Source organism: Saccopteryx leptura, chromosome 1 (assembly GCF_036850995.1).
Source record: "Saccopteryx leptura isolate mSacLep1 chromosome 1, mSacLep1_pri_phased_curated, whole genome shotgun sequence".
Taxonomy (NCBI): domain Eukaryota; kingdom Metazoa; phylum Chordata; class Mammalia; order Chiroptera; family Emballonuridae; genus Saccopteryx; species Saccopteryx leptura.
This window is the reverse complement of record NC_089503.1, coordinates 145,815,099-145,936,994: the sequence shown is the minus strand read 5'-3', so window position 1 is coordinate 145,936,994 and position 121,896 is coordinate 145,815,099. Positions and strand designations below refer to the sequence as shown.

The following is a 121,896-nucleotide window of genomic DNA, read 5'->3' as shown; positions in this document are numbered from 1 at the left end:
CTTCACTTTTTAATTCATTTTGCAAAGAACTCTTTCCCTCCTCCCCCCACCAAAAGTTGACCCTAGAATCAACTGTTTAGACATATATCAATAGAAATTAAAATGTGGGGAAAACTACACCACACAGATAAGAAAATACTCAATTAAAAAAAACAAGAGTGCACTAAAATGTAAACTAAGACAAAAAAAACCCTCAAACACCCAAACAACAAAAAACAAGACCTATCTGATATCCAAAATGGGGAGAGGGAGAGAAAGCTCATTTCCTTCATTAAAAATCAGAGTGAAACATCTATAGTTAAACAACTTTATTAACATAGTCAAGCAGTGATTAACATTCACATCTATTATGTCACATCATACAAATGTAAATACAAAATTACTACAGTACAATATATATTCTCTGCATGATCCAAAATATTTGGTGGCCCCAAAAAACTCTCTTTAAAATTCAGCAGCTTATCAAAAATTAAAACCGTATTCTATTTAAAATGAAGATCTGTCAGCACAGAGTTAGACTTCAAGAAATATCAATTTAGTACAGTTTGAGAAGTTGCAGGAGGATATGTTTGAAGGACACATTCTAACATAGTGTGGCAGATACGGGATACACCAGACTTAAAGCTTTTAAGCATAACTCATACAACCTAAGTTGTCAGCAGAAAGATCCAGTTATATATAACTAAAGCTAAAACTACTAAATTATTGCACCCAATGTTAACATGAATATTAAGTGTAAAACTGTTTTTATAATATGAAGTCATTAACTATATTTAAATATCTCTTCTAACAGATAATCTATTAAGTAAAATTATACAGTATTGTCTATTACCTCCATAAAAAATTATCCAATCTTAATTTGGTTATATATCCAGAGGAAAGCAGTAATGAAGTATTATGGTGAAAGTACAGCTGAACCCCTTTGAGGCTGGTCGTAGGAGGGGACCAAAACCGCCTTGTAGGCTAACCATGTAGGAAGATAATCAGACTTGCAAAATAGCTAATTCTGCATAATACCAAGCCATAGTATAAGGGGATTCTATGACAGATAAACAGAGATTCTAAAAAAAGGGGAAACAGTTATTTTCCTAATTAGTAATATAATGCTTGGCAAATTCATTTGGTTTTAAAATGTACAAGAGGTGAAAAAAATCATTTAACTTTCCTCAAAATCATGCATACATTAAAAAAACTCACAATACATTCTGGGATACAAATCACAATCAATAGTTGCTATAATTTAAATGCATACCTTAAAATTATATGGATAATAATTAGGCATAAAGATAAAGAACTCTCTCTATATAATACCAATGGGGGAAAAATCTACATAAGACTGAAAAAATTAGTCACAAGTCACCTGGAGAGTGTACAAGTGAATTAAACATCTTCATAAAATTAAGAGGCATTAGAAATATCTCCGTATTTAATACAGTATTAAAGGTACTAGGTAGGTATACAATGCTCTTGCATGGCATTACTACTAGATAATATTGTCACATAGTTCTTTATTGATCTGACTTTTCATCCTGATTATCCCAGGCCTTTAACAGTCTGAAGACCAGTTTTCTTAAAGACTTCAATGCCTACACCTTAATAACAGTACTAGTAGCAACAGTTAGTATCCCCCCTCCTTGTATTATTTGCAAAAATAATTCAAGAAGCCAAGTTGTATTTTAAGGTACTACTAAAGGAAGGATTTCAATTGCAGTTATGCACGATACACTCTTCTCTTGGGAAGAATGTTTTTGCACCGTTATGTTAATACATTCAATATGAATAATATATGAAGCAAAACAAAACAAAAAAACCACACTTTTTTTTCTTTATAGGAAAGTTGTTCAGTTAAATTTAAGACTAAAAGGTTTAAGACAATTAAATTCTGACATTTCAGTTATGCAGGGCAATTTAATACAGGACAGAAAAATACCTGCTTTCATAGCTTGAGCATTTGAAGAAAAGGATAACCAAATTAAACTTTCAAGGTAAACCTACATGCAAAAGGCTTGCCAGGAGGGACTTACATAACCACCCCAGTCTGCTAGAATAAGGACTGGAAAATCAGACTAAATTAAAAGATTCTTCATGAAGTACACTAAAAAACAAAGAATGTAAATATGATGACCCTTTATAAGCAGTCACCAAAGCAAAAAGGATACAAGAGTATTCACCTGAGATAATACTTGTATCTGAATGTTTTGTAACTGAGTAGACAAAGCATCTCAATAGAGGAAAATCAGTTGAAATTATTTTAAAATATACATCTGATACTATTTTACAATATATGCAATTTAAGCAATTCAGATCAATGAAAAAGTATTAACAAAAAAATCACAGTGTTTATCAATGTTAATTACAAAATCTATGCTACTCGTTTTTGAAGATGTAATGGCTTGGTTAAGTGTTTTAAAAGCTATTCTTTTGAAGTCTACCTTGTGTCACAAAATCAAGTAGCAACATGTAAAGCATCAGAACTGGCTCTTAAAGATTATTTACATGTTGACTATTTGGGAAATAATCAACCAAAAATATACAAAAGTGATTTTTTACATAGTATGAAGTTATTAAAGAGATTAGACAATATAAAAAGCAAAATTCTTTCCTCAATAAATGAGTATCTGTGGCACTAAGTTTACTTGCTAATTGACTAAAAATTGAACTGCCAAACATGCATTTAAATTAAATACACTTTCTGTTTCCAACTTAGGTTGATCAGCAGCTTTTGTTCTGTTAGAATCCTTCAAAGAGAGAAAAGCTTGAACAGGAAAAAGAAGGCATATATAAAACAGTAAACACTGACCTCCTGAGGTTCCTACAACATAAAAATATTCAAGTAGAAAATCTACATCACTTAGCAGCGGCTATTTCTGTAGTTAAGCACACTAACAGCACTTTAGTGTGTAAGGAGCAGATGAAGGAAGCCGTGCTTTAAGCATGCCAAGTGGCAGAAACACTGGAATGTAACAAAGACAAAACTCACAATTTCATAGACATTCAGTCAACATTCAAAACTATTAAGACTACACCACAAGAAGTTGCATATATATATATACATATATATATATATATATATCCCATGATGTATTAACTTTTATCAGAATGCTAAATCAGAGCTTACCTCAAAAGATAACTTAAATGGCTTCTGCAAATTCCTATACTATACTAAGTATCTGAAATATAAATTAGAAAAAAATACCTCAAGGGAGGGGAGGGGGAATCCAAAGTAGCCCAACCCAATCTCAGGTTGCCAGTCATATTCACTTAATTTTACTTTCAATTTTTAAATTAAATTTCCTTTTAATTTAAAAACAGGTTAAGTGACTACCAATGAGCATATTCTTATGTGACATATCTGCCTAATCGAAAACCAATTTTTAATCAAACAGGTGACAATATTGCTATTTGAGTCAATATGGAATAACAGGTCGATATAGCTTTTTGAAGGTTTTTGTTTTAAAGTTTAAAGAATTTTGTCATTCTTTCAATGAAAAATATTTACTACTTATCCTAGAATATTAAAATATCTCCCATATTAAATTATGAAAAGTATTTATAAACTACAGAACATCAGTAGAATTTAAGGATAAAGTAGTTACCCTAATTGGGTTTTAAAAGACTGACTAGGAAGCAAATTTTGAGCTTCCAGTGAAGCAACGGTACTACAAAAAGTAAAATGCTACATACCCTCTGGATCCAACTTACAATTTTAAAATTAAAATTACTGGATAAGAAAATATCACTTAATTTCAGGCTCTACAGACTGAAATTTGCAAAGCCGAGGTACAGGAAAGGTGAAAGAACATGTTAAAAAAAATACACACACACACACAACAAAAACTTTTCTGCATGCTACCATGCATTTGAAAATTTTTAAAATGGTATTTATAAATTCACACACATACAGTTCAAACTTCAGTGCAATGGCTGTATCATTCAACACCTTTAGAAGAATAGAACCATGCAAAGAGGAGCAACTGCTTATAAAAATGGTTATTCAGTATTTATTCCACAATGCAAAGGTGACAAACTAAAATATAAAAAGGTTATGGCTTAACATTTTTGTTGCAGATTAAATATGCAGCATTGAAAAATGGAAAGGTGTGGCTTCATCTCTGACCAGCAGAGTTAAAAAGAAAAATCTCTCCATTTTCCTTCATCATCATGGGATACACTGTTCAGGCAATCCAAATTAATAAAGACTTGCACTTTCATATGGAGACAAGATCAAGTGTACCAGTTAGGATTTCACATTCACAGTATATAAGAAAATACACATGGAAGGAAAAGTAAAGGGTTAACTGAACAAGGATTTATTCACAGGAATACATGTAAGTAGAGAAAAATAACAGAAAAGCTAAACAAATGAAATGAAGAGGATCCAAATCAACTTTCACTCTGTAGCTTCTTACTTGCACCGTGTGCATATATCTAGGGCACAGAGGGCCACCAACATGCGCCAATACAGTGTAGGAACCCTGCATTACATCCATTAACTTAAACATAACTTTAAGATCATGCTTTGAACAACAAAAAAAGCTTAGAAGGCAATATGTTGAGTGGGAATAAACATTGAAATATAGCAATCATTTCTTCAACTTCTACAATTGTCTTTATGTGCCAACTAACATTATGCAGCCTCTTACAGATCTTTTTTACCATGTAACTTAAATTTTAGAAGTTTTGATAAAATCACTAGTAGTATATAACCATGCAGAAAGCACATCACACTGACAGCACAGAGGCAAAGATTTTGCACAGGTATATCAGCTTTCCACATTGTGCAGGTTACACACAATACAATATCAATCTTATTCCTAACAGATCCTAAAATGATATCTCAAGGCCTAGCTGTAAACTACAGTACTTTATATATCTATATTCTTAACAAAAATAAAATCCACAAATCTTAAGAAGGAATTTTAAATGCAGGGCTATATGGAATTGGTAAACTGCAACACAAACTGGCGCAACAGAGGTAAATGAATACCAACCTCACTCTACGTGATGCAAGCATGCTACTTACTTTCCCACTAATGTACTTTCAACCACTATGAGCCAGAATGCATGCCTGAACCTTAAACTGCACTTTAAAAATAACGTCTTGGCCTAGAAATTAAATCTAATGAAGTACAACCATCAAATGATATCTACTACATTAATGTTTTAATGCAAAATCAAGAGTTCAATCTTTAGTTTGATATGTCCAATCCCACTTATTCCTCCCTCCCTGCCCAGCCCACAAAGGGAAAAGGAGTGACTCGTTTGGCGTTTCACAGGGTGCTTCATTTTTCAAATTAATTTTTTTATTTCCAACTTTTTTGGGGTACCTTAAATTGTAACTTCCAAGAACCTGCTTCCACTATGGGTTGGCAAGCTGACTTTAATTCTATTAGCTTCATTTGTGTAGTTCTTTATCAGCATGCAAAAAGGAGGCCCCATCATGTGGGAATATTTATAAAAACTTTTAAATTAAAAAAAAAAGCTTCTTGACTGTTTGTAACCCCCATTCTTAGGTTTCCTTTATTGTGCGCTATAGAAATTTTTCTCTTATCCCTATGCATCATTTATATGGTTCTTGTTTTGGTATAATTCCCCATAATATTCCAGAATGTACTGTTTTGTGAGTAGACTGAATAGATTCTTTTTGCTTCTTCACATCCACTGTGGAGTTGTAACTGAAGACATATTTCCACCCACAAAGGCTCCAGATGTTAAAACGTTTCCCAACATCGACTTAGTGACGGCAACACTTCCCTCCCGCCCCTCCCAGTAGGGTTGGGATTGTACTGTATTCCCTACTGGTTTACCCTTCCCCCCTGTAAAGGGTAACATTTTCCCTGGGTGCAGAGGCTCCCTCATTGTCTCCAAGACTGAAGGACCTGTAAGAAAAGAAGATAAATTTATACTTTAACAACTGTTTCTCAAGTCAGTGGACCACAAGATTAATCAGTAATGATGCTATCTCTACCTAAAGAAAACGTCAAATTTGACAAACTGCCTAAGACCATGGTAGTCAATGATAACCATGTTGCTTCTGTCACCTCCACCAGACACAAAAAGTGACATCAAGCTGGGGACATGCACAGAGAGGTGTGTAACACTTTTTAAAAAAGTGTTTATTTATTGATTTTAGAGAGAGGGAAAGCTGGAGAGGCGGAAAGAGGAGAGAGAGAGAGGAACTTGGATTTGTTCCTGTAAGTGCCCTACTGGGGATTGAACTGGCAACGTCTGCACTTCTGGTCAATGCTCTAACCAACTGAACTATCTGGCCAGGGCAGAGGTGAAAAGCACTTTATATACATGAAATGCATCTTGGAGAATGCTAGCAGTCTAATTCTTTAACTGCTTTTGCATAATAGGCTACATTCAGAACCATTTATTTCTTACATAATAAGTTGACTGAATTTCTTAAAAATTAAGCAGCATTTTCTTCAGGACACTTTCCTTAGTGAAAATTACAACTCATCATTTTTGCCAATATTCCCAATATAAAGCAAATAAATATCTAATCCATTAAAAAAAGAATCAAACAGCATTACTTATTTTTGGCTGGTTTTTCGCTTAGGAGATATCAAAGGTGTTCACTACATTCAGCAAATATTAAAAAGTAAATTTAACACCCGACTTCTTAATGTTCCTAATTAATAATTTTCTGACCCTATTTTTAAAAGAGTATTTATTGATTTTTAGAAAGGAAATGGGACAGGGAAAGGGGGAAGAGTGGAGAAAGAGAGAGAGAGAGAGAGAAACACTGATTTATTGTTTGACTTATTTATGCATTCATTTATTTTTTTTTTGAGAGTCAGAGAGAGGGACAGCTAGGGACAGACAGCAAGGGAGAGAGATGAGAAGCATCAATCCTTTGTTGCATCACCTTAGTTGTTCATTGATTGCTTTCTCTTTTTTTATATATATATTTTATTTATTGATTTTCAGAGAGAGAGAGAGAGAGAGAAAGAGAAGGGAGAGGAGCAGGAAGCATCAACTCCCATATGTGCCTAGACCAGGCAAGCCCAAGGTTTCGAACCAGCAACCTCAGTGTTCCAGGTCGACACTTTATCCCTCTGCGCCACCACAGGTCAGGCCCATCGATTGCTTTCTCATATGTGCCTTGACTGGGAGGGCTACAACAGAACAAGTGACCCCCTGCTCAAGCCAGCGACCTTGGGCTTCAAGCCAGTGACTTCTGGGCTCATGCCAGCGATCATGGGGTCATGTCTATGATCCCACTCTCAAGCCAATGACCCCGTTCATGCTCAAGCTGGTGACATCAGGGTTTCAAACCTGGGACCTCTGCATGCCAGTCCGATGCTCTATCTACTGTGCCACAACCTGGTCAGGCTCATTGGTTGATTTTTGTATGTGCCCTGACCAGAGATCAAACCCGCAACTTTTGTATATCGGGATGACACTAACCAACTGAGCTACCCAACCAGGGCCTGGGCCCTATTTTACATGGTCATTTCCTCTATTCTTAGGACTCTTGATTTTTCTGATGAGGACTTTTTTAGTGGTAGCAATTTGAATGATAAAAAGGACATCAAGAAAGAAGGGAAATTGTAACTAGTATCTGACAGTGGAACTTGCACAACAAAACCCTACTAACCACTCATTCTAAATTTTGGACATTTATGAAGGTTTGTGTGAATTCAGAGGGTAATTAGCCCATCTGTGCAGAAGTACAAGTAACCCCTTTTTTCTGCCTCTATAAAAAAAGAATATAAAAATGGCAGGAAAAGATACTGATCCACTTTCATCTCTAATTTATAAAACTGAGAATTACTACATACCCTGTCTAAGATCATGGCCACTAGTTAATCCATAATTGGTAATATGACAGAGCCCAGAGAGGGTAATATATCTGAAAGTGCTTAAGACTTAGTTCACAGTTGAATCTTTTGGCCCTGGATGCTAAAAGTCGTTCTCATTACATTCTCGTGATTCAATGTAAATGAATCAAGTCCTTTTCCAAAATGCTTAGGCCATAAAACAGCTATTAAAACTCAGGACCACAGTGGGACAACACACATAAAGGGCTCTGAGACATTCCAGAGGCTCAAGTCTATTTCTACTGACTTCTAGGTTAATTTAATAATTTGGATGTCAAAATCTTCGCAGGTTTAAAACCTAGCTCAAGAATAAACAATCAATCAAGCAAGCTAACTCTGACATAAAAAGTATTTGCTATACAATTGCTAGACACACACTGAATACATTCTCTGGCCCTCCAATAAAATATGTTAGTTTATGTCTGAAACCTAATATAACCCCTGGTTCACTGTACCGGTCATGTTTCTAACATTATTGAACCAAGTAAGTGTGTTAGGCAATACACCCACTTTTGGCATCACATATAATACAGCATTTAATCCTCAAAAGAATTCAATAAAGGAACTGAGGCTAAGAAACCAGAATTAGTTCGACTTAACAAGTACAGAATATCTCAAGAACAAGAGTCCAAGTGGCCTTACCCCTCTATTACCCAAAATCAAAACAAGCTTCTACCTCCCATCCTAAAACACAGTGCTGGGACCATGGTAGGTGCCCAATAAAAATGTATGTTGAAGCCTGACCAGGCGGTGGCACAGTGGATAGAGTGTTGGTCTGGGACGCAGAGGCCTCAGGTTTGAAACTACAAGGTTGCCAGCTTGAGCATGGGGTTGCTGACTTGAGCGTGGGATCACAGACATGACCCTGAGGTCGCTGGCTTAAGCTTGAGCCCAAAGATCACTGTCTTGAGCAAGGGGTCACTGGCTTGGATAGAATCACCTAGTCAAGGCACATGAGAAAGCAATCAATTAACAACTTAGGTGCCACAACAAAGAATTGATGCTTCTCATCTCTCCCTTCCTGTCTGCCTGTAACTATATGTCCCTCTCAATGTCTCTCTCTTTCTCAAAAAAAAAAAAAAAAAAAAAAAAAAAAGTATGTTGAAGACTGAATATTAAATATTCTTAGCTATTGAGCCAAAACCCCAAAACTCACTTCCTTCTATTTGGGCTTTTCCTAAAGCTCATTCTATAGAAAGTCTTTGATATGTCAAAGACTATAAATTCATACTTTAAAACAACCGTTTCTACTCTGGTGATCTCTTATAGGGCAAAAAAGGAATGGTTAGAGCAATGTTAAGTAATCTCATTAGCATAACAGCTGGGATTTCTTTCTATCTAGGATTCAAAGTGGAACCATGCATTTTATGGTGCTTGGTGGTTCTCTGTAAAATTCTACTTAACTTAAAATGTAATGTCTAACATAACATGAGATTGTTTTATTCAACCTCTACAGAAAACAAATAACTCTAGTCTATTTAGTAGTTTTAGGTTGCAATCCTAAATATCTTCATCCTGAAAAATCCCAAACTTTACAACTTACCCCTAATTATGGGACTGCAGCTTAAGTGTATGAGGTTAAACACCATAAAAAGCTGCAAGACGCTCTTTTAAGGGAGGCGGAAACTGGTCAGAGAAACGCCTCCAATTTTCATCGCCAACTTGATTTTTAAATCCATGAAGGATCTGCAAAGAGTAAAAAGATCATCAGGTTATCAATAACAAAGATAAACACTTAGATCTGCATAGCTTCAGAAATCAAACACTATTGATTCTTTTAATCTAAAACTTTATCCATTTTAAAGTAGTAATTCTCACACTTTGTTGGATTCTACACCATTCCATGTCTTCTCTAAAAGCATCTCACTGTATTTCTTAACTTTGTTCTGAAAATGTTAGAATTCAGCAAGTATCCTAGTAACAGATGAATGCTGAGCAAACTGATATAATACTTATGGAAAACCAACAAAAAAAAGTATAGAATTCATCCAAGGGATAAAATTTCTATGCCATACTGTTTTTTCAAGTTGGAAATATATAAAACTTTGGGTTCTTGGCTGTGACTCCAGTTCACTAATTTTATTATTAGGTAATTCAATTGTTTAACAACATTTTACTTATTTTGTTATGGCTAGGTGCCAACTAGAGTTAATCAAAAAAAGGGCACTACTAAAACAAAGAACTATATAGGCTTAATCCCTGTGGAAGTCACTTAGATTTACTTTGCTCAGTAATTCACATTACATTCTAAATCTCAGTCAGCCATCTCTGAAAATACATGCTAATTTGTGTAAGTGATATAGGACAACATGTATCAGTAATACTGCTTGAGAAAACATTTTCAAAGTGTATGCGCTTTTCTTTTTTTTACAGAGACAGAGAGTCAGAGAGAGGGATAGATAGGGACAGACAGACAGGAATGGAGAGAGATGAGAAGCATCAATCATCAGTTTTTCATTGAGACACCTTAGCTGTTCATTGATTGCTTTCTCATATGTGCCTTGACCGTGGGCCTTCAGCAGACCGAGTAACCCCTTGCTCGAACCAGCGACCTTGGGTCCAAGCTGGTGAGCTTTATTGCTCAAGCCAGGTGAGCCCGCGCTCAAGCTAGCGACCTCGGGGTCTTGAACTTGGGTCCTCAGCATCCCAGTCCGATGCTCTATCCACTGCGCCACCGCCTGGTCAGGCAGAGTGTATGTGCTTTTGATTACAGAGTCACAGCTGCATCTTTTTTTTTTTTTTTTTTCTCTTTCATTTTTCTGAAGCTGGAAACAGGGAGAGACAGTCAGACAGACTCCCGCATGCGCCCGACCGGGATCCACCCGGCACGCCCACCAGGGGCGACGCTCTGCCCACCAGGGGGCGATGCTCTGCCCATCCTGGGCATCGCCATGTTGCGACCAGAGCCACTCTAGCGCCTGAGGCAGAGGCCACAGAGCCATCCCCAGCGCCCGGGCCATCTTTGCTCCAATGGAACCTTGGCTGCGGGAGGGGAAGAGAGAGACAGAGAGGAAAGCGCGGCGGAGGGGTGGAGAAGCAAATGGGCGCTTCTCCTGTGTGCCCTGGCCGGGAATCGAACCCGGGTCCTCCGCACGCTAGGCCGACGCTCTACCGCTGAGCCAACCAGCCAGGGCCCACAGCTGTATCTTAAAGAAAGATCAAGCCAACTTTTTTTACTGAGAACAAAGGTTATAGGTTATGTAGTCTACCAATATTGATTTAAGAGTCTAGTTCCATATATTATTACTTCTAAGACTTTATTTATTGATTTTAGAGAAAAAGAAAGAGAGCAAGAAAGAGAGAAAGAGGAAGAGAGAGAGAGAGAGAGAGAGAGAGAAGAGGAGAGGAGAGGAGTGGGTACGTAAGGTGACCAGGCAAGCCCAGGGTTTCGAACTGGCGACCTCAGCATTCCAGTTTGATGCTTTATCCACTGCGCTACCACTGGTCAGGCCTCATGTGAAATATAAAAGTAATTTAAACTATACAATTAGGACTGGAACAGTCACAAGATGTATATCATAAAACCTTTTCAGTTACCTTACAGAACATGTCTCTCAGATCTTCTTTTGGGTTAATCCATGATGCAACAGCATCACAAAAAAATATAAAATCCTGTAATAAGCAAGAAATACATTTTAGACTGATACTGTATTTGTCAAACACATGAAAAAACATGAAAACTTCAGAATATATATCACGGTAGAATGCTAGCTAAAAAAATATTTTAGAACATAAATATATGTGATTGCTTAATGGTTTATCTTTATTATTCCACTGTGAATGAACTACTCATTCAGTGTATCTTGATAGTGATTTCGTGATCATATACACTTATTTCAAATGTTAATTAAGAAAAAAAGTAACTAAAATCCCAGTGCGAAAATCTTTTTTATTTTTTTAAATTTTTTTATTTTTCTGAAGCTAGAAATGGGGAGAGACAGACAGACTCCCGCATGCGCCCAACCGGGATCCACCCGGCACGCCCACCAGGGGGCGATGCTCTGCCCCTCTGGGGCGTTGCTCTGCTGCGACCAGAGCCACTCTAGCGCCTGGGGCAGAGGCCAAGGAGCCATCCCCAGCGTCCGGGCCATCTTTGTTCCAATGGAGCCTCGGCTGCGGGAGGGGAAGAGAGAGACAGAGAGGAAGGAGAGGGGGAGGGGTGGAGAAGCAGATGGATGCCTCTCCTGTGTGCCCTGGCCGGGAATCGAACCCGGGACTTCTGCACGCCAGGCCGACGCTCTACCACTGAGCCAACCGGCCAGGGCAAAAAAATACATCTTTTAAACACGGTACACATCACATGATACCTCTAACACATTTAAGGTGACAAAAAGTTCTTAAATATTGAAAAAAAGTGAAAGGTCATTTTCTTGAAAATTCTGCCTATACTTTTTCCCTTTACAATTTATCTGCTGAGGAACCTAGGGCCTTTAACTTCAAGTTCCACAGCTTATATTGCTTGCATTTTGTTGATTTCATGTATGGTATCAACATGTTTCTGTATTGTGTCTTGAAACCTGGCAATTGGATCTAGAGAGTTAATCAGATTCATACTTGGTGCTATTGCCAAATAGTTTTTAAAAAACGCTAAAACTGTCTAAATTAATAACAATAACATCTAAGACAGGAAACAAAGTAAGTATATCATAAACTCTTAAAATTAAAAGGAGTTTCAATGGCTGATTCAGTATTCTATTTATTCACTACTGAGTTTATAAGTTTGATTCTATGTAACAGAAAGAGGATCTTACTGTTTGGTCCTTCCCTTAAGTGCAGGTACCCTCAAACTCAACACATTGATATTCAGGGATGAAAGACATATACGAAGGAGATAAATGAGAACTAAAAGTGAGTCAAAGAAGCTTTGGCTTAAATCAATACAAGAATGCAACTTTATTCTCCCAATCTGCTACTATTTATTTCATGACAAAAGGATTTAAGTAAGTAAAAAACAGGCATTGTCATTTCAAGATATTAGGAAATATATAATTTGTTTTGGTATCTTTGAAAATATATGTAATATATAAAATGTTTTTATAATAAAAGTATTAAAATATTCCCTTTAAAGTTTCATTATTCAGAACATTAAAAATTAAGAGCAAATTCTTGTGAACATCTTACTTGGATTACGCCACTGGGATTCACACTAATCATGGTACAAATTCCACGAAATGCTGAATCCTTTTCCTCGTTGTCTCTTATGTTTCTCAGAGAGGTGCACCTATTAAATCATAGAACTGGGTTTAGCATTTAAATAAGAAGCAGGTTCAATTACAATACTAATGGACAGCATTTAATGGAATAACTACCACAGAATAATGTTTATATTCAAAGAATTTTCATTAAGCTTAAGTTTCTCACACTTCCTGCATGTGGGCTCATCTTATCTCAAATAGTGGAAGCCCTGAAATTCACCTTTCCTTATTAATAGATTATATCTATGAAATGGACAACTGATTTTAATCTCTCATTTAAACTACTAATGAGCTTGAGTCAAGAGTAAATTATAAATTTAAAAAACTGCATTATGACTTGTATTCCATTAAACACTACTAAAAATGACTTATATTGAAAGATTATCAATTGAAAGAAGCAGAACATAGGAATATACTGCCACGATATAAACTATTAACTTTAGAACTTATGGTGTAAGATGTTTAACTTTTACATTAACAAGCAAATAAGATTTTATACATAACGAATTTAAACATGTATTTCTTAATGCAATCCAAGTTTTCAAATTAATTCTAAAAAAGAAACAATGCAAAAACCTAAATTTATAGAATTTGCATGCATCTTTATTTTACTGGTGGATATTTAAATGCTTTTAATGTATACTCAAGCTTCTTAACACAGCAAGCATGTGACAATCTTATCCCATGCATTAATTAGTCGTTAGCCACAACATAAAATAAATATACATGACGATGCTATTGAAAACCTCACAAACCTGATAGGACAAGATTAGTCACATGGTTGGCAATGATTAAGGATTGTGATTTTTGTAACCAACTGAAAATATATCTAAAAGTGAGATAGAAAGAGTGAAGAAAAATGAATTAAAAAAAAAAGATTGAATAATACACACCAGGGTCTTATAAACTGCTGTAGCATGGGGGCCACCTCTTGAGGACAAACGTAACCAAGACGACCAATTGTTATTGCTAAGGTAACGCAATCACGGTTATACACCACCAAACGCCAACCAAGACATGAGCAAATGAGGGGGAAGGAGAAAAAATAAAGAAAAAACAACAAATAACTCAGAAACAGAAACCAACAGAATTTGTGTATGATAATAAACATAAGATTTCACCAGTGCTGTTTATTACCACCCCCTAAAGTAAGGGGCAGCAACATATATGGCATACTCTTGAAAAAGGAAAAACAAAAAGAATTAAAAAAACTTTAAAGATTGAGAGAACACCAAAAACCATGAATTGCTTTTCTTGCTCAACGAACTGTCATATATCATACTTTCCGTTAATAAAAAGATGAGTGCTTAAATAAATTTAGAAATTATTCAGTCCAGTTGAAAATTTGAAATTTAATAATGAATCTGTTTCCCCAAGAAATATTAATAAATGTGAATGATTATATTTCTTGAATTGTGTACTCAAACACACCTTTCAGTTAAAACTTCCTTCTCACTTCTCCACATCTCCTTTTATAAGTGATTTCTAGTCTTTGAAAAATTATCTAGAAATTTAATCCAAATTTTGGTAAAGTTATTTTTGTTATCATTTCTAAAACAAACTAGTGGACCATTTGTTGCCTGTTATCAAAATCAGCTGTTAAATTTTAGATGTTATAGTACATACTGATTAGATTGAAAAATTGCTATGTTATGTCAAATCTCATTCTGAAAGCCCTCTCATAGTCATAACAACTACTCGGGTAACAGTCCACTAATTTCATACCATATTTGACAAAAGGAAAATTCAGTCCACTGTAATAACATGTGACATGTGGACCAAAGGAACAAATATTCTGTCTTTGCTAAGGAAGGCATAGCACAAAATAAACATTGTACTGATTACATGTTAATATTCTATGTAAAATGGGAATTAAACATACATTCACCATAAAATGTAGGACATCCTTAAATTTAAAAGGGCTAAAACAAGTGCAACTCAGAACTGCAGTCTGCAATTCAAAGGTACATACATATATAATACATTTATACACACGGGAAAAAAAATACAAACAGAAAACAAACCATGAAGTACTTTAATGGTGTTCTCTCAAAAACTTACAGTTAACCTTTCATAAAAAAAAGGGTGGGGGTAAAGAAAAATGTTTAAGGTTTACTTGAAGCAAACTACACAGATAATACTAAAATCCAGCAGATTCATATGAAGCAAGAGAAAGAAAACCTATGTTCAAAAGACACAAACTATGCAACATTCTCATTAAACAGGCAAGTATGAACAATCCAATGAAACATGCGATAAAGCAGATGATGGTCCACTGAAAAAGTTCAGTGTAGGATATACTAATTTTGAAAAAACAAAAAAAAATTCATACACTAAGGAATTGGCTTTATAAAATATTAAGATAATGGTAATTAAGTTGCCAGAATCTATAGGTATTAGGCACTGAAAATGATTTTACTTAACAATTACCTTCCCCTTTTGGGTAAGGAATAAAGAAAACATTTTCTGCAGATACCTGAGTAATCTAGTGAGTGCCAAATATAGTTCATTATCACATTAATTCAATCCATTAGTTTGAAGGGTATTATTGAGCTACCCTTTATTTAGGAGAGAAGCATACTTGGAATATAACTTATAGATAAAGCCAATTTGTTAAAGGAACTACAACAAATTCACCAGCTGATATCCCACAAGAAACTTTAATATACATTACATTCAACATTTATTTGCAGTTATGCATTCACATTTAAAAATAAATATAAAGTTTTTTAGGTTCAACAGTAATTTTATAATGGCAAGTGTTCCAAATCTGAATGTCATGTATAGGTACTGCATTCTAAAGACATAAAAACCTGACAAAATTTCATAATTATCCTATGAGCAGATTTTTATACTTTTCAGTAAAAAAATATAATTCACTTTATGATATAAACAGTACCCATACAGCCAAACAGCCATGTAACTGTTTCATAATTAAAAGATTTCCTTCCATACCAATAAACATATCAATGTTAGTCACATTAGACTACAATAAACTTTCTATAATTAAATATAAAATGCCCTTGAAAACCAATTTTCTTATTCAGAAAACCTTATTTTAATCTTTGTCCAGTACTTTGGTAGGATTCTCACTGACTATGAATACATCACTGGAATTATCTTAGTGCATAAAGAAAAAGATGTACCTGATTGAAAAATTTTTTTCCATTCTTTATTGTTACTAGCAAAAATCGAAGAAGGTGGAAAGAAATTACCCTAAAATGTGTTCTATAGTATGGAAGGTACTCTTTAATATAAACATGCTCTCTAGAGATGCAAAAGAGAAACAAGCCTCCTGAATAAAAATGCCACAAAGTATTGCTAAGTGCCCAATTTGAAATAAAGTATACAACGATACAGAAAATACCTGTGTATATGCACCACTGTAAACCAATTAGCCACTATATTCTATATTACAATCTACCTTGGGACACATTTGTACAGATTTAAAAAGTCATTACTTCCCAGTTCCCAGTTACTCTCTGAATTAATGCAAAAGTCTCCTTGTTTGTTAGTTATTTTAGCTGGGGTCCATTTTAGGAAGTATTAAAACACTAGAATAGGAGGAAAAGTGTTTTTTAAAAGTTTTTGAAAACTGGTTATGGAATGCAGCTAAAACAGCACATTTCATTATTGAGAATCCAAAATAGCTGGGTTTCTAAAGCTAGCTTTGGTTTCTCTACACATCTTAATTTAAAATTAAAAGGCAAGTAATTTTCTCTTCACCAAAACAGTTCAGTCATATGGTACCTGTATTCTCTAACAACGTCTTTGGTGTGTTGGGTCTGTTAATGATTTCTACAAGCTGGTGCAACACCATAGGAATATAAGGCTGCATCTCTATACCTAGATCATCCCCGAAAGAGAAAAACAAAAAAAATGTCAATGTTAAAAATATTAATTTTGTTCCCTTTATTAACTGTAACAAAAGCTATTTATAAATATAAAAACTCATTTCAAACTAAAAACAAAAACCAAAAAAGTCTGTTACAAAAATATTAAGGCATCTAAAAATTTACACTTTTAAAGAAGGAAAAAAATCTTACCCATTTGAATGGAGATTTCTCCAATTGCCCATGTGGCGTTATTGCAGACAGAAATGAACTCTGGATTTAGGTTGGTTCCCAATATTGGCATGAAATCAGCTAGGAAAAAAAAAGGTGTAAGGTTAAGGGCAGAAATGTACCAAACTAACCCGGACTATTTTGTTATACCAGAAAGAAATCAGGAGCCAACTTAAGCTCCCAATGCCTTACAGGTAGGACAATTTGAGTGTCACCGAATTCATACTAATATTCAAAAAACAAACATAAACACAAACTAAACTCTGAAATATAATATAGATACCTGTGGAGGATGCTGGAAATCGATTCACTATTTTGAAAATTGGTAAACTAAGAGAAAAAAATCAAGCAATTATCCTGTTTCTCCTATATAATGTGTACCTCAGGAAAATAACTTATATTGATATGGAAAATGTCTCTATATATGTATTCTCACTATTAAGTGAAGAATTTTTAGAATACCATTAAAAAAAACCTCTTAATAGGCCTGACCAGTTGGCTCAGTGGTAGAGTGTTGGCCTAGTATGTGGATGTCCCAAGTTCAATTCCCAGTCAGGGCACACAGGAGAAGCAGTCATCTGCTTCTTCACCCTTCCCCTCCCTCAGCCATGGCTCAACTGGTTTGAGCATTGGCCATGGGCACTGATGATGGCTCCACGGAGCCTCCAGTCGCTAAAAAATGGCTTGATACATGGCCCCAGATGGGGTTGCTAGGTGAATGCCAGTTGGGATGCATGCAGGAGGTCTATCTCCCCCCTCTCACTTGAAAGGAGTGGACCTTAATAAATTAGTGGATCTAAAACCAGGGTCTCTCAATTTTAGCGACACTGATAATTTGGGCCACAACATCCTATTGGGTGTGTGGGCTGTTGCATGCGTTAAACAAAATGTCTCTAAAGACTGCCAACTGTTCTGTGGGAAAGGGCAGCACACAAAATTGCCCTGGTTAAGAATCAATAATCTAGAAAATAATCATCGTGGTTAATAACATAAAAAAAGAAAAACTAGACACTCTGTACCTCCTAGAGAATATACACATGATCTATCAAGTCTTACAAACAAACAAAATCCTTCCATCCAAGCTTGAACTTGTAAAAACTAAACTAGGTGGTAAATATCTGTAAGCACAAATCTTACATAAAACAAGAATTCATCATACTTTCATTTAGAGTAGCTTAGTTTGAACTGGATGACTTAATACATCATAATTAATGTTATCACACAAAGTTCAGAAATGCAATTATTCAAAAGTACAACTAGGAACTGGGTGAAGAAACTTCCAGTCTATAAAAAATAAGTTCTGGGGATGTAATGTATGACATGACTAGAGTTAACAATTCTGTGTTGTATGTTAAACATTGTTAAGAGAGCAGATATTAAAAGTTCTTATCACAAGAAAAAATAATCTTTGTAATTATGTGAGGGGATGGATGTTAACTAAATTTGTTGTGATAATTATTTCACAATATATACATAATTTGTACAACATACCAACTCATTATGTTGTATACCATACACATACAGAATGTTATATGTCAATTATAGCTCAATAAAACTGGAAAAGAAAATCCCCAAAGTACAATTGTATAAATGAAAAAACCTTTTAGGTCAATGTTTTACACCAAGATTTATTAAACCAGGTATTAACAACTATCATAAAAAATGATGGGATATAGAAATGAAAAAAAAAACAACAACCCCAAAATCCCATTTAATCTGGGGAGGGGTTGATAGCCATTCAATTATATTGTTCAAGAAATCTCATTGTCTTCACAAGAGACTAAGACAAATGCTATGCTATTAAAGAAACAAATAATTATTTACTTTTTTAAAAGTAAATTGTTTGAAAAGTTTCCTGTGATTTTTGAAAAAGTATGCTGCTATATCATGAAAAAACCTAAGTGTTATTTCTGGGTACCTCCACTAAAAAAGGCTATTCAAAATGTAACCATGAACTAGCACGTAGTACACTAGGGTTTCAATAGCAGGCATGTCCTTTACTCTACTCTCCCAACTTTTCTCCAGTCATGTATGCCTAACAAGCTGCTGTGTAATGGTGAACTCAAAGGAACAAAGAGCAGGTGTTTCTACCCTGCCTGTTTACCTTGGAGCAGCTCTAACCAGTCAAATGGACATTTATAAGTGCTGGGATTCCATTAAATTACATTTTCAAAATAAAAAACATAGCTGATGTTAAAAATCACAACATAGCACCAGAAAATATTCATACCTATACAAGGTTTAACATGCTGAAAGCAAGCTTTTGTCAGATCCCCTAACAGGGCGAAGGAACTCTGTCGAACTTCTGGCATTTTATCCTACAGGAAACAAGAAGAAATTAACTCCTATGTGACACAAAAAAAACAGGTTTCCATTCATTTTAATTTAACAAGTCTCACCTGCATGCATTGATACATTAGTGTTAGAATGTTACTTCGGGCTACTAGCTGTTCAATGTTGCCTCCGAGTCCTTCAGCCAGGCCACTGAGTAAATCAAGAGCCACTATCATAAAATCTTTATCTGGAGCCTCATATTGATCTGGTTGAGCATTGTTCAGCTGAAATTAAAAACAAGTTTTTGAAAACTTACTTTGAATGAATTAATGAAAAAGTTTGTACACATTATGCCTATCCTTAAGAAAATAATTATGATGTCAAAAAGGGAGAGATATTTTTTTTTAAATACCATGGCTTGTGCAAGGGTCTTCTGTACTAGGTTCACACAACGCTGGTACACAGGTTCACAGTATGGAAGGAAGCCAGACTGCAGGGCTGTGGCAACTGAAGATAGGCACTAGAAAAAATCAAGTACACGTATAAATTTCTGCATGTAGCTAAGATAAATGCCTGACATGTACTAAGTAGGATCCTTGCTGTTTCTGAGCTTGCTCTACTTATCTATGGCAGCAAGTTTCCTTGCAAACCTTCCCTCTGGATGCCACTCATTGCTGTTAAGTTTGTCAGCTGGTCAGGTTGAGAGGTTTCCTCAGAAAAAAATGTAAGCAAATTTCTATAATGAATGGCACCTTTCAAGAACAGATCAAGTTTATATATTCTTATTTTTTCTCAAATATAAAATATATATTTATTTATCCTCCCATCCTGGTCAATGATGTAGGTGAACTCTCTACTGGGCACATTCTGAGCCCCTGCCTGAAAATAAATCTATTTAGCCATAATAACTCTTCCTGTGTCATTAGCCATTGCTCTTGGTCAGAGGTTTTTATGTCTCTGGCTAGGGACAATCCATGGCAGAAGTGGTAACCCCTGAAATGATAGGGGAACAAGAATGACAATGATTGAACTGGCTCTACCAATATCAAATCATTTAGGTTTAAATTACGACATTTGGTAGTGTGTTCAGTTATTGTATTTAAATATCATATAAACCTGACCAGGCAGTGGCGCAGTGGATAGAGCGTTGGACTGGGATGCTGAGGACCCAGGTTTGAGACCCCGAGGTCGCCAGCTTGAGCGCGGGCTCATCTGGTTTGAGCAAAAGCTCACCAGCTTGGACCCAAGGTCGCTGGCTCCAGCAAGGGGTTACTCGGTCTGCTGAAGGCCCACAGTCAAGGTACATATGAGAAAGCAATCAATGAGGGCCCTGGCCGGTTGGCTCAGCGGTAGAGCGTTGGCCTGGCGTGCGGGGGACCCGGGTTCGATTCCCGGCCAGGGCACATAGGAGAAGCGCCCATTTGCTTCTCCACCCCCCCCTTCCTCTCTGTCTTTCTCTTCCCCTCCCGCAGCCAAGGCTCCACTGGAGCAAATATGGCCTGGGCGCTGGGGATGGCTCCTTGGCCTCTGCCCCAGGCGCTAAAGTGGCTCTGGTCGAGGCAGAGCGACGCCCAGAAGGGGCAGAGCATTGCCCCCTGGTGGGCGTGCTGGGTGGATCCCGGTCGGGCGCATGCGGGAGTCTGTCTGACTCTCTCTCCCTGTTTCCAGCTTCAGAAAAATACAAAAAAAAAAAAAAAAAAAAAAAAAAAAAAAAAAAAAGCAATCAATGAACAACTAAGGTGTTGCAACACACAATGAAAAACTAATGATTGATGCTTCTCATCTCTTTCCATTCCTGTCTGTCTGTCCCTGTCTATCACTCTCTCTGACTCACTCTGTCTCTGTAAAAAAACAAAAAAACAACAAAAAAACCCCATATAAAATTTCCTTTTGTTTAAAAGGTATTTAGTACAAATAGAAGAAAACTTCAAACTAGACAGAAAGGGTATAAAGTGAAGTCTCTCATTATTAACAATGCTACTTCACATACATGAGTTTACCTGTCTAATAAAATTAAACTATACTTGACTTTTGAACTACATAGGGTTTAGGGATATCAACAGTCCAGCATTGTCAATTATCTGCATATAACTTCTGACTCCCCCCAAACTTAAGTTGTCCCTTGGTATCCTGCAGGGGAGTGGTTCCAGGACACCCTCCAGGACACCAAAATCTGGGGATGCTCAAGTTCCCTATATAAAATGGGATAGGTCATTGCCTCTAGACAGCCTTCCACATCCAGACTCCCAAACATGGATCAAAAACAGTACAGGAATTTATGGGAAAAAGTCTATGTATAAGTGAACTGCCCAGTTCAAACCGCATTACTCAAGGGTCAACTAGGTGCTATTTATGGTATAACTATATACCTGTATCGAGAAATGTGACTAAATAGATAGATGTATATGAGATGCAAAAAATCTCCATGATAATTATCAATTAAGAGCAGGCAAAAAACATATATAATCCTTCGTCTACTTAAAAAAAAAAAAGGCCTAATACTTCCATTATGCCTTTTCTATTTAACAATGTTTCTTAGCATAGATTAACTGTAATTAAAGTAACGAGAAATTACATATTTACTTATTAGCATTTTAATAGAAATGGTTCAGACTATAATTTTTTTTAACACTATTAGTTATTAACACATATACCTATTTAGATTTATTTGAACATGTGTTTTTGATAAAACAGATTAACTACATGTTACCAGTTTAGCATACCTCAAGTAAAGGGAAGAGATCTTTATCTTCATCCTTTAACATGTTCCATTTCTGGATCAGCGGAGGCATCAGCATCTGAATATATTCCTATTTACAATGATGAAAAACACATCAAGTCTCACTATCATAAGTAAACAAGTACATTTTGAGTCTATGAAAATTAAAATCCATTTAGTAATTGTGTAAAATCATTAAATGTATTTTAAGGCTTTGCACATTTAAAATTTTTATATTTTTCCCTCTTTTATTTATACAACTTTATTTTTAAGTCACCTTTTCCCTTTTTGAAACAAAATTTATACAAATATATCATACATAAAAAGTACCTGATCACAATTAGGGAAGATTCATGTAAGTTTTACTCTCTAGTGACTGAATTGTTTTCGTCCTGGGGCTTGTGACATGTAATATGGCTCCAGTTGTACATTCTAATGATGGGTTTACTTTACAGAGGCATTTGCAGAAAGATTCATAATTGTTTAAGTGTTCTTATTTAAACTAAAGAATCCATAAAACAAGTAAATAACTGTAGTAACAATGTAAACAGGGGACACTGATTCTAAAGGTTCTAAGACATTCAGAAAAACACCCACCAGACGAAACAAAATCAACCAACATCAAAGCAAACCGACACACAAGAATCTTGCATCAGGTTTTAAGAACTTATAAACACAGACAGTTTAAGACTTTTCATATAGCAATAATAAATAAAATTTTTTCTTCAGGAGATTTTGAACCATATTAAAATTCTAATATTACAAATCCAATCCCATCCTTTTCTATTCTAAACATGACTAGAGACAGTCTAGCTCCCTCGCCATATTTCCTCTGTACCACATTTTAGCATTTTTAACCAATTACCCCAATTTCTAATTGTTTTATCCAATGTATTTCCCATACCTGTAAGTTCCGTTGAGAAAACAAAGATGTCTAGATGAGGTACTCTAAAGCTACAACGTTTATGAAGTAGTAGATACAAAAATACGTGAAATCAAGTAAAAGTTATAAGGACTTTAAAGTATAAAACCTTCACCTCTTTTCCTTTTGTCACTCTAATAAAGTGTTTGCATTCATGTGAGATGATGCTGTAATTTCCACACATATTTATATTTTTAAATACTATTTAAGAAGTTAATATACTTGCTGCCTTTTTTAAGATCTACATTCTTAAAGTAGGAAACACTAAGTGTTCACATCTCTAAAACATTTTAATTTCCACATACATGTTAACCTATTGATTTTAACTATGCTACCTATTTTTTCATAATAGTTACTTAGACACTTACTGGTTTATTTAAATGATGTCCTACTGAATCTGCTAACGTTCCTATGGCATCATAAAGAATGAGCAAATTCTTATGCTGGTATTTACTAAATGCGAAAACCAAGGTATCAAGTATATAAGCAAGGTAAGGAACAAGTTCTGTACAAGCTTCCTCTTCTAGGGTAGCAAAGGCACTGTAATTAAAAAGAGAGAGAATATTAGTGCTGTTGAGAAGGAATAGTTATAGATAATAAAGACAGAAAAGTCTGTCATTTAAAGAATATCTATTTTGCTCAAGCCAGTAACTTCGGGGTTTCAAATCTGGGTCCTCAGTGTTACAGGTTGACATTCTGTTCACTGCACCACCACCTGTGCAAATTTGTGCACCACCAATGCACAAATTTATCTGGTGTTCACTACATTAATAAAATTAGTTAAAACTGTTGAACTCTAATTGATACTTTACCCTTCAAATGCACACGAAGGGCCACAAAATGACTTGTATAGATATATTTAAGAACATAGCAGTATCACAACCAAACAAATATTTCACTTAGTGGAAGGAGGAAATAGGGTGATGTAGATTAAAGGGCACAAATTTTCAGTTATAATAAGAATTCCAAGGATCTAATAATGTACAACATATTGACTATAAATAATATGCACTGTATACTAGAAAGTTGCTGAGATATCTTAAGCAATGTCACCATATAAAAAGAGTTACTTATGTTAACTATGTGAGGTGATGCATGTGTTATCTTGATTTTGGTACTCGTTCTATAATGTATATGTGTATCAAATCATTTTGTACACTTTAAATATATGTAATATTTGTCAATTATTCCTATTAAGATTAAAAATGTTTCTAAGCCATTACATTAGAGTGCAAAGTATACTTGTTATTATAGATTTGCCGTTATTGTATGGCTCATCTACACTGCTCACAAAAATTAGGGATCAGGGAATGTGCCAATACTCCAGTACTTTCAGCCTTTTGTATAGTGCATTTTCACCAATAAAATAAAAGTTGATTTTGCATCTCATTTGCATAATCAAACAACTTTCTTTGACTTGTTTGCTTTCCTGATGTTCCTGTTTAATAATAAAAAAATCAAATGTTTTTATTGCTTCATATAATTTTGAAATATCCCTTAATTTTTGTGAGCAGTATATTAGAACTGTATAAGAAAGAAGAAAACTCTGGTCTCAGTGTAATCACTTCAATTTAGATCTAAATTTGTTCTGTCTCTTCATTTCTAAACTTAAGGTTTGTATTATCTTCTGTTCTACTGAATCAGGAGGTCCCTAAAAATGATAGGCTTAAGCCATTTGCTAATGAAAGTCCTGTTCATTAGCAGTGAACAAGTTATTTCCTTCACCACACTTGCTATAATTAGTACTCCCTACTAGCCTGTAAGTTTCAAGATGGCAGGAACTTAAGCCCAGCATTTATTAAGCCTAACAATCAGCAAAGAGCTAAAAAAAAAAAGGGCCAAATAAATAAACTACAAGAAACCAAATATAATCTGTATCCTGCCCCCACTTTAAATTCAGTGCATTCATCACCAATGCCCCCTTGAACAACTTTCTTTATTCTTATTAAGAATATAAAACTCTTCCATATATTTTTACCTCAGATCTGGAAAAGTTCAACTCCAATTAAATTTACTTTCCTTTTGTTCCCCAAACTGGAATATCTGTAGTAATAAAAGTGCTGGTCTCATAAAAACAGAATAGCCCAAACTCAACTGACAGAATAGCTACTTCAGTAGATACACTAAGTGACAGATGACAGGTTGTTGTGGGGCTTTCTGTGGAGCTATGGTATCTGACCTGTAGACTAACGTAAATCTGCTCTAACTGCGCTATTGTTCAAGAGACCCTTGCCATCACCACTCCAGATGCATGTAGGAATTAGGGTGAAAGATAATTCTACTGTTATAGCCACTGAGAAAAAATAAAGTTTAAGAAACAGCAAAGGCTGATGATCAGTTGGTTACATCTAGATTTACAAAATTGTAAGGTGAAAGCTACAGATAATAAAAACCCCATTAATGGTTTAATTTCAACATTCCATCACAAGGATGAAAATTAGTTTCTCATGAAATATCCACTCCTTTCCCGCACAATGAACATTTTATAACGAATCTGTCCCACCTGCAGGCAGCTTCTTGTACTCTCTTGTTGCTATCCAGGATACGCTTTAGCAATTCTGTCATTAATGGCTTCAGGTACGTGTCTGGGGGCTGGCTGACTACCCAGTGTGCATAGCGGCTCAGAGTCCAGCACGTTATGGAACGCACAAGAGCCTTTTTATCAGAGAGGCACTGAATAAGGTGAGGAATGAGCTCAGGCAAGTATGGAATCATGCCTTGCATGCAACCTAGGGAAAAAAACCAAAAACAAAAAATCTTTCAAGAAGTGCTAACATATGGTTAAAACAAAACCATTTCAGTTGAATACTGATACATGCATCCATGAAAAATATTCAAATTATCTCCATTATATACTTTAATATACTTTAATCTGTTCTAAAATTATTAAAAAAACTGAAATGAAACCTAACTGCTCCTAAACCCCAGTAGGGTTAGGAAAGTTCATTTTACTTCCGCTACACAAATTATGACTTTCAGAAATGCCTTTAAAATGCTTCAATTTCTTCTAGATAGATGTTTACAGATAGGACAGAATAACAACCCTTTAAAGAGAAGGATGACATTCTTTTGATGTATCATCACTTACATACAGAACAAAGTTATCTTTCTAGCAATGGGAATGTTTCTGACATCTGAGTCCTTGTCCTTTCATTCTGTTCCATTTATCGTAATAGAAGCAGTTGCAAAATATCTGGATGGGGTTAGAAGTAAGTCTACGGCTGTTTAGTTAATAATTGTTAACCGCTTCAAAGTAAACATTTATTCTGAGATTGTTTTTGAATTCAAATATCCTTTTCAAGGTTTATTTGGACCAAAGTTTTCTCTACCCCACATCAGCAGCACAAGAGCAGAGTATGTAAACACAAGAGTAAATAGGTTTGCTTATATAGTAACAATTCCTTCAAGTAGCCTAGCTGCATTAGCATTAATCATTAACCCTTTGAGTAGTGAGTTTTTTTCATGCATGCTGACCCCAAGGAGATTCTGTTTTTGTTTTTATCAAAAAATGAAATTAGTTCCAGTTACACTTTTGTTAACTCAATATCATGTTTGTTTGATAACCAATTTATGGAATTAAGAATACACGTTTTTAAAATAAAAATTTTTGTACAATTGTATTCTGGATGGTCAGGAGGCACAAGGACGTACATGAACGTTCGTACTACTCAAAGGGTTAAGGGCTTTACAGTTCAAATGTGAGTTAGACTTACCTTCAGCAATTGCTCCTAAAACCAAGATGCCTGATTCTTTAACAACCCATTCATGATGAAAAAGTAATTCTTTCAAAAGGGGCAAAATATGTGGCAAAAGGTCATCACGATACACATTTGCAAGAACATCCAGGGCAGCAGCAGAACATTTCCCTATGGAAATATTTAATTAAAAAAATATTACATTAACCTCTTTTATCTTTTGGCTATATATGTCAAACGACTATTTGTTGCATGTACACTTTATTCATACCTTTACAGAGTTTCAAAGAATTCAATTAAATAGGAGGCAGTCTGTCACATGAAAAAAATTCTATCAAAAACAGTACTTTTTATGATCAAGACTTAGCAAACTAATAAGTTGGAACAAAAGTCACGAGTATATGATGCATAAAATATGCTGGATAACATTCTTTACAGACTAAAGAACTATTAAATATCAGACTACGTATCAATTCAGATTTCATTTAACACAATTTAGAGAATAAAAAAATATTAAGCATCTAAATATGAACTAGGCATAATAAATAGCTAACCACAAACTTCCAGACAGTAATAAAAACTCTTTAAAATAAAAAAACCCTCATATTGGGTAGAAGTACCAACTTATTCATCAATAAGGGTCTTAAGTTACACTGTAGGGTAGAGAGTCACACAAAGGAACGTTATACTGCCAATGACAAAGAATGAAATCTGTATGTACTAATATAGAATGAGTTATATAATATTTGGGAAAGGGCCAGCAGCATATATATAATCTGATTTCATTTTTGTAAAGTCAGCTATCTCTCCAAAAAAAATAAGACATATATGTGTACAGAAAAACTTAAAGGATATATAAAGATGGTGAGATATAAAAAGGAAATGTCCCCCATCCAAGGTACATTACTTTCGAGAGTTATTTATCTACATTATGTTAATCCACATTGCCTTCGACATGAAAGTAGGGATACAGTGCGAGATAATTTGTGATAGTTGTGAGATCTGGGTTCCAATACTAGACGTGCCCATCAGTACTAGCTGTGTTGACCTTAGGCAAGTTTCTCTTTTTGCAGTTTCTTTTCCTGTGTGAGGCTACTGGAAAGATTAAATGTGATATGCACGCAAAGTTCTTGGCGCAGTGCTGGGCATGTTAGGCAGGCTAAGTAATTGGTAAATGGCCAACAGAGGAATTAGCACTATTTAACCAAATGAATTATATAGTCCAGGCTGCTGATTCATGTCCTTAACCACTTCATAGTTACTAGAAATCCCAACACTTGAATAACAGCAGTGGCTCTCACCTAGGGGCAGTTTTGTTTGCCAGGGGACATTGTTGGTTATCACAATTTTATTTGTGTGTGGGTGCTGTTGGCACCTACCAGGTACAGGTCAGGGATGCTGCTTCACATCCTATAATGCATAGGATAGCTTCCCACAAGAAAAAGTCACATGACCCAAATGTCATTAGTGCTGAGACGGAGCACTAATTAGTGCTCACCTGACCTAGAGCACCACAGCTTTAAAAAACAGTAACTAAGCAAGCAAAACAAAGGTGTCTAAGGTTCCTCCCAGTTATTTAATTAGTGTGGCTCAGAATGCCAGCTCAACACATGATGTGGATTTGCAACTAAGGTTGAAAACTAACAGATTTAAAAAAGATATTTTGTAAAGTTGAATTTGACAAAGCAATTTCTACTATTTTAGAAAATCCATGATATTAGCCAATTCTCATGCAAATTATCACGGAAAGTAAGTTTACGTAAGGAAAATAAAAAAAGCTTATGGTTAATGTTCCTATTTTATAGTATCAAACAAAATAGCCTTTTGAGAAATGATAGTGAGATATATATATATATTTTAAATTTCTCATTTTTAAAAATTATTTATTTATTCATTTTAGAGAGGAGAGGGAGAGACAGAGAGAGAGAGAGAAGAGACAGAGAGAGAGAAGGGGGGGAGGAGCTGGAAGCATCAGCTCCCATATGTGCCTTGACCAGGCAAGCCCAGGGTTTCGAACCGGCGACCTCAGCATTTCCAGGACAGTGAGATATATTTAAAGAATATAATAAGTAATAAATATAAGAACAGTTCCAGCAGAAAAATGCAAACCAAAACCCTATCTACTTAAGGTATCCTTAGGATGGCTAAAATGAGAGATAACTGTTGGCAAGCAAGAAACTGCAATCTAAAGACACTGCTGGTGGGAAAATAAGTGGTGGTGCCACTTTGGAAAACAGCCTGGTAGTTTCTCAAAAGTATAACCAGAGAGTTACTATATGACTCAGTAATTCCACTCCTGAGTATATATCTAAGAGCTCTGAAAACATGCGCCTGCATATACACTTTATAGAAACATTCACTGCATCATTACTTACAATAGTCAAAAGGGGGAAACAATAAAATGTCAACAAAATGTCCATCAACTGATACATGAATAAGATGCAGAAAATCCATACAATAAATTATTCTTCTACAGTAAAAAGAAATAAAGTATTGATGCAGGCTACAACATGGATGAATCGTGAAACAGGCTAACTGAAAGGGAGCCAGTCACAAACAACCTCATATTTTATGTTCCATTTAAAGGAAATGTCCAGAATAGGCAAATTCATACATATGGAATACAGACTGGTAGTTGCTTAGAGCAGGAGGACTGGGAGAAAATGGGAATGGGTTTCTTTCCCGGGTGATAAAAACATTCTAAAATTTACTATGGTGATGGCTATACAACTCTGAATATATTAAAAACCACTGAATTGTACCATTTAATGAGTGAATTATATTGTATGTAAATTATGTCTTAATAAAGTTGTTACCAAAGCAGGCAACTGTGCTTCTCCTGCTCTGACTTACTCAGATTCCAGTCAGAAATTGTATCATCATCATCAATTTCATCGTCATCATCATCTTCCTCTTCAATGCCATCTTCATCATGCTGCTGAGCCACTGTTCTTGATCGATGAAAACGTGGCCTTATATCCTGTTCACTATCAGGAATCGTTTCATCCTCTTCAACATCACCCTGTTTTTATAAAAATGGACAATTTTGGTGATATACAGTACAGTATAGGCTAACAATATGGAAAGGATAAGAATATCCAGATGGAGTCATGCATAGTATTCTGAAGTATACTTCTTTGTGAAGGGAAGAGTAGACTATTATTACATAACACCTGTTAGGTATCAGGTACTTTCAACATTATATTACCCCTATCAGACTGGTATAACCTAGAGCAGTGGTTTTCAATGCCAGTCTGTGGACCAGTGGCGGTCAGCTAGAAGTTTCATGCTGGTCCACAAAAGAGTTAACCACCCTGATATTGTAGAAAGGTTATAGATCCAATAATTACAGACTTTATATTTAAGGTATTCTAATACTTCTATCTTTGAACTCTGTAGCATATTATATATAACAGAAAGCCTATCACATAGGGTCTATTCTAAATAAATGTTCTAGTTGTTGCATTCAAAGATTTACTATCGTTAAGTCAATAAAAATAAATCTTCCCGCCTGACCAGGCAGTGGCGCAGTGGATAGTGTCGGACTGGGATGCAGAAGGACCCAGGTTCGAGACCCCGAGGTCGCCAGCTTGAGCATGGGCTCATCTGGTTTGAGCAAAAGCTCACCAGCTTGGACCTAAGGTCACTGGCTCGAGCAAGGGGTTACTCGGTCTGCTGAAGGCCCACGGTCAAGGTACATATGAGAAAGCAATCAATGAACAACTAAAGTGTCGCAACGCGCAATGAAAAACTAATGATTGATGCTTCTCATCTCTCCGTTCCTGTGTGTTCTATCCCTGTCTATCCCTCTCTCTGTCCCTTAAAAAAAATTGATGTGGTTCTATTTGTTTAAAAAAAAAAAAAATCTTCCCTATTCACCAGAAAAGTTTCCTTACCTTAAGTAGGATAATATCTATATCTGAGTACTTCATGCCATTCACTAAGACAGGAATCAACCTATAAAACAAATTCATGAAACAAAAATCTAAAGATCAATAAAATTATTAAGAAGCCTTAACAAACCTCTTATAGCAATAGCAGTAAGACAACTACCCACTAATCTTGTCTTAGAGCATATTTTGTTACAAAATGGATTATTACTTTGCACTGCCTGCCCTTCTCAAACGATGAGTATTCCTAATATATACTCTAGTCCTTTTACAGTTCATGCATGGGATACACTAGATAAGAATGTTAGTGAAGATAAGATTAAAAGCGCTTAGAAATCAATTTTTAAAATAAGCAATTTATTCTCTAAGAATATATCCTAAATATACCACAAACATTTCTATTTTTTAAAGACCAATGTTTTTTGATACATTAACAACAACAAAAAAACCAAACCATGAAAAAAAAACCAAACCCCTAAGTGTGCATCATTTAGAGCTTGGTTAAAGTAAAGGTAAAAAACAAACAAAAACCCCAGGTATAAAATACATACAGCATATTTACATTTGTGTTAAAACAATGAGATTTCCCAGGTAATTACTTGTAAACAAGGAAGGATATACAAGAAAGTAGTACCTTTGGAGAGGAGAGTAGGTGAAAAAGGGACAAAATTCATCTTTTACTTTATTTCTAAATGGTGTTAACACTGTTACAACAAGCCTACATTCAGTATTTGTAATCGAATTTCTTGTGTGGCTGTTGTATTTTATTAAAAAATATGTTAATGGAAGTACAAGCTGAGCTTCTAGAAGCAGACTTGGATGAAGTGATGATGCCTGACATCATCAACCAGGAGGAGAGGAAGCCTAGCCAAGAAGCAGCTATTGAGGCTGCGGAGAAGATCACGAAGGGGCTGAGGGTTCAGACTAAACCAGCAGTGGGTTCTCAAACTCAAAATGCAGGAAATGAGAACAGAATACCTATGAAATGAAATAAAGAATGAACATTTTTGAATTTGTGGGTTGGGTTTCTGAACTGATGTTGGGCAGTGTGATCGTCCTTGAGCTAATAACACACAAATGGATCAAAATTCAGCTCTTTCCTGTTGTGCTGAACTAAGTATTTCTATTGAAACAAACTGATCTCCCCTCCCACTTAGTGCCACAGAGGAGGGATGTTTCCCACAAGTGAATGGGAAGTTTGAGAATTATATTTCTGGAAACTTAAATGGATCAAATTCTTATATAGTTGGGTACAAATATATATATTTTCATCGTGGTAAGGGTTCTCCATTCTTTCCCAGGCAGTGTCCTTCCTTAAAATTTTTTCCATATTGTAAAATCAAAGATAAATCAATAGTGCCTGACCAGAAGGTGGCACAGTGGATAGAGGTCTTGGGCTTAGAAGCGAAGGACTCAGGTTTGAAACCCCGAGGTCACCAGCTTGAGCCCAAGGTTGCTGGCTTGAGCAAGGGGTTACTCACTCTGCTGTAGCCCCCGGTCAAGGCACATATGAGAAAGCAATCAATGAACAACTAAGGTGCTGCAACAAAGAATCGATGCTTCTCAACTCTCTCCCTTCCTGTCTGTCCCTCTCTCTGTCACACACACACACACACACACACACACACACACACACACAAGATAAATCAATAGAATACAAGCACATGCATTTTAATGCATGTTAGAAATCTGAATATACAGGGTGGGGAAAAGTAGATCTAAAATTGTTCGTATGGAAATAAATAATACAAAAACAAACTGTTTAACATACAACTGTAAACCTACTTTTGCCCCACCCTGTATAAGAAACACAGGCTCTATGAAGAAATGTGCATTGTTACTATAAAATTAAATTTTGGCTTCTGGCTTTCTTTAGTTTGAACATTCTTGTCTACCTTGATATTCATAGATGTCATCTCTGCAACAGAAACAGAATGCTGGTGGCAAACTTTCTAGAATGAAAACACAAACAAAAACCCCACATCCACATGCCTATTCAAAACCTTAACTAAATGTCTATAAAGTATCTCTGGTTCTTCCAAAGTCTGTGTTCTAAGGAGCAATGTAGATGATAATGACAACTACCAATTCTCTGTTATTTAGGTCGACAAATCTGATTTAATGGCAGCTGAATTTTCAATTGGGAAAACTCATTCATAGCTGTGTTTCTTTTAATAAGAGTGTTTAAAAAAATATATATATATATAAAAAGACAGTAAGCCAAAAAAGAAAATGCAAAAAGGGAAAGTTCTATGGTCAAAGTTATTAGATAACCTTTGATAAAGTTAGAAAATTTTAATTTCTTAAACTGAGAACAATTTAAATTTTCACTAAGAAAAAATAGTTCAATAAATCAGGATATCGTATCCAATCTGAAGTATTTATGTAGTCTCTAAACCAGAACCATGATGTCTGTACTCATGGATTTCCAGGTATACTAGAATATTTATGATGTTTGGCTTAAAAAAATATAAAAACACATAAGTAAAGGTCAAAACACTAACTTCTTTTTGCTATGGTAGTTTTAAGCTTTGACGATTTGTTTCTCACTGGTCCGTTACATACACTCAAAAGAGCCTACAGAGGATAAAAGGAATGGAAATATTTTGGAACTATATATTTAACAATGCCCACAGTCCTATGCTTTCAAATTCTACCTTTAATTGTTCTGGGTGGCTTGGGAAAAGTATGAGCAAGGAAACTCAAACTCATGAGTGCCAGCTGTGGGCTTACAATAAGTACCCTCCTTAGAACCTAGTGAGAAAAGTATTATGATCTCCCATTTAACAGACAAGTAAACCAAGGCTCAGGGAGATTATATTATTTCCATAAGCTCCTGAGTTTTAAGTAAATAGGAGAGTCAGAATTCAAAACCAGTTTGGTATGACTCAGAAGATAATTTTCTTTCCCTAGACCAGATGTAAGCAACTATCACTCTTTAATGTCTTCAGTCTTTGTTGAGGTCTTACTTCAAATAGTTGTGTATTTTAACATCAATTAAATAAATATATACGAAAACAATTTTGAGTGTATCTCTACTACCAATGAGATAATGTTATAAATCCTCATTAACTAAAAAAATACTAATAAGAAAATACTATAAAAGCAGTAGAATTTAAAATTTTCTGGATATGTGTAAAAATGTGGGCCAGCCAAACTTTCCTGTATGTTCAAAGTCTAAGTCTAAAATAGAAAGATTAATAGCTTAACATGATGGAAAGTACAACATACCTTGATAAAATTTATGATGACACAAAACAGTATTTTGTAAGCTATAGGCATTTTGCAGAACTGGATTAATTTGGATCACCAACAGTTAAATCATTTATAATCAATTCAGAAAACTGGTGAAGAGAGATGGCAGATTGGAAATATTGAAGAATTTACATAAAGTGAGGTAAAAAAGTGAAGACAATGAACCCCATCTATTCCTTGAATCTTTTAAAGATGGAATAGACTGTAGCAAGTTAAAAAGTCATAGAGAAAGAGGCAACAGAGAAGAGAAAGTTAAACAAGAGAATATACCTATCTGATGGAGTGAGGTCCTGGAGGATAAAAAAAAAAATTATGCTATGGAAGACCATAAATAGAAAGACTGATTAAGAAGAGGACAACTCATATAAAAATGTATCTGTAAGTTTGGGGGGCAAGATGAACAGTCACTTGTTTCTCAATAAAGCAGAAGTGCTCAAAATGAATGAAGAAAACTTCAGAAGAGTGACAAAGGTTTGAAATAGCTACTCTGGTGAAAGGAAAATAAAAGCTGATCTAGAATAAAAATAACTGGTAGATAGTATGCAGGGTCTGAAGACCATGGATTTCTATAGCCATCAATCTTCCTGGCAGTGTCATTTTCCCCAACAGTATTTAACAAGAAGCAAAAACAGTTAAAATTAATCCAGAGTAGGGGAAATTCAGTGTAGTTGGAAATTTACAGTCAGTAAGCTAATTTGTAGATCGTGATGTTTGTGCCAAATAGAGGAAGAATAAAGAGATGTGCAGGAAAAAAGGGACTGATCAAATCAGGCAAGTAAAAAAAAAATGAGGCCGGAGCCTGACCTGTGGTGGTACAGTGGATAAGGCATTGACCTGGAATGCTGAGGTCACCAATCCGAGACCCCTGGCCTAAGAAGCAACTGTGCCTTGATGCTTCCTGCACCTCCCTCCCCCCTTGCCTTTCTCTCTTTCTCTCTCCAACCTCTCTCTAAGATCAATAAATAAAATCTAAAAAAAAAAAAAAAAGAGGCTGGAAAGTTAATACGGGAATTAACTTTGACAATATGAAATATGACATATCTGATGAATCTAATCATGAAGGCAGTCCACTATTTTTAATAGATCTACCGTATTCCCCTATGTATAAGACGCACCCTTTTCTGAAAAATTTGGGGTCTAAAAACTGGGTGCGTCTTATACAGTGGTTGTAGATCTTTTTACTTGCATTTCCACAGATGAGGAGTTGTATACATTTTATGATCAATAAAACTTGAGTTCAATAACTTTATGTAATACATTTCCCCCCCAATTTGGGCCCCCAAATTAAGGTGCATCTTAGATGTGGAGAAATACGGTAATTGTTAAGGATGCTTCTTCCTGAAGTCTCAGGTAGCAATTGAAAACAAAAAGAAAAATTTTAATGCAACATCACAGAAAAGCAGTGATGTTAATTAATACCAACAATAAATGTTTAACTGAAATATGTGCTGGGCATTAAATTGTTTTTCATAAGTTAATACACACAACAGCCCCAGGAGATATTAATATACAAGAACAAATTTGGGAAAAGTCAAAAAGAAATGAAGACCTGTTTTACCAAATAAAATATATTATTAAATGTTTAATAATCAAGAATACAGTACTGGCACCTGACTAGGTGGTGGTGCAGTGGATAGAGTTGACCTGGGACACTGAGGACCCAGGGTCAAAAATCCAAGTTGCTGCCTTGTGCAGTCTAACCAGCTTGAGCGCAGGTTCACTGGCTTGGCTGGAGCCCCCCACCCCCCATCAAGGCACGTATGAGAATACAATCAATGAACAACTAAAGTGCCACAACAAGTTGATGCTTTTTTTTTTTTTTTTTTTTGTGACAAGAGAGAGGGAAAGAGAGAGGGACAGACAGGCAGGCAGGGAGAGAGATAAGACGCATAAATTATTTGTTGCAGCTCCTTAGTTGTTCACTGATTGCTTTCTCATATGTGCCTTGCTGGGGGTGTGTGTGGGGCCTGCAGCAGAGTGAGTGACCCCTTGCTCAAGCCAGCGTCCATGGGGTCATGTCTATAATCCCAGACTCAAGCCAGCGACTCCACGCTCAAGCCGGTGATCTCAGGGCTTCAAACCTGGGTCCTCTGCATCCCAGTCTGACAATCCACTATGCCACCATCTGGTCAGGTTCAAGTTGATGCTTCTTATCTCTCCCTTCCTGTCTGTCCCTCTCTCACTTAAAAAAATAAAAGAGGCCCTGACCGGTTGGCTCAGCGGTAGAGCGTCGGCCTGGCGTGCGGGGGACCCGGGTTCGATTCCCGGCCAGGGCACATAGGAGAAGCGCCCATTTGCTTCTCCACCCCCCCCTCCTTCCTCTCTGTCACTCTCTTCCCCTCCCGCAGCCAAGGTTCCATTGGAGCAAAGATGGCCCGGGCGCTGGGGATGGCTCCTTGGCCTCTGCCCCAGGTGCTAAAGTGGCTCTCGTCGTGGCAGAGCGACGCCCCGGAGGGGCAGAGCATCGCCCCCTGGTGGGCAGGCCGGGTGGATCCCGGTCGGGCGCATGCGGGAGTCTGTCTGACTGTCTCTCCCCATTTCCAGCTTCAGAAAAATACAAAAAAAAAAATAAAAAAATAAAAAAATAAAAGAGTACAGTACTGGCTAAAAAGCAGAATGGACTCACCTAGTCCAAAAACAGATAAAAGAATTTTATGTCCTTCACCTCTTATTACATTAATGCTTTCTATGTGAGCTTATAGCAACATAGGATACATCATTACATACACAATTTTGATTCCTAAGCAAACATTTTTTGCTCATGCTAAATAAGTCTGGTTAACAGAAGCAGGAGAAACATTCTTTTATCATGTTTTTTATCTCAGCATCAGACTGATGTTGGTATTCTCCCATCCTCACAATGCATTATTTTCAACTAAGAATAAATCAAACCCAGTTATGACTGGTTTGAATTGTTTAATATTTGAAGTATTGATTTTTTTAGCCTGCCACTACCAAAGACCTGTTTGCTTTTAGAATGTTTAGGTTTTATTAGTGTAATGACGGAGTAAGAGTACCTAGTTATCATTGTGTATCATCAATTTTCCTAATGTTATAGAGCTTAGGTTTTCATTAATAGCTTGTCAGTGTTTATAAAAAATAATATTGTTTTATATGATCCTATCATAAAGATGGTATTATAAGTTAGGGAAAAAATGAAGAGTAATACACTATACATGGATTTCCTAAATGAAAAAAATTCATTAAGCACATGATGCTGTACTTGACTTCCAAATAAATTCCAGACAGACTAGAATAAAATATAGGTGGAATTGCTGCTTTGCTGGTGGAAAAAGAATTCACTGGAAAAGAAAAAGAGGTTGACTGGCTATATGAAAACAAGAACATCCAAGTACTGTGAACATCTAAAAAACTATGATTCCAATAATAGCACAACGTATTAAAACAAGTGGTTTTGTTCTTTGCTCATCCAGATGGCTAAGACTAGAGAAAGTATAATTAATGGCTGGTAGTTGTGATAAAATGGGACACTGCTGGTGGGATGTACATCTGCGTAACTTCACTAAGAGAACAATTTGGAATACTTATCAAGAATCCTGAAATGCCCTTTGTCCTTGGTAAAAATCAGATTTAGGAATTCTACCTGAAAGAAACAACCACTTATGGACAAAGAAAGATACTCCAGGATTATTTGATTAAAAAAAAAGAAAGGTCTAAACAACTTAAATTATTCAACAGAAGAGCAGTCTATCACATATACATGGTTTGTACACTATGATAAAATAGTACTCAAAGTTTAAAGACTAATGACATGGAGGAAAGGTCACAACATTCAAGTAACTGAAAAAAGCAAACCACAAAATAGTATAAACAGATTTTTAAGCACTAACTACTGCTAAATGCTGTATTGAACTAATACAATGTTTTATGTTAATTATCTCAATAAAACGGAAAAAAAAATTAAAACCCAAAAATATCGAACAGTATTCATTGTGTTATAAAATAGCCTAACAATAGCTTAACCAAAATTCCATAGCAGCATAAATTGAGGGAAATCATTTACTTTGGGGAAAAAACCACCAGAGTCCATGATCAAATTACAAAGATTATTTAAAACAAACAAAAAACACTGTGCTATCAATTATCCAAAATTAAATATGATTTAGAATAAACCACTCATGTAATTAAAAAAAACATAGTTGATTCTTGAAAAATGTTTACTTATACTAATAATAAAATTAAGTTTGACTTCTTTAGAACTTAACTCTCCCATGATAGAGGAATATGACCTAAAAATATAAAATGAGGAAACACTGTTAAATTAAGAACAAGGTAGCATTCATAAGAAGTAGCACTTACTTAGGAAGGTGCCTTACGAGTACATCTTTGCATATTGGTTGCTCAGCCAAAGTGAGCCAAAATTCACAGGCTTCTAAAGCCACATTTTCATCTTGATCTTGGGTCCTCTGTAGCATGTACTATAAACAAAGGACATTTAATATTAATAAGTTAAAATCATACAATTAAAATAAACCTCATCCTATTTCAGCAATAGTCCTTTGCACTTTATACTGATTTTCAACCTAGGTTTAATTAAAAAAAAGAAAAAAAAAAGAATAGCTTCCTAGTTAATTTTAAAATGCGGCCCAACTTAACTGCTGCTTTAGAATGCTGCCTGATGAAAAGTGTTCAATGTGTGCACTGTTTAGCTGTTTCTGCTTGGATATATTTTGTTTTATAAAACTAAGATTTTTAGAAAGGTGAACAGCAAAATGAAAAAAACTCCATTAAATCTTCCTTAAAATGAATCATTTTAATAACTACTTAAGCTGTCTCTTGAAAGTATATGCTTCTCATGTTAAAGCCATATATAGACATAAACATATATATGTATGTATATATATATAAACACCAATACAAATGTTATTTTTTTAATTTGGAAAGAAATAGTGACGTTTCTCAGCGCAACTGCAATCTGTAGTTTCCAACAAAATAGGTTTATCAAGGCCTGTGAACATACCAAGCTAAAATCACTCTTACCTGGAGGAACTTCTGACCCCAAATCTATCCTCAGGCATACTGTCTAATCTTTACTCTTTAAAACCCCTTACATGCAAAAACAAAATAAAGTCACACATGATTTTCCAATATACCTGAAACTTGATGAATTCTTCGTATCCTCTGCCTGAAACATCTTACATGGCAAAATATGGCAAGACAACAGTGGGACAGGCCAACAATCCCTATTACATTCCATACCATATCCTACTACTACAATGAGTATTGCTGAAGAACTACAGCATTATAAATTGGGCTCCCCAGCTGTGACTGGCCATAGCAAATGATAAAACTGTCTTTTTTAACTTTCTCATTGACTCCAACTCTCGCACTAAACTTTCAACCAACTCCACCTGATTCTACTAAGCAATTAAGAGAATAGGCTGCTCAGAGAAACTTTTATCTCCGTATCTCACTGCTGCATGTGCTTATCTCTACCTAATGTTTTAGAAAAGGAGTTGCCGCACATCATGGATGCCAGTCTTCTTTTACCAGGTCTTAGACCTCATCCTTTAAAAAGAGATTTTTCCCTCTCCATACCATATGGGCCTCTGGAAGTGAAATGGAGGAACTATACTGCTCACAAAAATTAGGGAGATATTTCTAAATAAATATGAAAGGATAAAATATCCCCTGATATTTGTGAGCAGTATAGATACACACTATTTAATTCACCTGCAAATAATTTTGTTCTAGTAATAATAATTACATCTTGCTTTTATTTAGTTTTTTTCCTTTAAACATGGCTGAACTGTTGAACTGTTAGCAATATACTTAAAATTTCCTAGTAAAATTATTTAAATCACATTTTAAAATCTAAATAGTTTGTTTGAACTATAATGGTTATGTATTTTCTACTCAGAAATATCATTGTTAACATAAACCATAAGTTGATCAGTTTTACCAGTAATGGGTAGAAGTCTTAATCACACAAGAACATGCCACTTAATCTACCAGTTTATTGATCATTTAGCCTAACCCATACCTAGCAAACACAAATAATCTAAATATTTCCCAGTTATCCTGGTTAAAAAAAGCTACCTATTACTTTAAATAAGTTTTCCTTTTTAAAATATCTTAATAAAAGCAATCAATAAAATAATAAAATCAATCAGTCTTAAAACATCTTAAATCTCATGAAAAAAATCACTATAAAGATAACATCATTTAAGACAACCATAAATTTTTAGTCCCTCCCCCCCAAATGTGTTAAATAATATTAGAAAACAGTAGTTTCACACTATACACTTTGTGACCAAGATTTTTCTTGAGGGAAAGACAACGAGAGAACCTTTAAATTGCCTGTGTTACCTCAACTATATTATGCATGTGAGGAAGCAGGCGATCCATTCGAACTTCCAGCAACATCACGAGTGCCCGGCACACATTTTTCCGTACCTCTGGTTCTTCGTCCCCAGCCAATGCAAAGAGATTCTAAAGCACACAAAATTTTTTTCTAGTTAAATATTCCAATACGTTACAAAGGTTTATAAATAATAACTAGTAATCTGCAAGTTGGTAACATTTAAATAAGAACCAGATGATTTTTTTTCTTTTTAGAGAGAGAGACAGGGACAGATAGAAACAGACAGGGAGAGATAAGCATCAATTCCTTGTTACGACACCCTAGTTGTCATTGACTGCTTTTTCGTATGTGCCTTGATGGGGTGGGGGGGTCCTCCAGCTGAGCCAGCGACCCCTTGCTCAAAGGAGTGACCCTGGCTCAACGCAACGACCTCTGGGCTCAAGTGACCCTGTGCTCAAGCAACAACCTCGGGGTTTCGAACCTGGGTCCTCAGCATCCTAGGCCAACACTCTATCCACTGCGCCACCATCTAGTCAGGTAAGACCCAGCTCTGATTCTTAAGGTGGTAAGAGGTGCAAGTTCTATTAAAAGCATCAATAATTGGGAAATTATATATCCTGAGTTTCTAAAAATTAACCCTAAGCTGCATTGTTCACCAGGTCAACTATTGAAAAAAATAGTAAAACCAATCAATCTCATACTCTTCTTAACAATTTCTCTACAAGGTTAAAAAAAAAGAAGTCTGAATGAATACAGACTACTTAGTTTAATCCTTACAACTACAAGATGTTATTATTCAATTTTGTAGATAAACACATGGAAGTTTAGATGTTATGTAACTTGCTAGCCAGTGGGGAATCTGAATTTGGTCTTCATGGAATCATGAATAAGTCCACACTCATTATACTATACCAACAAGCCCCCACTAGAAGAACAAGTTCTCTCTTATAGAAGTCGCAAGTAGAAGATGAGAAGAAAAAAACAATAAACCTTCCCCATCTCACTCCTGAGATTCTATACACTTTATATAGAAGTGCACACATTCATTAAAAGCAGTAAAAAGATCATTGAAAAAATAAAATCTAATGAGCCCTGTCTTTCCCCAGATCACAAAAACATCTCCCAATAGATGAACCTGAAAGCTTATTACAAGAGAGGTGAGACACAATGAAAAAGTTGAAATAACAAATGTGACAGTATGTGAAGTACTGTTCCTGTTCCTAGCATTTTAAAAATCTTGATTTCCTCCAAGTCTCTGATGTTTTCGAAACTCTGTAGTTGTCTTTAATCAGATAGTTTACAAGGTCAGAGAAAAATACTGTTTATCCAACAGGTGCTGCTTTATATGTGAAATATATATCCTTCAATAAATTTGATGTTGTCTTAAATGAACACCCAGCTTTGTCAAAGTAGGTTATAGATGTATGTCAGTAACCAATCCACTTCTGATTCATGATGTTAAACTTCACAGACATGATAGTAGCCCCTGATAAAAACACTGACAACTGAAGAAAAGAATTAATCCACCATTGACCAAATACTGTAGTTACTGGGGGCCTACTATGTGTCAGGCACCTCCTCTAAAGGTTTACTGCTCTTGTAGGATGGAAAACTGGTTGACTCTTATGATAATCAGGTAGCAGAGAAATGTCAATATGACATATAACACTAATGGAAAATATTTTAAAATGGTGAGAAATGTTCTTGCTCCAATTGTGGAATATGGTCATATGATACTTTTATTTTCTGAAAGAATTTAATTTCTTCTTTCTAAATTATATTTCTGTACAAGATGCTGGTATGTCATGTTCATCCTAACTTCCTTAAGCTGTTGAACATTAAGAGGAAATACTATTATAATTACAACGTCTAAAAATAATAATAGCAGTAGCTAACATATGCTTACTCTATGCAGGCACTGTTTCAATTTATTTACAGTAAATGTATAATGATCCATTCATTAAGGTGCCAAAGGTTAACAGATTCTACGCTGTGGAGATGGGTGGAACATGAACCCAACCAGTCTTGCTCCAGGTCTCTAGTATTATCCACTACCCTCTATTATCAAACTAGACTGAAAATACCTTGAAGTATAAAATTTATTTACATATCTCTGCACCAAACATGGTGCCTGATTCATAGTAGGTACGCAGTAAAAGAGAAAAAAAAGCTCTGGCCAACTGGCTGAGTGGTAGAGTATCGGCCTGATGTGCGGATGTCCATCCAGGGTTCGATTCCTGGTCAGGGCACACAGGAGAAGCAACCGTCTGCTTCCTCACTCCTCCCCCTTTCCCTTTTCTCTCTTTCCTTCTCCTGCAGCCGTGGCTTGATTGGTTAGAGCATACTAGCCCTGGGCACTGAGGATGGCTCCACAGAGCCTCTGCCTCAGGTGCTAAAAATAGCTCAGTTGCGAGTATGGCCCCAGATGGGGGTTGCTGGGTGCTTTTTTTTTTCTTGTATTTTTCTGAAGCTGGAAACGGGGAGAGACAGTCAGACAGACTCCCGCATGCGCCCGACCGGGATCCACCTGGCACGCCCACCAGGGGCGATGCTCTGCCCCTCCGGGGCGTCGCTTTGCCGCGACCAGAGCCACTCTAGCGCCTGGGGCAGAGGCCAAGGAGCCATCCCCAGCGCCCGGGCCATCTTTGCTCCAATGGAGCCTTGGCTGCGGGAGGGGAAGAGAGAGACAGAGAGGAAGGAGGGGGTGGGGGTGGAGAAGCAAATGGGCGCTTTTCCTATGTGCCCTGGCCGGGAATCGAACCCGGGTCCCCCGCACACCAGGCTGACACTCTACCGCTGAGCCAACCAGCCAGGGCTACTGGGTGGATTCTGATCGGGGTTAATGCGGGAGTCTGTCTCTCTACTGCCCCTCCTCTCACTTGAAAAAGGAGGAAAAAAAATCCCCCCTCCTTATAATTTTCTTACAGAAATATGCCCTCTGAAGGCTTTTTTAAAAAACAGCTGAATAGAAATAGAATTAAGTAGTCAAGAAACTTAATCTTTTCACAATTACTGTTATCAAGTAGAGGAAGTTCTGAAAAGGAATTCTACTGCCTAGGGTTCACAACCAGAAAATTAAGCTCTTTCTTGTCTTTCTGCTTTTATTCAAAGGTTAAAAGTGTCTTTAGAAATGCTTAAGATTTAAGAGTCAGTTTTCTCCTCTGACACCTCTAATTTTATAAACGAAACCCAATGAAAAACTTGAAATACAGAAGGTCCTTGAGGAACATCATTTCATTACAACATTGATGAGATGTGGTAGGAATCTGACTCTTGTTTCAATCAATTAGCTTATGGTGAAACTGGTTTCATTATACTTTGTTACCCTTAAAGTCATAGAACATCTTGATAATGTAAAGGCTTATACCCTGTGCCTTCAGATTCTTTGTCATTAAATCTTACCTCAATAAAAGAGTCAATGTGCAACATCAGAGCTTGAGTCCTACTGATGATAAACTGATTGACACATGCAACAGCGTGAGATCTAGAAACAAAATATAAAATTTAACATAAGCTTATAGCATTTTTTTCTATTCATAGAAACCATTCCTCTGTAAAATTATTATGGTATATAGTCACACACAAACACACCCTAAAAAGAATGAGTCAAATTTCTGTATGTATTAACACAGAAAGAATATGATTAATATATTAAGTGAAAAATGCAGGCTGCAGAGCATTACTGCTTCTATAAAAAAAAGTGTCTGGAAGGATGTGTACATTTTTAATAGTGGATACCTCTGAAGAAAGGGAGGTTGAATGAGGAATTATGGGAATTTATTTACCTATAGACTTAAGGAACATACACTCCTTTTGAAACTAAAAAGGGAACCGTCTATAGCAGTGGTCCCCAAACTACGGCCCGCGGGCCGCATGCGGCCCCGAGGCCATTTATCCGGCCCCCACCGCACTTCCGGAAGGGGCACCTCTTTCATTGGTGGTCAGTGAGAGGAGCATAGTTCCCATTGAAATACTGGTCAGTTTGTTGATTTAAATTTACTTGTTCTTTGTTTTAAATATTGTATTTGTTCCCGTTTTGGTTTTTTTACTTTAAAATAAAATATGTGCAGTGTGCATAGGGATTTGTTCAGTTTTTTTTATAGTCTGACCCTCCAGTGGTCTGAGGGACAGTGAACTGGCCCCCTGTGTAAAAAGTTTGGGGACCCCTGGTCTATAGTCTATGTGTTGTGACGCACACAATTCGGTTACACAGCAATTTTTAATGGCACTACCTAAAATCATTCTTAGTTCACAGGTCATGGTCATGGCTGGATTTGGCCCCATGGGTCAGTATGCTGACTACTGGCCCTGACATTATAATTTTGGTTACTCTCTACCCCCTAACTGCATTCCCTACTATGTTACAATATTTTTTTCTTTTGTCACTCTAAAAGGCTAGTTCCTAACTCTAGGGCAGGGGTCGGGAACCTATGGCTCGCGAGCCAGATGTGGCTCTTTTGATGGCTGCATCTGGCTTGCAGACAAATCTTTAATAAAAAAAATAATGTTAAAAATATAAAACATTCTCATGTATTACAATCCATTCATTTCCTACCGCTCATGTTCATGGTTGCGGGTGGCTGGAGCCAATCACAGCTGTCCTCCGGGACAACACCAAATTTTTATTGGATTTTGCGTAATGTACACGGGTCGTTGTATGGCTCTCATGGAATTACATTTTAAAATATGTGGTGTTCATGGCTCTCTCAGCCAAAAAGGTTCCCGAACCCTGCTCTAGGGCCTTTGCACTGTCTGTTCCCCCATCTTCACCTTGACCTTGCAAAGACTTACTTTGTTCAGGGTTTGCACAAATGTAACCTGTATAGAAAACCTCTATACAAAATACTTCTGAATCACTAAGACCTAATTCTCATTTTCCATAGTATTTACCATGAAATTTTATTGCTTAACAATTAGTATTTGTCCTGTGTGCCCTCTCTTCTAATAACCCAATAGAAAAAAAAGACAAGAGTCATCATGTACAGCCAACAAACATATGCTGAGATGTTCAACGTGATTAGGTACAGAAGTAAACCATCAAGACCAAAATGAAATACCATATTTATTTGATAGGCAAAAATGAGAATCTGTGACAATACTAATATGTATACCCAGGAAATCCTTTGCTTTGTTAACAAGAGTGCAACTGATCCATCATTTTGTAAAAGTTTGGTGTTATTTCTTTGAATTATTCATTGATAAGACTGTCACAAAAATTCCTTTCCCAGATCTTATGTCTTCCTAAGAGAAACTCTTGCAAAGAGACAAGCATATAAATGTTTTCAGCAGCACTACCCACAATAACCTGGAAGCCACTGAAGGCCATGGTGGGGGAAAATGATACATAAATAGTGTACTTTTCATGCAAAAGGAATAATATATAGCAGTCAAAACAAATATAGTGACACAATATGGATGAATCTTAGCAACATAACATTAAATTTAAGAAATCAAAGATTAAATTCAGTATAATACTTTTTATAATATTAAAAACAAAGATCAATATAATTATATATTTTAAAATTCCAAGAGGATAAAGATGAGATTAGATTTCAGTCTTTGCTTTTATTATTGGTTTTGGATTTGAGTGATTATTGAAAATAACTAGTAAATAACTAAAAACTAAACAGAAGTGGGAAATGAGAATGTATAAGCTAAGAAACACAACCCAATTTGAGTACCTTAGTAATCATTAAAAAAAAAATTAAATGGCTCCGATTTTTAAATTGCTTAGGCAATGGATAAAACCGTATTGTGTGACCAGGAGGTGGCACGGTGGATAAAGCATCAGCCTGGGATGCAGAGGACCCAGGTTCAAAACCATGAGGTCGCTGGCTTGAGTGTGAGATCATAAATATGACCGCATGGTCGCTGGCTTGAGCAAGGGGTCACTGGCTAGCTGAACCTCCCCCTGCCCCCATCAAGGCACATATTGGAAAGCAATAAGGGAACAACTAAGGAGCAACAACGAAGAACTGATGCTTTTCATCTCTCTCGCTTCCTGTCTGTCTCTATCTGTCCCTTTCTGTCTCCCTCTCAGTCTCCGTTTCTCTCACTAAAACAACAAAAAAACCTATTTGTCTGCCTCATTCTAAATTCTCAAAGTCCTAACAGTTACTATGAGAGGGAAAAACACTCATCGTAAACACCAGTTAAATAAACTGTATTAATAAGGTGTTAAATAATTACATAGAATAAAACTACATAAAGATGGAAGATATGTTTAGTGCATAGCTAAAATATGTAAAAGATATATTTACCCAAGTATACATTAAAATAAACTAACATTATGTACAACAGAATTTCAAATGAGTGGTAATCAGCATTTACTGAATGGAAACATTTCTGTATTACTGAACTCCACCTAGTTAAGTTTTAAAACCATGTATTAAAATCACAAAAGAAAATTTTATATCCAGTAATAGTGTACCAATTACCAGTAATATGTTTTCAGGGTTTTTTTCTTTTAATTGCTACAAATTGGTCACAAAAAAGTAAATTTCTTAGAAGTATGCAAATCACCACACTTTTTTTCACACCTCAGTTGAAATGTTAAAAGAGGAAGACTTCCTAGGGAACATGAACCCCACCACCTAGTTACCTATACCAGGAATGGTAAAATTTTACTTTGAAAATGTTTATCTGACCACAAGTAAGCATCTATTAAGTTTCCACTGTGAGTTTAACACTGGATTAGGTACCACTTAAGAGGAAAAGTAAAATTAAATCAAGGTAAAAGAGTATGAACTAAATAGTAAATTTAAGCAAGAAAAAAGACTCCCAATTTACCCTCTGGAATACAGCTTGAAATTTAGGGCATCTGAACTAACAGAGCTTATACACTAACATTCATTCTATTGGATATCTCTGAAGTCTCTAAGAACTATGTAATTTCTACTTTACATAATAATATATTTGATTATTCTATATAAAAGCATGAAGCACCAACAAATGTAAAAAAACAAGAATCAAATGACTGTTCCACAGAAACAAAAAGCTAATTCAAGTTAGAAAGAAAATACGTAACTGGAGAAAGATCTTTTGGTGAAGTTAAGAGTCTTACACACTTCAACAATGTGAAAAAGGCATCCATAATAATTACAGCATGCTAGGACCACTGATAACAAAACTAATCAAAGGTTAATTTAATATTTTAAATATAATATTTCAAAAACTATATGCTAGGCAGTGTTTAAGGAACTAGAGAAAAAAAGAACAAAACAGACCAGGTAACCTTCAGGACTGGCCAACCTGGTCTACTATATGGTTTCAGAGTACACTCAAAAGTCCTTCCATCTTCAGGATTAAAATGTTTCTTTTAAGTAAATGTAATCCCCCTTAAACTAAATTACTTAATAATTTAGATATCATACTGGAAGAACTTTTATAACACAGCTACAAATGAAGGTACATGTATTTGTCAAGATTCATAAATTAAAAACAAACAAAAACCAAAAACCCAACCACAGAGTTTTAAGCCTTTCACAAAGGACTTTAAAAGCATGACTGTTAAACCATTACAAATGCAATTTTACATGTAGAAGGTAAAAAATTATCATATTCTATGACAATGTCATCAAAAAAGTCAACACTTCATGAGCTTTTTTTTTAAGGAGTATATTTTAATTATCAAAATTCACCTTTTGAAATATGTAACATATTTTGCTAGCTACAAAAATACTAGATAATACAAAAAACAAGAAAAGTGGTCAGGCTCATAACAGAGTTTATAAACTAACTTAATATTGGCTATATAGATACCTTATTTTTGGACTACTGTGCTTGAAGAACTGTAAAAATTTTGGAATCATGATGTTGAGAGGACGATCTAAAACATCGCTATCTAAAATCTCAGCAGAATCTTCACATATCTTCTGTAGGGCACCAAATGCTCCCTGTAAAAGACATTAAAATTACTAGAACTAATTAAAAGCAAATTGAGGAATATTGACTAATTTGTAAGAATTAATGTTTTCAGCACACATAAAATGCTTTCTCACCAAAAATTTGTAAATTTAATATAATTATACCATTGAGTTATCTAAAATCTCAGTTTAAAGAGAATAATATGTTTTTATTTTAGCATTAAATACCTTAGAACGAGAAGGTATTTTGGCTGGCAGAGATTGTAATATATAATTAAAAACCTAACTTCTAAAATATTCTTGCCAATTTTAAGTCAACATTAATTTTTCTCTTTTAAATAGTATCAGTTTGTAAAATTCTATCCTATACTTACATTTAAATGTATTTAACCACTGTACTATCTCTTTTTGAAGGAGAAAAAGAGGTCCTTAGTATCTTTAAAAAATTATTTTACATAAATTATGCATTGGGAAATGGTGACAAAAATCTGTCAGGCAGGCAATTCAAACTGGCAACTATTTCTTTGTAGCCATTTTTACACCAAATTGGCTAACTTAGAACTCTTCTATACTATGTAACTATATTATCAGTTAGCTCATCCACTTACATACCTTACTTCTTTTAAAGCAGGGGTCCCCAAACTATGGCCATGGGCCACATGCGGACCCCTGAGGCCATTTATCTGGCCCCCGCCACACTTCCGGAAGGGGTACCTCTTTCATTGGTGGTCAGTGAGAGGAGCATAGTTCCCATTGAAATACTGGTCAGTTTGTTGATTTAATTTTACTTGTTCTTTATTTTAAATATTTTATTTGTTCCTGTTTTGTTTTTTTACTTTACAATAAGATATGTGCAGCATGCATAGGGATTTGTTCATAGTTTTTTTATAGTCCAGCCCTCCAACGGTCTGAGGGACAGTGAACTGGCCCCTTGTGTAAAAAGTTTGGGGACCCCTGTTTTAAAGTATGCAGCACCTTGAAACCTATTTTCCATAGTAAATTTACAAATACGGTCTCTTTAAAGTATAACTAATATATTAGCTCCTCTACAATTTCATAACTACTGCATTTTAAATTTTATTCTTGAAAAGTCCTTAAAATTTTGATCTCCTTTTATGTTATTACCATTATACAAAAGCATTAACAATTTTTTTTTTTTTTAGTGAGAGGAGGGGAGGCTGAGGTAGAGACAGATTCCCGCATGCACTCCAACCAGGATCCACCTGGCAAGCCCACTAGAGGGCGATGCTCAGCCCATCTGGAGCCCTAGCTCTGTTGCAGCTGAAGCCATTTTTTAGCACCTGAGGCAGAGGCCATGGAGCAATCTTCAGTGCCAGGGGCCAAGTTGCTCTAATTAAGCTATGGCTACAGGAGAGGAGGAAAAGAGAAAGAGAGATAAAGAGAGAGATAAAGAGAGAAGGAGGGAGGGAAGGGAGGGAAGGAAGGGAGGGGAGGGAGGGAGGAAGGAAGGGAGGAAGGGAGGGAGGAAGGGAGGAAGGGAGGAAGGAAGGGAGGAAGGAAGAAAGAAAGGGAGGGAGGGAGGGAGGGAGGGAGGGAGCGAGGGAGGGAGGGAGGAAGAAAGGAAGGAAGGAAGGAGCAGTGGAGAAGCAGATGGGTGCTTCTCCTGTGAGCCCTGACAAGAAATTGAACCCAGGACATCCACATGCTAGGCCAATGCTCTACCACTGAGCCAACTGGCCAGGGCAGGACTACCTAAATTTAATATACTGTTACCCAATTGCTAAATATTATCTAAATATTTTTTAGTTTTTATGTAATCGGATCAGTGTATTTCTAAGGCATTATTGGAATATTTATATACGAGAATGCAGGTTGTTTTCCCCCGTAGAATCTTTTCCACAGATTCCTTTGCAAACTGTCCTAACCTCCCCTTCCCCAAGTCATATCTGGCAACAAACTGCCATGTCAAAAGACCACCTGGTTTCTTTCCTGTGCCTGCCCTGACTACAAGCCTTGCTCTTTTTTGAGAGGAAGAGGAGTCATTGCCTTATATAAAACACCTAAAATGGTTTCTATGTATTTAAAACAGAGTTCTATCCAACCTGGAAGCCCAGATAATGAGATTCTTAAAGAACCTGTTAACAGTGAGAAATTGTTGAAGAAATCCAGAGTCCCTCACCTCTCCAAATAGAAAGATTGCTACTGATTTGATCATTGGGAAACTATCAGAGATTATAATTAATGCATGACTAAACTAGACCAGATATGTCATATAATAAGAGGCACAAATCAAAAAAAAAAAAAAAAAAGGAGGCACAAATCAGTTTATAGAAGTTAAAAAATACTTATGGTCTGGGAATTTGGTCAATTTTAAGTCTATCTTCAAAAAATACCACATCAACTGTTTAAGACTGACAACAGGCTTTCTGTTTATTACATATATATATACTCCGAAGAAAAGTTTTCAAATACATATATAGAAGATATTTTCTTGTAGGAAACATAGTAAAGAGGTCTTAAAACTTAAGTCTTAGAAAACAGTAAGACTAATGATCAATAATGTAAAACAAAAAGGTAACTTTAAGCTTTGCATTTTTTCCTCTGATATTTTTTAGAGAAAAAATTTCAAAGCTTATATGGCAATAAAAATAATGTAACAGAACAAATATTTTTACCTCACAAGTGTTGTAATCTTCAGAATCCAATAAACTACAGAGTTTTGGTAAGAGGTCAGGCCAATTCTGCAATTCTCCCTTGGAGGCTATGGTTGTAATCAAAATACCTTGAAAGAAAACACACATCTTTAGGAAATCTGATTGAATTACATTAGATACTGCCATGTGAACAACATGTGCAACACCAGCCTAAGACTTCCAAATCACCTAAATAACAACATTCATCAAGGACTCCATATATCACCATAGCACATCAGTGGAAAACCATAGCAAAAATGTTTCTTTTTTTATTTTTAATTTTCCCATTGATTTAAGAGAGGAAAAGAGAGAAAGGAAGGGAGGGAGAGAGAATCATTAACTCGCCATTCTACTTCGTAAGTCCACTTAACTGCGCACTCATTCATTGCTTCTTTCATGTGCCCTGATGGGGATCAAACTTATAACCTTGACGTGGGGCCTCTAATCTTGTTTAACACTTGACCTTTTTTATTTCTAAATTAATAAAAAACATTTTTTTTTTCCATTGACTTGAGGGAAAGGCAGGGAAGGGGAGAGGCATTATTCCACTTAGTTGTTCCTTCTAGTTGTGCACTTACTGATTGCTTCTTGTACATGCCCTGACTGGGGATTGAACCTGTGCCCTGGGAGGACACTTTATCCACTGAGCAACCTGGCCATGGCCCATCTTTATTTTTAATAAGCATCTTTAAAGATGCCTACCACTTGCTCTTCTCCAATAGTTCCACTAATTAAAATCACTCCAATTTTATAGAAATTACATACAAAAGAGTAGAAAGAAAATATACGACAGTGTTAATATCATGGGGCCTGTTATGTTCAAATAAAAATACATCAAGAAGCTAACACCAGATCCCTGACTTAACCTAGGATGACAGCCATGAAGGGATCTATGAACATATGGAGACAGAAAGTAGATAAGCCACCAATGGAGAATGATCCTACATGCTCACTCTTGTTTGCAACAATCCTTCTAGTGTGGCCATGCTCCTACAAAGTTTCCCACTTACTGGATCAAGGATGAATCACTGGCAAGGTGATCTTGGAGACTGAGTGGCACATGCTGATTGATTATGCCACTCTGACTGGATGGATAGATTCTTCCAACTGTGTGTATGCAGTTTAGTCGTGATAGTTACACAAATATGTAACAAAGTTTTATGTTAATACAAATGCAGCAATAACATGAAAATTTTGTGTTAATACTTTTCCCTGCCTTAGTAAACATCAGTAACATAAAGCAATATAATTGGCAATTATAGATCCTTTAGAATATAAACTCTGATAGACAAATTTTTTTTTAAAATAAATTTTTATTAATGATAATGGGATGACATTAATAAATCAGGGTACATATATTCAAAGAAAACACGTCTAGGTTATTTTGTCATTAAATTATGTTGCATACCCCTCGCCCAAAGTCAGATTGTCCTCCGCCTCCCTCTATCTAGTTCTCTGTGCCCCTCCCCCTCCCCCTAACTCTCTCCCTCCCTCCCTCCCATGTCCTCCCTCCCCCCACCCCTGGTAACCACCACACTCTTGTACATGTGATAGACAAATTATATCTACCCTAAGTTATGTTTCAAACTACTAATCTGTAAAAAGAAAAAAGGTGCTTAGTTATTTTGAGAATTCAGTGAGATATGCACACAAAATGCTTGGCATATAGTAAATACCTAATGATTATTACTAAAAGCAAATCCCACTGTGTGTATAAATTCTCTTTGATTTTTCCAGTTAGTCCTGAGAAGGTTGTTCCCAATGGTAAAGAGCTAAAAAATGCAGAATAAAGTTGTGTTAGTATTTACAACTTGCTGGAAAAATTAAATTATATGGTAAGGGTTAATATAAAAATAGCCTTTTTAAGATTTAACCCTTACAATGAGACAGATTTCCAGTAAGATTAAAAAAGTAGCAAGACTAAAAGATCTGTTCCTTCTAGCCAGTTATTCTTTCCCAAAGTTAAAATATTAAAGAATTGAGAGAAAGAAAAAGCTCTGGACCTGCCTAAAAAAACCCAAGCAATAATGAAAAATAAAAATAACCCTAGTACTAACAGACCACTGACATGTTATTTCTGCTAGGAGAGCATTAAAGAATGTTGACAAATTCCAATTTATCTGGCTCCATACAATCACATCCACTCCTGAAAAGTCTTCTAATGCCTTATATACTACAGATGCAAAGAGTGAAAAGTTATTTCCTGTATACAAAATGATAGGAGTAAAAACTGGTGTGTTTGGCAACACCTATTAAAATTTTGAGTGTTTAAACAACACACTTGGACCCAGGAATACCACTTCTTTGACTTGATTCTTTGGAAAATTTCCCACAAGTGTATAAACACACATAAAAGGATGTTCACTGAAATAATTACAAACCAACTATATATTCTTTAACAGGAGAAATAATTTTACATTTGTCTAATAAGTTATCACAAAGTCATTGAAATGTTGATTCTATCTTGGCAAGATTTCCCTGTTAAAACATTTAAAAAAGACCGTCATAGCCCTGGCCGGTTGGCTCAGCGGTAGAGCGTTGGCCTGGCGTGCGGAGGACCCGGGTTCGATTCCCGGCCAGGGCACACAGGAGAAGCGCCCATTTGCTTCTCCACCCCTCCGCCGCGCTTTCCTCTCTGTCTCTCTCTTCCCCTTCCGCAGCCAAGGCTCCATTGGAGCAAAGATGGCCCGGGCGCTGGGGATGGCTCTGTGGCCTCTGCCTCAGGCGCTAGAGTGGCTCTGGTCGCAACATGGCGACGCCCAGGATGGGCAGAGCATCGCCCCTGGTGGGCGTGCCGGGTGGATCCCGGTCGGGCGCATGCGGGAGTCTGTCTGACTGTCTCTCCCTGTTTCCAGCTTCAGAAAAATGAAAGAAAAAAAAAAAAAAAAAAAAAAAGACCGTCATAAACTTACCATTCTTTTTACCAGTGTCCAGAGTTGGTAGATAATCAGGAGGGTACGAGACGGTCAATCAGAATAACTTAGGGAGCCCCTTTTCTCAAATTACAAAGTCCTCTACCCATCCCACTTAGAATCAGTATTAATAATGGCAGTGTTTAATACATCACAGAGCCTCTGTTTTTTAAAAGATGTACCCACCATGAGACAAAATCTACAAAAAGATTTTTTAATAAAAACAATTGACTCTTTTTGAAGGTTAACTGACACCCTTTTAGCCAATCTGCCAGATTAACGAACACTTTTCAGATCCTTGTAAATTGGGCTGCTTAAGCCCCAGGGCATACTGAACTATTATTGCCCATTAGTATACTTCTCTAGTGTACACTGATCCATTTCTGCTTCCGCCAGGTGATACGTGTGCTTACCAACAGTAATATGTGCTTACTTTCAAACCTATTTATACTAGTTATTATAGTTAAGCATTAAAAAATTGTTCATTTTAGAGAGGGAGAGAGAAAAGAGAGAGAGAAAGAGAAAGAGAGAGATAGGAGGGAGACAAGCAGGAAGCATCAACTCCCATATGCAACTTGACCAGGCAAGCTCAAGGTTTTGAACTAGCAACCTCAGTATTTCAGGTTGAGGCTTTATCCACTGTGCCACCACAGGTCAGGCATTTTAATGTCACCATTCTTCTTTATTATCTTTTTATATTTTTAAAAAATTATTCATTTCAGATGGGGGGAAGAGGTAGAGGTGGGAGAGAGAGAAAGAGAAAGAAAGAGAGAGAGAGAGAGAGAGAGAGAGAGGAGCAGGAAACATCAACTCCCATATGTGTCTTGACCAGGCAAGCCCAGGGTTTCAAACTGCCAACCTCAGCGTTCCAGGTCAATGCTTTACCCACTGCACCACCACAGGTCAGGCAAGCATTTTAACTCAATATCACATAAGATGATAGTCATTCTTTCATTGAAAATAAGCTGAACACTGAAGGCTCAAAAATTGCTATATAGTAGTAAGTCCTCACTTTACGTCATTGATAGGTTCTATGACTTCAAGCAAAATGATGTAACAAAACCAATTTTAAAAACCAATTTTACCATTGGCTAATTCTATAAACAAGAGTTAAGAGTCCTATGGCATCTCATCAATGTTATAACAAAACAACAATGAACAAAATGACATTATTGAGGACCTGCTATAATTAGACGTAGACAAGTCAAAAGTTAAAAACGAGATAAACAGTAAAAACCCTAAGGTCCTGTACTTTGGTTGTTTTACTCAGTTTTTCTTTTCATGTAAAAGAAAGTGAAACTGAAAATTATATAACTCATGTATTACCATAGGAAGACAGATAATAAGAAACTAAAAAAAAAGTAGTGGTCTTAAATTAATTATCACTTGCTAGTGTCCCATTTTAACCAACTTTAAGCAACTATCTCAGGAACTCTTGTCTCACTGAATAAAAGAGCTGTTGTTATAATCGTAAATATTCTATCAAAAGCATTTAAGACTGGCAATAAAAAATTTCCCCCATCACAATTCAGCTAGAAATGTATGACAAAAATTGCTATGAAAATGATCTGTCTTGTCAAAAAACAACAGTTACAAAAAAGGATAAGCAAAATTTTAACAATATAACTTACCTACAGTGGCTCTAATCAGAGGAGAGGCGTCACCAATATTGTTTAAACATTCACTTTTAATAAAGTCTGTTACACCATTTGGGAAGTTCTGAAAATGTGCTTTCACATTATTCTTCAAAATGAGACCACTCAATGATCTTGTGGGTTCATCTGAAGTAAAATAACAATAGTAGTGAGTTTCAAAGTAGTTTTCATTTTAAAAAATATCAAGAACAGCAACTTTAAAAATACTTATATTCAAAAGGTGATTGTAACATTCCAGTAATTTTGCTATAACCAAGGGAAAAAATATTATAAATGATTTCAAAAGATTAGCTCCATGATTTATAGTTCAGGGTATCTAAACCTTGGCACTCTTGACATTTTGAGACAGATAAGTCTTTGTTGTGGGGTTGCTGTCTTATGCACTGTAAGATGGTTAGTAGTACCACTGGCCATTGATGCCAGTTTCACCTCTCCAAGTTCTGACAACCAAAAATGTTTCCAGATCATGTCAAATTCTAGGGGGAAGAAGTGGGGGGAGAGGGAGAAATTGCACTGGGTTGAGAACCACTGATTTAGCTGAAGAGTTAATTTAGTTTATATATGGCCACTGAACTCAAGCTTTATTGAAACCTGATATAAACATCAAATTATAGATCTGAAAATATTAGTCACTAATACTATCCCATTAAAAAATTAAGTGGATAAAAAAATATGGGATCACCTTCACATACAAACAATTGCTGTTCATTTATACCATGTTTTTCACTTGCCTCTGAGCTAAAAAAAAAAAAAAGGGTAAAACAAGTTTAACATTTCCTGAATGGCCCTGGCTGGTTGGCTCAGTGGTAGAGCATCGGCCTGGCGTGCAGGGGTCCCGGGTTTGATTCCCGGTCAGGGCACACAGGAGAGGCGCCCATCTGCTTCTCCACCCTGTCTCTCTCTTCCCCTCCTACAGCCAAGGCTCCACTGGAGCGAAGTTGGCCGGGGCGTTGAGGATGGCTCTATGGCCTCTGCCTCAGGCACTAGAATGGCTCTGGGCAACAGAGCCGCGCCCCAGATGGGCGGAGCATCGCCTCCTGGTGGGCATGCCAGGTGGATCCCGGCTGGGCGCATGCTGGAATCTGACTGCATCCCCGTTTCCAACTTCAGAAAAATACCAAAAAAAAAAAAAAAAAAATTTCCTTAAGTATATTAAAAACAGAATTTACTTTTAAAAAATGTAATCCAAAGATGGTATTAACAAATTTTCAAGAAGCCATTTAATACCTGTAGAATATAACTGGTGCATTACCAACTGGCATCACCATCAACAACATTAACAATAGTTAACATCTTCTGAACGTTTATCAGGCAATAAACACTGCTGAGTACTTTCCAAGTATAGAAGTTCACATTTAACCCTCACAACCTCAAGAGACAGAAATTATTCCCACTGCACAAATGAAGAAATTGAGATCTTTGTCAGAGTTCCACAAAGCTACTAAGTGAGAAAAGCAACAAACATATCAACCTCAGGAGTCTGGCTCCAGAGCTCACACTTGATGCACTGTCTAGTTTCACCCTCCTCAAAGGGCTAGAAGACACGAAGAGCTGGTGTACTGAACAGAACATGCTATTACATCACTACTATTTCACAAATTTTATTAAAAAATAAAATACCCGAGCTTGTTCTAATTAGTAGTATGCTCCTAAAGTCTGATTGGCACTGAAATCTTCAAGGGTAAGACACAGAGGGCCAAAAAGACAGCAAAGGTTCTCTCTGCACATAAACCCCATTTAAACCATCACAGCATACAGCCAAAGAGGTTTTATATCACCATTTAAAAACGTCTTTCCAGTTTCAATCACAACCCATTCCAATGAGTAGATTAAATTGAAACATAAACACTTCGAACTTCTCTTCAAAGTTTAAAATTGCCATAAAATAGCCAGATATTTAACTTCCTCAAACAATAATTCTTTTGTCTTAAGTTAGCTAATTAATTCAGTCATGTAATTTTATTTTAAATGCCATGTATTTGTTTACAATAAATACACTATATACCATATTGCTTTTACAATCAAGATTACAAGATGAGGAGTTTCAATAAATAACAATACAAAGTGAAATAATTTAAAATAAAATATATTTTAATTAAAATCCTCTGTCCTAACTCCATTTAACACAGCCATCAACTAACCTTTTCTTTTTTAAAAAATTAAGATTTTACTTCCTGGGCCTCAATCTGCTCATCTGTAAAGTGAGAAAATTAGATAAACTCATTTCTGAGGTCTCCTCCAGATTTAAAATTTTACTCCATGAGTCAGTGTAAACAAATACACATAAGGAATGCTGAAAAGATTCCTTAATAAGCATTTTCATTTTCAAGAAGTTACTTATGTTTCCTCTCTAATATGGATGGTCACAACTTTCTAATAGAAAAACTAGATAAGAGAAACTTGACCCTAATAAATGAGCAAACACAAAAAGAAATATCAAGTATTATACAAACACAAAGCTCCTACTATGTCCTTTGAGAATGGTGACTAATGAATAGAAGAAATATATTTTAGTCTGTGTCAGGAAAACCTGAATAAAATCCTTTCCAACTGTTTTGTCATTTTGTAACTATATAATAGGTCATAATAGGTCTTTTTGAAGGCAGTTATACCACCTTCTCTTGCTATCTGAATAACTGTGTCTACTTTTTCAAATACTGCTAATGTACCTTTACATCCCAAGAAAGATTGTAACATATTAACCATCTTAGTAATTGGAATTTAGGATGAGGCATGACAGAATAAACAGCTTGATGATGTAAGTTTAAAATTTTCAAGTAAATTAATTACAGTTTAGAAAAATTAATTTATTAAATAACTACTGTAGTAGGTAGGGAAAATAAACTTTCCATAATAAACAAATGTATCATAAAAATACCCTTGTCAAACTAAGAACATTAATTGCTGAAATTAAAGATATGCTGATAGAATTTCTAGTTTCTTAAAACCTAGAATTTAGAAAATTCTAGTTTCTATTACACCCCTCAATTATAAAATTAAAACCCCTACAATTAACTAGAGAATTATTTGAAAATAACTCAAAATAAGTCACTCTGTGTATGGATTATCAAAATCTGAATACAATATTAGTAATATTTTACTACAAATTAAGGCCATTCACCAACTAGGACTTGGAGCTCAAACCTTACAGATGGTCTGCTAGTCTAACACAAGCATTTTATAGCTGATAAAAGAGAGGTGAAACGAGTGTCAGAGTCTGAGACTTACTTCCTAACTCCAAGTGCAATGTTTTTACTAACCACACTATGGCTTGTGAAACACTAATCACTGACTAGGATGTTATAGTACTTTCATTTACAGGCCAGTGAATTGCTCAATAAATATCTGAGTGCCTCTGTGTCTGACAATGTTCCAAGAAGGGAATACTCAAAACTCAAAGAACTCTATGAATACCTCTCACTACAATGTAAACTCCATGAGAGCAGATATTCTTATTTTGTTCACTCTATTATTGCCCCTGAGCCTATAAACTGCCTGAGAAGGAAGGGTATTAGAATCAGAAAGAAGCCAAATGACTGTCATTTAAAAATCATACAAGTTTTCAGGCTTTAAGTTGTCAAAGTACCTAATTTAAATTTAAAACTTGTAGAACAGTTAAAGTGAATAGCCATAAGAAGGTAGAATCATTTAATCAAGAAATCAACAATTACCATCTCCTGGTGATGGGATTCTAAGTGATTTTCGGTTTTGATTACATGAACTTTCTCAATTGTCTATGAACAGAACTTCAGTTCATTAGTAAATCCTGTATTCAATTTGTGTATTGAAAGGAATAAATCTTTGACATTCTTGTACAAAGACTGAAGCAAAACCCCAAAGTAGACTTTGCACTACTCTTTTCATTTGCAAAGAATAAGGGAATTTACTATAAAAACACTCAATTAACAACTGCATGCTTAATAGTAAGCATCTAAATGCTTAGAGTGGTAGTAACTCATGTCTCTCTGCTCATTCTACACCTGTAAAATAAGTGGTTACTACAAAATAAAATCCTCTGTAATGAATAATGCCCAGTATATTTTAACAGACCGTAAAGACACATTTAGTGTTATTAACCTAGACCCAGCTTACCTTCAGATTTTAATTTTGTCAGAACAAAAATCAGGTAGTTGTTAAAATCTGGATATTGATTGAGTTGTTCCAGTTTCTAGAACAAACAGTAGTTAAGGAAATGTCTCAGTGTAATCTAAGGAAAAAAATTAAGCATTTTAAATGTAAAACCAAGAATTCTTTTTTGTAGTACCTTACATTTTTTTTTGTCAAGTTATTTTATTAAAACCATCAATATGCTATTCCAAGAACACACTAGTGGTTGTGGTAAACCTCTTAGGTACTTTTTGGCTGAAATAGTACACTTAATATTTTATATCAATTATACCCAATATAACACAAGTAAGCCAAGTTCCAACTTCAGCATTCTCAAAATAGCAAAAATATTTTTCAAAACAGTTGTTCTTTGATATGAACTTTAAAAACCCTAACTAGAAAGATTTTTACCTTAAAAATGCTTTTATTACTCATTTGTTCTTTAGGGTTCAAACATTATTAAGATAAAATGTCATTTATGCACAAGTCTACATATCCGATTTTATTACATAAAATAAAGTCAGGATTATGTATTACTACACTGCAATAGTTTTACAATTCTTTACACACATCCCCCCCCCCCCCCCCCAAATCTAGCATTTCTAGTGTCACAAATTTGCAGGTATTTTATTCTACTGGCAGGCAACAGTGACATAATACTGATTTACCTTTCTTCACACCTTCTTAACCTTCGTAATAACACCACTAATTGTGTTTTAATAGACAAGTATTCAAATGTTTTTACTCAATAGACCTAACTTTTTTAAAAATTAAATCCATGACATAAACTGTATTTTCTATTTACTACATATTAGAATACCCTCAATATTAAGTGGTGAGAATGTAAATTAATGAGCAAAATCACGATCTAGAAAAATTCCAAGCCAAGATAAACCCAGGGATTTCTTTTTTTTTTTTTGTATTTTTCTGAAGCTGGAAACGGGGAGAGACAGTCAGACAGACTCCCGCATGCGCCGACCGGGATCCACCCGGCACGCCCACCAGGGGGCGATGCTCTGCCCCTCCGGGGCGTCGCTCTGCCACGACCAGAGCCACTCTAGCGCCACGCCTGGGGCAGAGGCCAAGGAGCCATCCCCAGCGCCCGGGCCATCTTTGCTCCAATGGAGCCTTGGCTGCGGGAGGGGAAGAGAGAGACAGAGAGGAAGGAGGGGGGGGGGGGTGGAGAAGCAAACGGGCGCTTCTCCTATGTGCCCTAGCCAGAAATCTAACCCGGGTCCCCCGCATGCCAGGCTGACGCTCTACCGCTGAGCCAACCGGCCAGGGCCCCAGTGATTTCTTTTTTTAGTGAATGGCCAAGACCAACAGCATGCTGATAGGCTAATAAATTTTTCATAAATATCTCCTAAAAAGGTTTACATTCTTACAACTGGTGCTATCTATCCATACTATTATTATAATGACTTTTCTTTTTTTTTTTTTCTTGTATTTTTCTGAAGCTGGAAATGGGGAGAGACAGTCAGACAGACTCCCGCATGCGCCGACTGGGATCCACCCAGCACGCCCACCAGGGGGCGATGCTTTGCCCACCAGGGGGCGATGCTCTGCCCCTCAGGGGCGTCGCTCTGTCGCGACCAGAGCCACTCTAGCGCCTGGGGCAGAGGCCAAGAAGCCATCATCCCCAGCGCCCGGGCCATCTTTGCTCCAATGGAGCCTAGGCTGCGGGAGGGGAAGAGAGACAGAAAGGAAGGAGAGAGGGAGGGGTGGAGAAGCAGATGGGCGCTTCTCCTGTGTGCCCTGGCCAGGAATCGAACCCGGGACTTCTGCACACCAGGCCGATGCTCTACCACTGAGCCAACCGGCCAGGGCCTATAATGACTTTTCAAAAAGTGCTTAAGCCTATACAAAAACACTAGAGTACATTCTTTCCTAAAGAGACACAAAAGAACAAGGTCATCATTAGGTACTTTGAAAATATAAAGTAGTGTGGATTTAAAAAACCAATCGCCTCTATATACTGAAATTTAACTTGTTCCTCCTAGAGGGCATGCAAGATCCAGAAGCATAGAATAAACTTTAAATTCGTTGTTAGCCCAAGCACAGTACCAGGTATACCTAAGGTAGTTAATAAATATGAACTAAAACAAGAAATTATGATATTCAGCACTATTATCAGAAATTCCAATGTGATTTTGGGCTTGGCTAACTTAAGAAAATAATTGTCAACACAATCCATTCAATTCATTAAATATCAACTTCTATCATTTCCAAAGCTATGAAAACACAAATTAAGACAGAGATAATAGGGTTTAGGATACAGGCCCCAATATACCCTAAAACTACTATTCTTCCGTTGGTATTAACAGTATTCAAAGGACCTGATTTAAAAAGAAGAATTCAAGCAGACCTCCATTTTCAAACAAGCAGCATATTGACCAAGACTAGCTAAGTATTTACTGAAAATTTTAAGTTACAGCAATGCAGTACTTCTTCCAAACTTCTTACTTACCGGTCCTTTCCTTTCATATAAGTGTGTGTACATATGCATGAATATATGTGTGTACATACATATATACGACTTCACTTTTATAGTGTTTTAAATTTAAATAAACCCAAACTACACTGCGAGTTTACTCACCAAATTCCGTATTAAGTAATTATGCTGATTAACCATAAAAATCGAGAGCCTTTTTCTGCAAAAATAGCAGACTTTTGAGAATTAACTTGTTTGGTTTTAAAATAACAGGGATAAAAAGGTTACTTATGATCAGGTGAGTGAATGTTTCCTTTATTGGCTCCAAATAAGAATTCTCCCGTTATCCACAGTTTAGGGTACTATAGAAAGCACAATTAGCAGGCTTTGCTTCTCTTAACCTTTGTCTCTAAAACTGCAGCAACAGGACCGCTACACCAGCAAAACTCCGTAAAAACGTGGATAATTGAACAGACAGCCTTGAGGCAACGATTTAAAAAGACAATTTCTTTAGGAGCCAAGGGGCCTGCAACAGGTGTTAGCATGAACAGCCCAAGGGTAGGTCTGAAGCCCCCCCTTCTAGGTCTCCAGCCCGTTTTGGGCAAGGACCTGGAAGTAACCCCAGGCCCAAGCCCGCGGCAGTTCAAATCCCGCCGCTCACACAGCGCTCTCCACCTGGCCTATCGCTCATCCCGCAGGCCCCACCGCACCCAGCGCATTGTGTGGGCCGGGGCACCAGGGGTACGCACCGGCAAACGGGCCATCCCTCCCGCGCCACTCCCCACACACTCGGTAGGTCAGCAGTGGGCGGGCAGGGACGTGGCGGCCCACCCCGCGCACAAGTCGCGACCGTGGGCGGCGGCACGGAACCCCTGCTTCGCGCGGGGCGCAAGCCCGCGGCCGCGGCGGCGCCGAGACCCGACCACAAGGGCCGCGTGCGCGAGGCTCGGCAAGAGCAGCGGCGGTGGCGGACGGGCCTCTATCGGCAGGCGGACGGAGGGCGGAGGGATCCGGAGAGTGGGGGAGGGGGAGGGGCGGCAGGAGCCACCCCGCCGCCGGGAGCGGGCCTGCGCGGGGCGGCGGCGGCGAGGCCTCGGAAAGGATACTTGTTGCACGGTTCTCTGGATGGTGGTGTCTGGGGACTGGGATTCCTTCAGCAGCTGCAGGATTTGCTGAAGCCCTTGCTCGTCAGGTTTCCACTCATACTCCATTTTGGTTTGCTGCAAATAAAGCCAGACACAGGAAGAGACGGAGCAAATGTTACTCCCCATGCACAGGCCCGAGGGCTTCCCGCGCCGAGCAACCCCTTTCTCCCCGCCCGCACAACCCCTGCGCTCCTTAGACACCTCGGAACCTATCTGGGCGCCCCGAAGGAAGTCTCGGACCGCGAAACCCTGGGGAACTGATCCTGGTGGGTCGGCCGCCAATGTCTGCTGCTCTTGCCGCCGCGGCCGCCGAGCGCAAGGAGCCGACCAGACTGAGTCACCGCGAATTTGCAATCTGGCCCCTAGATCCGCTCACGGGAGCCCCCTGGGTCCTAATGCCACGCAGTTTCTTCCAACCCAATCCAACTCGAGTTCCGTTCAGATTATTACTGATTTAAGGGCTAATTAAAAGTCAAATAGTTATCAAAAAACCCTGAAAAACACCTGAAAAGATCTAATTTTGGTTATTAGCCATTTTAAGTTAACACGGTAAAAAAGGATTGAAATAGGAAAAGAAAAAACGCCTGTCTATATGGTGGAAAATGAAGGATGGTTGAAATAGGGAAATAAATTGATAATTCTCCTGTCAGCAACAATACTTAATAAGAAATAAAAATTTTTACATTTCAATTTGATATGAAATACTAAATACTAATATTTAGTCTAAAATATTTAAAATGCATTGCAATCAACCCAGTTTGCGAGACGCCGAGTTTCGCCTTTAATTTGCAGAACTTGATTTTAAAAATTCTTTCCTAAACTTCAACTTTTGAACCCTTATCAAGTGAAATAAATTCCATTTTAACCTCTTTTTTACAACTAAGGGTTTTGGGCTGAAGGAAAAACAAGAAAAATACTGAAATTTACGATAGTGTTAATTTTATTGAAGCATTTTCATGTACATTTTCTTATTTGATTCTCATTCCATCCTGGGGAGGTATTATTTGCCCCATGTGGCAGCTATGGGACAAAAAGATCTGAGCAAATTACCATAATTAGTAAAAATTAGGAGAACATACTTAAGCTACTAAAAGTTGCATCTGCTATCAATTAAAACTATTGTATTATATCAATGACAAGTTCATTAAAAACTAAATGCTTAAGCCAAAATAAGACAAGTATAAAGCATGAATTATATGTAAAAAACAAACTGAGTCTTCTGAGGAAGATTTTTCATATGGCCTTACTACTATACCTGATGGTTTGACAGCTTAAATTAGTCCCTTCCTAGTACCAGTACTTTCCTCTTAGGGGTTAAAAAAAATTTCCTGACCTTACTGCACCTCTTTCATTAGCATTATTTTTCTATTCTTTTAACCTTTTCCTCTCTCCTACTTCACCCTTATTTTCTACCAAATATCCTGTAATCCAGTTTTGCTCACCACCTTTTACAAACTTCGTAAATGACTCAATACCAAAAAACTCCTTATTTAAAACAAAACTAAACAAAAGGCCCCCCAAAAAACAATACTCTGGACATAACATCTATGAATAATAGTCTAGTGTTTTTATTACAGTCTTCATTTTGTGTTTATATGTACATTATATTTTATAATAATGGGACTGTCCTGTTTCTTGCCCAAATTTATATATTAAATATTTATTTAAAGTATTTTAAAAAACAATAGTATTCCATTGTATTGCTGTGCCATAATTTTAATAAACATTTAATTGGCATACACATAAGCATAGGACTATATAGATTTTCATAAAGTGAACACACCTGTGTAACCAATGCCCACATCAAGATATAGAGGTTTCTCTTTTACCCATACTGTTATCAACCCACCCAAAGTAATCTCTGTAATTTCTATCATCATAGAGCTCTCCCCTTTCCTCTTTTCTTTACTTCAGAAACTTTTAAAATACTTTCATACTTTTCTCTATTTTCAAACATACACATAGTTGCAGTTTTTTTTAACAATCATACTACATCCTACACTATTAATTATATATTTTTAACACATAATATAGCAAGGCCATCATTCGAAGCCAATACATACAGATGTAACTCACATTTTAGTAGATCTCATTGCTCTTTAGAATTGATAGAACATAATTTGTTCAACCATTTCATGATTGGCTTCCAGGTAGCATCTACATTTTTGCCACGATGGACAATACAGCAAAAAGCATTTTAGTACTAATGTCCCAACACAGTGGTGGCAAACCGATGGGATTAATAGGCCAAAAGTATGTGTACACAAAAATTTCAAACAGTTATTACCAGATTACTTTCCAAAAAGTTAACGCAATTCACACTCACTAATACAGTGTCCGCAAAGTCACGGTGCACTTTTGACCCGTCACAGGAAAGCAACAAAAGATGATAGAAATGTGAAATCTGCACCAAATAAAAGGAAAACCCTCCCAGTTTCTGTAGAAGTGGCAGCATGTAAGCATGCGCAGATGATGACGTAACACCGTGTATACAGCGGAGCAGCCCACGGCCATGCCAGTCGAGATGTGGACGGGCACAGAGGAAAGTTCAGTGTGTTCTGTGGCTCACTAAATTTGAATCCATGACCAAAGTGCAACGTGAATATTGCCGCGTTTATAACGAAGCGCCACCACATAGGAATAACATTACTCGGTGGGATAAGCAGTTGAAGGAAACCGGCAGTTTAGTGGAGAAACCCCGTTCTGGTAGGCCATCAGTCAGTGACAAGTCTGTAGAGGCTATACGGGATAGTTACCTAAGGAGCCCTAAAAAATCTGTGTGTGAGCCCACATCGAACTGCACTGAATAGGTATGAAACTGGGAGAATTTTCCTTTTATTTGGTGCAGATTTCACATTTCTATCATCTTTTGTTACTTTCCTGTGACCGGTCAAAAGTGCACCATGACTTTATGGACACACTGTAGTATGTTTTCCACATCTCCATCAGCACATTCTTTTGTGAATCTAATGGGTGAAAACTTAATTTCTCCTGATACTGGGATGGTGGTGGGTGGGAAACTTAAAAGTCTGAGCCTCAGTTACGAGTTGGAGCTGCTGACATGTACATCATGCCTGTGGAAGTGACATTTAGATAGCTTATGTAACCCTTTAGTTTCCCTTTTGAACAAGAAACTGAAGCCAGAGGTTAATACTAGTGAAGTCCAAAAGGTATCTTTACCACATCCATCCGAAGGATGACTGCCCCACCATATCTCACTATGTATCCTTCTTTATCCCTGCACTCAAATAAATAGAATTCTTTTCATTTAAGAACATTTAACTTGATCAGACTATGATGATGGGATAGGGAGAACTGAGATAAATCATTCCCTCACCTTATTCAAGTCATTTGGAACAAAAAGCTTTCAAGAATATTTGATTGGCAATGTCTTTTTTTTTTTTTCTGAGATAGAGACAAACAGGCCGAAGGGACAGAGATGAGAAGCATCAACTCCTAGTTGAGTCGCATTAGTTGTTTGTTGGTTGCTTCTCATTCATCCCTTGATTAAGGGGCTCCAGTCAAGCCCGCGACCTTGGACTCAAGCGAGTGACCACGGGTTCATGGCTATAATCCCAAGCTCAAACTGGTGAGCCTGCACTCAAACCAGTGGCCTTGGGGTTTCAAACCTGGGTCTTTAATGTCCCAGTTTGACAATCTATCCTCTGAACCACCTTTGGTCAGGCTGAATGGTAATGTCTTGAGAAGCGATCTCAGGCCACTCTGTACTTCCATACCACATCTTTTTATTGTGGTAAAATATACTTAATTATAAAATTTCGCATTTTAACTATTTGTTAAGTTCAGTGGCATTAAGTACATTTTCATTATTGTTCAACCAGCATCACCTCTATCTCTAGAACTTACTACATTCCAATAACCTTTAAAATTAGTAAAAATCTTATCTTAGAGCCAGAGAGATCATAGGGTTATATAATGTTTAAAGTACTTCAAGTTAACCAAGCACACCAAAATTATGAGGCAAAGGTAATTTAAATAGCAAACTATATCTATATTAATTAAGTAGAATGTCAAGATAAATATTGGATTTTCTTAAAATAATTCTTTTTCCATGTTGAAGACAGAGCTAAATGTTTCGACAAAAGGGGGTGTTGCACTTCAAATTTTTCTCTTTTAGAATACTAAGTCATGCTGATTGGTCCATAACATTCAATGGTGACAACCCTCACACACCCAAAAAAGGTATTTCAATAAGCCAAGACAATTATTTGAACTATCTGGGTAGAAGATGGCACCAGAATAAAGTATCCTGCAAGAGGTAAATTACTGTAAGATATCATTTTGGGCCCTCGGAAGACTAAAACTTAAGAGTCCCAAACTATTAAGCATTTAGATTTATATAATAAAGCTGAATTACCTAGAGGCAAGAATGATACCAGACTGGTTGATAAAAGTAAAAATATCTAGTTTCCTCCCTGCTGAAGGGAATGTAAACTATAGTTTAAAAAAGCAGGCAGGCCTGACTAGGCAGTGGCACAGTGGATAGAGCGTCAGACTGGGACGCAGAGGACGCAGGTTTGAGGCCCCGAGGTCTCCAGTTTGAGCATGGGATCATTGACATGACCCCATGGTCGCTGGCTTGAGCCCAAAGGTCGCTAGCTTGAAGGCCAAGGTTGCTGGCTAGAGCAAGGGGTCATTTGCTCTGCTGTAGTCCCATGTGCCCTCCCCACCCCCCATCAAGTCACGTATGAGAAAGCAATCAATGAACAACTAAGGAGATGCAACGAAGAATTGATGCTTCTCATCTCTCTCCTTTCCTGCCTGTCTCTATCTGTCCCTCTCTCCGTCTCTCTCTCTCTCTGTCACACTCACACACACACACACACACATACACATAGCAGGCAGGTCTGAACTCAACTCACCTAAGTTTAAGTCCCAATTCTTCCAACTTAGAAATGGTAAAAACCAAAACAGTTAATCTCCCTGAGCTTCAGTTCCCCAACTGTAAAATGAGAATATACTAACTCTGTAATAGGATTATAGGTACCTGCTTAGCATACAGTAGGATTTGAAATACTGTACAGTAGTTTTCTTGAATTCATAGTTTCGACCACCTGCAAAATAAAATCTAAATTCTATTCATGGAAGAGGGTGTACCACCTCCAGGGACAGTTTTAATTTCTTACCACCTACTCAACCTCCAACTTTATGCTCAAGCAGCAATACCAACTGCACCTTTTATACCTATAAGCATTTGAATAGCAATTGCTGTTCTGGAATGCCTTCTTTAAATTTGACCATTAGGCAAACTCCTTACTCTTCAGAGTTATGCTCATCTATTCAATTTCCACCTACTTATTATGGGTCTTCGTTGGCACTATGCAATATTTATACTGGATACCCTTTCTCTTCTGTGACATTATTCCAGGACCTCCCCACAAGACTACAATGTTTTAATCATTACAGATCTATAGTTTATAGCTTAGGCCATCTTAGAAACTGTCATATTGTATTATAATTATTTCCAGGTCTGTTTTAGCAATAGATCATGTATGTGTTCCTCGAAAGCAGGGACAATGCCCTTTTGCCTTCTTTGCCTAGCAGAGTCTGACTCAATAAAAAGTTGTTGAATAAATACTAATGTAGCTGCAATGAATTCAACTGAGTAAATATTAAGTTGAGCAACTACCATGTCCTCAGTGAGCACTGAAGATTCAAAGGTCTGTAGAATTTCATCCTTGCCTCCACTATGTTATCATTTAGTAAGAGAGACAGGTGTGCTGTCTATGAAAGAAGTATGTGAATGAAGTGCAATAGGAACAGAGAGGAAAGCAAATATATTCTGCCAGGAAAGAGAGAAGTGCTTTCCCCCATCTGGTTCATAGCCTTTCTTTTTTTTTTCTTTCTAATTTCAATTAAATTCAAACAAATATTTACTGAGAAGTCAGATGTTTTTACCTGTATGGTGAATCACTATGAATGTGATAAATGTTGCCATGAGTGATGTGATTTCCCATAATGGTGAACAACTCTTGGTGGAGTTCTAAACAAAGTAGAATCTCCCTTTGATTTAACAGTAGTTTTGTTCCTGGAAAACTCAACATTTAATTAAAAATCCTAAAAAATTCCATGTGCATATGTAAAATTGTGTTAGACTCTAGGTTCTGACTATAGCTACAACAGGTTTAATTTCATTTATTTCTTTACCCATGTGACCATCTAGTGCAGGGGTCGGGAACCTTTTTGGCTGAGAGAGCCATACAATGACCTGTGTACGTTATGCATTATCCAATAAAAATTTGGTGGTGTCCGGAGGACAGCTGTGATTGGCTCCAGCCACCTGCAACCATGAACATGAGCGGTAGGAAATGAATGGATTGTAATACATAAGAACGTTTTATATATTTGATGTTATTATATTTTTTATTAACGATTTGTCTGCAAGCCAGATGCAGCCATCAAAAGAGCCACATCTGGCTCGTGAGCATAGGTTCTCGACCCCTGATCTAGTGGAACATTCAAAAGTCATGCAGTGCTTAAGACAATTTTTAATGATGAACATCTAGCACCCTTCAGCCCAACACACTAAATGACAATAGCACCTCCCAGTTAGTAAGACACCATCCAGAGAGGAACACTCCCTCAGTGCAGGAGGACTATCGTAGGAATAGCATAAGAGGCTATGGGAACATTAACCCAGTTAGGTCAGGAAGGGAGTTCCTTGAGAAAGTGATTTTTTACCTGGGATCTAACAGGAATTATCAAAAAGTGAAAGTGAGAGGAAGGCAGGTGCCAGGAAGAATTTATATGCCATGCTAGGAGGTTTGGACTTTATCTAAGGCTAAGAGAAAGATTGTGAAACAGGTTATAAACTGATAAAATATATGATCCTAAGATATGATGACATCGGAACATTTACAGCAAAATGGTGGGATCTTGATAACATGATACGAAGCGAAATAAGTAAATCAGAAAAAACCAGGAACTGTATTATTCCATACGTAGGTGGGACATAATAGTGAAACTAAGAGACATTGATAAGAGTGTAGTGGTTACGGGGGGGAGGGGGGAATGGGAGAGGGAAAGGGGGTGGGGAGGGGCACAAAGAAAACAAGATAGAAGGTGACAGAGGACAATCTGACTTTGGGTGGTGGGTATGCAACATAATTGAACGACAAGATAACCTGGACTTGTTATCTTTGAATATATGTATCCTGATTTATTGATGTCACCCCATTAAAAAAAAAATTATAAAAAAAATATATATATGATCAAATAAAAATAAATAATTATTCCTTCTAGGAAGTAGATATGGGGGAGAAGAGGTTCATCTATTTCTGTTCAATATTATGTTAATTTTCACAAGCATAATATTTTTATAATAAAAATGATTTTAAACAAACCCATCAGGTTGCAATGTAGGAAATCACTGGAGGGGCAGAAGGACCTTCCTGTCTAATATGCATTTAAAATGTAGTTTCAGTTTGTTAGGGGAAAGTCTGTCATGTTTCATAGCCAAAATATAACCAAAAATTTTGATATATACACTTGATCTTAGCCAAAAGGCCGAGAAGCAATTAAAATTTTGATATTTAAATATTAGGGACTTAAACACATCTATTATTTTGAAATTAATTGTGATAGCTAATATTTTCTGAGTACCAGGCGGTGTCCTAAGTACTTATATATGTTAAGTAATTTTTTCCTCAGAATTATATGATATATTAATACTAACTACATTTTATAGATAAGTAAATTGAGGCAGAGAAGTTACTTGCTTGGCGTTACACAGGTAGTGACAGGCCCATAATTCAAAAACCCAACTAATCTGGCTCCAGAGTCAAGTCTCGAAGCTCCTAATATACTGCCTTTCAAATTCTGTAAACTGGGAAACTAGTCATAAATAAACAATTTGTATACTAAAGAAATAACATGTATTTGACACCTTTATAGTGAGGTAAAAGAGAAAAGTAAAAATCATATTACACTGTTGTAAAATTAAAAACAGTATGTATATAATGTGAAAACCTAATATAAATGAGATATTTCAAGAGCACTGAGTAAATATGTTCAAACATCCTAAATGTTGTGAAGATCTTTACAACACCCCTTTGTTGTAAGAAGGGGACAGTAGTTTTATTTAACAAGCAGACAAATCAAATATAGCTTAATTTGCTGAATCATTTGCTGACTATGAATCAGATCTTCCAACATAAATGTCTCATATGCTTCTTTTTTTTTTTTTTTTTTTTTTTACAAAAAGATGCTATAATAAATAAGAATGAAAAAAAAATCAGATATCCAAAGGCCTGAAAAGGGCATGGAATACTTTTAAAGTTATTTAGTAAAAATTTTATGAAAAATTTAACCAAAGTTCAAAAATGAAAGGGAAAATCTAAAGGAAGTTAATTACTTTTAAAATATGAGGTGTTTTAATATCAAAAAATAAAAATGTCAACAGACTTGTTAAATTATAACTATCAGTGAAAACAGAAAGTCCTTTAAGAGATTCTATAATCATAGCTAAAAGATCAAAAAGAAAAATGAAAAGAGCAAATCCAACTGTTGAGCCCAACCTACTTGAGAAAATGAGCTCTATCAGATTAAAAGGCAGGGGCCACAATACGCAGACCCTCTAATGTTATATGATACTAAGCACAAAGAAGTTTTTAAAATCATCCTTAACTGATTTATTGGGGTGAATGATCTAGTTCACCACTTGCAAGAATTATGCTAAGAGGTAAAAATTATAATCCTCTGGCATTACAATTTATCTTCATCTAAGAGTTGAGAAATTAACAGGAAAAATGCAACATAGGTGCTAAGGAGAATTTAAATAAATGTATTCTTAGAGTGCCCTTTCAGAAGGACCTCTGAAAGTCACTAGACGTGTGACTCAAACATTAAAAAAGTCTAGTATCAAAGTCAGCAGGTGATATAATAAGGAAAACTTAATTTCAAAAGTCAACCCAATCTACAACCAAGTACTTCCTAAACATTTCAGCTCATTTAATATTCACAACAGCACTATGAGGTAGATATTAACTCTATTTTATATTAACTGAAGTTCAGAGAGTTGAAGTAGCTTGCCTAGCCAGTATGTGGCAGATTGGGCATTCAAAACCAAATCTGTGTGATTCCAAAGTCTGGACTGTACCTAGTAATAACAGCAACCCTGATATAATTTATTAAGTGCTTCTATGTGTGTTATTATTCTAAGTGCTTTAAATATACAGTTTCATTTAATTCCATGAGTAGGGACTATTATCTCCATTTTACAGAAAGGAACAGGCTCAAGAAAAGTTAAGTAATGTGTCCAAAGTCACAGAGATAGTAATGGACAAAGGCAGGACTCAAGCTGTGATGTACCTCACTCCAGATGCACCCATGCTCCCATTATTCTCATTCTGCTATCTCCATTAACATGTGACTAACCCTTAACAGAACTCTCGGGTAGACTTCTTTAGTATACTTTACTTTTCCTATCTATTCCATGCATCACCAAGAATTCAACAGCTCTCTTGATTGCTGTCTATTTCTTCAGTTCAGGTGTGAAAACTGTACTTTGCCTTTCAGAGTTTAAGATTTTCATTTTTTTTTTTTTTTTAAGACCAAGCTTGTGAGATGGCATCTAAGTCAAAGATTTTCATTTTTAAATAAAGTATAAGACTGATAGGAATAACACTTCTCAAATATTTAACTTTTGATTACATCATTTTCATCATCAAAACACCAATTCTCTGTTGATTTCTACAAGAGATTTAACTATCAGAATTGATCTCACTTTCCATGTATGTCAAGCTACTTAAACCACTGATTCTCAACCCTGGCTACACATTATACTCCCTGGAGGAAAAAATGATGCCTATGCACTATGGCCCCACTGATTCACTATTAGGGTGGGGCCTAGAAACCTGGACATGGGCAGCTTTAAACAACTCCCAGGTAGTTCCACTATAAAGCCAGTTGAGAATTATTATATTAACTTAAAAAATATGATCCTGGACATTTTCACTAGTTTCTTACTCTAATGAACAGCTGTGTCCTAGCTGCACTAGAAAGGCGAGAAAATAGGAGAGAGGAATACAATGCAGACTGTACTAATAAGAAAATAGCATTGATCATTATAAAAATGTCTTTGATAAAAACCAAAACATTAGAACATACTGTTAAAATCACATCATAATTTGTATTACCTTGGTATGGACTACATGTGTTAGAAGCTAGTAAGTGCAATGTTCATTTACTTTGTAATTTACAGAGTCTGGAAAAGGAGTCTCACTTGTTATTAGTGATGGAAACTTGGGAAAAAGTCAAAATATGGGGGAACAAACATAAGTTGTTATATAAATTAAATATGTTAAGTAAATTATAAGTAAAATTTACTAGACAATTATGGTTCTTGATTGGCCAAATATGATTTAAATTCACATACAGTGGTACCTTGAGATATGAATTTAATTCGTTCTGTAACCAAGCTCGTAAGTCAGTCAACTCGTATATCAAACTGCCGACATTGGACCCGTGTGCCAACGTGCCAACTAGTGGCAGCTTCCCGAATCACAACTTGTATCTCGGAATTTCGCTCGGATCTCAAACAAAAATATAAACTGAGTCGCAGCTCATATCTTAAAAAATTCATGTTGGTCTGCTTGTATCTCAAGGTACCACTGTATTAACTTATGTAGCAAATGATAGTTACTAGTATATCTCTCTTCAAATGGCAATATTAAGTTATTCATAAAACTGAAAGTAAACCCTTCTAAATAAACCCACAAATTAAAATACAAATATATAAAGTATGTAAATTAGGCCCCTGATTTTTTTGGCATTGTAGATTCATTAATTAGCCTTACTAAGATCTTCCCACTGGTAGAGTCAATTGACTATTGTTGAATATGTCAACTTCACTCCAGCAGTTTTCATTTCAGTGATATTGATTTAAGAAAAAAAATGCGCTTTTAATAGTCTTCTTCAGTATTATAACATGACTGTAAATTCTGTTTCAGAATGTTGACTGAGCCCTGGTGGTTGGCTCAGTGGATAGAGCATTGGCCCTGTGTACAGACGTCCTAGGTTTGATCACTGGTCAGGGCACATATGAGAACCAATCATCTGCTTCTCCTCCTCTCCCTTTTCTCCTTCTCTTTCTCTTTCCCTCTCATAGCCAGTGGCTCGAGTGGTTCAAGTGTTGGCCTCAGGCACTGAGTATAGCTCAGCTGGTCTGAGCATCAGCCTTGGGTACTGAAGATAGCTTGGTTGATTCGAACATTGGCCCCAGACAGGGGTTGCCAGGTGGATCCTGGTTGGGGTGCATGCTGGAGTGTGTTTCACTATCTCCCCTCCTCTCACTTAAAAAAAAAAAAAGAATATTGACTGATCATTGCCAAGTGGTTTCTGGTAAATACAGTGTTTAATAATTTCAAAGTACTTTCTTATTTTGTCTCATTTAATATTCAAAACCACACTGTAAGTCGAGGAAATAGTTTAAGTGATGTTAACTTGCTAAAAGTCACTTGGCTAGTAAATGTTAAGAGTTGGGTTAGATGGCTGAAAATTTTCCAAACTTGGGAAGAGATATGAACATCCAGATTCATGAGGCCCCACGGATCCCAAACATTTTAAACCCTAAAAGGGCTAAACTAAGACATTATAATTAAATTGTCAAAAATCAAAGACAAAGAGAATTTTGAAATCAGCAAGAGAAAAGCAACTCATCACATACAAGAGGCCCCCATTATAAGACTATGAGCAGATTTTTCAATAGAAACATTGCAGGCCAAGAGAAAGTGGAATGATATGTTCAAAATAGTGAAAGAAAAAACCTGTCAACTGGCCCTGGCCGGTTGGCTCAGTGGTAGAGCGTCAGCCTGGCCTGCAGGAGTCCCGGGTTCGATTCCCGGCCAGGGCACACAGGAGAAGCACCCATCTGCTTCTCCACCCCTCCCCCTCTCCTTCCGCTCTGTCTCTCTCTTCCCCTCCCGCAGCCGAGGCTCCATTGGAGCAAAGTTGGCCCGGGCACTGAGGATGGCTCTGTGGCCTCTGCCCCAGGCACTAGAGTGGCTCTGGTCGTAACAGAGCAACGCCCCGGATGGGCAGAGCATCGCCCCCTGGTGGGTGTGCCGGGTGGATCCCAGGCGCATGCAGGAGTCTGTCTGACTGCCTCCCTGTTTCTGGCTTCGGAAAAATACAAAAAAAAAAGAAAAAGAAAAAGAAAAATAGAAAAAACCTGTCAACCAAGAATATTATACCCAGCAAAGTTGTATTCTGATATAAAGGGGAGGCTTTTTTTTTTTTTTTTTTTTTTTGGTATTTTTCCAAAGTTGGAAACGGGGAGGCAGTCAGACAGACTCCCGCATGCGCCCGACCAGGATCCACCAGGTGCGCCCACCAGGGGGCGATGCTCTGCCCATCTTGGGGTGTCGCTCTGCCGCGATCAGAGCCATTCTAGCGCCTGAGGCAGAGGCCACAGAGCCATCCTCAGTGCCCCGGCAAACTTTGCTCCAATGGAGCCTTGGCTGCAGGAGGGGAAGAGAGAGACAGAGAGGAAGGAGAGGGGGAGGGGTGGCAAAGCAGATGGGCGCCTCTCCTGTGTGCCCTGGCCAGGAATAAAACCCAGGACTCCTGCACGCCAGACCGATGCTCTACCACTGAGCCAACCGGCCAGGGCCAAGGGAAGCATTTTTGAACAAACAAAAGGTAAGTAATTTCATTAGCACTTGACCTGCCTTACAAGAAATGATAAGAGAGCATTCTTCAAGCTGATAGAAAAGAATGCTAATTAATATCATAAAAACATGTAAATATTTAAAGCTTGGTGATGGTAAATACACAGCAAAACAGATACTCCAATATTGTAATGGTGGTATGTAATTCACTTACAACTCTAATTTGTTTTTATTTTTAAAGTAAATTTTAAATTTTATTGATTGATTGATTTTAGAGGAGATGAAGGGAGAGGCAAGAGGAAGGAAGAGAGAGAGGAAGAGTGAGAAAGACAGAGAAATATTGATTTGTTGTACAAATTACATATTTATACATTCATTGGTTGACTGTTGTATGTGCCCTGACCAGGGATTGGACCTGCAACCTTGGCATATCAGGATGATACTCTAACCAACTGACCTACCCTGCCAGGGCCACATTTCTAGTTTAAAAGTTAAAAACAAATGTACTAAAAATTAATATAGCTGCAATATGTTGTTATTGGGTAAACAATAAAAAGAGGTAAATTGTTATATCAACAACCTAAAATGAGATGGTGGGAGAAGTATAAAGTTTCTGTATATCACTGAAGTTCTTATCAAGCTTAAAACAGGACGTTATAAATATATTTTATGTAAGCCTCACGGTAACCATAAAGGAGAAATGTGCAGTAAATACACAAAATATTATGATAAAAGAGAGCACACCGCCACAAAAAACCATCAATTCACAAGGGAAGACAGCAAGACAGGAAGAAAGGAACAAAGGATCTATAAAATAGGAAACAATTACGAAAATGAAAATAGTAAGTCCCTACCTATCAGTAATTATTTTTTGTTTTATTTTAATTTATTTTTATTTTTTAATTGGATTTACTTGGGTAATATTGGTTAATAGATATATAGGTTTCAGGTATTCTATACTACATCATCTGTATATTGCCTTGTGTGTTCACCACCCCAAGTCTTCTTCCATCACCATTTATCATTGCTTTATCATCTACCTTTCCCAGCCCCTTTCACTACTGTAATCACCATACTGTTTGTTGTCTGAGTTTTTCTTTGCTTAGTCCCTTTTAATAATTACTTTAAATGTAAATGGATTAAATTCTCCAACCAAAGATAATGCCAGAGAAAATAAAATAATAAAATAAAATAAAATCCAGTGATATGCTGTAGACAAGAGACTCACTTTAGCTTTAAAGATATACAAAGACTGAATATGAAGACATGGATAAAGATATTTCAAGCAAACATTAACCAAAAGAAAGTGGGGGTAGCTATCAGACAAAGTAGATTTTAAACTAAAAATAGTCTTAAGAGACAAAAGATTCATTATATTATGATAAAGAAGTCAACCTATTAAAAAGATATAATTGTAAATATTTATGCACCCAACATTAGAGCAACTAAATACATAAAGCAAATATTAACAGAACTAAAAAGAGAAATAAACAGCAAAACAATAATAGTTTGGGACTTCAATACCCCATTTTCAACAACAGAGATTATCCAGGCAGAGAATCAGTAAGAAAACAGACTTGGACAACACTATAGAGCAAATGGACCTAACATATGCAGAACATTCCAGCCAACCAACAGTAGAATACATATTCCTCTCAAGTGCACAAAGAACATTTTCTAGGGTAGATCATGTTAGGCAACAAAATAAGTCTGAACAAATTCAAGATAGAAATTATATTGAGTATCTTTCTGATCAAAATGGTATGACATTAGAAATCAGTAATAGGAAAAGAGCTAGAAAATTTACAAATAGATAGAAGTTAACAACATAATCCTTAACAACCAATGGGACAAAGAAGAAATCAAAGGAGAAATATAAAAATATCTTGAGACAAATGAAAACGGAGGCCTGATCTGTGGTGGCACAATGGATAAAGCATTGACCTGTAATGCTGAGGTTGCTGGTTTGAAACCATGGGCTTTTGCCTGGTCAAGGCACATACGGGGTTGATGCTTTCTGCCCTTCCCCCTTTCTCCCTCTTTCCTCCCCCCCAAAAAATGAATAAATAAAATCTTAAAAGAAAAAAAATTCTATAAAAAAATAAAAACTGTAAACAATATACTAAAACTATGGAATACAGCAAAAGCAGTTCTAAGATGAAAGTTTGTATCTGTAAGCACAGATGTCAAAAGAAAGAAAGATATTGAATAAACCACCTAAGTTTACACCTCAAGGAATTAGAAAAAAGAAGAACTAAATTCAATGTTAGAAGAAGGATATAACAAAGATCAGAGCAGAAATAAATGAAATAGAGAATTAAAAAAAGTAAGCCAGCCTGACCTATCCGCGCAGTGGATAGAGCGTCGAACTAGGACGCGGAAGACCCAGGTTTGAGACCCCGAGGTCGCCAGCTTGAGCCCAAGGTTGCTGGTTCGAGCAAGGAGTCACTCGGTCTGCCGTAGTCCCCTAGTCAAGGCACATATGAGAAAACAATCAATGAACAACTAAGGTGCCACAATGAAGAATTGATGCTTCTCATCTCTCTCCCTTCCTGTCTGTCCCTCTGTCCTACTCTGTCATAAAAAAAAAAAATTAAGAATGATCAATAAGACTAAGAGTTGATTCCATGAAAAGATAAATAAACCAAGGAAAAAAACAGGACCCAAATCAAATTATAAATAAAAGGGAGACATTATAACTGATAACACAGAAATACAAAAGTTTATAAGAGACAACTATGAACAGTCATACACCAACAAACTGGACAACCTATAAGAAATGGTTAAGTTCCTAGAAACATACAACCAACCAAAACTGAATCATAAAGAAACGGAAAATCTGCAGAGACTAGTAATGAGTAAGGAGACTGAATTAGATTGTATTCCAACAAAGAAAAGTTCAGGACTAGACAGCAAATTCTACCAAAAATATAATGAAGAATTAACATCAATTCTTTTCAAACTATGAACAGTCATACATTGTTCATACACACATGCACACACACACACACACACACATATAAAACATTTGTGGTTGTCTACACTAACAACAAATTATCTGAAAAATAAATAAATAACAATCACACCTACAATTCAATCAAAAAGAATACAATACTTAGGAATAAATTTAACCACGGAGGTGAAAAATTTGTACACTAAAAACTGTAAGACATTGATGAAAAGAAACTGAAAAATATACAAACAAATAGAAAGATATTCCATGGATTGGAAGAATTTATATTATTAAAATTTGCTTATTACCCAAAGTGATCCAGTGATAATGCAATCTCTATCAAAATTCCAATGGCATTTTTTACAGAAACTCACATGGAATCACAAAAGACCCTGAATAGCCAAAGCAATACTGAGAAAGAAGAACAAAGGCAGAGGCATTACACTTCCTGATTTCAAACTACATTACAAAACTATAGCAATAAAAACAGTATGTTACTGGCTTGGAAAAAAGACACATAGCCTGACCTGTGGTGGCACAGTGGATCAAGTATCAACCCAGAATGCTGGGGTTGCTGGTTCGAAACCCAAGGCACATAAGGGAAGCAACTCTGAGTTGATGCTTCCTGCTCCACACCCCTGCCATACTTTTTTCTCTCTCTCTAAAATCAATAAATAAAATCTTTAAAACAAATAAAAGAAAAAGAAAAAAGGACACATAGACAATAGAACAGAATTGAGAACTAAGAAATAAACCCATGCATATAGTCAACTTACATTTTACAAAGGAGCCAAGAATACTCAATGGGAAAAAAATAGTCTCTTCAATAAATGGTGTTGGGAAAATGGATATTCACATACAAAAGAATAAAACTGAACCCCTATCTTACACTACTCAAAAATGAAGTCAAAATGATTCCAGACTCGAATGTGAGATCTGAAGCCAAAAAAATTCCTAGAAGAAAACATAGGGAAAAAGTTCCTTGACATTGGTTTTGGCAATGACTTCACAAATATGACACCAAAAGCACAAGCAAAAATGCAAAACTAAACAAGTGGGACTATATCAAACTAAAAAGCTTCTGCACAGCCAAGGAAACAAAATGAAAAGGCAACCAATAAAATGAGAGAAAATTTTGCAAACCACTGAGAAGGCATTAATATCTAAATATTTAAAGAATTTATACAACTCACTAGCAAAAAAATAAAAAATAAAAAAATCAAATAATATGATTAAAAATAGGCAAAAGACTGGAATAGATATTTTTCCAAAGAAGATATTCCAATAACCAACAGGTACTTGAGAACATGCTCAACATCACTAATCATCAAGGAAATGCAAATCAAAACCACAATGAAATAGCACATCAGACCTGTTAGAATGGCTATTTTTAAAAAGATCAGAGGTAACAAATTCTGGCAAGGATGTTGAGAAAAGGGGGCCCTTGTGCAATGCTGATGGAAATATAAATTGGTGTAGCCTCTATGAAAAACAGGATGGAGTTTCCTTAAAAAATTAAAATAGAACTATTACATGATCCAGCAATTCCACTTCTGGGAATATATTGTAAGGAAATAAAATCACTATGTTGAAGAGATGCACTCTCATGTTCACTGCAGCATTATTTACAATGCCCAAGACATGGAAGCAATGTACATGTCCATTGACAAATGAATGGATAAAGAAAATGTGGTATATACATATACATACAAAGTGTAATATTATTTGGCCATAGGAAAGAAGGAAATCCTGCCCTTTGTGACAATATGGCTGAATCTTGAGGCATTATGCTAAGTGAAATAAGTCAGAAAAATACAAATACTCACTTTTATGAGGAACAAAAAAAGAAAAAGAGAATAAAGTAAAAAAACTCATCCCAAACTCACAGAAACAGAGGGCAGATTGGTATTGGTCAGGGGAAGGGGGAGAAAAGGTAAAGGTTGTCAAAGGATACAAATTGCCAGTTATAAAATGAGTAAACTTTAGTAATGTAATTAATGTAGAGCATGAGACTACAGTTACTGGTAATATATTCTACATTTGAAAGTTGCTTAGAGAGCAACTTATGGTTTTTTTTTTGAGTCAGAGAGACACGGAGAGAGAGACAGACAGGAAGAGAGAGATGAGAAGCAGCAACTCATAATTGTGGCACTTTTGTTGCTCATTGACTGCTTTCTCATACGTGCCTTGACTGGGGGCTATAGCTGAGCCAGTGACCCCTTGCTCAAGCCAGAGACCATGGGGTTGTGGTAATCAATTTGTGATACATGTATATCAAATCCTTATGTTGTTCATCTTAAACTTATACATGTCAAATACATCTCAAAGGTGAAAAAACATTTCAAAAATAAAGTTTTACTATTACTTCTCCATCTCAACCCTCCTCCTCAATAAAAAAAAAGTTGAGGTGCTTGAGTTGCAATGAATGTCTTCCTATTCCTGGTCCAATGTTTCTTCTACCTCAAACTACTTCTGTAATTCACAGATCAATTAAAAGTAGCTTGTCTTAAACTAACATTGCTTTACACTGTTTTATTATTTACTTGACAACTTATGTGTGCACATACATGTAAGATGGAGACAAATCTTTATATTCTCTAGCAAGATTATGATAGTTCTTGGTTAAGTACTAGTATAGAATGATTAAAAATATATCAGCACTAGGCAAGCTACTGATTATCAGTGGCACTTACTACATTTAGGAAGCTGGTAAAAATGGCTATGATGCAACTAGCCAAATATTTTACTGTGTACCACATCTGAAATTACAAAGTCAATAAAAGGTATAATTCAATATTTTAGAATCTACATGTTTATAAAGTGAGACATGTCTGTAAAGTTTACAGGGGGCTAAACTGGTAAATTTTTTTTTTTTGAAAAATTAGATGACACATGGAAACAGCATTACAGATCATTTTGGTAACAAGTATATTGTCTCATTGCAGTTAGACTGCTCCTAAAGTTCTCAAGTGCAAAGTTCCTCGGAATTTCACGTTTATGTCCCAAACTATCCTTGATTGTTCAAGTGTAATGTATTGATTCAATATTTCATATTTTAAAATGTAAAAAGACAAGAAACATAGAACTATGTTCAATGACATAGACTGAATTAGAGAAGAGAGCAGTTTACACAGTCAAGTAGAAGGAGATAAATGGTAAGTGCAGTAGGCTAGTCATCACTAGCTTTTATCTAATCTTTCCTTTGTGCACCGAAATCTCACACATTATGGGCACATATTTAGATTTCACTTGTAGGAAAACAGACAGCAGAAAAAACTTTTTTAGATCCTGAGCGGAATATTGTTCTATACTGTTTATTACTCGTAAGCTGGAAGCTACAGTAAAGGAAGCATGGGTTCCAATGTTAGAAATAATGGGTTCTGCCCTGGCCGGTTGGCTCAGTGGTAGAGCCTGGGCCCAGCGTGTGGAAGTCCCGGGTTTGATTCCCGGCCAGGGCACTCAGGAGAAGCGCCCATTTGCTTCCCCACCCCTCCCCCTCTCCTTTTTCTCTATTTCTCTCTTTCCCTCCTGCAGCCAAGGCTTCACTGGAGCAAAGTTGGCCTGGGCAATGAGGATGGCTCCATGGCCTCTGCCTCAGGTGCTAGAATGGCTCCAGTTGCAGCGGAGCAATGCCCCAGATGGGCAGAGCATCGCCCCCTGGTGGGCATGCTGGGTGGATCCCAGTCGGGCCCATGCGGGAGTCTGTCTGTCTGCCCCCCCCCCCCCCAGTTCTCACTTTGGAGAAAATACAAAAAAAAAAAAAAAAAGAAGAAATAATGGGTTCAAATTCCAGTTCTCTTATTTTTTAGGAAAGTTGCTTAATATTCTATGCCACAGGTTAGTCATCTGTGAAATGGGGTTGATTGAAAGATTAAATCAGAACATAAAGTGTTGCAAAAGTAGGTGCTTAATGTTTATTCCCTTCACACTTCACTTCCTGCCACTGAAATTACCATTAAAACCCGATTTACTGATGACAGTCTGTACCATTAGACAGAGTTAAGATGAAGTATAAATTATTTTTTGTATGATCAAAGAATATGCAACAAATGGGCTATTTGATCTGTCATTTAAATGAGGTTATATTCTAAAGGAATAAAACAATCAAAAGAGAGATATTGGAGGAATAATAGGAACAAAGAAAATAATCAGAAATCAAGTGATAAATAATAAATCAGATATGTATGTAACAATCTGTAAAAATTTTATAAGCGTGAAAACTAAGTAGCTGATTGAGGGTAGTCCTCCTACTGTGCAAATAGATAGGAAAAGAATACCACAAACTAAAATCTATATAGTCTACAAATGAAGAAAAGAAGCAGGAAATGTTCTTTAATAGATGGTACTATACAAGTAACAGTTTAGTACAAAGACAAAAACGGCATGTATTCTGTGAGTGTTAAAGTCTGTTTTTCTATTACTATCATAAAGAAACAAAGACAACCAAGATCAAGACATAAAAAAATTAACGGAAACCTAAAATGAAATGTGAGATGGTAAAATCTGAGATTATATTGGAAGTGAAGGATAACATTAATCTCCTATACACACTAAGAAAGTGTTTAGTTTATCATAACATACCCTTAAAACTGTACCTTGGGTTAAAAAAACTTATTCTATTATAAATAGAGATACTGAGTTATCAGCTAATTGAATATCATGCCCCTATCACCATCTATCCCCCTCATCCCATAAAATTAAAATTTGTCTACTTTACCTGTAATAAAACAAAATAGCAATCATACCATCTCATCTTTGGAATGAAAACAGAATTAGACAACATAAATCCAATCTTCTTATTTAAAATAAATGTGGAAATCAAGACCTAGAAATCAATACTACAAGTTAATTAAGGGGTTGAATTTGACTATATTTTTAAAAACAGAACACCTAGTTCCATATGATGAGGTTCTTCTATGCCACCCCACACTTTTCTTTTTGGCACTAATTTTTTAACAGGTATCTAGCAGTAGACCCAAAGGCCTTTTCTAAAGGAAACTGGGTAGCCTACTGCCCATGTCTAAGTGATGGGTCTAAAGGCAAGGATGATGCTTCGTGATCACATTTCCTAATCACAATTGATTAAACCAGGATTGGGCACCTGACCCTCCATATGATGAATCCTAGCACAAAAAGATTAGCTAAATCAACTGGATTTCCTTTCTAGGAAATGTAAACAGGACGTACTAAGATCATTTACCATTTACCAGTCCTCAAAGCACAGGCTAAAAGTTCGTGATGTGGTAGGCAGGTGGCCATCATTAGATTCCATATGCAAGACAAAAGTATAATGGGGCAGAAGTTATAAGCAAACAGAGAGGAGAATGCATCAGCACAGAGAAAAGCAAGGGAGCTCTGGGAAAGATGACATGTTCTACCAGAATAAGAGTAACTGGTCCCGGGTGCTGCCTTGCTTCTCGATAGCTATTCCCACAAATGACTTAAAATAAACCTCCCTCTTTCTCTTAAGGGAATCTGAATGAGTTGTTCTTCCTTGGAACAAAAAAGCTAAATTAGAATAGAAATATAACTATTTAAATATGTAACCCTGTGATTATATATATTATAACAAACTATTCCCAAAATAAGTTTGCTTTAAGTGAAAGGAACTGCATGTTTAGGGACTTCTCTAGGAACTGTGGGGCTAGAAAAACGAAAGCTGATGACTATCATGGAAATCAATTTCCTTATATTGAACATCAGAGTTAAGTTTGAGAACTGACATAGAACTCTCTGAGAGATACTGAGTATGAATATACCTAGATGGGTGGAGAATAGACTGATAAGAAGAATAGAGAAAACCAAAAATAAAGTCAGCTGCCAGGTCAGGCGTGTAACTTCTTGACAGACAACAGAATTCCTTACTTATCTACTTCTACTGCTCCTCTCCCTTCCCTTTTCCAAATTATATTATTTTGGTTCTGAGCATTGGTAATCATTGCCCCTGCTGCCATCAAGGAAAAAAATACCACACAATATTCATTTTATTAACACTTTATACCAGTGGGAGATGTAAGAGCAGTGGCTACTTATCCTCACTGCAGTGCCAGCTTTCAGATAATACTTGTTTCCCAAGACTCAAGACAGTCCACATCTCAAAGAACCTACAGCATCTCTTATCATGCATTTTGAGGAAGCACTACTATTTACATATCTGGTGAATAAAACATTCTTTTTTTCTTGGTACTTTTCTGAAGTGAGAAGTGGGGAGGCTCCTGCATGCACCCAACTGGGATCCACCTGGCATGTATGTCCACTAGGGGGCGATACTCTGCCCATCTGGGTGTTGCTCTGCTGCAATTGGAGCCATTCTAATCTCTGAGATGGAGACCATGGAGCCGTCCTCAACGCCCAGGCCAGCTTTGCTCCAATGGAGCCTTGGCTGCCAGAGGGGAAGAGAGAGAGAGAGAGAGAGAGAGAGAAAGAAGAAGGGAGAGGGTGGAAAAGCAGATGGGCATTTCTCCTGTGTGTCCTGATTGGGAATCGAACCTGGGACTTCCACAAGCCGGGTTCGATTCCCAACCAGGGCACACAGGAGAGCCAACTGGCCTGGGCTCAAAACATATTTTTTAACAAATATAAAAGGGAGCTCCTAGTATATTAGACAATACAATAATATATGATACATTAATAACTTACCTGAAAAACTAATTTAGAACCAATAGATAACTCATGAAAAACAATTCACAAGAGAAAATACAACAGTAAAAATAAAATGAAAAAAATGCTGAACCCTACTAGAACATGTAATAATGAAGTGTTTTCAAAATAATTGGCAAAGATAATTTTATAATAATATACTACAATGCTAAAGATATGAATCAACTTTAATAAATTACTGATAGTATAAACCAATACAACCTACTGAAAATCAACTCAGCAATCTATACTGACAACCATATGCATTTCTATATTCTTTGTCTTCATGATTATACTTCTGAGATTGTATTCGAAGAATCCTAAATACAGGGGGAAAAAAGCATTATCTCAAAGATTTTATCTCAGGATTATATATAATATAACAACAAACATGGGTAAATAACACAACATTCAAATGCTGGGCCATTTAAAAAGATGGTTAATTTCTGTAATGACATAAAAATGTTTTTTCTTGTGTGTATTTTTCTGAAGCTGGAAACAGGGACGCAGTCAGACAGACTCCCGCATGCGCCCGGCCGGGATCCACCGGGCACGCCCACCAGGGGGCGATGCTCTGCCCATCCGGGGCATCGCTCTGCTGCAACCAGAGCCATTCTAGCACCTGAGGCAGAGGCCACAGAGCCATCCCCAGCACCCGAGGCCAACTTTGCTCCAATGGAGCCTTGGCTGCGGGAGGGGAAGAGAGAAACAGAGAGGAAGGAGAGGGGGAGGGGTGGAGAAGCAGATAGGTGCTTCTCCTGTGTACCCTGGCCAGGAATCGAACCCGGGACTCCCGCAAACCAGGCTGACGCTCTACCACTGAGCCAACCGGCCAGGGCCAAAAATGTTTGATTAAAAAGTGAAAATGATTAAAAAAGTTGTATATAGAGAACTACAAAAAAGTAAAAATATAGATATAATAAAGAATTATAAAGAGAAAAAGACTGGGAGGAAATAATGAAAAGCTAGCAGTGCATTAGTGTATAAAAATTATGGGACCTACCTGACCAGGTGGTGGCGCAGTGGATAGAGCGTCAGACTGGGATGCAGAGGACCCAGGTTCGAGACCCCGAGCTCACCAGCTTGAGCGTGGGCTCATCTGGCTTGAGCAAAAAGCTCACCAGCTTGTACCCAAAGTTGCTGGCTTGAGCAAGGGGTTACTCAGTCTGCTGTAACCCCATGGTCAAGGCACATATGAGAAAGCAATCAATGAACAACTAAGGTGTCTCAAGAAAAAACTGATGATTGATGCTTCTCATCTCTCTCCATTCCTGTCTGTCTGTCCCTATCTATCCCTCTCTCTGACTCTCTCTGTCCCTGTAAAAAAAAAGAATTATGGGTCCTTTTTTTTTCTCCTTAAAAAATTTTCAATATTGTAGACCCATTACCTTTGTAGGAAAAATAAATAATGAACATTTCCAACAGTATAATTGTTAAAGTCATAAATCTAGCAGAGCAAAATATCCCAAAGAATTTACTATAGTATGGTACAATGCTTGCTACTCATGATGATGACAGAATCATCAAAAAGTTTAAATTATACCTTTTTATTTTACTTTTTAAGACAGTAAGAAGGTGTGAAATACAGTTTTTTAAAAAATACTTACAGGTTATGGTACTTAAAGAGTTAAGTTTTAGTTATAGAAAATTGATGTACTTGTAGCAACTTTTTCCCAGATTATATCATTAAAATGAGTAAACACAATGATATGAAGATAATTTTGAAAACAAAGAAAAACTCTTTACAGTTATGCAAAAAAAGCTAATTCAAAACAGGAGATTTATACCAAAAAAATTATTTTACAACCCCCGAGAACTATTTATAATCCCAGAGAAAGGGTGTCCTGAAAATTAGATAATGGGAATTATTAGAGTCTATGTGATTTAGTTTTATCATGATTTTATTACTCTGTAAGTATGGAAATAATATATATTTTCAAATGCAATCAAAAGTTTATTTAGAAAGTCACAGAGGGTCTCACCAGGAGGTGGTGCAGTGGATAGAGTGTTGGACTGGGACGCAGAGGACCCAGGTTCGAAACCCCCAGGTCGCTGGCTTGAGCGCGTGGTCACTGGCTTAAGCATGAGGTCCCAGACATGACCCCATGGTTGCTGGCTTGAGCCCAAGGTCACTGGCTTGAGCAAGGGGTCGCTCATTCTGCTCTAGCTCCCCCCTCCCTCAAGGCACATGTGGGAACACAATAAATGAACAACTAAGTAGCTGCAACAAAGAATTGATGCTTCCCATCTCCTTCCCTTCCTGTTTGTCTGTCCCTCTGTCTCTGTCAAAAAAAAAAAAAAGAAAGTCACAGTGGTAGAAGAGGTGAGCTGTAGAAGAAATGAGCTCAGGAAACAAGTTACAGAGGCAAAACAAGAGGCCCTTGTTGTTTAGGAGAAAGAAGCAAGGAAAGGCACACACATGCTTGACATAGGGAGTCGCTGGAAATAATTTTAATAATGTTATAACAACAAATTAATGTTAAGACATTCAAATGTTTAAACAAAATACTAAGGAAAAATATACAGACATAGTAAGACTACTATAAAATTTAAAACAAAAATACTACAATTTTTTAAAATATAAAACATTTCTAAATTAGTACAACTTAGTAAAACTGTTTTGAAAAATTGTTTGGCAATATCTATTAAATAACTAAACATATAACCTTAAATTATTTTTCAAGCATCTCTCATCAATCTGATTTTTCAAAACATTGATGCATAATTCCAGAAATATCATTTAAGAAAAAAAAATCATTAAAAAGCTCAGTTAAATCATGTTGAACTAGAAAAAAAAAATCCCACAAAAGCGTAAAAGCCAAAAGCAAATTAAAATAAATGTTAGCTTGGAAAAGAGGGTCTATAATTCTTGAGACTCCTACATTTCTTGAGACTCCTGTAGTAAGAAGTTCTATAGACTCAATAATCAGCTATAAATATTTTAAGCAAAATTACTAATGTATAAGAAAATTGTACCATATCAACACAATAAATTTAAATTTTTTTAAAGTTAAAAAAAAGAAAATTCTGACTACCAAAATAAATGAGCATACTACAAATAGTTTAAATTAGTCATTTATTGAACTAAAAAGGTTAGAGTTCTAGTACTTTTCATTTTGTTAAACACTTTTATCATATACTATTTTACTTTTTATTTTATGAAAATAATTCCTAAAGCATTTAAGTAATTTAAAATTAATACTTTTCTAAAATAGTAAATGGAAACCCTGTAAGATAAAAAATTGTTAGAATTATCACTGGATTCTTCTAAATATATTTTTCTGACTAAGGAAGCTAATATAATAACTAAGAAGAAAATATAAACTTACAAATTATCTTAACTTGAAACAAATGGCAGAGTTTGTCTATTTACTCTATGAAATAGATACCACCTATGACAACTGCACACTTAAAATAGGCAGCCTTAAGAGCCTAATGAACTGCCTCAAAAGCACACACTATTTTTACTACATTGAACTAATTCTTAGAAAGAAAAATAAATTTATTATAAAATATATATTTTTCTAATCATTTTCCTAGAATATGGTTGGAGACATAGAAAGTAAATCTTTGTCTAAAGTCACATGAAATGATATTTCAAGTAAAAAATATTTCACACAGTAACTAATCCATATTATAAATTGTTAAAAAAATAGTCTAGTCAACTTGTATTTTTACATTTTTACAGGAGTAGTATACATACTCTAGAGGGAAGGAACTACAGAAATTAAATCAATAAGCAAACATTTCATTAGGCACTTGTATATGCAAAATTTTATATCTGAACAAACTACAAATACAATAAAAGTCTGGAATGAGAGGGATGAACTAGGAAATTCCTAAGATCTCTTTACGTTATGAAATTCAATAATTCAGTATGTGGCTAGGTCTTTGATAAACTTGACTCAAGAGCATTTGAGATATACAGAAGCTTATTATAATTCCCAGGACCAGAAAATGATAATTTTATTTGAAATCACAATTTTGTCATAGCTGCTGTGCAATTTTTAAGCTCTACTAGAATCTGACTGGAGTGTGACTGTGTAGATTCTATTTTATAAAGAAAAATTGCCTGCTGTGCACCTGATCAGCAAGTACCGTACCAACGTCAAAACAAAAGCCTTTACCTAAGATGTAAGGTTAAAATAAAGCTAGAGTTGTATTAGATTAGAGTCCTTTCCTTTTTATGCCTCAACTGTTCATTTAAGTTTCCCCATAAAATTCCTACAGTAAATTTTTTTTTTTAATTCATTTTAGAGAGGAAAGGGAGAGACAGAGGAGAGACAGAAGGGGGGGAGGAGCTGGAAGCATCAACTCCCATATGTGCCTTGACCAGGCAAGCCCAGGGTTTCAAACCGGTGATCTCAGCATTTCCAGGTCAACGCTTTACCCACTGCGCCACCACAGGTCAGGCCCTACATTAAATCTTAAACTATACTGCTTTCTTGATTCTGAGCTGACTAGGCTCCAGAAAAACCTTCTACCTGTACAGCTGTTCCACAATTTCATTCTTGACTAATTGGATAGGAAAGCTGTACCAACATGGGAAGGATGCTATTCAAGTAGGCACTGCAGATGCTTGAAGTCATGGCCACAGTCTTTCTGGAGCTAATAAGCGCAGTGTAACTTCATAGGGCTTTGGGACAAAATGCCTCTACCCACAGGTCTTTTAAGTCTTCTGTGCCATGAACAGCCAAAATAACATCAGTAAAAAAGGACTGTGAGGGATCTGGGGTTCTTGTCTCACTTCTTTGCATGAAGAATAGCTAGCTGGGCAATGCTGTACATACCACTTATACTCATTTGATTAATTTCCTCATCCATAAAGCAACCAAAACCATGGTCCTTTCAGCTTCTAGAAGTAAAACATTTAGTTGACTATAAGTAATGAATCTATCTGGTCACATTCTACAATATAAACACCATCCTTACTTGTTTCCCTTATAATTGCTACTAAAATTCTCAAAGCCTTCAGGGAAACCTGTATTCAATTCCATTGTTCAAGTGTAGTTCTGGGACTACTAAATTACCCAGTAAGAGCTACATGTCACTTGATTCTTTCAGCAAATACCTGAGCTTCTGTTAAAGGGCACAGTACTGTCCCAGGCTTAGGTAATTTCTTACAGATGTCACATTCAGTATTAAGAACAATCTTTAATTGAAAATATTAGAAAATTTTCTATATAACAGATGTCTTTACCCTTTGTCCCCTTAAAACTGTACTTAACAGAAAACTTTGTAAAACATTATTGAACTAAAAATCCTAATTCCTGTTCTGGAGGACTTGTGGTTTCAATGATTCACTGTTTAATGCCCTTTTCCTAAATTAAGTTTATTTCTAATATTTTATAATATTTTCTAATAAAGGTTTGACAAGCAGCATTTTATGAAACAAACTCTTTTTGAAACAGATGACTTTTTAGACCATGCCCATATACTGTCAACTAAATTCTACCACAAAAAATTAATCCAAGTATTTTATTTTACCTTTCTAACAATCAACACCAATAATACTGAAAATATGATTTATGCTGTAGACCAGTGGTCCCCAACCTTTTTTGGGCCACGGACTGGTTTAATGTCAGAAAATATTTTCACAGACCGGCCTTTAGGTCGGGATGGATAAATGTATCATGTGACCGAGACAAGCTTCAAGAGTGAGTCTTAGACGGATGTAACAGAGGGAATCTGGTCATTTTTTAAAAATAAAACATTGTTCAGACTTAAATATAAATAAAACACAAATAATGTAAGTTATTTATTCTTTCTCTGCGGACTGGTGCCAAATGGCCCATGGACTGGTACCAGTCCGCGGCCCGGGGTTGGGGACCACTGCCGAAGACTAGTAAAATTTACATATAGTTTAAATATCTTCACATTTTTTAGTCTTTCTTCTTCTGTCCTAATACTTACTAGATGACATCTTGAACCCTGATCTATCATTACAGTTATAATCCAGATCCAGACATTTAAAACTATTTTCTATATAAGTATCATTGCCTCTGATCTATATATTTGACTTATTTGTCCTCTTCCAACAAGGAATTTCAGCTATTTCCATGCACTATGTGGGTGGCACTGCAATATAGAACTTTGAGCGTAAACCCTGGAGTTCCTCTGCTTGACTCTGAGTTCTTGTTCTGCCACTTATTAGTCATAAAAAGGATTATTAACCTATGATCTATAACATGAGATAATAGTTCCTCTATCTCATAGGATTGTTATGAGGATAAAAATGGCAAAGATTCCATGAATAAAAAACTATTTTCTCTGTCAAAAAGGCAACAACTAGATGTAATAGAAAACCCTGAACTGGATCTTGCACTGGAGGAAAAAATGTTACCAAGGATGTAACTGAGACAAGTGACAAACCTGTAATATAGACTTTGAAAAACTATATTTCCTAAATTTGATAAGTACATGTGATTTCAGAAAAGAATATTCTGGCTGTTAAGATACATACCTCCCACTATCAAATAATAAAAATAAAATTGTGTGTGTGTGGGGGGGAAATCTTAAAAATTGGTGAATCCATGTAAGCTGTAAATGGGGGTTTTCTGACTTATTCTCACAGCTATTCTCTAAATTTTCTTTCTTTTTTTTTTTTTTTTTGAGTCAGGGAGAGAGAATCAGGAACATCAAACTGCTCCTGTATGCGCTCTGACCAGGGAATTGAACCCAGAAACCTCTGCACTCCAGGACAATGCTCCAACCAACCCAGCTATCGGGCCAGGGTGCAACTATTCTGTAAATTTAAAATTATTCAAAATATCTTAAAAAACCAGCTTTGACTCCATTCATCTTTCACTACTACTTAATTTCTCCACTTCACAGAAACATCTTCAAAGTTGTGTACATTCAACATCTCCCCTTCTTACCCCAGTTGACTTGAGATTTTCCTTGTTGACACACCCAATGATTTCTTCTTGGTTTCATCTTAATTTCTCCACAGTGTTGAACACAGGCAACTACTTTTCTACCTCTTTGCCTGTGGCATCATCTCCCTGGTTTTCCTTTTATTTCACTGGCTGCTCTTTGTCACTCTCCATTCCTGGCTCCTCCACCTCTAAATATCCTAGGCCCCTTTCTTTTCTGTATCTACCTAAACTCATCCAGCCTCTAGGATTAAATAGCACTCTGAATTCCAGACTTAAGTATCCAATGTCTTTCAAGACATCCACTTGTTAAATGGGCATCTCAATCTTTGCTGACTAAAACAGAACTCTTGATTTTCTTCCCCATCCCATTCAAATCTGTTCTTCCTTTAGTTGCCTAATATCACTAAATGCTTCTAATGTTCATCTAGTTGTTCCATTCAAAATACCAAGGGGTCATCGTTGATTTTCCTCATATTCGATATCAAAACCATCAGCATTGTCAAAATATACCCTCTGACCAATTCTCTCCCCCTCTACTGTCTTCCCTAGTGCAGATACCATGTTCTACAAGAGCATGGACAACTACAAGAGGTTTCCCTGCCTTCTCCTTTGATCCCTTTCAGCCCAATTTCTGAGATAAAGTAGCAAAAATGATCGTGTTAAAGCTTCAATTAAATCATATCTTCTATCGACAACTTCCAATAGTTTCTCGTCACACTTAAAATATAACCTCACATCCTTACCAATTACACTTAATCTGGGCTTCTGCCTATCTTTCTGAACTAATCTCCTAGCAGTCTCTTCCCCCTTTTGCACTATGTTCCACTGTGTTTCTGGCTTGTTGAGTTCTCTAATAATGATATGCTTGTTCCCACCTAATAGTCTTCTTTCACTTTTGTATACTCTTCAAATATTCATACTGTGCGCTCCTTCTCCTCACTCACATTGCTGGCCAAATATGGTATTTAAGAAAGGCAGTGTTCTTTTCCCTTTTTCTCTAATCCATTATTTTTTTATTTTCTCTCATTGCATTAGTTAGAACCTATTTCATTTTCCTCTTTCTCTTCATAAAAAAATCTTTAAAGGAAAAACTTATGTGACTGTTTCTCATTGTATATTAAAAAAAATAAGCAACACAAATGAAAATCAAGCTCCCTTCAAGTATCTCTCCCAATCCTAGTCTCCTTTCTGAAAGTATTCAAATATCCATTTGACACATAACCATATAGAGCTATTTTTGGTGTATGTGTGCATTTATTATTATTATTATTATTATTATTATTATTATTTAGATGAGAGGAGGGGAGATAGCGAGACAGACTCCCACATGCACCCCAACCAGGATCCTCCTGGCAACCCCCATCTGGGGCCCATGCTCCAGTACTGAGCTAATTTTAGCATCTAATGCTGGCTCTCTAGGACCAACCAAGCTATCCTCAGCCCAGGGCTATGCTTTTGAACCAATAAAGCTGGCTGTGGGAGGAGAAGAGGGAGAGAAAGGGGAGAGAGGGAGGGAGGGAGAAGCAGACAGTTACTTCTCCTGCATACCCTGACCAGGAATTGAACCCAGGGCATCCATATGCCGGCTGATGCTTTATCCACTGTGCCACCAGCCATGGCATGTGAGTGTGCATTTAAATATGTTTCTGTAGAAATATAAAGTTTTATTTCTGTTCTATTAAAAACTCACTCAAAATTTGTCTTAGCTTTCCTACTGTTTATACAGTACTCACAAAAACTAGGGGATATTTCAAAAATGAATATGAAGCAATGAAATATCCCCTAATTTTTGTGAGCAATATATATAGCTCTATTTCAACACAAACTGCAGTACAGTTTATTGAACACTTAACCTCTGTAATTTTGCACCATTATAAGCAATTCATTCATTTAACAAATATTTACCAAGTACCTACTATATTCTAGGCACTGTTCTAGTTGCTGCAGATACAGCAATAAATAAAACAAAGATATTTGCCCTCTTGGTAGCTTACATTGTTATAGAAGAAAGACAATAAACAGAATATATAGTGCAGTTTTTCTTCAAAGCACCAGACAGTAAATATTCTAGGCTTTGCACATGTGGCATGTTTCTTTTCTTTGTTTCATAACCCTTTAAAAATGTAAAAACCATGCTTAGCTCAAAACAAACCACAGGGCAATACAGCTCTAGATGGATGACCCATGATATAAGTGTGTTAGAAGGCAGTATGTGCTATGCAATACATAAAGCAACCAGGATAAGGAGCGTGGGAGAGGCAGGGTGTAGTATTAAACAGGGTTTTTAGAGAAGATGAAATCTGAGCAAAGACCTGGAGGTAAGGCCAGTGAGCCAAGTAGATATTTGGGAGAACTAGCTAAAGCAAAGGCCCTATAAAGTAGGGACATGACTGAAATGTTTATGATTTAACAAGGAGACCAGTGAGCGAGGAGGGAAAAGTGGTAGTGGGAAATGAGGTCAGGGAGGGAAGGTAAGAGGAGTTTTGGCCCGATTACAGAGAGCGTGTAGGCCAATGTAAGAACTAGATTTTCTCTAAGTGAAAGGGGGAGTCATTGCAGGGCTTATAATAGAGAAGAGACAGGGATTGTCTTAATCTGTAAAAGGCTTGCTCTGACTACTATCTTGAGAAAAGACTGTTGATAGGGGCTAGGGTAGAATGGGGAGACCAAGCAGTAATCTATTTAAGTAATCTAAGGAGACAGTAGTGGTTTGCACCAGGGTGGAGGTAGTGGAGAGCGTGAGAATAGTAACATTCTGGGTGTATTACACTGATATATATATATATATATATATATATATATATATATATATATATATGTAATACACACACACATGTAAATAGGTTGTCCTGAAAGAATGGATTTAAAGAGTCAAAGAAAAAGAAAAATCAAGAAAAACTCTAAAATTTTAGCCTTAGCTACTGGGAGAATGGAGTAGCCATTGACATACAGAAATGGGGAAATCTATGGGAAGTTTAGGAGTTTAGTTTTGGACATTATGAGTTTGATGTCTATTATTAGACAGGTAGAAATCTTGAATAGGCAGTTGAACATATGAGACTGAAGTTAAGGAGAGAGGCTACAGATCTAAATTTGGGCATTGCTGGCATTTAAATGTTATTTAGAGCCATAAGGCTGAATGAGATTACCAGTGAAGTGAGTATAGATTAGGAAAATAAAAAACAAACAAAAATAAGGACTAACCCTGGGGTTCTCTCCTGTTAAGAGGTCTGTGAGAAGAAAGGCAAAGGAAAATTACAAGGAACCAGCATTGAAGAAAGAGATAGACAGGGGTATGTGTCAACCTGGAAAGCAAAGAAAGTGTTTCAAAGAAAAGGGGAAAATAGTGTGTCAAATGTTGTGGGTGGGTCAAGTAAAATAAGTATGGTATTTGGCAACATGGAAGTTACTGGAGAACCTGAGGAGCTATTTCAGTGGGAACGGGGCAGACAAAGGCCTGACCAGAAGTGAGCTTACCAGAACATGGAAAGAGAAAACTTGGCAATAGAAAGTACAGATGCCTGGCCCGTGGTGGTGCAGTGGATTAAGGGTCAATGTGGAATGCTGAGGTTGCTGGTTCAAACCCAGGCTTGCCCAGTAAAGGCACATACGAGAAGCAACTATGAGTTGATGCTTTCTCTTCCTCCCCATCCCTTTCTCTCTCTCTCGCTCTCCTTTCTCTAAAAATCAATAAATAAAATCGTTAAAGAAAATATAGACAACTCTTTTGAGGAATGCTGCAAAAGGAAACAAACAAAAATATATGGGGAAACAGGTGGTAAAGAATGAATCAAGTTGTTTTTTTTAAGATGGGAGAAAACTAGCATGCCTATTGCTGACAAATGCAATTAAAAAATTGACGTGGAAGAAGAGAAGCTGAAAGAATATCCTGAGCAGATAAAAAAAGATGGGATCTAGTAAAAAAGTAGTCGCAGGGACACGAACAGTTAATCTACGATAACAAGCAGGAAGATAGCATGCATTGACCAGATGCTGGTAGGTACACAGGGTGATAAGAATCTGGAAAATTTCTGATTGCTTCAGTTTTCTTAGCAAAGCAGGAACCAACATCATAAGCTGAAAGTGAGTATGGGAAAAGAGATACTGGATATCTGAAGAAAAGAAGATATGAAGTAGTCATTTAGTAGAGTGAACAGACTAGGAAAATAAGGTACAACCAACAGCAGCCTTAACAATCCACTTGAGGTATGTGGTCATAGGTGGTTGTGTGCTTGCTTCCAGCCACATTAAATTACATAGGGGCAGGTGCAGAGGAAGCAGAATTGGTTTAACTAGAGCTGTGGATCTTACCAAAGAAGCAAAGACCATGGGAGTTGATGCAAGGAAGAAATTAAAATGACTAACCATGGAATTTAAGCAAAGTAAGAAAGGGAGTGAAAACATTAAAAGATGAGTGGCAGGAAAACCATATTGGATGAATGGATTGTAGATTTTGTTAAAGTCAAAAGATGAATTGGGGCTGAGATACTAACTAGCAGTGGTGAACCACAAAAAAATAGGAAGTAGTGACATAGTAGAATACATAAAATGGTAACTATGGAGGGACTGCAGTTATTGACAATGCAAGAGGGTGTTACTATGGGGGTAACGAGAAAAGATAGGGTAGATGGAAAGAGCCCCGAAGAAAGGTCTAAAAAATGAGAGGCCATGGTACTGAAAAGATCAGATATGTATAATCTTTTCAATTTCAATGTACAGATTGAAGTGATATTGTAGAGAGGGGCAATGAGCGTGGCACTAAAAAAAAAAAAACCCCAAAATTGAGAAACTAGGTTAATAGGTGATAGCAATCATAAAGGGTAGTGGATTACATAATCTGCAGACATAACCCAAAACTGAGGGTTTTAAGGGAGAATTTTTTTTTTTTTTAGATAGGAGGGAGAATAGTCTGAAAGCAGCAGAGTTGCATGGCATACCTTTCCCACTGGTAAGAACAGTGGTAAGGAGCGCTATGGAAAAATAAAAGCCAATTGCAGTGCAAAAAGTTAGGTTTCTGTAAGAGCAAGAAAGTGAAGGGAGTGTTTAAGCACAGGCTGAAACTACATTTTGCAGACAATGGACTGTAAATTCCAGCAGGCACCGTAGATATAAAGAGTTGGGATGGGGCTAAAAAAAAAAAAAAAAAAAAAAAAAGACAAATATAGACCCTTCTGTGAACTAGAGTGCAGGATATGAAAGGTGACCTGGAAGTCTGGAGGTTCTGTTACTACTGACAAAGATATATTAATACAACTGACTCCTGATATAGCCATATACTTCTCTAAGAGATGGAAACTGCTGGTCAAAATATTTTTACTTTAAAATTTAAATTGTTGTATGACTTTCCCTACAATTTTGTATTTCTCTATTAATGGGGCGGGTAAGGCCATACTTCATGTTTATTGGCTAACTGTATTTCCTCTTCTGTGAATTTGCCCTTTTAAGAAACTGAGTTGTCTTTTCTTTTTGCTTTACAATGCTTAAAAATACTTATTTTATATTTTTATTCTGCTCCTAATGTTTCCCACAAATCAATGTTATAAATTCCTTTCAAATCTTTCAATGGCTCGTTTTAGGACAACACAGGTTCAGTTGGTAATTTCTTCCTCAAACCCTTCTATTATATACAAGAGATTGACTAATTAAGGCCCACCAGTCAAATGTGGTCATTCTATTAGTTTCAATAAGGTCTGACTGCTTTTGCACTAACCTGGCTGAGCTGGTAGGGCCCACAAAGCAGAAAATAGTTGCTGTTTGATCCTTTATAGAAAAAAGTTTGTGGACTCCTTCCCTATGCCTTTTAGGGCCTCTGAACTGCTTAGTTTCAAGAACACAGTAGGTCCTTACCTTTCCTGATATAGTCTGAAGTGCTGCATCCACCACATACCTGTGCCGGTACTCTCAGTCCACATGAAATCTATCACTAGTCCTCCTGGGAGCCTCCACAGATTTCTATCATAAACGCTGTAACTATACTTTTTTTGTTTACATTTCTCTCTCTCTACCAGTATTAAATTTCTGAGGACAATGAACAATCCCAGCACTAATAAATGTTTAGTGAATGAATAAATGGCACACAAAACTCCTTCATAATTTGCCATCTTTCTCATTTTCCTGTTATCCAAAATAAACTATATTTTTATTTCATTAAGTATTTTTCAAAAATATTATTACTAACGGCAGCATAATGATCAATGTTTTATATTCTTTTCTTTATATTTTTTGTGGATACTACCTATTCCTAATAATTTATATGTATCAATTTAGTATAGTCATGATTTACTGAAATATTTTTCCTAATTCCTTTATTAGTAAAGACAACAACAATGGAATCTTGGCCCTTCTCGGATCGACCTTTTTATCTACTGTTGTAACTTCTGTACCTGAGAATTAAAAGGCTCGATTGGTAATTATTTACTAATGCTTCAGAGTACTTCAAAGTTAATTATAAAAATGCAATTCAAATTTTTTTTGCTTTAGTTTTTCTTTTTAAGATTTTTTAAAATTGATTTTTTAGAGAGGAGAGAGTGAGAGAAGGCAGAGAGGAGCAGGAAGCATCAACTTGTGGTTGCTTTTTGACCAGGCAAGCCCAGGGATTTGAACAGGTGACCTAAGCATTCTAGGTTGGTGCTTTATCCACTGTGCCACCACAGGTCAGGCTGCTTTAGTTTTAAGTATAAAATTAATCTCCCACATCTTATGGGTAGTCTCCTTCTCCTTATCTGGATCATCTCTATTATTTTTTAATTTATATACCTATTATAAAAACTACCTTTTCAGGGGTCTTACTAAGTGTATTTTTCAGCTTAGTTATTTAATGGATCTTTGTTATTTCTCATAACCCCAAAATTTGATGGATTTTTTTCTCCCCTATCTGTGCTGAGGTCATTACTAAGAGTGTTTCACCCACAAATACTTGCTACATGCATTTTAGAAACCAGCTTTATATATGTTACCAATTATATCTCATCCAGGTAAGGATTTCATTTTTCTTTTTCTAAAATGTATATGGCTAGTTAAGCCTTGTCTGGTTTAACTAATTTACCCATTCATTACTTCCAGCTCAGTCTCACTATTTTAATAATGTGGTCTATAATCTACAGTTAGATTCACTGTTATAAGATTCTGTATTCATTCAATGTACAGTATATGTATTCATCATAAAATCTGAATCTGTACATTACACAAAATTTTATAAGTAAAAGAGCATGAGCTTTGCAATCAGGCAGATGTAGATTCAGATCCAGCCTTGAACACTATGAGACCTTGGGCAAAGTACTTACCTATCTATACTTCAGTTCTCCCATTATCAATAAATGGAAATAAGTCCCACACTGTAACACAGGGCTATGATCATGAGCATAATATATTTAAAGATGCTAAATGCCTATAGATAATGTCCAGTATATTACACAGAAAAAATGTTAATTCACTCTCTGTTCCCTCCCATCTCAAGCAATAAGAACAACAAATGCTGTGCTCAATTTATTTTAAGCCCATTATTAAATTCTCTTAAGAAATTGGCAATATGGACCATGAGCTTTGGATGTTCATACACTCTGATCCAGTATTTTCACTTTGGGGAACCTATCTTTTTATTTTTTAAGTTTTTCCATTGATCTAAGACAGCGGTTCTCAACCTGTGGGTCGAAACCCCTGTGTTTTGGTCGTTCGACCCCTGCTGGGGTCGCGACCCACAGGTTGAGAACCGCTGATCTAAGAGAACGAAAGAGGGAAAAAGAGAGAGATAGGGGAAAGGGAAGGAAAAAGAGAGAGGGGAGAGGGAAAGAGGGGAGAGAGACAGAAGCATCAACTCATTGTTTCACTTAGTTGTTCCACCTAGTTGTGTACACACTGATCAGTTCCCTGACCAGGGGTCAAACCCACTACCTCTGGTGCACTGGGTTGACACTTTAGCAACTGAACCACCCAACGAGGTCAGGGAACGTATCTTAATGAAATAATCCAAAACAGAAATTGTTTTATTTACAAGGGTGTTCAGTGAAGTGTTTCGTATAACTGCAAAAAATTTAGAAACATTTTTCAACAAAAAAATGTTTAATTATTAGAAACCAACACAAACATTAAGTGGTTATTTTAAAAGATGCTGACAAAATAATAGTAGGAGAAAATGCTTATAGTGCTAGGTGAAAAAAATGAAATGCAAAATTGTTCATATAGCAATGTCTCAACTTGTAAAGATCAAATAAGCTAAGAATAAATATTGAAATGTACCAAAAAGTTCATATATAGCTCTTAGTTACCTCACAGTCCTGATATTAGTGATTAATATTTTCTGGTTGTTATGTAAAATACCAATGATTATGACAATGATGATAATAATGCAATTATTATTTATAGTGTTTACTACATCCCAGGCCCAATTCTAAGAGCTTATTGTATTAACTTATTTAATCCTTGTAACATTATAAAATGAGGAATTGAGGCACAGTGAGATTAAGTAACTCACCCATGGTCATACAGATAAGTAATTATGGAAGGTGCCAAGATTTGAATCTAAGAAGTCTGGTTCTAGAGCTCCTGTTCCTAACTGCTATATACTTCACTGAAAAGATTTGCTTTGTTTTTAAACTTGAACTATTAAAAAAGGTATATGTCAATTCAAATCTTGTGGGTATTTTCTTTTTCAGTTATCGGCTTTCAACTTTCTTTCAGTTCTGATGCAAATACTTGCTCTGCCATTGGGTGCCATTCTGAAATAAGATGCCACCATTTCGAAATGGGTTCTATCAAGAGAAATCTGCACCTCTAATTCCTGTTCTAGTATCTCACTGAACCATTGCGATTTTGGAACTCTAACATTCTTATTTATTACACCTACTGACAGTATTTCAAATAATTTTAGTAAGGAGGTCTTGGAGCAACCAAACTGGCTTATAGAAACTCTCCAACACTTACCCACCATTCATATAATTCATATAACTACAAATCTAAAGTCACCACCCTTACAAATATCTGCTATTGTAAAGTTTGCTTCTCTGCAATGCAAGAGACCACTCTCACCTGTCATCACCAGATATCTACCACTGCATTGGCTGAATGGGAACAACAGAAGTTTTCTGTAGCTAATCCTTCCTTTTTGAAGGTGGCATTATTCTCAATTGTTTTTGAAAACGTTATCAGTTAATCACTCTGACTCTCTCAGCTTTCTTATCCTTTTGCTGGTAAACCAAGTTTTGGGGGACAAGAACAAGATCTTTTTGGCAAATATATATCTTCAAATATTGATCCCAGGAAGAAATATTCCTAATGTATAACCTGGGCAATAAAAATAACTCCCACTTACTGATGTGCTCCTGTGTAGTTTACATTTGATAATTTTTTTATTACATATGTTACTTGGTTCAACTTCCTTTATAACCAAGTTGCTTTTCTTTTTTATTTATTTATTTATTTTTTTACAGAGAGAGAGAGAGAGAGAGAGAGAGAGTCAGAGAGAGGTATAGACAGGGACAGACAGACAGGAATGGAGAGATGAGAAGAATCAATCATTAGTTTTTCATTGCACATTGTGACACCTTAGTTGTTCATTGATTGCTTTCTCATATGTGCCTTGACCGTGGGCCTTCAGCAGACCGAGTAACCCCTTGCTTGAGCCAGTGACCTTGGGTCCAAACTGGTGAGCTTTTGCTCAAACCAGATGAGCCCGCGCTCAAGCTGGTGACCTCGGGGTCTCAAACCTGGGTCCTCTGCATCCCAGTCCGACGCTCTATCCACTGTGCCACCGCCTGGTCAGGACAAGTTGCTTTTCTTAAAAACATATTTGCAGAATCCAACATAGTTGAATGCAAGAAATTCTTCTAAATATAGTACATTTACATTTCAATGTTATTCATTTACAGTATTTAGAAAAATTAAGTTCATGTGATGGCTTTAACATTATATAAAGGAAAATAGTCATAAAAATAATGAATACAATAATGAGCATTAACAATGGAAAGAAATATTTACAACCAGAATGTTAATATATTTTTACCAAAATCTTATCCTGCTCACAATTTATAATGTTATTAAGCTTTATTACATTATAAGATTTTTATATATTGAAATATCAGTGGGTAGAATTTAATAATTACCTGAATATCATATCTAAGACAAAGATGTAACCACATTATGACTGATCTGGGTGGGGGGCCCTTTTTAGGAAAAGGAAAATGGAGCACTAATAGTTCATTAGGGTCACATTAAATTAGATGAAGTAAAAACTATACTGCCAAACTGTTATGCATTTATGCATTACATATGCCAGGGAGTAAAAAAGGAAATCTGCACCTTCAAACTAATGTTTCCCTTTTGCAGTTGCAAGTTTTTAACTTGGTGGAGCCATTCTCTAAGAAGAATGGGATTCAGGGAAGGGTAAAGTGGAAAATAGAATTGTTTCCCAAAAAAAGAATCCTCCCCTGCTTCACTAAGTATAACTTAATTACCATTCTAATATGAAAGCTTTCATATACAGGGGTGGGCAAAGTAGGTTTACATTTGTAATACAAATAAATATAATAATAACACAAAAACTGTTTCGTGTACTCACAACTGTAAACCTACTTTTGCCCACCCCTGTAACAGGGAAACTTAAAATCCAAAAGGAAGTTATCCTAAAAATGAGTACATCGGACCAGCCATTTTATAATCTTACATTTCAGAATACCTATTACACGATACAACTTGTATCTTAAGAACATCTTTTCTTTAGGGTAAAAAAAAAATCCATTTATGCATTCGTCATCGAAGTCATCACTGCTTCAAAGCAGGATTGGTATTAAGCTTCTTAATACAACTGTCAAAATCAATTTGTGCATAGCCTTCAACTTTAAATTTCTACATTTATTTCTGCTGATAGACCTAAATGATTAGTGATTAAAGATAACGAACTGCAGACAATCATTCCAATATTCAGTTGATATTTAAAATCTGCAAACAAATAACAGTCGATCATTTTTAAAGGAAGAAAGCCATTCCCAAAACAAGTAGATTGTGGCAGGCGGTCTGCTCCTCAGCAGCTGTCCCCTGTTGCGTGTTCTTGTGGGAGAAGTACAAAAGGGTAGAAGGGCAGAAAGCAAATCCACGCAATATCCACACAGTTATAAACATTAAAAATTACGTAAACATGTCGTGAAGCCGTGCAGCCAGGAAGCCCCAAGGGGACAGACCCGCCCGGAGGAAGAGATCATCAGCTAGCTGAGTGTGGAGGCGACGGTGAGTACGGGACCGGTACTTCCGGGCAGAGGGGCCAGGAGGCACAAAGACCGGCCAGGGGAGCGGCGCCGGGCAGTGCCCAGAACCCGCGGGAAGGCGCCGCCGGGATCCTCAAACGCCACCGATCAATTGGCAGAAGCAAAAACTCCCCGGAGCAGACCCTCTGCTTCCCGCCTCCCTAAAGGGCCCCAGGCCGTGACCTTGGACACCTGAGGGGCCGCCGCCCACCCCCTGGCCGGGTCCTGCAGGACGCCCGGGGCGACAGCTGTTGGGCTTCGAACCGCGCATCCGCCGCCCCCGGGCTCCAAACGGCCAGGCGGGGACCCGGAGGGCGGCGAGTCCGCACCTCTCCCCACGGCGTGTCAGCCGGCTTCAGAACAGCTAGCCTCCGCTCCCGCCCTCCAGTCTGGGGCCGCGTACCCTCACGTCACCTACCTGGTCCCACACCATCCCAGAGGCTCCGGCGCTCGGGCCCTCTGCCGAAGCGGCGCTGCCTCTTGCCCGGGGCCTGAAATGGCTGCGGAACAAAGAGAATCTGGGCTCCAGCGAGCGCCGGTCGGATTGGCCAGGGGGCGGAGCCCGCCGCGGGAACGTTCGGCGACGGTCGCCTTGGCAACGGCTGCGGGCCGGAGAAAGCTGCGGCTGACAAGCCTGCGGACTGACACCCGGCGGTGTGCGGCCGCGGTTTCTAGACCGCTCTTCAGCCTCTGGCCTCCCGCCTCGGGTCTCGGCCCGCGCGGAGCTCACAAGCTCGCGCCCCCTGCGGCCAGCGCGCTGGCCCGAGCGTCCTGCTCGCAGAAGGAGCGGCGGCGGACGCTGCTGTGCACCGTGAGGCCTCGAGCAAAGTGGCACGCCCTGTAAGTGTGGTTGATGAGGGGGCTGTGCAGCACTCTCCTGGCGTGGTGACCCTAGCCCTTCCTAACTTCTGTACCCCAGGATGACCTCCAAGTGACAGCCGTGCCCTGGGAGCCTATTTCACACCGAACATGCCGCGCATCCCATGTTGATACGGTTCCAACGTCGCTAGTAAAAGCAGAAATGGCTTCAGCGGAGACCGGCGGAAGGCTGCCTGCTAATATTTCAGGATAGGCTTTTGAAGTATACTGTAGCTAGCATGCCCGCTGCCACGTAGGTGACGACAGTACATGGTTTATACAATTAGGTTTTACATCGCCAGGTGTGTAGTAATATAAAACTAGTTTCTTGCTCTTCTCCATAGCAACCTTCATGAGAAATTAAAATATCTTTTATTTTCCGAACACAAAATAATTCAAAAAGGGAGAGGTAGACTTTTTATACTCAATCATATTAATGGTAACGAATAGATAAATATCAGTTGCTTTCCCCACATTAGTCATACGTAAGTTTACTATATATGAATATTTTTAGTTTTCATAGATAATAATTATTTCCTAAGGTGATGATGCCTGTGGTAATAATATTCTTCCTCACATAATCAACGTGTGCGAAAATGTCAGCAGTTTTGACTACTCTACTTGCACATGCTGTGTATATTATGTTATAAAAATAGGTAGTGGTTGTTGTCTTCCAGTCATAGTCTATATAAAATTATAGTACCAATAATAAAAAGTATTTTTTAATTTATGCTGAGATAGATTATTTCCTAATAAAGATGTTAATAATTTTTAATTGCAAGAGCAGTTATTTTTAAATACAAATAATTTAATGTAAATTTTGACCATAAAAATGATCATTTTATCATTAGGAAATTGAACATAGAAGAAAAAAATTTCAAATAACTAAAATTCTTATGATTAAAACATTTTCTAATGTTAATTTGATAATGAGTTGCTGTAGTAGTGTATAACAAAAAAGAGCCCCCCCAATTAGGAACAGATTACTAAGGAAAAATAAACTTAATGTAAACCATACTAAACTGTAGGATAGTATAGCTGCAGGAAATTTATATCTATCCAGGTAACAAACTGGACTTATTTGTGCATTTGAAAAGTTCCATCTTGTAAATGATGGCCTTGATCTATATAAATCGGGATGTATAGTATCTGCATTCTACTTCACTAAAGAAATATAATAGGAATACTTTCCAAATGTAAAGGATTAGCAAATAGTGAACTACTGACTAAGCAAATTAATAAGGAGTTCACCTGATTAATAGTTTGGAAATAATTGAAGTGAAAACAAGTGAAGTACTATAGTGTATGTAAGAGGATTTACTGGCCAAAAATTTTTGAAAGAAAAAAATATTATCTGATGTTGTGAAACTGAGATTACTCAAATCAAATATCTAGTTTTTTATAAAACAAAATAAATTGAAATGTTAGTATAAAATAGTTCTGCCTTAAATAGATGCTTAGATATGTAGCCTTTTAGTTTCCATCTTCTCATATTAAAAATACTTATTTTAAACAGTAAATCTTCTTACCATTAACAAGGATTTATTAACACAGCATCTTGTTTTTTAAAATTTTTCCTGTTATTTGTTTTCTCTTTGCACAGTTTGCACATAGAATAGCAGCCACCCAGGAATGTTTTTGCTTTATACTCAATACAATACAGCAATACTCAGATGGCAAAACATTGAAGATTTGCTGGTATTTTAAAATGACATATACTGATATTAAAAATAGTAAATAAATTTTTACTTGAACCTCAAAACCTATTACAGATATATTTTGAATTTCTACATTAATTTTTTTTTCTTAGGTGAAAATATTGGCCAAGATACAAATTAAAGAATGGTAGAAATTAAGAAATAACATTTAGGAAGAAAACATACCTATAAGCTTTGACCTTGGAAGGAAAAGATGCTTACTCTGTCAGATGTAGCTTTGTCAAAACAAGCATGGAGTTGGGATGCAGAAGACCTTTATGCCGATGATGGCTTTATCACTTAATAATGCTTCTAGTTCAGTCTTATGGAGCTTTATTTTCCTTGTCTTAAACAGGATTAAATAAGATAAAGTATATTAAAATCTTATTAGCAGAGTGCCTGGCAAATAGAGGGCCATAAAACTATTATTAGATATTAATACATATAAAAGAACAGATGTTTGAGGAGTGATAGTTACTGAAAAAATAATAGGCCCGGAAATCTAAAAATTGTTCAATAAATATCTTTAATAGGCAATTATTAATAAGGTTATAGAAACTCAGTAAGAGAAATGAAATCTGTTAGGTACAGGCAAACTTCTAAAATAGAATACTTCTGATAAGTGTTGTTTCCTTCTTATACTTCTGGAAAGATGTGGGAATTCTCATTATATTCTTCAACATTAGACAGTTTAAGAAATTGCCTCTATCAAAACATCTTCAGATTGGCATTAAGGAAAAAATATTTAATAAAGTAATTATTTAGAAGAATTTAATTCAAATTTTTAAAGAGAACAGTTATTGTCAATATTCAGAAGTAAGTAAATAATCTATAAGCATTTCTAATAAACCCAATATACAGTTTTAAAGTATAAAAAAGATAGATTAAGGACTTATTAACTGGGAAAGGATTAACTTCAGAGTTCCTTTAAATATTAATACCTCCTAGTGATTAAAATATGATTCTATTTATAAAAGGGTCTACTTAGACTTTTACTTTTTGGAAGATGGAATAGATCTACTTCTCCCTATTCCTTGTACTAAGTACAACCAAAAACCCTGAACATTGCATATAACACAAAAATATAAGGAGACTCTAAAAGGTGAAAAGAAGACAGACCAGCTAGGGCCCTTGAGAACCAAGGAACAATATGATAGTTAGTTCCCTGGGTTTTCATTTTGCCTCATATATCCCAGACTTGAAACTAAAGAAGCTGGCAACCTGAAAATGCCATTGGTGCAGACAAAACAACAACAAACCCCAAAATACTGGTCTTTCTAATTGATAGGACATAAAGGGGCAGTATAGCAGACAGAAAACATCTAGAGAATAACTATTCTACTCCAGCCAGAAACTATGGAAAGAAATTATTATGCCCATACAGACTGGGAGAAAATATTTGCAAATCACATATCTGATAGAGATCTAAGAATTATCTGACAAATTTTAAAGCAGATGTAAAAATGCTCAGTGCACAATTACAAAATCACTTGGAACAAAGGAAGAAAAAAAATATAAAGTCTCAGCAACGAAATAGAAAATATAAAAAAACAAATAGAAATTTTAGAGCTAAAAAATACAATAATCAAAATTAAAAACTCAGGCCTGATCAGGTAGTGGCGCAATGGATAGAGCATCAGACTGGGACATGGAAGACCCAGGTCCGAAACCCCAAGGTTGCTGGCTTGAGTGCAGGCTTACTGGCTTGAGTGCAGGCTCACTGGCTTGAGTGCAGGCTCACTGGCTTGAGTGTGGGATTTCTGGCTTGACTGTGGGATCATAGACATGACTCCAAGGTCGCTGGCTTGAGCGAGGGGTCACTCACTCTGCTGCAGCCCCTCAGTCAAAGCACATACATATGAGAAAGCAGTCAATGAACAACTAAAGGGCTGCAACAAAGAATTGATGCTCTTCATTTCTCTCCCTTCCTGTCTGTCCATATCTGACCCTCTCTCTGTCTCTGTCACAAGAAACAAAAAACAAAAACAAAACAAAACAAAAACTCAGTGGATAAGTTCAACAATATGATAGAGAAAGAATCAGCAAACTTGTAAATAGAATAGAAATTACTCGGTCTAGCAATAAAGAGAAAATAAATGGGAAAGCAGAGTCTTATGGAGTTGAGTGACAAAAGATCTAACATTTATGTCAACAGAATCCTGGAAGGAGAAAGAAAGAGGGAGGGACCAAAAAAGAAATAATGACTGAAAACTTTTGAAATTTGACAAAAGATGTAAACCTATGGATTTAAGAAGTTGAATGGATTCTCAACAAAATTACCAAAACAATTAAATGGGGTAAAGAGTTTTCAACATATAGTACTAGGACAATTAATTATCTACAGGCAAAAGAATAAAGTTGGACCCCTATCTCACAGTATATATAAAAACCAAGAAAATATCATAGAGCTAAATGTAAGATCTAAAACTATACAATTCTTAGAAGAAAATATAAAAGTAAATCTTTGTGACCTTGAGTTAGGAAAAAAACTTCTTAGATGTAACACTAAAAACAAGCAGCAAAAAAAAAAAGTAGATAGGTTGGATTTCATCAAAATGTAAAATGTTTGTGCTTTAAAGAAACCATTAAGAAAGAAAATGAGCCTGACCTGTGGTGGCGCAGTGGATAAAGCATCAACCTGGAAATGCTGAGGTCGCCAGTTCGAAACCCTGGGCTTGCCTGGTCAAGGAACATATGGGAGTTGATGCTTCCTGCTCCTCCCCCCTTCTCTCTCTGTCTCTCTCTCTCCTCTCTAAAAATGAATTAAAAAAAAAAAAAGAAAAAAAAAGAAAAAAAAAAAAAAGAAAGAGCCCTGGGCGGTTGGCTCAGTGGTAGAGCGTCGGCCTGGCGTGCGGAAGTCCCAGGTTCGATTCCCAGCCAGGGCACACAGGAGAAGCGCCCATCTGCTTCTCCACCCCTCCCCCTCTCCTTCCTCTCTGTCTCTCTCTTCCCCTCCCGCAGCGAGGCTCCATTCGAGCAAAGATGGCCCGGGCGCTGGGGATGGCTCCTTGGCCTCTGCCTCAGGCGCTAGAGTGGCTCTGGTTGCAACAGAGCGACGCCCCGGAGGGCAGAGCGTCGCCCCCTGGTGGGCAGAGCATCGCCCCCTGGTGGGCGTGCTGGGTGGATCCCGGTCGGGCGCATGCGGGAGTCTGTCTGACTGTCTCTTCCCGTTTCCAGTTTCAGAAAAATACAAAAAAAAAAAAAAAAAAAATAAGAAAGAAAATGAAAAGACTACCCATAGAGTGGGAGAAGATATTTGCAAATCACATATCTGGTAAGGACTTGATTCTAGAATAAAGAACTCTTACATCTCAATAATAAAAAGACAAATAACCTAATTAAGAATGGGTAAAGGATTTGTATAGACATTTCTTTAAAGAAGATGTATAAATGGCTAATAAGCATATGAAAAGATATTCAACATCATTACCTATTGAGGAAATGCAAATCAAAACAGTGAGATACTACTTCATACCTACTAAGATATCTATAATAAGAAGGATAGATAACAAGTATTGGCAAGGATGTGGAGAAATTGGAACTCTCATACATTGCTGTGGGCATGTAAAATGCCACAGCTGCTTGGAAAACTGTTTTACATCTCTTCAAACAGTGACCATACCATCCAGTAATTCTACTCCTAATGAAAATGAAAACATATATCTACATAAAACTTGTGCACACATGTTCATAGCAGCATTATTTGTAATAGCGAAAAAGTGGAAACAACTCAAATGTCCATCAATTGACGAATGAATAAACAAAATAGAGTATATCCATCAAATGGAATATTAATTGCTACTAAAAAAGGAATAAAGTACATATACGTGCTCCAAGATGAATCTTGAAAACATTAAGCCAAGTGAAAGAAGCCAGTTACAAAAGATTACTTATTGTATAATTATATAATATTTATATAAAATATCCAGAACAAACATATTCACACAAAGTAGTTAGTGGTTTTTAAGGATTGGAGGAGGGGAAATAGAGAGTGACTACCAATAAATATAAGGTTTCTTTTTGGGATGATGAAAGCAGTCTAAAATTAGTGAAAGTTGCAAAACCTTGTGAATACTGGGTGGGGCAAAAGTAGGTTTACAGTTGTGAGTACATGAAACAGAGTTGATAAAATCATTATCTGAATGTCTTTTTCCATACAAACAACTGTAAACCTACTTTTGCCCCACCCTGTAAACTAAAAACTGCCTTATAGTAAACTCTAAAAGGGTGAATTTTATGGTATATAAATTATATCTCAATAAAGCTGTTATTAAAAAACAACAACAACAAAACAGGACAAATGAAACCAAAATAGGATTAACCCAGAGGAATCCATGCCAAGACATAAGTTAACTTCTGAAAACTAAAAACAAAAAAAACCCCCTCAAAACAAGAGAGTAAGAAGTGATACCTCATCCATAAAGAAAAAACAATTTGAATGGCATATTTCACATCAGAAACAATGGAGATTAAAAAGAAATAACACTATGTTTTTCAAGTGTTGGAAGTAAAGAACTATCAACCCCAAATCCTATATCTAGGAAAAATATTCTTGAGGAATGAAGGGAAAGTAAGAGATTTTGTCACTAGCAAACTTTTCCTAAAAGAATGGCTCAAGGGAGTTCACGAAACAGAAAGGGAATTAGAAAAGAAAATTAGGAGGAACATTGGGAGGGAGAACAGGAAGCAAAAATATGGGTAAATATAATAGGTTTCCCTTCTCATCCTGAGTCTTCAAATTACATTTGATGGTTGGTTGAAGCAAAAATGATAACATTGTCTGATGTGATTCTAAATATTGGTAGAGGAAATATTTATGTTTCTGCACTTCACTTCAACTGGTAAAATATACCAGTATAATGAGATAAGTTATTCACATAAAACATATGTTATATACATATTATATATGTAACATATAACACATATTATAAACATATATAACTATATGTATATATAAAATATAAAATACAATACCTAGAACAACCAGCAAAAAGCTATATAAAATACACACTCAAAACACTATTGACAAATCAATGTGGAATTCAAAAACTATACAAGTAACTCACATGAAGTTAGGAAAAATAAAAATAAAATACAGACCAAAAACAAAAATAAAATGACAGACTTAAGACTAACATATCAGTAATAACATTAAACTAAAATGGTCTGAAAACACTGTATTTTGATTGGCAGAATAAATAAAGAAACATGACCTCAGTATATGCTGATTACAAGAAACTCACTTCAAATATAATAATATTAGCAGGTTGAAAGTAAAACAAAATAATACGAGCAGGAATCACTGAAAGTGAAAACAGAAAAACAATAGAGAAAACCAATGAAACAAAATACTTCTTAGAAAAGAATTATAATGAACCTTTAGCAAGACTGAAAAAAGAAAGAAAACACAAATGGAACTCAGGAATGAAATGGGCTATCACTACAGCCCCTTCAAACATTAAAATGATGATAAGAGAATATTATAAATAACTCTGAATGCATAAATTTGACAAATTAGGTGAAATATATTAATTATTCGAGTGGTACAAATCACTATACTTACCCAACATGAAACATTGTTTGACTAGCCCTGTAACTATTAAGGGAATTGAATCCATAATTTAAAAACTTCCCCCAAATAAATCTACAGGCCCAGATAGTTTCACTGGAGAGTTTACCTAAACTTTTAAAGAGTTAATACCAATTATACACAATCTCTTCCAGAAAAATAGAAAAGGTGGGAACACTTCCCAATTCATTTTATGCAGTTAGTCTTACCCTGATACCAAAACCAGACAAAGATAGTATAAAAATGTAAACTGCAAAATCAATCTTTCATAGACTCAGACAAAGATTTAGCATAGACTCAAAACTTCCTGACAAAATATTAGCAAATAAAATAGCACTGTATAAAAAGAATTACATACCATGATCAAATGGGATTTATTTTAGGAATATACAGCCGATTCAATATTCAAAAACCAGTCAACATCATTAGCCATCAGAGAAATGCAAATTAAACCATAAGAGATATTACTATGCACCTGTCTGAATGGCTGAAATTAAAAATAAGAGACCACACCAAAATCTGGTGAGGATTCAAAGAAATAGAGTCACTCATTTATTGCAGATGGGAATATAAAATGGCACAGCCACTCTGGAAAACAGTTTGTCACTTTCTTAAAAAACTAAACATGCAACTACCATATGACCTAGCAATTACACTTTTGAACATTTACCCCAGAGAAATGAAAACTTATATTCACACAAAACCTGTATGTGAATGTTTATAGCAGTTTTATTTTGTAATAGCCCCAAATTGGAAATAACCCAGATGCTCTTCAGTGGATGAATGGTTAAATAAACTGTGATATATCCATACCATGGAATATGCCTCAGCAATAAAAAACAAACTGTTAATATACACAACAGCCTGGATGAGTGAAAAAAGCCAATCCATGATTTCTTCTAGCAAAAGCCATTCCCTCTGCTTGATCTTCCTCTAACCCTCTCTTTCCTTTATCTTCAACCTCTTTCTCTCTATTGGATCCAAAATTTTTCCAGAATTAAACTGGATATGATTTAAATATTTGTAAGAGTTCTGGGGTCCTATGTTAAGCAGGAATACAAGATTCCATCAAATTAAAGGGATTTTTTAGAGTTGTTGGAAGAAGAATGCATCTGAATGTCTTAAGAGCCAAAGAAACACAACATTGGATCAAATGATCCACCAGAATGAAAGATACAGACTTTAGTGAATAGACCAGGGCTGCTTACCAAGTGGAGTGTAGGTCCACATAAGCAATTTGCCATGTTATGAAGTTCCTATGATGAAGAATGGATAGAATCTAGTATGTTCCATCATTGTTGTGGGAAGACTCCAGTCAATGTCCTGGCCCAAAGCTTCCAGTCATTATGCAGTCTCAAGCAAGCTAGAATGGAGAAGTGTGTTAGGATTAAATTCAGGGGCAAGTGACAGAAAACTCATAACAAGATCATAGTTCATCCCTCATGTAAACATAGGCAGTTCACAGATGGACTGGAAGATTCATAATTACTAGGGATGTAGGCTCTTCAAACCTTAATATGAAGCTTTTTTTCTCATGGTGCAACAAGAACTCCAAGGTTTCTGCTTAGTCATTTACACTCAAAAAGATAAAGAGAGGTGTATGTCCTTCATTTTTATTCATTGCATGTATTAATATCTAAAATCACATTATCTGAAATTGTCTATCTCTTTCACTAAAATGTGGACTCCATTAGAGTAGGAACTCTGTCTCTCTTACTAACAGTTATATTTTTAGCATTAAGAACAATACCAGGCATTAAGTAGGTACTCAATAAATAGTTACTGAGCGGATGAGTGAATGAATGCATGAATGGATGACTAGCTTGGTGAAACTAGCCATTAAGAAAATCTAACTCCCTGGCTTTGTTTCCATGTTCACTAAATAATTTCTGATTATAATTTCACTTCCCACGTAAATTTTTTTACTAGAGAATAAAAAACCCTTCTAGTCACATTTTGACATTGATTGACATTCTGATTCTTATGCATATGTCTCCCCACATTTGATTAATGGGAGTTTGCTCTGGAGAGACACATTCTACCTTTGGGTTTAGAGTCTTGCCAGGTGAGCTCTGATCTTGCAGGGCACCTTTTCTCGGAGCAGCAGTAAGGATTCCTAGCCTTGGACCAGGGTAACCCTATCAAAATCCTGTCAAGGTGAAGGCCTTGTGTGAGGCTCTGTCTAGAACAGGTCTGCTCCAGGTGTAACATTTCTAGTTTTATTTTATCTTCAATTTTGAAAAGTTTTGAGGAACACATCTTTTAAGTAACACCTATTACCAGTTTACCATGTAATCCCCCTCCTTCTGAACCCTCACAACTTTGATATCCTTTCTTTTTTAAAAAATTGTGAACATGGAGATTAAATCAAAACTTTAGTACCAGGCATATCTACAATAGATTCAAATCCTGAAGATGTCATCTTGGGGATTTCAATAGACCTTTTTCTTGGTTTTCTCATTTATATGATGAAAATAATAGTAGTATCCAACTACTAGGATTGTTGAGAAGATTAAAAGAGACTATGCTTGTAAAGTGTTTGTTATAATGACTAGCATGAAGTAAATACCCAGTAAATGCCAGCTATTATTATTATTATTATTATTATTGATTGGAATGAGTAAGAATTTTTGGTAGGTGAATTGGAAATAATGCTAATTCTACTAAATTGTTAACAATGTAATAGAAGAATGCAAACTTCTTTTTTTCTTTAGAAATGTTTCTGTTTTGATAAATGTTTGAGTGTTTATGTTATATTCTACTGAAAATAAAGGTAGATTGGGCAGATTGTCTAATTATTACAAGACAGACAGAAATAGGGGCAAAACATAGTGAGAATAGTACCTAAAAGGATCTCAAATCGAGCTCTTTTATGGGAGGAGAAAACTGGGTTAGTGAGGATATTAATCATAGTTAAAAATGAAGTAACTTTTTATTGACTGCCTGTAACCTCTCCCCTCCATTGTCTCCTCTGCCCCAAGTTGTTTATTTTTGTCTTTCATTTTGGATATTTCCTTAAATTTCTGGTGATGCTTGATTCTCCATTCAGACATGTTGAAGAGTAAGGAACTGAACAGCATATTAGAAGCTCTGCTGCGATGGAGGAATTTGGGTACAGGTGGGAATCTCTGTAATGCCATGGGGCACTGAGACACCTTTTGTGTTGATGACTTTTCTGATATCTTGATTGGGAGGAATAAGCATGGTTCCTGGTGTTCTGGGACCTGGAAAGGGTTATAGGAATGGAGATGGGATATCTCATTGTTCATTATGCCTAATTCTGAATAGTTCTTTATTTTCATTTTGATGCTTCATTCCTGCCTTCTGCTGTGCTTGGAATTCTCAAGTCTGGGGATTCTCTGGTTCAATTACTATAGGGAATAAATTTCTTATTTTCTTAAGGTGAGAAAAGAGTAGTCACCTGGCTTTATAGGGCAGGGTTCCAGTGTTCTTTTCAACAATATAGTTCTCCTGTTGTCATTCCCACTCTGCATCTCTGCCTTTTTCAGTACCTTCAATTCCTAAGCCCTTCCTGGGCTCTATGGAGAGAATTACTTTATTTCAGTTTGGTATTAGGCACTTCAATTTCAGGTTTTTCTGCTCTTCTAAGCCAGTTTTTGCTTCTTTGTCTGCTTCCTATCTTCACAAATTTGTTAACATTTCTTGTCTATCTGCTGTAGTGTCTTTCCAGCTTTCCTTGTACTTGTGGATTTATACCTTTTAGAAAGTTTCTTTTTTAAACTGTCATTTTCAGGAGATTTCAAAAAAAAAGAGAAAATTATATGTCTAATAGGTTATACTGGATTTTTAAATCCTAGGTATAAAAAGTAGCTGTTGGATGATATACTGGACATGGTTTCATCTTTAATTTTGAATAAGAAGGAATTTCAATCTATGTAATTTTGAGTCAGTAGGTTAGCAACTGGGAATTAAATGCTTTAAATTTAGTAAGAATCCAAGATGGCAGCAAAATTGGTGGAAGCTATCCTCACCTCCTTCCAGGACAAAACTGGAATTACAACTAAATTATAGAATACTTACCCTGAATAACCAACTGAAGACTAGCTGTAGAGAAGTCTTATAACCAAGGATTTACAGAAGAAGCCACATTGAGACTGGTAGGAAGGGTGGAGATGCAGAAATGGCTGGCCTTGCTTCTACTGGTGGTGGCTTAGGTTCGGCAGAAATATCTCAGCTTCTGGGCATTCCCCCTGAGAAGCATGGGGTCTCAATCTCATGCAGGGCTCTCCATCCCAGAACACCATATCTGGGAGAGGGTATCCATATAACATCTGGCTGTGAAAGTAATGGGGTTTCTGTCTGTCAGGGAGAGATGGGAATCTGCTAAAGATATAGGCACCCTCTTAAAGGGTCATGCGCAAAATTTTGTTTGCAGATACTCACCCTGGGCTCCAGTGGAGGGGGGACAGAACAGACTAGAGTGCATGAGGAGAGTCTGGGGTTTGTGGTTCTGAAGAGAGAGCTGAAGGAACAACTGTCAGGATCCCTGTGCTGAGTAACTCTCCTCTACTGAATATGCCATCTCTCCTGGATGGAACACTTTCCTCCATTTGACATCAACCTGGGGGGAAAACAATAGCCCCACCCTCTGGACTTCCTCTCACCCCACCTTGTATAATTTACACCCTACTAAATAGTCAGATGCCTTGGTCAAGGTGTAGAAGTCTGGGCAGACTTGGGGATGTCAGTGACTGAGTTGTGTGGCTCCACCCACCCTCTCCTAGTGGCTCCACCTTGACAAGTTTGAGCAAAATCTGGGACAGACTGAGTTGTGCGGCTCTGGAATAGGGGCTACACCTCCATCTTTCCAAAGATATGACTGGGACCTCCCCCTCATGGGAAATCCACTCACTCCATCCTCCAGACTTCCAGAAGCCCCACCCTGTGGGGATTGGGCTTCTGGTAAAACTGGGAGAGACTAAGTTGTGTGACAAGGCACATTTTCCCTTGCATGCCCAACCAGAGCAGAGCCCTTCCTTTATACAGCCAGATATTGGTGTGTTTGGACCTGATAAACTCTTCTGGTCTCATGAATCACTGAGATCCTCCCCCAACACAAAGGTGTGCAAGTGTACAATGGGTGGCAGCTTGACTTGTTATACCTGGGGACATTTGCTGAGTGGCCTCAGATCCAGCACTGGCACTGAGTTTGAACCTGCATCAATCTGGTAAACACCACTTGCTCCTACCTTGTGACTCACTGAGAACCTACCTTGTGAAACTCGAATACCACCAGAGGCTTTTTTAGTGACTGAGTCTAACAGGCAGCCAGCAGGCAGAGGGGTTTCTTAGGACTTTTGATAACCTTCCCCTGAGTGTGGTGGTGGTAAGTCAGCCTTGGTGCACAGCTTGATCCTTCCTGTGTGCATCAAGGTCCAACAGAGGCAGCCATAAGCTGTGAGTCACTTGTTGATCCCAACAGGTTGTGCAGTGCCAATCACAGGCAGTGTCTGACACTGGCCAGCACCAGAGTTCCTCCCAAGAGGCCCAGAACAAACACAACTGGACAGTTTCAGACAACATCAGAGTAGGATCCAATAAGCTTCAAAAACTTTAGAGGTGAATGCTCCAGAAAAAGAGCTACATGAAATGAGGGCAAGCAATTTATCAGATATTGAGGTCAAAGCAGTGGTTATAAGAATGCTCAACAGTATGACAAAGGACATAGAAACAACAAAAAATGTCCACTCAGAAATGGAAGACAACAATATCTGAAATGAAGAATACAGTGGAAGGAATAAACAGTAGGTTGGATGAAGTAGAAGACTGAATCAGTGATTTGGAAGACAAAGTAGATGAAACAATCAGAGCAGCAAAAAGAAAAAAAAGAATTTTAAAAATGAGTATAGTTTAAGGGAACTTTAGGATAACATAAAACATAATAACATCCATATCATAGGGGTATCAGAAAGAGAAGAAAGAGCAAGGGATTGAGAACCTACTTGAAGAAATAATGACAGAAAACTTTCCTAACCTGGTGAAGAAAAAAGACACACAAGTCCAGGAAGCACAGAGAGTCCCAAACAAGATGAATCTAAAGAGACCCACATCAAGCAAGACACATCATAATTAAAATGCCAAAGGGTAAAGACAAGGAGAGAATCTTAAAAGTAGTGAGAGAAAGATAGTCAGTTACCTATAAGGGAGCATGAAATATTAAAAGTGATAAGAAATGAGAACCTACAACCAAGACTACTTTACCCAACAAGGCTATCATTTAAAATTGAAGGAGAAATAAAGAGCTTTTCAGACAAGAAAAAAGTAAAGGAGTTAGTATACAAGAAATGTAAAAGAGCCTTTCTGAAAAAGAAAAAGGAGAAGGTAAAAAAGAAGAAGAAAAAAATAGAGGAAATAGTTAAAAGAATAAAGTGGTAATAAATATGTATCTATTAATGATCACTTTAAATGTAAATGCTCCAATCAAAAGACTGGTTTAGTTGAATGGATAGGAAAATCTATATATATACTTTCTATAAGAGACCCACCTCAGAACAAAAGATACACACAGACTCACAGTAAAAGAATGGGAAAAGCTATTTCATGCAAGTGGAAATGAAAATAAAAAGCTGAGTCAGCAATACTTATATCTGACCAAATAGATTTTAAAATAAAGGCTATAGTAAGAGACAAAGAAGGACACTAATTATAAAGGAAGTCATCAAATGAGAGGATATAACCCTTGTAAAAATTTAAGCACCCAACATAGGAGCACCTAAATATATAAAACCAATCTTGATAGACATTAAAGGAGAGATCTACAGTAATACAGTCATAGTAGGGGATTTTAACACCCCACTGACATGAATGGATAGATCTTCTACTAGACAGAAAATCAACAAGGAAGTGGAAACCTTAAGCAACACACTAGATCAGATGAATTTAATTGATATCTTCAGAGCATTTCACCCCAAAGCAGTAGAATATACATTCTTTTCAAGTGCACATGGAACATTTTCTAGGATAGACCACATCTTAAAACACAAAACAAGTTTCAATAAATTTAAGTAGACTGAAATTATATCAAGCATCTGACCATAATGATATAAAACTGGAAATCAATCATAAGAAAAAAAACTGAAAAACACACATAGACATGGAGACTAAATAACATATTACTAAACAATGAATGGGTTAACAGTGATTTATCAAAGAAGAAATCAAAAGATACCTTGAAAACAAATGAAAATGAGAACACAACAATCTTTGGGACACAGAAAAAGCAGTCCTCAGAGGGAAATTTGAAGCATTACAGGCCTATCTAAAAAAATAAGAAAAATCTGAAATAAACAATCTAAGTTTACACTTAAAGGGATTAAAAAAATAACAACAAAGCCTAAAGTGAACAGAAAAGAGCAAGTAATGAAGATTAGAGCAGAAATAAACAAAATAGAGTCTAAAAAGAACAAAACAAAAGAGAAATGAGACCAATTGCTAGTTCTTTGAAAAGACAAAATTGACAAACTTTTAACCAGACTCCCTAATAAAAAAAGAGAGGACCCCCCAAAATAAAATCAGAACTGAAAGAGAAATAACAACTTGACAGCACAGAAATCCAAAGGATTTTAAGAACATATTATGAACAACTATATGCCATCAAATAGAATAATCTGGATGAAATGGATAAATTCTTAGAAACAAAAATCTTCCAAAACCAAATCAAGAAGAATAAAAAATCTGGACAGACAGATTAAACTAGTGAAATTGAAGCAGTAGTAAAAAAAACTTTCAACAAACAAAAATCTTGGCTCACATGGCCTTACTAGTGAATTTTACTGAACATTCAAAGAAGAATTAACACTTATCCTTCTCAAACTATTCCAAAAAATTCATGAAGAGGGAAGACTCCAAAGCTCACTTTATGAGACCAACATTATCCTAATTCCAAAACCACATGATGACACTACAAAGAAGAATAAATTATAGGCTAATGTATCTGATGATCATAGATGCTGAACTCCTCAACAAAATATTAACAAACTGGATCCAGCAATACAGTGAAAAGATTATATACACCATGATCAAGTGAGATTTATTCCGGGGAGGCAAAGTTGTTACAATATCTACAAATCAATAAATGTGATACATTGCATAAACAAAGTGAAGGGTAAAAACCACATGATTGTATCAATAGATATAGAAAAGGCATCTTATAAAAATCCAGCACCTATTTATAATAAAAACTCTCAGCAAAATGGGAATAAAGAGAACATCTCAACATAATAAAGGCTATATATGAGTTTTACTATATAAGTAAAACTTTCATTATTTACAGGTGACATGATACTGCACATAGAGATCCCTAAAGACTCCACAGAAAAAGCTACTAGAACTTGATATATGAATTCAGTAAAGTAGCATGAAACATTTTTATACAGCAATAATGAACTATTAGAAAGAGAAAATAAGAAAACAATCCCATATACAATTACAGCAAAAATAAATACATAAATAAAATAAGGTTCCTAGGAATAAATTTAACCAAGGATATAGAAGACCTGTACTCAGAAAATTAAAAAACATTGAAGGAAGATGTTGAAGAAGATACAAATAAGTGAAAACATATACCGTGTTCATGGATAAAAGGAAGTAATGTCATTGAAATGTTTATACTATCCAAAGCAATCTATAGATTCAACGCAATTCCAACAAGATACAAATGGCATATTTTACAGAACTAAGACAAATATTCTAAAAATTTATATAGAACCACAAAAGACCCTGAATAGCAACAACAATCTTTAGAAAGAAGAATATAAAGTTGGAGGAATCAAGCTATCAGATATTAAACAATACTACAAGGCCATAGTAATCAATACAACATGGTACTGGCATGAAAACAGACATATAGATCAATGGAACAGACTAGAGAGCTCAGGAATAAGCCCATGGCTTTATAGTCAATTAATATTTGACAAAGGAGGCCCTGGCCGGTTGGCTCAGCGGTAGAGCATCGGCCTAGCGTGCGGAGGACCTGGGTTCGATTCCCAGCCAGGGCACACAGGAGAAGCGCCCATTTGCTTCTCCACCCCTCCACCTCGCCTTCCTCTCTGTCTCTCTCTTCCCCTCCCGCAGCCAAGGCTCCATTGGAGCAAAGATGGCCCAGGCGCTGGGGATGGCTCCTTGGCCTCTGCCCCAGGCGCTAGAGTGGCTCTGGTCGTGGCAGAGCGACGCCCTGGAGGGGCAGAGCATCGCCCCCTGGTGGGCAGAGCGTCGCCCCTGGTGGGCGTGCCGGGTGGATCCCGGTCGGGCGCATGCGGGAATCTGTCTGACTGTCTCTCCCCGTTTCCAGCTTCAGAAAAAAATACAAAAAAAAAAAAAAAACACAAAACTTGACAAAGGAGGCAAAACATACTATATGGTAAAGATAGTCTATATTCAATGATTGGTGTTGGGAGGATTGGACAGATATATGCAAAACAAATGAAACTAGACCACCTACTTACACTGTACATAAAGATAAACTGAAAATAGATTAAAGACTTAAATATTTGACACGAAGCTGTAAAAATTCTGTAAGAAAACATAGGCAGTTCGGCCTAGCGTGCGGAGGACCCGGGTTCGATTCCCGGCCAGGGCACATAGGAGAAGCGCCCATTTGCTTCTCCACCCCTCCGCCGCGCTTTCCTCTCTGTCTCTCTCTTCCCCTCCCGCAGCCAAGGCTCCATTGGAGCAAAGATGGCCCAGGCGCTGGGCATGGCTCTGTGGCCTCTGCCTCAGGCGCTAGAGTGGCTCTGGTCGCAATATGGCGACGCCCAGGATGGGCAGAGCATCGCCCCCTGGGGGGCAGAGCACCGCCCCTGGTGGGCGTGCCAGGTGGATCCCGGTCGGGCGCATGCGGGAGTCTGTCTGACTGTCTCTCCCTGTTTCCAGCTTCAGAAAAATGGAAAAAACAAAAACAAAAAAAAACAACAAAAAAAAACAAACAAAAAAAAACAAACAAAAAACATAGGCAGTAAAATCTTGTGATATATCGCTTTGGGCAAGAGAAACAAAAACAAACAAACAAAAAGAAATGGGACTATATCAAACTAAAACAGTGTTTTCACATCAAAGGAAGCCATCAACAAAATGAAAAGAGAACCCACTGAATGGGAGAACATATTTGCCAATGATACATCTGATAAGGGTTAATATCCAAAATTTATAAAGACTTTATAAAACTCAACATCAAAAAGATGAACAATCCAATTTAAAAATGGGCAAAGGACCTGAATAGACTCTTCTCCAAAGAGGACATTTGGTTGGCCAATAAATACCTGTATGTTCAATGTCACTAATCGTCAGAGAAATGCAAATTAAAACCACAATAAGATGTCACCTCACACCTGTCAGAATGGGTATCATCAATAAATCAACAAAGAACAAGTGTTGGTGAAGGGATGGAGAAAAGGGAACCCTTGTGCACTGTTGGTGGGAATGCAGATTAGTACAGCCACTGTGGAAAGCAGTACGGAGTTACCTCAAAAAATTAAAAATGGAAC

The 121,896-nt window shown here is 36.7% G+C and overlaps 1 protein-coding gene across 2 annotated transcripts; it reads right to left on the bottom strand.

Moving 5' to 3' along the window:
* Window positions 1–293: 293 nt before the first annotated feature.
* TNPO1 (transportin 1) lies at window positions 294–103,883 on the bottom strand. Of its 2 annotated transcripts, none has more exons than XM_066376980.1 (25): window positions 103,689–103,883; window positions 62,899–63,012; window positions 59,347–59,422; window positions 55,231–55,380; window positions 50,670–50,776; window positions 47,930–48,063; window positions 43,571–43,652; window positions 40,174–40,296; window positions 38,164–38,282; window positions 30,595–30,655; window positions 29,552–29,720; window positions 26,717–26,869; window positions 25,507–25,732; window positions 23,372–23,543; window positions 22,086–22,172; window positions 19,775–19,882; window positions 19,488–19,646; window positions 19,319–19,406; window positions 17,071–17,169; window positions 16,775–16,870; window positions 13,918–13,993; window positions 12,951–13,050; window positions 11,367–11,441; window positions 9,373–9,515; window positions 294–5,879 (listed from the first exon to the last, which is right to left on the bottom strand). In XM_066376980.1, exons 1-24 carry the CDS (start codon window positions 103,701–103,703, stop codon window positions 9,408–9,410), a joined length of 2,697 nt encoding a protein of 898 aa, XP_066233077.1. In that variant the 5' UTR covers window positions 103,704–103,883; the 3' UTR covers window positions 294–5,879; window positions 9,373–9,407. The 2 variants fall into 2 exon arrangements, with proteins under 2 accessions (XP_066233077.1, XP_066233088.1); XM_066376991.1 differs by lacking the exon at window positions 103,689–103,883 and adding an exon at window positions 63,139–63,259.
* Window positions 103,884–121,896: the final 18,013 nt, after the last annotated feature.

Excerpts from the sequence above, each read along its gene's own strand:
- TNPO1 (XM_066376980.1), bottom strand. Across the intron at positions 50,777-55,230 it reads TCTGATTAGAGCCACTGTAG|GTATTTTGATTACAACCATA; the intron begins GTAAGTTATATT and ends TTTTCTTTCAAG. Across the intron at positions 17,170-19,318 it reads GCATGTTAAACCTTGTATAG|CTGATTTCATGCCAATATTG; the intron begins GTATGAATATTT and ends TTTTTTTCCTAG.